At 40.6% G+C, this 144,179-nt stretch overlaps 2 protein-coding genes across 2 annotated transcripts; both read right to left on the bottom strand.

The window, feature by feature from the left end:
* Positions 1 to 12,673: 12,673 nt before the first annotated feature.
* On the bottom strand, positions 12,674 to 17,782 carry GJD4 (gap junction protein delta 4). The gene is made up of 3 exons (XM_063450803.1): positions 17,769 to 17,782; positions 17,511 to 17,598; positions 12,674 to 14,375 (listed from the first exon to the last, which is right to left on the bottom strand). The coding sequence occupies exons 2-3, from the start codon at positions 17,572 to 17,574 to the stop codon at positions 13,327 to 13,329; spliced, it is 1,113 nt and encodes a 370-aa protein (XP_063306873.1). The 5' UTR covers positions 17,575 to 17,598; positions 17,769 to 17,782; the 3' UTR covers positions 12,674 to 13,326.
* Positions 17,783 to 44,010: 26,228 nt separating this feature from the next.
* On the bottom strand, positions 44,011 to 133,861 carry CCNY (cyclin Y). Its single transcript, XM_063452640.1, has 10 exons — positions 133,442 to 133,861; positions 80,023 to 80,097; positions 74,594 to 74,628; positions 73,588 to 73,688; positions 72,279 to 72,314; positions 65,789 to 65,846; positions 64,129 to 64,248; positions 47,602 to 47,768; positions 45,644 to 45,806; positions 44,011 to 44,333 (listed from the first exon to the last, which is right to left on the bottom strand). Exons 1-10 carry the CDS (start codon positions 133,593 to 133,595, stop codon positions 44,217 to 44,219), a joined length of 1,026 nt encoding a protein of 341 aa, XP_063308710.1. The 5' UTR covers positions 133,596 to 133,861; the 3' UTR covers positions 44,011 to 44,216.
* Positions 133,862 to 144,179: the final 10,318 nt, after the last annotated feature.

Raw genomic sequence — 144,179 nt, 5'->3', positions numbered from 1 at the left:
TCTCAATGAACCCAAAAAACTCATTAATATCAAAGCTGAATATTTTTGGAAGTAGTTTTTAGTTTTAGCTATTTTAGGGGGATATCTGTGTGTGCATGTGACTATTACTGTGCATAATTATTAGGCAACTTAACAAAAAACAAATATATACCCATTTCAATTATTTATTTTTACCAGTGAAACCAATATAACATCTCAACATTCACAAATATACATTTCTGACATTCAAAAACAAAACAAAAACAAATCAGTGACCAATATAGCCACCTTTCTTTGCAAGGACACTCAAAAGCCTGCCATCCATGGATTCTGTCAGTGTTTTGATCTGTTCACCATCAACATTGCGTGCAGCAGCAACCACAGCCTCCCAGACACTGTTCAGAGAGGTGTACTGTTTTCCCTCCTTGTAAATCCCACATTTGATGATGGACCACAGGTTCTCAATGGGGTTCAGATCAGGTGAACAAGGAGGCCATGTCATTAGATTTTCTTCTTTTATACCCTTTCTTGCCAGCCACGCTGTGGAGTACTTGGACGCGTGTGATGGAGCATTGTCCTGCATGAAAATCATGTTTTTCTTGAAGGATGCAGATTTCTTCCTGTACCACTGCTTGAAGCAGGTGTCTTCCAGAAACTGGCAGTAGGACTGGGAGTTGAGCTTGACTCCATCCTCAACCCGAAAAGGCCCCACAAGCTCATCTTTGATGATACCAGCCCAAACCAGTACTCCACCTCCACCTTGCTGGCGTCTGAGTCAGACTGGAGCTCTCTGCCCTTTACCAATACAGCCACGGGCCCATCCATCTGGCCCATCAAGACTCACTCTCATTTCATCAGTCCATAAAACCTTAGAAAAATCAGTCTTGAGATATTTCTTGGCCCAGTCTTGACGTTTCAGCTTGTGTGTCTTGTTCAGTGGTGGTCGTCTTTCAGCCTTTCTTACCTTGGCCATGTCTCTGAGTATTGCACACCTTGTGCTTTTGGGCACTCCAGTGATGTTGCAGCTCTGAAATATGGCCAAACTGGTGGCAAGTGGCATCTTGGCAGCTGCACGCTTGACTTTTCTCAGTTCATGGGCAGTTATTTTGCGCCTTGGTTTTTCCACACGCTTCTTGCGACCCTGTTGACTATTTTGAATGAAACGCTTGATTGTTCGATGATCACGCTTCAGAAGCTTTGCAATTTTAAGAGTGCTGCATCCCTCTGCAAGATATCTCACTATTTTTGACTTTTCTGAGCCTGTCAAGTCCTTCTTTTGACCCATTTTGCCAAAGGAAAGGAAGTTGCCTAATAATTATGCACACCTGATATAGGGTGTTGATGTCATTAGACCACACCCCTTCTCATTACAGAGATGCACATCACCTAATATGCTTAATTGGTAGTAGGCTTTCGAGCCTATACAGCTTGGAGTAAGACAACATGCATAAAGAGGATGATGTGGTCAAAATACTAATTTGCCTAATAATTCTGCACTCCCTGTATTTGTGTGTCAGTGTATGTGTGTGTCAGTATGTATCTGTCAATGTTTTAATGTCTGTCTGTGTGTATGTGCCAGTACGTCTGTCTATGTGTATGTCAGTGTGTATGTCAGTATGTCTGTGTGTGTGTGTCAGCATGTCTGTGTGTGTGTGTGTGTGTGTGTGTATGTATGTCTGTGTGTGTGTGTATGTGTCAGAAGGCCTGTGTGTGTGTCAGTATTTCTTTCAGTGTATGTGTCTGTGTGTGTGTCAGTATGTCTGCCAGGATATATTTGTGTGTCAGTGTATGTGTGTGTCAGTATGTATCTGTCAATGTTTTAATGTCTGTCTGTGTGTATGTGCCAGTACGTCTGTCTGTGTGTACGTCAGTGTGTATGTCAGTATGTATGTCAGTATGTCTGTGTGTGTATGTGAGTATGTCTCTGTGTGTGTGTGTCAGCATGTCTGTGTGTGTGTCAGTATGTCTGTGTGTCAGTATGTCTGTGTGTGTGTATGTATGTCTGTGTGTGTGTGTATGTGTCTGAAGGCCTGTGTGTGTCAGTATTTCTGTCAGTGTATGTGTCTGTGTGTGTGTATGTACATCTGTGTGTGTGTCAGTATGTCTGCCAGGATATATTTGTGTGTCAGTGTATTTGTGTGTCAGTATGTATCTGTGAATGTTTTAATGTCTGTCTGTCTGTGTGTATCTGCCAGTACGTCTGTCTGTGTGTATGTCAGTATGCCTGTGTGTGTGTGTGTGTCAGTGTGTATGTCAGTATGCCTGTGTGTGTGTGTCAATGCGTCTGTCAGTGTATGTGTCTGTGTGTGTAAGTATATCTGTCAGCGTATGTGTTTGTGTGTGTGTCAGTATATCTGTTAGTGTATGTGTCTGTGTTTGTATGTATGTCTGTCTGTGTGTCAGTGTGTCTGCCAGTATATATCTGTGTGTCAGTGACTGTGTGTGTCAGTATGTATCTGTGAATGTTTAAATGTCTGTCTGTCTGTGTGTGTATGTGCCAGTACGTCTGTCAGTGTGTTGGGCGTAATTGGGGGGTGAGGCGGTGGGAGGGGCAGGGCCCAGGGGGCCCAAGAAAATGCATTTCCCAGGGTCCTAATCATATTATAGACGGCCCTGACTGGATATTACATAAAGTACAAGTAAGGTGTATTCAAACACTGGCAACTACTCTATTAGTGAAATTCTTAATTTATTATCTAACAAATAAGACAGACAGACGGACAGACAGACAGACAGACAGACAGACAGACAGACAGACAGACAGACAGACAGACAGACAGACAGACAGATAGATAGATAGATAGATAGATAGATAGATAGATAGATAGATAGATAGATAGATAGATAGATAGATAGATAGATAGATAGATAGATAGATAGATAGATAGATAGATAGATAGATAGATAGATAGACAGAACTGACAGACAGGAGATAGATAGATAGATAGATAGATAGATAGATAGATAGATAGATAGATGAGTGAGGGAAAAAAGTATTTGATCCCCTGCTGATTTTGAATGTTTGTCCACGGACAAAGAAATGATCAGTCTATAATTTTAATGGAATAACAAAACAATAAATCCAGAAAATCGCATGTCAAAAAGTTATAAATTGATTTGCATGTCTTGCAATGAGTGAATCCCCTATCAATCAGCAAGATTTCTGGCTCCCAGGTGTCTTTTATACTGGTAACGAGCTGAGATTAGGAGCACTCTCTTAAAGGGAGTGCTCCTAATTTCAGCTTGTTACCTGTATAAAGGACACCTGTCCACAGAAATAATCAATCAGATTCCAAAGTCTCCACCAAGGCCAAGACCAAAGAGCTGTCCAGGGATGTCAGGGGCATAATTGTAGACCTACACAAGACTGGAATGGGCTACAAGTAGCTTGGTGAGAAGGTGACAACAGTTGGTGCGATTATTAACAAAATAACTGTCAGTCTCCCTCGGTCTGGTTTCAATGATCATGAGAACGTTGAGGAATCAGCCCAGAACTACACAGGATGATCTTGTTAATGATCTCAAGGCAGCTGGGACCGTAGTCACCAAGAAAACAATTGGTAACATACTACGTCGTGAAGGACTCACGTCCTGCAGTACCCACAAGGTCCCCCTTGTGCACATGTACAGGCCCGTCTAAAGTTTGCCATTGAACATCTGAATGATTCAGAGGAGAACTGGGTGAAAGAGTTGTGGTCAGATGAGACTAAAATCAAGCTCTTTGGCATCAATGTGTTTGGAGGAGGACGAATGCTGCCTATGACCCCAAGAACACCATCCGGACCGTCAAACATAGAGGTGGAAACATTATGCTTTGGGGGTGTTTTTCTGCTAAGGGGACAGGACAACTGCACCACATTAAAGAGACAATGGATGGGGCCATGTACCAACAAATCTTGGTTGAGATCCTCCTTCCCTCAGCCAAGACATTGAAAATGGGTTGTGGATGGATATTCCAGCATGACAATGACCCAAAACACAGAGCCAAGGCAACAAAGCAGTGGCTCAAGAAGAAGCACATTAAGGTCCTGGAGTGGCCTAGCCAGTCTCCAGACTTTAATCCCATAGAAAAACTGTGAAGGGAGCTGAAGGTTCCAGTTGCCAAATGTCAGCCTCGAAACCTTAATGACTTGGAGAGGATCTGCAAAGAGGAGTGGGACAAAATCCCTTCTGAGATCTGTGCAAACCTCGTGGCCAACTACAAGAAACGTCTGACCTCTGTGATTGCCAACAAGGGTTTTGCCATCAAGTACTAAGTCGAAGGGGTCAAATGCTTATTTCACTCATTGACATGCAAATCAATTTATAACTTTTTTGACATGTGTTTTTCTGGATTATTATGTTTCGTTATTCTGTCTTTCACTGTTGATATACACCTACTAGTAAAGTTATAGACTGATCATTTCTTTGTCGTGTGCAAACATTCAAAATCAGCAGGGGATCAAATACTTTTTTCCCTCACAGTAGATAGATAGATAGATAGGTAGATCCTAATATTTAATTTGCATTCATATGTAGACACTTTCCAGGTTTTCCTTTAATGTTAAAGAAAATACATATTTTGGAAAACTTGAAGCGAAAAATGCATAAAATGTTTATTTTCTGCCTTTATTTTTTTAACAAATTAAGTTTTGAAATTTGCCCCCTTGCCGCCACCTCTGTTTGCTGTTGAGTAACCTGAATTCTCATAAATCCATAGCTCTTTGGCATCCGGGATATCTATTTTTGTCACCCAGTGTGAAAGGTTTATGAAAACTACAACAGCTGAGTGACGTCTTGTGCTAATTTATTCAATTTCTCACCGCGGTGTCACGACGGTTTAATGCGTGAAATGATGTCAGTAAGGATATAAATAGTGGAGAAATGTAAGCAAATAAAATAACACGCGTGCAATAGTATTCATTCATGCTGTTAAAGTCACAGAGCCACAAAAGAACCCCAACTTCTGCTTATCGCTATGGTGATAAGTTCTAGAATAAGACAATACGGCCACAGATGTAGGAAAAACCTACACTGTTGCCACAGGAAAGGTTACCGAGGTAATAGAGGGCATGAACCCAATTAACATCAATACTTGAAAAATTTAAAAAGTGAGGCTAGGTCTCCAAATGAAAAATAGATGGGACCCACCTCTCTAGAATTACCTCTATTATAAAAATATCATAAATGGTAAGAGACTTTATTGAAAACCAAATACACAAAACATAAATAAATCCACATATAAAAGGTGTGCGCACAACCCACCGTGTGTAAAACAAAATAACACAGCAATACACCTTTCAAAACCTGGGGTAAGAATAATCATATAAATGTATATATAGAGAGCAATACTCGTGGTATTTACTATTGGTTGAAATCAGTATGTGTAGACAGATCTCTCATATATTTATATTAAATCAGGCTCAGAGTATAGTAGGAGCATTCATCCCATTCTTCTGTCTCAAATATAGATGACAAAGTGTCTTATAATAATTAGACGTTGAACATTTTTTTTTTTTGCTATCTTTTATTTTGTTTGTTTGTTTTGTTTAAGTTTCTCTTAACCCCTTAACGACGAGTGACGGACGAGGTCCGTCACTCAGGGGAATGCGTTAATGACGAGTGACGGACCTTGTCCGTCACCCGTTACAATTAACCCCAGATCGCCGCAATCGCGGCGATCGTGGGGTTAATGGTGCTCCGGTCTGCCTCTGCATTAGAGGCAGACCGGGAGCACCGGATCCGGCTGCCCCAGTACATGTGCCTGCTCTGACAGCATGTCTGAGCGGGCACATGTGCTCTGTATACTCACCTCCGCCTCCCTGCACTTCCGGGTTCAGTGTGAAGTGCAGGGAGACGGATCTTCAGTGATCCTGCCCCCTGGTGGAAAAAAAATAATGTCAAATTAAAATCCCACCCCCCTTTACCCCCCCCCCCTTTACCCATTTTAATAAAAAAATAACCCCTTCCCTGCCAATTGATCACTGACTACAGTGATCAATTGGCAGGGATTACATTTTAATATGATCTGATTTTTTTTTTTTAACCCCTGATGGTTAATTCTTTTTTTTTTAACCCTCAGGGGTTCAATTTATTTTATTAATTAATTTAAATATTTTAAAATTATAAATTTAGCTAGCTGGGAAGGGTGGAAGTTAGTGGGGAATTGGGGGATTTAGTATTAGGATAACTAGGGGTTAACGTTAAAAAAAGTTTAAAAATAAGCTTTAAAAAGTAAAAAAATTAAGTTAAAAAAAAGTTTTAATAACGTTTAAGTAAAAAATTTAAAAAAATAAACCCTTTACCCAGTCCAAATAAAAATTAACCCCTTCCCTGCCAGTCGATCACTGCCTACAGTGATCAAAATACAGATCACAGTATTATACTGTGATCTAATTTTTTTTTAACCCCTGACGATTAACTTTTATTTATTTTTTAACCCTCAGGGGTTAAATTTATTTAATTAACTAATTTAAATATTGTATAATTAAATATTTTGCTAGCTGGGGTGGGTGGGAGTTATGGGAAAATTGAGAATTTACTGTTAGTGCTGCTTACTGCTAGTTAGGGGTTAACGTAAAAAAAAGCTTAGAAAAATGTTAAATCTGTAAAAAAAGTTTTACAAAAGTTTAGAAAACTTTAAAAAAAATAATAAGCAAAACAAAAGTTTAAAAAATAGTTTTAAAAAGTAAAAAAAGTTTTAAAAAGTAAAAAAATACATTTATTAACGCTCATTACCACTACACCTGGTACAAGCTAGCGGAAAAATGATCCCACGCTAAGGTTCAAAATATGCCTTTTGAAATACCCTGGGATGTCTTCTTTAAGAAATGGTATGGCTTTATGGGGTATTTGGTTTATATAGCCAGGTAAAATACTCTAAAATGGGACATGGGCACAGCGTAAAAATTGAAAGTTTGAAAAAAAATGGAATGGCTGTGTCCCAAATGTGCCCCTCCGATGTCCACATATACCTGGCAAAGGTACATACGGGGGTATTTTTGTACTCAGCAGACATAGCTGAGCAACATATGAAGTATTATACAGTGGTAGTACACATAAGGTTTGCAAAATATACTGTGCAAACTCACTTTGTGTGTCAAAAAGGCAGAAAAAACGCTTATTACCACTACACCTGGTACAAGCTAGCGGAAAAATGATCCCACGCTAAGGTTCAAAATATGCCTTTTGAAATACCCTGGGGTGTCTACTTTAAGAAATGGTATGGCTTTATGAGGTATTTGGATTATATAGCCTGGTAAAATACTCTAAAATGGGACATGGGCACAGCGTAAAAATGTAAAGTTTGAAAAAAAATGGAATGGCTGTGTCCCAAATGTGCCCCTCCGATGTCCACATATACCTGGCAAAGGTACATACGGGGGTATTTTTGTACTCAGCAGACATAGCTGAGCAAAATATGAAGTATTATACAGTGGTAGTACACATATGGTTTGCAAAATATACTGTGCAAACTCACTTTGTGTGTCAAAAAGGCAGAAAAAAACGCTTATAACCACTACAACTGGTACATGCTAGCGGAAAAATGATCCCAACGCTAAGGTTCAAAATATGCCTTTTGAAATACCCTGGGGTGTCTACTTTAAGAAATGGTAGGCCTTTGTGGGGTAGTTTGAATTTAAAACCTGCAAAGATGCTTGGAAATTGCACATAGGCCTGGCGTCAAAATTCAAAGTTCGGTCAAAACTGATATGGCTTGGTCTCCTATATGGCACTGTAGCTTCACAAAATAGTGCCATAGACATACAATGGGGGTGTCCTTTTACTCAGAAGACTTAGCTGAGCATAATTTGGGGGGTTTGAACTTAGTGGCACACATGAAATATACAAAATGCCCAGCAAAAATGCAATCCGTATGTAAAAAATGCACAAAATTATTTTTTACCACATACTTTGACATGTAATGGTAAAAAAAATGGGGGCATGTTAAGGCACAATATGCACCTTATGAGATACCCTGGAGTGTCTACTTTTACAAATGGTAGGCCTTTGTGGGGTGTTTTTGAACAGTCAAACTGTTATAATACCCCAAATGGAAGCATAGGCTCATTAAATCCGTCTCTCAAAATTCTACTGTGAATACTGAAAAGGACAGGTCTCCTGTATGGCACTGTAGCTTCACAAAATAGTGCCATAGACATACAATGGGGGTGTCCTTTTACTCAGAAGACTTAGCTGAGCATAATTTGGGGGGTTTGAACTTAGTGGCACATATGAAATATACAAAATGCCCAGCAAAAATGCAATCCGTATGTAAAAAATGCACAAAATAATTTTTTACCACATACTTTGGCATGTAATGGTAAAAAAATGGGGGCATGTTAAGGCACAATATGCACCTTATGAGATACCCTGGAGTGTCTACTTTTACAAATGGTAGGCCTTTGTGGGTTTTTTTTGAACAGTCAAACTGTTATAATACCCCAAATGGAAGCATAGGCTCATTAAATCCGTCTCTCAAAATTCTACTGTGAATACTGAAAAGGACAGGTCTCCTATATGGCACTGTAGCTTCAGGAAATAGTGCCAAAGACATACAATGGGGGTACCGTTGTACTCAGCAGAAGTAACTGAACACATAATAAAACTTTGTACAGGAATAGCACACACCAACTTTACAAAATACACATGAGAAGTTCTTTGTTATAAGTTTGTGTGCGAAAACCCCCAAAAAACACAATTTTACTCCAATATTTAGCAGAGGTTGGCAGTAAAATGGCTACGTAGAAAGTGTAAAAACAACCTTAGGTAAATAGCCTGTGGTGTCTACTTTATATAAATATATACTTTTGTGTGGCAATTTTGTTTTCTTTTATGGCTATTAGGCTTACAAGACAAACATACCAAATTCTAAAATCGCTCCACATAAAAAGTTTATTTTACTCCTTGTGCTTTGTGACCTGTAACTACCAAAAAAAAACTTAAAATCCCAGACACATTATATATCCTGTAATTCGGAACAACTAAATGAATTTATTTTTAATTACTTTCCTTAACCTGCACTAATTATGTACACATTATTATTGCAAAAACTGTAAAAAAAACCACACAAAAATTCATTTTTTTGCATATTTCTGTATTTTTTTTATAATAAATAAGCATTTATATATATATGTGTTACATCAAATTAAAGCCCTTTCTGTCCTTTAAAAAAGGTATATAATATGTGTCGGTGCAATAAATTAGTAAAATGCAAATTGCAGTTGAACGCAAATAGCAAAAAATGCCGTTGTCATTAAGTGAACTTAAGGGGTTAAACTCGTTACAGCGTATCCTCTAAGACATTGCTATTATCATTACCATTAGGACTATTCATATTAGCTGTCCTTCTTTGCTAACAAGGGATCTATAGACCACTTTATGCTTCCCTCTTCTTTTTTTTAAATTGCCCATGGAACTCCTCAAACGACCTTGCCCTGCAGCTAAATGGACACCGCAAGGAGATGAAAAATAATGTGTGGTACATTCCCACAATATATTTACGTGACATTACCTAACCACATCTCTTCTAGTCTGGGGAGGGCATTAGGTTATGTGTACTGACCAGGGGTTGGAGGGCAAGCTTTGAAAAGAAAATATGTGACACAGTCAGATTGGGTTTCCAGTAAGTACTTGTGAATCCCACACACACATACACACACACACACACACACACACACTCTGCTTGGTCTGGGAGCGACTCTGAAGGATGCAAGATGTACATAGATGTTAAATGGGGACCTAGGTGAAGAAATTAACTTCTGGGCTTTTTTTTGTAAGTAAATATACAAAAGAACTCTAGAATCCTAATTTAGGAGGTTAGTGTTAACTTTAAAATATTTATGTCTATCTATCCCTGGGTATAACTGTATGTCCCTAGGGCAGGGGTGCACTACAATTTTCCTGATGTTTTGACAGTATTATGGTTGTAAGAGCATTATGGGGGATGCAGTCCTGGAGTGCTGATGGTTTCCTACCCCTGCTTAAGGGTTTATGAGATACAATTTTAGCTTTCTTAATCTGAGTTCTTGGTCCACCTTTGAGGGCAGCTATAAGGGTGAAACTCATAGAAAAATTGTATTAATGACCTGTTCTCGAAGTGACCGTGAAGTAACCTACAAGCTAGCAAACACATTGGTGCAAACTGCCCAGATGATGCAGTGTATTCTATTTTTATAGCATTTTAATATTGTTTTAATATTTATTTACCGAGTAATAAACATAATTCATATTTTCACATTCAGGGTGGTTCTGAAAGGTCTTTATTCACAGTGGGACGTTTACCTGTATCCTTGGCTGGATCAGATTTGTGTGACTGTCACTTACTTAATTCCTCACCTGTGAATATCCGTGATGGGCTTCATATCACCTAGGCTGCAATACCTTTCTGTCATTTCTGAGCATTGAGTGGCTCAATATGATGTGAGTGAGCACTTTTATATTTTTATATTTAAAATCGAAATAGTTTCTCTTCTATATGCACACATATTGCTGTTTATTGCAGTTTTATATGCACCGCTATTGACGGGCCAATTTATTGATATAGCTGCTGCTTCGTAACTGTGAGTTGGCACTTTTACATATATATATATATTTTTTTATACTTATTTACTATAAAATCGTATCGAACACAACAGAACATCATATGGATGAGAGATGATGAGATTTAGACCTATTGTTCATTAAATTGCAGGTTTTTATCACACTTTGACATATATGTTTTTAATTAATACATCTCAATAAAAGTTACATTTTCTATAGATTGGGCTATTTGCGTTAAAGCGTTATTCTTTTCCCTTTTCTTTCTTCTTCTCTGTAAATTACAACAGAGTATCAAATTCCCACATTTTTATAATTACTCTGCTGACTGCTGCTGCTGGCCAAAACGGAATGTGTCTATACCTAAATGTGTCAAAGAAGCAATTACATTTTTTTTAGAAATAGCATTAAAATTAGGAATTTGATGTATGACTGCGTTAGATGGCAGCCGGGCTCCGTACCCAGCCATACCACTTAAATGTAAGTCTGACTTCCAGCCCTCTAACTAACAATAAAAAGATATTGAGAAAATGAAAGATGGCACTAATTAAACAGATACTTAATTCTAGAGCAGATACGGCAATAAGCAGACAAGATGCCATGGACAGCCCTAGTGTGATGTCAGATTCAATGTTCTGTTTCTGAGTTAAATAAACAAGAACATCGTCCGGATAAGAACTTCCTGATTTGGAAACCTAGTTACTATCTATCTGGAATGTTTGCAGACCCACGGACACCTTCAGAATGGGCTCCTGTGCAGAAATGTCTGGTCACAGCAGTGATCTAACATACAGGGAGCTGAGAAAATCATTTCAAATTCTGGAATTGTTTTGCTAAAAAGAAAACCTTACTTTAAAATATATATCAATCTTAATAGTCTTAAATACATCAAATGTATTTCTATACCATTGTATGCCATTGGAAAATACTTTTTTCTTGTGTTTTAGAAATAGACAACCTGTAGTCCCTGCTCATAATTTAGGAGTAATGAGAGTTGCAATCCATCAACGGGTACATGTTACAACACAATATTTATTATTTAATTTTCATGTATTTCAGTGATTGCCAAGCTTTGGCACCTAAGATTTTGTGGACTCTGTTGATCATCCTGGCCAGTCAACAATGACAAGTATATCAACCTGAAGTGGCTACTCTGGTGCCTTAACCCCTTAAGGACACATGACGTGTCTGACACGTCATGATTACCTTTTATTCCAGAAGTTTGGTCCTTAAGGGGTTAATTCGGGACTGTCCCTTCTAATTCAGGACTGTTGGCAGCTATCGTAACCCACAACAGGTGGCAAAGAATGACAATCACTGTTCTATATGATGATACTGTAATAATAGTTATAATGGCTGGTAAAACAAGGAACAAGAAGTTATTTTTACTAGTATTTTTTTTTGCCTTTTACCAGTCGTACACGTTTTGCCAGTCTTTTTGAACTTTAATTGTTATATGTGAATGTCCAGCTAGGACTGGTGGATGTATCTAAAATAATAACATAAAACCTCCTTTTTTAAACCAACAGGATTATTAATTGGGAATTCAAAGTCAATTTAAATTTAAGGTCAAAGTAGCTGGTTTGGAAAATGTTTCAGTTTTGGCTATTTTAATATTACATTTAAAATCCACTTTAAATTTTCACCAATTCTCACTCATTTCAATGTGTATTTATGAGGGATCTGTGATCATACGAATATTTTTCATTATGTTGCATTCATTTTAACCTTCTGACAACAACACAACGCACACGGCAGTAGTTGATAAATATTTAATAAAGTAACATGAAACATTCATCTAAGGTACAATACTACTAAAACTATTGATGAAGCTAAAACTCAAAAGAATTCATTCACAGCTCGGTCACAACAAGGAATGCTACTCTCCAAATTCACTATTCGCCTTCTTGCATAAAGACACGGATGACTTGAATTCACTTGAATCATTTTTGAGGCATTTAACCCCTTAAGGACAGATGTCGGAAATATTCCGTCACAATTCCTGTTTATTCCAGAAGGGGTTAAGGTAGACGGGGTGTTGAAGCAAGCTTTGTAGGAACATAGATAAATAAAGTAGCTATAGGTTCCTTCCTACTTCATCTGTCTTGACAGCTCTCACAGACGTCATACTGAACTCTGCAAATGCCAAACCAGTTACGAGCCCTGCAGAGTTTGTTGGCTTATTATGGCTGAATTCTGACGACTTAAGAGGATAATTGTCTGAATTTCACCCCTTGGATTGATTGAGTTCAGTGAATTGACTACTAGATCTCTTGGACATTTGTCATCTACAAAATAAGTCATCTTTAAAATACGAATGAATCATACGCATCTCTACGAAAAATATAAATGTTTTCTACCTGTCATTTTTAAACACTTGTTAAAATAAGAAAAGCTAGGTATTCTACAGGTCAACTGATTACAATGTTAAAATCACATAGCAACACATTAATCGTGCAAACACATAAGTATTAATATAACATATAAAGGAAGGATAGAGACATTGCTGGTATGACTGGTTCAATGCATAATCAAAATACCCCAACCTCTTTACCCTGTTCCCCCAAATCTACACCCTCCTATTGAGAAGAATAAAGGTTACTTTTTGGGTGAGAGAGGGGAAATAGCTGGAGGGAGATAAAGGGGTAGTGAAAAACTCACAGGTTTTAGAATTAAAAATGTCAGGTAGTTGACAGAGGGGCAAATGGTTTATGGGGATAGAGAGGGCAACAAGGGCAGGAGGTTGATATAGTTGGGAAATGGTTGCGAAGGAAACATATGAAGGCGTTATAGATGGGAAAAAAATATTACTTCCACTACCTATGTACATTAAACCCATTCTGATTTTGTGGGTTTCGAAGTTGTGTTACTCTCAGATTGAGATGAATTCAACAGATTGGGATCACTGGAATGTTCTTTTTTGCAATGTGGCTGTCTTTGAATGATAGTGTGATGCTCGCCTGTGTTTGCACTGCCACTAGGTGGCGTGATGCTAACCTGCCAAGGACATGCCTTATTGCTGTTGGTGTTCATGTTGGACTTTCCCATTTCTTGATGGGAGTTGTCTGTTTGAAAAGAAGCGGTTTCTCCCTCGCAGGACGGCAGAGAATGAGAGTCTCCTTTTGCGTGTACACTGATTTTCCGACTGAGGTTGTTGGAAGGACAATCGGAATACGAAATCATTTGCTCGGGCGTTTCAGATAATTTTGCATTTGGAGGCGTGTTGGAGCAACAACCACCTTTCATCGAATCGTTTTCCAGTAACAACAGCTCTCTCCTAAAGGTCTCGGATTTTTTTTTTCGGTGAATTACGTGAATTAGATCTATCATGCCTAGTACAAGAGATACCGCACTAGTTGCCCAGATAAAAATCATCACTAAGGATTTTTCCGTCGGTCTTGAGATGTAACAATCGACACTGCTTGTACAAGGGGACTGGGAGCAACTAAACCGCTTTGGAACTAAGATTCCGTAAAGAAAATACTGCCCGGCGCAGAATCCGGCCTCAATCAAAGTTCTTAAAAGAAGATGAATGGTGTAGGCCAGGGAGAAATCAGGAATCTCCATATGCAGACCTACACTATGATAACAAGGGGGGTCATCTTTCCTGTAGTGATCATTTGTGACGGTCATGTGTTTTGTAGCCTTGTTTAAAACGTGGACGCAGAACAGGGCATAAGGTAAAAAGACGATCACGGTCTGAATGAGCCAGTATCTCATGTAGGAAACAGGAGAGAAGATATCGTAGCACACGTTGGCACAACCAGGCTGCAAAGTATTGCAGACAAACCTCTCCTGCTCATCTTGGTAGAGCGGGTATCCAGCAAACACTGCCATCGCCATACGAAGCAATACCATTATCGTCAGCCAAATCTTTCCTGCAATATAATACAATCATTATTATTCAGACAGTGAATTGAAACGTCCCTGCACACAGTGACTAGATGTAGTCTTTATGCAAAAACTGGCTTGCAAAGGATCATGGATGTTTTATTTTGGTAACACCTACTGAAGTGTAAATTTTGGAGAATGAAATGAGAACTTAAAAATATGGACCAAAATAACTTAAAATAAAATGTAGCTGATTTTTTGGTTATTGTGGCCTACAATTTTAAAATTCACTTGAATCTACTTAGCATTCCTGACAATTTATACTTCCGTGAATAATTTTGTGTGTTTTTGACTATATCTGTTGTAGGGTGGGATTTCTTTTTCAGTATCCAGTACAACAGGACAGCTAAGAGTTATTTGTTGACATTTTGATAGTTTATAGTTCATAGTGTATATAATGTTTGAAAAAAGCATAAAAGGAAAAAACAAGCATTTGTGTCTTGCTGAAGAGGAGGATGATGATGAGGGATTATTTATGCAAGCAGGGCTTTACATTACAAGTCCTACAAGCCTGGCCTTAAAAGTTCCACTCCACTGCAAGCCTGAAGGGTCCATGGGGTGAATTTCTACTGTTCCACGAGTGGAAATTTCGAGCCCTATGAAATTATTTAAACAATCAGATGCAACAGCTGGTATCTAAGAGTGTCTATTGCAGACGTGAAACACGCTTTGCTTGCTGTGTGGTATTTCTCTCAACGCCTCTTGCACATTGTGTAATCTATTCTCTTGATCTGCAGATATTGCAACATGTTTATACTTACATGGACATTTAATAAACAGAAGATTCTATTTTCTACCAGTATTTCCTTGGTGGTGGAGTGCAGCCTTTTGATTATTTAGATTGGATTTTGCCTTTCTGTACACAGCCAAGTGAGTTTACGGGCATCTTTACTAGCTTTTTTGTGTGTGTACCATATAGTATTTTATTACCGTATCTTATTATGGGGAAACAGTAGACTACATATTTTGTGCAACACAAGAGCAATGGGTTCTGTTCATAAAAACACTAGTGAACACAGGAGGCCAACTGAAGATCAATTTGTAATATCAAAGTTGGCCATGAATACGGACTCAACACATCCACTTGGAACCATAAAGTCCAACTTGGAATGTAGTGTTTCAAAACAAACTAATTATTCATTCAAAACTCAGAGGTAAGCAATCCAACATTATAACAGCATTTCAGATTATTTTTTAAACTATCGAGATAACGGCATCAATTTAATTTGTTTGAATCAGAACCAGAAATTATTTCAATCTGTTAGAATAAACTTTTGTAATGATTTATCTGCAACAATTCTCATAGACTCCAATGCTGACTTCTGTAGCTAAATCATTTGAAAATATCTTTGTATAACAATTGATAATTTGAATCAGAATCAATCTATATGTTGGTTGAGGGGGACTGAGCAATACCCCTCTTAAAAATTGACCAGACCTCGGCACAGTTCCAATCCGAGGAAGGGTTCTAGATTGTTTCATGGTCTCTCCTGGTCAGGTGCTCCATGTGTAAAACGAGTTCAAGCAATACCCAGAACTCCTCAAATCAAGCTGGGATGCACAGTAAGCCTCCAGCGTCCCCATATTTCTTCCCACAGTGACAATAGGAGCGACAAGAGTTTTTAGGAGCTCGTGGGACCAGGCCCATAGTCTGTGGCAAGGCTAGCCTTCAAGCTTCTCCAAATGTCTGTGACACGTGAGTCCCCATCCCACACCTCTATGCCTCTATTGCATTATTTACCCCAGTAGACACTTCAAAAACCGCAGTGTTTACTGGGGTGATAGAACAAGTGACCCTCTACCCAGAAAAGTGAACATTTTCCTTTAAAGTTTAGACCAAGAAGGATTTTTGGAATAAAATCTCGAATTCAGGCAATTGTGATTATTACCACTTTAACTAGTTTTGGTTACATTTTAAATGCCGGTTGTCAACTCACCTCAATGTCCTGTTTAGTGAAAATAAAATAAAACCTTTTATCCTACACCTCTCTCACACCGCATCAACTATCCACACTCAGTCATGCCTATATTAAGAGTAATTCAGCATCTTAACTTTATATCACTACATTTGAGACATTTACTGAACACACATAAACGTCTACGCATTTCTTAAAGTATACTTTTGTTTAAAATGGCAATATTTGCAAATATTAGCTGCTGAAACTGATTTAAGCATGTGTACATTAGTTGTATTATTTATTGATATATGTATATTCACAATTAATGGTAGTGTCAAAATATGTCATAATATTTTAAATTATAATAGTGGCTACGAGAGGGAATCCACTTCATTCTTATAAAAATGCACCAACACAATCTAATAAACAGATACATAGCCTAAAACATTTTATCTCATAATTTAATTAACTCCAACAACTTTAAAACTACCAGAATTTGTAATATTGACCAGTAATCCTATTATACATGGTTTCCTCCATTCCTGCAGATGTCGAGTAATTAATAAACTAAAGACTAAATCCACACGTTTACATGATTCTGGTCTGTATAACAGATGTAGCGTGTAGGATTTAACATGGTATTATTCACAAATCAATTGCAATGGGGTCTATTAACTAAACAGTGATGTTGAATGTAAAAAGGATGAGCTGAAACAACAACAAAAAATCTCTAGTTATATTGGGCTATTTACTAAAGAGTGAATTCAAAGTGAATTTCAAATTTGAGGCAAAAATAGCCAAATTATAAGTATAGGTGACTTAAAGATTATTTTTTTTAATTTCAGCTTTTTAGAAGATTACAATTTAAAATTCACTTGAAATTCTCACTGTAACAAATAACCCTGTAAGTGTTTCCGATTTTGCTATTTCGACCTGAAATTTGTGAATTGCTGGCTAATCCAAGTGAATTCAAACTAAATATAACATTTTCGGCCATAATAGTTAAATTGAAAATATTCTCAGTCAGCTGCGTTTAAAAAGTTTGGCTTCTTAATCCGCAAATTTGCTAATTCACTTTGAACTCACTTTAAATGTCTTTTCAATTTACAAATTAGATCGTAACCCTGTCATCTTTTCAAATCCCCCCATTTCCATGTTTAAAAAGAAATATCTCACTCTTTCACAATTTATCGTGTTAGCTGGTCTTATTCTGTTTGTACTTACCAATTGGAGTCACATTGTAGTTGAACGTAATAATTAAAAATCCCATGGAGTCCAGATAATTCATTATCGCATAGACATTGGATGCCACCTGTCCAACGAAAATTATTTCAATGTATAAAAAAAAGAGAAACAGAGGCAGTTATAGTATAATGAAGGAAGCGGGTATCTGATATACTGATAAATAGACGGAAGGCAAAATCTGCATTGATATCAATATAACAAATATAAAGATACCTTTTTCGAGTTTGTTCCTCTTACCTCTGTAGCCTTACTCTACTGACAACTGCTGTGAGACAAAAGGCAGCAGAAGTCATCCTAGCCACTATAGGCTATTCTTACCAACCAAATGCATTCCAGGACCCAAAAATTGTTGGAATATTTGTCGGAAAAAGAGATCACAACATGGAATGACACAAGTCTATAAATTCCCCTGGGATAAAAGACAGCCTGTCTCCGAGATAGTTTGAGAATTATGGAAATCCGACTTCCTAGCAGCTCGCTTTGAAATGTTAAGAAATATTTAGGTTATGCCCTAAAAGTGCAGCAATCACCATGGAAACCAATGCGTTTCTCCTTCTGATTGCACCATTTCAAAAATCATCCACTAGAATTTATCTTTATACATAACGTCACAGAAGGAAGGCATGTAAAAAGAAAAATCTAAAAACGTGTAGTCTCACAGAAATCAATTTTAAAAATAACCATCCATTATTCATTTATTATACAGTACGTTCAGGAAAATCTGCAAGGGCTTAATTATTAAAGTGTGATTTGTTGGCAAGTTACAATTTAGTAACACTGACAGTTACTGTGTCTGCCCCAGGCATGCTTGAACTCACACCTCATCTGCTGGGATGCCAATCAATGCATCCACAACTCCTTGTATAAGACAAAAGAGTATAATTAAGTATTACCACTAAATGTATCCTTCCTATTGTCCATAGTGCAGACACATATCTAGTGTATGGATATATAAATTACATTACACAACATAACGTGATACAGATTATTATACTAATTGATAAGATCATATAATGATAAACAATACATAAAATGTTTAGAACAATACTTTAACAAATCAATGGTGCATATAGTGTACTCTGTATTGTAAAATAACGATGTTGACATGTGTGCTATACCAAGACTATTAGGTACATGTGTGCTATACCAAGACCTTGGGATCTAGACTTGTAGTTTGCATTTTTCTTTCTTTACCAGATATTTGTGATTCGATCATCCCACGTGTCCACTACACCATTTTACCAAATCCATTTCAAACCACACTGAAGCGAAGGATTCTGGGTAAAGCTTTTATCACTCCCACACACTGTAAGATTTATTGTTTGTGATATACTCTATCATGTGGATCAAGGGATGCCCCATTGGCGAATCTGAGTTCAAAGCCCCTTAAAAACATATAGTGTATATAAATTAGGTCAACAGTTACCGTGGTAACATAGTTAATAATTATAATCCCTTCATGGTGACAATATCACACCAAAAATAATAGATTTAGTTTAATTTATATGAAAGTTTATTTATTAAAATACCAAACTGTGACAGATTTAAGGCTAAACTGCAAAATTTAGGGTAAAATAGGGTAAAAGATGTGTCTATAGCTGAGTAGCGGAATTTCTCCAAATCAGATTTTCTTGTGAAAATTGTAGAATTAGATTTTCAAATCATTACAATTTGCGGTGTTAGAAGTGAATAAACTGCATTGTAATAAATTAAAAAAAAAAGGTAATGTACCCTAAATCGCAGACTTTCGTTTATTTATATATATATTTATATCCATTCTATATCCTACTACACTTTTAGCTGCGGTCGCATTCCACTAACAGAAAAGAATGCAGCCCCATGTGTACTTACCGTTTAACAGTCAGCACCTGTTCTCTGCATTTTAAACATAATCTGAGACGAATGTGTTAGATTTACACTGTATCAACTATACAGACACCGAGCCACTGAACAGACTGGTTTATTAACTAAATTGTGTAAAGTGCTTACTGAGTTGCAGAATTTAAAGGTACAATATAGTCACCAGAAGAGCTATAACTTTATGTAGTGGTTATGGTGTCTATAGTATGTCCATGTAGGCTTTTTAATGTAAAAATTGCCTTTTCAGAGAAAAGGCAGTGTTTACATTGCTGCCTAGTAACACCTCTAGTGTCAGTCACTCAGACGGCCACCAGAGGTGCTTTCTATTACAGTGTTGCACAGTGCGCAGCACTGTTGTTCAGAGTCTCCATGCTCTGCATTAACTCTATGAGGAGATGCTGATTGGTGCAGTGTTTTGGCATGCATGCGCAATAGCCTACCAATTATTTCCTATGGTAAAGCATTGGCTTGGCTGAGATCATCAAGTTTGATGATTTCAGCCATGGAGGCGTGGCGAGTTGATGCGAGACTGCCGTGTCATGGGAGAAAAGGTGTGTAAAAACATAGTTTTACTGTTCTTCAAGGGGGGGCCTGGGTCCCTAATAGTGGCTTTACCACAATAGTGTCAAGAATACATGTTCGTGTTCATGACACTATAGTGTTCCTTTAAGCTATAATAGCTTAGTCAAGTTGAATACTTTTTGTTTTATCCCCGATATTTAATCAGGGCCAGACTGGCCCACCGGAATACCTGGAAATTTCCCGGTGGGCCGCGGCACCTGGGGCCGGGCAGACAGTCTTACTCATCAGAATCATGCAATTTTAATTATTTTCCCCTAGAACTGTATCAGCCTGTTTCAGTCCGAGGGGAGTAAAGGGGGAGGATCTGGGGGCTGGTGCAGCCCCAATTAGTCTCCCCATGCTCCTCAATTTTGGCCACATGCCCTGCCCCTAAATGCAAGCTCCACCTCCTGAGCAGAAGCTCCACCCCTGAGCAGAAGCTCCACCTCCAGTGCACAAGCTCCACCTCCAGTGCACAAGCTCCATCCTGCACGCATGTTGCTGACCTCTCTAGGAGGAAGAGGTCACAAAATGGCAACTTTACCTACCAGTGCCAGGTAAGCTTCAGTCATGTCTGTGTGTGTGTGAGGGGGGGGGGGGCGCTAGTGAGTGAGCTTGTTTGTGTGTGTGTGTGTGTGTGTCTGCTAGTGAGTGGGTTGTGTGTGTGTTCCTGATGAGCTTGTCTTTAGTAAGCTTGTGCGTGTCAGAGTTTTTCTGTACTAAATTTGTTTCTGTACCAATAAGCTTGTCTGTGTGTGTCAGTGAGATTGTCTGTCAGTGAGCCTATTTGTGTGTATTAGTGAGCTAGTGTTTTTATGTCACTGAGCGTATGTATATCAATGAGATTGTCTGTCTGTGAGCCTGTGCATCAATGAGCTTTTTTAGTAAGTTTGTCTGTGTTTGTATGTGGGTATGCTTACTGTATAATTAAATGTTTTACTCTGAAAGGAAAGGACCAATATTTTGAATTAGAAAAATAAATGGACCAATAATTTTATGTAAGGCTATGTATTGCCACCCCAGACGACTGAGTAGTATATAAGCACACACAATATATATATATATATATATATATATATATATATATACATACATATATATATGTATGTAGATAGATAGATAGACATAGCCTTACATGTTATTGGTATATTTATTTTTCTAATTCAAGATTTGGTCCTTTTAGAGTTTGTGTAATATATATATCTTGAAAAAGGCCCTATAAGGGTCGAAACATCGATCACAGATTTTTTTCTGCACATGTAATTTACACCAGTGAATAAACAAAACTTCTAATCAAGACCTGTGAGTGCACCTTGTATATATTTTTGTGGTTTATATATAACGCTGAGGTTTGCACCCAGGCAAGAATACCTTTTTTGCTTATAATAGGGTGAGTGCCAAGATTACGTTCTTTTATCTATATATATATATATATATATATTACACACAATACATGGCACAATGACTTATGGGGCTGGCATAGATTTTTTTTCCAGGGCTACTTTGTATCCCCAGTCCGGCCCTGTATTTAATCTATATTTTGCAAGTCAGCTGTCCAATACCCGCAAAGCACTGTTTAGCAAATAAACCCTAAATACATACTTACCTTAATAAAGTATGCAAAATTAATGATGTTTCACATGGCCCAAAATTGTCAAGTTCTTAGTCAACTCGAACTCACAAATACAGGAATAGTGGATACATATCTAGATTGTAAGGGTCCTCAACTCCCCCTGTATTGTAGTTGGTCAAATTTTGTCTTATTACTTACACCAATTGAACCCATGTACAGCGCTGCAGAATGTGTTGGTGCTTTAACCATAAAGTAAAATATTAATAATAATAATAATAATAATAATAATAATAATAATAATGAAAGACTTTAAGATTAAGAACAAATTAGAACATTCTGTTGAATTTCAATCCTTAAAATATTTGTTTGCGAATATTGCAACTAATTAAAATATCCACTTATACCGTACGTCATGCTTCAATTAAAAATATATGAATTTGTTAATTGACTAATAGTGGATAAAGATTGCAATTAAATAAAAATGAAAGACAGGCCAGGACCTAATGCGCTGCATGTAACTAATTTGTTAAGCACTGAAAGGGTTCTCCCTGTGGGCGACTTAGATGTGTGCAATATCCTAACACTGAAATGGTTAAAGCCTTCTCTCCGCTATTTATGTATAAGCGGTGTAACTGGTTTTTGTCACCTTCTACCAGTTTATCTCTGGTGTGCCTTTGGGCTATCTCTGTCACTGCTATGTGTCTCCTTTCGGTTCATCCCTGACCCATTCATCCGTCATAATTCTATCGCCTTTTTCCAGACTCCCTAGAGGGCTATAAATTGGATGAAGGGTCAGAGCTCTGCTGTACAATAGGAGAAATTCTTGCTAATCCTGGCAGTATGCTCAGCATCCTTTTAGTGTGATGCTTTTCACAAGGATAGAATATTTTTACATTAAGAAAAAATACCAGAGGTGATATCAAAGGTTATAGGACTCAGAAGGTTTAATCCACGAGTTATATAGGTTGTTGTCCTTTATCTTTCAGCTTGTCTATAAGTGAGACAAACGGGCTCTGCAAGAACTGAGCTTCCATAAAAATATTTATTTTGTAAATATTATCTGGGTCCAGGAGAGGGTAGATGAGTGTATTCCTTGACACGTGTATATCAATGAGAGCAGATCAGGATATTCTATGAAATGAAGTAAATTCTGAGGGTAGTGGAGTGTCTGCAAAGTGAATTGTTAGTGTAGGACGGTCCTAAGAGGCTTTGCCTTGATTTGGCAGGTGAGTTTACTCTTTAAAGGCCACTAGAGTGATACAAAAATCATCCAGTTATTTAAATGTGCACAGAAAATTGGAATAGTGCACAAGTAACTTTAAGAAACTTTTTTTTTTATTGTATGTGTTGGGGTTGATGCGTACTATGGTCATTGCTGCCGCCCAGGAGTAGTGGGAGTTTAGGACAAGCCCTAATTCTGTATGTTTGTATTTGCTTTTGCATTACGCAGCCATGTTACAATGTTACCGCCCACCCCAAGTGTTCCCTATTAAGGGTTAATAAATGTGTAAAGGTTTAGAATATACCCCTTTCTGTCTCATTAGAGATTTTGCCTTGTAGCTGAAAGTAGTAAGGTGAATTGTTAGTGTGGGACTCAACTAAGTGGTTTTGCCTTTACCTGGCAGATGAGCTTACACTTTAATTGCCACTGGAGTGATGTTAAAAAAAACTCCAGTTAGAAAGTATCAAAAAGGTGCAGCCTGTCGCCGTACCCATCTCCCCTACTCCCCCTGATTAATAACAAGGACTTTCCTCTGCGCCTAGACCCTAAGGCATTCAGAGACTTACTCAAAACACCTACACGCAGACTACACCACCTCCTCACACAGACGGGCTGCAGGAAGGTTTCAGATTTACTGGGGGGAACCACTCCCACTTTCTTGCACAGCCCTAAATACAGGCAATTACATTATATTAGAACCCTTCCCAAGAGCACCGCGCTGACCCGAGACCATACCACTTTATATCATTTTTGTACTACATTTTGCCGGAGGACACCCTGACAGCAAAACCCATTTTGATGGGAAAGTGGGAAACAGCCCTAGATAGAACCTTCACAGACAAAGAATGGGAGAAGATGTGCTACCTGACACATCATTGCTCAGTCTTTAGCAGGACACAGGAAACAGCCTTCAAACTGCTGACCAGCTGGTACCGCACCCCAGCCCTACTTCAAGCAATTAACCCAGAACACACCAATCTCTGTTGGAGATGCGGACAGAGGGTGGGCACCACAATACACATATACACATATGGTGGGACTGTGAGAAACTCCAACCCTCTTGGAGGGGGATTCATGGGATGCTGGAAACATTTTCAGATGCACCTCCTCACTTCGACCCGGCTGCGATGCTCCTGCACCATACCAAAATTCCTAGGTCCAGATTTAAGAAATCGACATCCATACGCATAATAAGCATAGCCAAGCAGGTCCACCCCCAGTTCTGAAAAAAGGCAATTACTCCACCGCTCAAGTCTTGGTTCTCTCAGATGGAGTAGTTCAGGGCAATAGAGGACCTCAACATGAGAGTGGCTGACGCCTCCAATACATATGCAGAGATTTGGTCTCACTGGCTACTGACTACGGCCACAGCTGACTTTGCATCCAGGCTTCGGTATTACCTGGACCAGTTAGACGAAATGACTGTAGGACTCTTACACATCCTCCGGTCCCACGACTCGACCTCCCCCTTTCTGACACCCCCTATTTCCCTACCCCCTATTATTCCTATGCTTACATTTCCCCTACAGACAAAACACACTCTCCCCATTCCCCCCTTAACCCCTTAAGGACACACGACGTGTGTGACACGTCATGAATCCCTTTTATTCCAGAAGTTTGGTCCTTAAGGGGTTAAAGGTAGACACGCAGCTCAAGGTGACACTCATAGACCTGACAATTATCAGGGTTTTCCGAACACTGATCAACTGCCAATAGCTTGAGCACGAAGTCATACCACCCCAAACCATGGGTCTAGAACCTGAGCCAAGAGACACCTCTATAAAGTTATAAAGAGGACGATACACAAAAGGTACGAGACATAGAGGTTGGAAAGTGTATAAAAGGGACACTCAGACAGCAGATTCTGTATAAATGTTACTTAGGCTCTGCGCGGCCATCTGTTTATGGTTTGCTTTGATGCTTTGACGAGACCTGCGAGTCTCAAACACATGTATTTCTCATAATCTGCATTGTTGTTCACACCGAACCATGAAATAACCAGCGTGTCCGTATTAAAATTTACGATGTCCATCTCACCATCTCAAACAAAAAACAAACATTTTATGAAAGGATCTTAAAAAAAAACATATATTTACAATAAAAAAAAAAAACTTCAGTTATTTAAATGTGTATAGGGATTTAGAATAGTGCGCAAGTAATTTTTTTGTTTTGTTTTTTCGTTCTGTGTATTGGTGCAGGACCAGCAGACTGGGTATCTCCTTGCTGTAATAATACATAGCAGGCCAGAGAAATGGACACCCTCCGACCTTTATAGTTATAAAATATATATTATATTACCCTCCCCCTAAAAGCCCACCAAATGGAAGACGGGGTAGGGGTCACTCGTCAGGCCCCTACATGGCTTTAATCGGACCCAAAGGATGGCACTTTCTATATATTTATATATTTGTTTTAGAAGAGTCGTTCACCTTTCTCTAATTATATTCTCCAGTCTTACAGACCCCAGCATGTGTTACTGTATGAGTTTTACTTTCACTTACGGTCTCACAGAGGTAAGCATCATACACTTTAAGGGTTAATGTTATGTTGAGTGTGATTTCATGCTCAGTTCAAAGACTGTTTTTTAAAGGACCACTATAGTGCCAGGATATAGTGCCCTGAGGGTACCCCCACCCTCAGGGACCCCCTCCCGCCGGGCTCTGGGGAGAGGAAAGGGGTTAAAACTTACCTTTCTCCAGCGCCGGTCGGGGAGCTGTCCTCCTCTGATCCTCCTCCTCTCCTTCCATTCGGCTGAATGCGCACGCGCGGCAAGAGCTACACGCGCATTCAGCCGGTCTCATAGGAAAGCATTATCAATGCTTTCCTATGGACGCTTGCGTGCTCTCACTGTGATTTTCACAGTGAGAATCACGCAAGCGCCTCTAGCGGCTGTCAGTGAGACAGCCACTAGAGGCTTTGAGGGCTGGATTAACCCATTTATAAACATAGCAGTTTCTCTGAAACTGCTATGTTTATAAAAAAAAAATGGGTTAACCCTAGCTGGACCTGGCACCCAGACCACTTCATTAAGCTGAAGTGGTCTGGGTGCCTAGAGTGGTCCTTTAACTACAATTAACATTTCAGCAATGTATATCACAACAGTATCATAATTTCTGCAACAATTTCAACATAAAATAAACCAATCGCGCAAAGAGCCAAAATAAAGAAAAAGAAAAATCTAAGACAGAAAAAGCAGAAGTGGACGTAGAGAGAAACAAAGTGGAACTTTTTATTTTAGAGGAGCAGATAGGAGCAGGGATCAGTCACAATAGGACTATTGAAGATCTTTTGTAAGTTATCGCTAATCCGCTCCTAAAACAGGGCCACCCTGGGGTATGACCACCACATATGACTATATGTGCCTCTATGCCCACATTGTCTCTAACAGAGGTCATTGGAGGTCTTCTCCATGCATTACAGCTTGGCCAGGATCTAAGCAAGGTTTTATAAGCCTGTTCTTTCAAACCCTGCCGTAGATCATATTCACATATCGCAATTCACCCCACAGATTAGATGCAGCACACATATGATTAGAAAATCAGGCCCTTCTGATGCATCTCTGTTCAGCACAAATTTTCAAAGAATGTCAGAGCGTTAGTCACTGCCTGTCTAACTGTTGCAGCAAACTACCTGAGCTGGATGTATCGAAAATAGTCCCCAGGAGTTAATGCAGTCAGTCCCTGGAGATTCTGAATTGCCTTTGTGTAGATGAAGGAGTCTTATCTCGCGATAGTGAACTCTAGTTCGAGTTGCTACAGGCTAGAATTCATTCCACACACACACTCTACACCTCTCATAAACACACACTGCGCCTCTCACGCACACTGCAGCCCTCACACACACATTCTGCACCCCTCCCATACACACTGCACCTCTCATATATTCACTGCACTCTACACACACTGCACCCCTCACACACACATTCTGCACCCCTCCCATACACACTGCACCCCTCACACATTCTGCACTCTACACAAACACACTGCACCCCTCACACACAAACTGCACCTCTCACATACACACTGCACTCTACACACACTGCACCCCTTACACACACACTGCATCTCTCACATACACACTGCACTCTACACACAGTGTACCCTTCACACACACTGTGCACCACTACACAAATTACATTAAAGACACACACACTACATCCATTATACACACATACTCATGACATGCACACTCTGGATCCCCTATGCATACACTAGATCCCCTCAGTGGCGGATCCAGAAGCTAATCTTGGGAGGGGCACTGGCAGATCATTTTAAGAAACAATCCAGGCCCAATAACCACTACAGGTCTCTGTAGTGGTTTTGGTGCCAGGATTTGCTGTGGTGCCCTCCCAGAGTAAGTAGTCAAACCGTTTAAAAAAACATTTGATAACTTACCCAGGGTCTGCTGGGATAGGGGTTGTAGTGTGTGTGTGTGTGTGTGTGAGTGGTGCAGTGTGTGTGAGGGTCGCAGTATGTGTATGGAGGGGTAGTGCGTGTGTAAGAGGGGTGCAGTGTATGTATGGGGTAGCAATTTGTATATTGGGAGCAGTGTGTTTGTGTGTGAGTGGCGCTGTGTGTGTGTGTGTATGGGGGCTGTGTGTATAAGGGGGCAGTGTGTATATTGGCAGCTATGTGTGTTTAAGGGGGGGCAGTGTATGTATTGGGGGCTGTGTGTATAAGGGGGCAGTGTGTGTATTGGGGGCTATGTGTGTTTATGGTGGGCAGTGTGTGTAAGGGGGCAGTGTGTGTAAGGAGGGCTATGTGTGTAAGGGTGGGGCTGTATATTTGTGTGTGGTGCAGTGTGTAGGGGATTATAGTTTGTGAGGGGATAGGGGGGTTGTGTGTGTAAGGAGGGCTATGTGTGTAAGGGTGTGTGTAAGGGGGGCTGTGTGTGTGTAAGGTGGGGCTGTATATTTGTGTGTGGTGCAGTGTGTAGGGGGTTATAGTTTGTGAGGGGGTAGGGGGGCAGTGTGTGTAAGGAAAGGGTTGTGTGTGTAAGGAGGGCTATGTGTGTAAGGGTGTATGGGGGGTGTGTGTGTGTGTGTAAGGGGGCTGTGTGTGTGTAAGGGGGGCTGTATATTTGTGTGTGGTGCAGTGTGTAGGGGGTTATAGCTTGTGAGGGGATAGGGGGGCTGTGTGTGTAAGGGGAGGGTTGTGTGTGTAAGGAGGGCTATGTGTGTAAGGGTGTATGGGGGGCTGTGTGTGTGTAAGGGGGCACTGTGTGTGTAAGTAGGGATTGTGTGTGTAAGGGGGGCTGTGTGTGTAAGGGGCAGCTATATGTTTGTGTGTGGTGCAGTGTGTAGGGGGTTATAGTTTGTGTGAGGGGATAGGGGGGCTGTGTGTGTAAGGGTGTGTGTGTGTGTAAGGAGGGCTATGTGTGTAAGGGTGTAAGGGGGGGCTGTGTGTGTGTAAGGGGGCTGTGTGTGTAAGGGGGGCTGTATGTGGTGCAGTGTGTGAGAGGATAGGGGGGAATATTAAAGTTTTTTTTTTTTTATTAAATAATTAAATAAATATAGGTAATGTCCCACCTCCCTTCTTACCTTTGCTGAGGGAGGGGGATACATTGCTTTCTTTCCATCCCTGGCGATTCTAGTGGGGAGTGAACTCTAACCTGCAGCTCAGGCTAGAGTTCACTCTCGCGAGAATGGAGCGTTGCCATGGTAACCGCGGCAACGCTCCGTGCTCGCGAGAGAAGAACCGGGCGGAGCTGCAGGTAAGAGCTCCCCCGGGTTCTCTCTCTCTCTCCCTCCCCTCCCGGACGTCTAGCAATGTGCCTGTGGGCCGGGGAGGGAGATCACTGATCTCCCCTCCGGTCCGTGAAGGCAAACAGCAGGGATAGCACCAGCCCTGCATGGGCTGGCAGAGGAGAGCCTCGGCCTCATTATTTTCTCGGGAAGGGGAAAATTACCCCGTTGCCCCCCCCCCCGGATCCGCTAATGGATTCCCTGTAAGCAAACACAAACACAAACTTTACATCCCTAACACACACTACATCACCCATACAAATAAACACTACAGCTCCTATACACATTGTGCCACTATGCACACAAACATACACCATCACTCTCTTCAGCACCTAACCACACATATTACACCACACAACACAATTAAAACCGACCTATTTACACAAAACACTGCCCCACGATCAGCTCACTCTACACACACGCAATACCACAAACAGGCAACAAACACATTTACAATGCGCTTTCCTGGTCATTTTGTCCTCTGGTTTCCCACTTATGGAGACACCCGAGACAAGTCACATGCAAACAGAGCAAGCATGTGAATACATTTGTTTGCACTGCGCATGGACTGCCATGGAAGAGCGTTGGACCAAAATGCTCACTTTTGTTCCCACTCCGGCCCTGCATCCCAGCATTAAATGTGTGGACCTTTACATATGTGGACCATATGATATATACAATATCATATATACAATATCATATGTGCAATGTGTGCGTGTGAGAATATGTTTGGGTGTTTTATGTATGCATGTGTAAATGTATTCTCTCCCACAGAACTAACTTCTTAAAAGAACACTCCAAGCACTCTACTACAACCCACTGTAGTTAAGTAAGTTAGGTTACTATAGTAGTTGTGGTACCATTTATCTGGTTACCACTGGGAGCCTGCGTTGAATATGCTAGATTGCAGACTGAAGCAACATGAGCCAACGCAAGACGTCACTCAATGGAGAGAACTTAGATGAGTCTCAAACAAGTGACTGCAGTCCTAATTTGGGGTAACTAGTGACACCTGCATCTTCTGCTGGTGAACAACGTGTATCCTAATGTATCACCAACGTCCAACAGACAGGAGATGGATTAAATAAGGGCTAAAATAAATCCTCTACTACTCGTCATCCCATAAAAGTTACTCACCGCTACAAACCTGTAGTGTCCATGGCACACATATCAGAGATAAATGTCTACTCACCAGGGCTAAATTTTCACTCGCCAGTGGCAAATAGCATGTTTCTACTCTCTCACCCTTGGAACACGGCAAATCCCTCTTCTGCGGTAGATTATACATCCGAAGGCAGGTGAAAAGGGCGATACCACTATAAGCAGCCCAGTCATAGCTATAAACTAAACCCACGGACCATGACATATACATTGTCTCAGTCTTTATCATTTTATTTTAAATTAATATCAAGATTAAGCAAATTACATGATAAACCAGGTCAGAGGAGGCAAAGTTGCAAATGTAGAGGGGAGTCAGAAACATTGTTTCATTTGCTTGAATGCTTTCTCTGTACTGATTACAAAGCACAAAGCAGAGAGCTCATAACAATGACTAACGGGGAACCAAGATGGAGGAACCCGGGTGCAGGATAAAAAGATGTGCGTTTCGACATTTAATTAGATTTTTCAAAACTGATAAATAGATATTCGTTAAATCTATGGATAAGCAAACATAGTATCAAAAGACCTGGGAAATTACCGTTCTGCTTTAATTATATAATCAGTTATTCTCTCTGACCTTCACTGAAATGAAATGACATTGAGTCCTCATCTTTAACGCAATGAAACAGAGCCATGAAATACAATCTAATTTTCTAAAAACAAAATAAAAACGTATGCATGCAAAAAAAAAAAAAAAATCATAAGATCTCCAATAGCAACAGTCTCTGCACCTATAGATAGATTGCGGATGCAAGCCGAACCATTAGTTTTCAATGCAGTGTTTTCCTCACATCTGTTGGATATATGAACCTGAGGATTAGTGAGCTGAAACTTGTGAAATTCCATAGCGTGCAGATGGGATATATTATTAACCTGTAACGTAAAACATTTGTTCAGTGGGTAAGAAAGATCTAAACATTTAGAGCCGAGAATTGTTCTAATAAATTACCTTTGAAGTTAATAGACATATACTGACTATAATATTAAATTAAGTTACTACCCAAAGTCGGCAGACATAACGTGTTTTGTTCTACATTTTGCCCACCTACCCATTTTCTCTATAAATAAAATAAAACCTTTTTATTTTACATCTTTTGTTGCAGCCTGGCCGATTCACCTTCCTACCCCTAGGTATAATAGCATATGGAGCACAGAGAACACCCATCTTTTACCTATACCCTCCACCAATCACATTATTTGACCCCTATGCAGCTCCAATCAACCAATAAGCATTCATATACCTAATGATGTAACCATATATTAAGCATGTATATGTTAGTACTCATCACATATTGTCCCTTAACACCCAATTACACACAGTAATTAACTCTCAATTACACATAATTCATTTACACCTTGTGTGTTGCTGAATGATGATGAGCTGGGTAAGGACATCATACTCAGCATTCTGCAATCACAAGGACATAGAAATACTGTAAGGAACCACAACAACTTGTGCCAGGTGAAATGTAGACATCATTTCCTCTCAATTTACTTAAGAGAAGATGGTTTGGGTGAAGTATTGTGTTAGGTATATATCTTATCTCCATGAGAGCCAGTGTAGGACTTGACCCTGCTACATTCATTAAATGCTTCTTCCACATCTGGGTTCAACAATCAACACTAAACAGTTGGACAACATTGCTCTAATGCAGTAATAGGGGCTGTGGTATGTGGGGGATACGACATGTGGGGGGTGGGCATAAGGGCTGAGGGGTGACAAATGTTGTGGTGTGGGGGGTGGTGGCTGTAGAGTGGGGGTGATTGGGGCTGTGGTGGAGGGGATAGTGCCTGAGGAGAACGTATAAAATAAAAGTGAAAACTTTTTAATGTACAAAAAAAAACAACCTAAAGTTGATACCCCCTCCCTGGGGCTTACCTTGGATAGTAGGGAATCCTGATTCCCAGTGGGTGCAGACGGCTCCGTGGCGGAATGTCGTTGAATGTATCAGAGCATTGCCATGGTAACCCACAGCAATTTTTTTTGATACAGCAGCAGGGGGACTTGGTCCGACATCAGGGCGGCTTGCCTGGTGAGGGAGATATTTGCACCACTGGCCATGGATTCATGCTGACAAGCCTCTTTTCCATTGGCTTCCCTATGGCATTGGAATCAGAAGAAATTTAAATAGACCTAACTATGTTGTTTAGACAGTACACCAACATTCTACAGTATATGCAGGTGCTATTGTTAATTTGAGGGTAGTGCGCAATCTGTAATGTCTTAGGTAAACCCCATGAGAAAAGTCTTTGTAGGTTTATACAAGGCCTGTCATGTAAATGTCGACAAATGGAATTCTCTAAGGACAGACTCTTCAAAGTATAGGTAACTTTTTAGACCCCTCAGGGAATAAAATGTCCTCCTGTAAGCTGTGGCATGCTCCTGCGGCATTTGCTTGAAATAGATCAAGTGTTTGTGTATGTACTTAAAGGTTCATGTGCTGGACTCACATTACACCCGTACAACAAATGTTTTTCAAGCCTGGGATTATTGTGACATAAAGGGCAAAAGTTGAGAGCAATGTTTTAATTAATAATATTAATATGACTGAGAAAGAAACATCTGCCTGAAAATATCAAATAACAACACATAGAATTTAATGTAAAGTTTCTCCTAACTCCCCCGTGTCACCAAGCAACCAATCCATACATAACTCATTAACATGGTAGTAGAAGGATCATTAGAACTAATCCATGTAAGAAAGTCTGTATACTCTTTATCTAGAATGACCAGTGAAAGCTTGGTAGGAAACCCATATGCAAAGTTATGGTTCCAGTTCTAGAATGTCTAGATTGAAAAATAACTGCTTCTAGTGAACGGTGTGTCAAGTAATTTTAACACTGTGCTATACCCACTAGAAAAGGTCTACAATATGAATGGATGGTTTGACATATTTAGCTATTATTATTTATAAAGCGCCAACAATTTCCGTAGCATTGTACAATGGGTGGACTAACAGACACGTATTTGTAACCAGACAAGTTAGACACACAGGAGCAGAGGGATTAAGGGCCCTGCTCAATGAGCTTACATGCTAGAGGGAGGGAGTAGGGTATAGTAACACAAAAGGTAAGGGTAGGGTAGAAAAGTAAGTTGTAACTTACTATGATAGTATTCATTGAGGGCTTAGTTTTTTGTTTTGATGACAGTTTCAGGAGAGGAATCAGGGTGTGGGGAGGGAAAGCCATTTATAGTTTAATTGATATGCTTTGTAGGTCGGAGCAGCATTGTGTAGAGATTTGTAAGCAAGTATCAGGATCTTAAATTCATTCCTATATCTTACGGGAAGTGAATGTAGGGACTGACAAAGGGGGTTGGCGTGGGACGTGCGTGTGGACAGGAAGATGAGCCTCGCCGCCGCATTTATTACTGGCTGTTGGAAATACGTAAGACCACTGAAAAGTGGATTTCAGTAGTCAAGGCGAGAGAGGACAGCAGCATGGACAAGAACCTTTTTCCGTATCAGGCGTTAAATAGGGTCAGATGCGCGCAATGTTTTTGAAATAGCAGTGAAAGGATTTGGCGATTGATTGGACATGAGGGGTGAAATAGAGGTCGGGGGTCAAAGAGCACACCTAGGCAGCGAGCCTTAGAGGTAGAGCAGATGGTAGCGCCATTGACTTGGAGGGACACAGACAAGGGAGTAGCAACACTTGAGGGAGGGAAGTATAACTGTGTACCTAAAGGTAGACAAGCTATGGCAAAAAAAGATCTAAAAATGTTCCTGGACTTCTGCACGTGTCAGAAATGATAATAAAGATTATAGTTAATTCCATATTTATATGTATGACAAACTATCCAGAATTGTGTTGTACATATTCCAATCTGGATCTGAATCCTGATCGCTCTATCGCGTTTTAGACCGATAATTCTGCCATGGATAAAAATCTAGGAAAAGAAAATGACAGTAGGTATGATTACATTATCCTTATTTAGTATTTGCAGCAGCTGTTAGGGCTACTAGAATGCGTGGTGTTTTCAAAAGGAAGGCTGTCTTACCATGGACACATTGAAGTGTTCACTATCATATCTAAAGTGCATGGTGCGCTATTCTGCATTGTTCATGAGAAGTGTTCTCTGTTCTGTCTCTCAACTTGTGAAGTGTGCACTATTCTGTATCTCTCTTTGTGAAGTGTGCACTATTCTGTATCTCTCTTTGTGAAGTGTGCACTATTCTGTATCTCTCTTTGTGAAGTGTGCACTATTCTGAGTCTCTATTTGTGAAGTGTGCACTAATCCGCCTCTCACCTTGTGAAGTCAAGTGTGCACTATTCTGTATCTCTACTTGTGAAGTGTACACTAATCCGCTTCTCTCCTTGTGAAGTGTGCACTATTCTGTATCTCTCCTTGTGAAGTGTGCACTATTCTGTATGTCTCCTTGTGAAGTGTGCACTATTCTGTATGTCTCCTTGTGAAGTGTGCACTATTCTGTATCTCTCCTTGTGAAGTGTGCACTAATCCGCCTCTCTCCTTGTGAAGTGTGCACTAATCCGCCTCTCTCCTTCTAAAGGGCGCACTATTCGGTGTCTCTCTGGTTGTGAAGTGTGCACTATACTACATCTTTTCCTGGGAAGCAAGCAATATTCTACCTATGTCACTGGGGAAACATGCTCTATTTTGCTTTTTTGTCCTTGGGAGAATAGAGCATCTCTCCTTGAGTAACTTTATTCTGCCTCTGTCCATGATAAGTGCACTCTCAGTCTTTAGCTGAGTTTCTGATTACATTATAAGAAAGCCCTGGCTGTACAGCTGACGTTGCTCTATCAGAAATACCTTAAGGAATTTCAGTAACTTCCCGCCAGTGCCCAGAGGGCACAACCTGTTTGAAGTGGGAGATGAGCTCAGCGGGAGGCAAGGTTCTCCAAATACTACTATGTCATTTCATGGAGTCATTGGAGATTTTTTTTACTATTTGGAAATATTTCTAAGCAAGACATTTTTAAAAGTTGATTCTGTTGTGGGATAACATTTAACAACATTTCCTTCTTGGAAAAAATAAGTAATTATTACAATCTGGAAAACACATTGAAAAACAATGACAGACTGTGATTTTATTGATGATTCATGTTAAGTGGAAGTCTTGAAAATATATCTAGTTACCCTTCGTTGTATGATCATAAAACGCATTGGGTCTCAGACACTATATCTGGAAAACTGACCAAGCAACAGAGAGAGAGAATAGGTTTGACCCCCTCTGTTGTACCTTGGGTGAGTGGGGGGTATCTTACAGCGAAGTTCACAAAAGTGAGTTTCAAATTTAAGGAGCTGAAATGAAAGCATTGGTGACTTAGATATTGTTTTTTTAGTGTGGCTATTTTGACCTTAAAGGAACACTATAGTTTAAGGAATACAAACATACATTCCTAACACTACAGTTATGGAATAAATGTTTAGATCTCCGACCCCCCTCTCTGTGGAGTTAAAACGTAGTTTGCCATGCCAGTCTCACTGCAGTTGGCCCCTCCTTCATGGTTGAGATAATCAATGTTGATGATCTCAGCCAATCCAATGCTTACCCATAGGGAAGCATTGGGAGTCTATTGCACATGCGTGGCAAAATGTAGCGCTGCACCAATCAGCATCTCCTCATAGAGATGCAATGAAACAATGCATCTCTATGGAAAGCGTTCAGTGTCTCCATGCCGAGAGTGGAGTGTCAGAACGTAAGGTGCTGCAAACTGTGCAGCACTGAAACAGGAAGCACCTCTAGTGGCCGCCTGAGTGACTGTAACTAGAGGAGTTACTGGACAGCAATGTAAATACTGCCTTATCTCTTAAAAGGCAGCGTTTACATTGAAAAGCCTGCAGGGACAGGCTATGGACACTAGAACCATTATATTAAACTACGGTGGTTATGGTGACTACAGTGTCCCTTTAAATTTAGATTCACTTTGAAGTTTTACTTTAATGAATAACGTTGTTAGTCTGCACTGTCTAGAGGAAAGGATTTCTTAATCAGAGCTGCTTGATGCTATATTTACCATTGTTAATCCAGCAGCTCTTATTTCTTACCTGCAGCTGGCTTATATGTTTTAATATCCTTTTCATATTAGTTCTAACTTTTAATTTTACGTAGATCTGTTCTTAATCTCACATCAATTTAAAAAAATAAAAATAAAAAAAAATATTCAAAGCCCAGAAATAAGAATGCATTTAAAATCTGAAAATGATCTGCCGGCAATTTTCCTGGATGTTGTTGCGCATGTTATCCAATATTTATACATTTATTAAAACTACAATGCGTGCAGTCATTAAAATAAGGGTGTGTGCAGATCTGGATGTAACGTATTCCTCGTGCCTGCACAACACTGTCAGACCTTTCAGGGTATATATCAAGATGTAAAATATACAAATGTAGCTATTTCAGTTTAAGGGGGCATTTGTAGAAATGTTTAAAGGAGCAGTATTGTCACACAGACCACTTCATCTCAGTTTTTTGAGAAACTGCAATGTTTACATTGGAGGGATGAGTCCACTTCTAGTGGGCGTCAGTATGACTAGCACTAGAGGTTCTGCAGATGCACATACCGAGTAAAACTCAGTCACATGACACGGAAGCCCCATAGGAAAACATTGATTCAATGCTCTCCTGAGAAAAAAGTTGGAATGTGCACATTAGGTCCCCAATGCTTCTGAATTGGACCATTGCAGAGTCTCTACTGTGACATCGCCTGTGTAGGAGAGGTCAGCAGAGATTAAAGTAATTAATCTTTTAAAATGGGTTTTTTTAACCCCTTCTTTACTGAAAGATTTGGGGGGATTGATACCACTAGGGACAGGAACACCATAATGGATTTGTATTTCTAATGTTATAGTGTTCCTTTAAAGGAACACTATAGTCACCCAAATTACTTTAGCTAAATAAAGCAGTTTCAGTGTATAGATCATTCCCCTGCAATTTCACTGCTCAATTCACTGTCATTTAGGAGTTAAATCACTTTGTTTCTGTTTATGCAGCCATAGCCACACCTCCCCTGGCTATGATTGACAGAGCCTGCATTGAAAAAAACTGGTTTCACTTTCAAACAGATGTAATTTACCTTAAATAATTGTATCTCAATCTCTAAATTGAACTTTAATCACATCAGGAGGCTCTTGCAGGGTCTAGCAAGCTATTAACATAGCAGGGGATAAGAAAATCTTAAAGGGACACTATAGCCACCTGAACAACTTAAGCTTAATGAAGCAGTTTTGGTGTATAGAACATGCCCCTGCAGCCTCACTGCTCAATCCTCTGCCATTTAGGAGTTAAATCCCTTTGTTTATGAACCCTAGTCACACCTCCCTGCATGTGACTTGCACAGCCTTCCATAAACACTTCCTGTAAAGAGAGCCCTATTTAGGTTTTCTTTATTGCAAGTTCTGTTTAATTAAGATTTTATTATCCCCTGCTATGTTAATAGCTTGCTAGACCCTGCAAGAGCCTCCTGTATGTGATTAAAGTTCAATTTAGAGATTGAGATACAATTATTTAAGGTAAATTACATCTGTTTGAAAGTGAAACCATTTTTTTTTTCATGCAGGCACTGTCAATCATAGCCAGGGGAGGTGTGGCTAGGGCTGCATAAACAGAAACAAAGTGATTTAACTCTTAAATGACAGTGAATTGAGCAGTGAAATTGCAGGGGAATGATCTATACACTAACACTGCTTCATTTAGCTAAAGTAATTTAGGTGACTATAGTGTTCCTTTAATTAAACAGAACTTGCAATAAAGAAAGCCTAAATAGGGCTCTCTTTACAGGAAGTGTTTATGGAAGGCTGTGCAAGTCACATGCAGGGAGGTGTGAGTAGGGTTCACAAACAAAGGGATTTAAATCCTAAATGGCAGAGGATTGAGCAGTGAGGCTGCAGGGGCATGTTCTATACACCAAAACTGCTTCATTAAGCTAAAGTTGTTCAGGTGACTATAGTGTCCCTTTAAGTACATTGCAGTCCACAGTAGAGAATAAACAATTACATTGCAGTTGCATTTCATAAAAATGTGTTTAGCTGACCTTTAACAGCTCACAGTTTTACCCCCAAACAGCTAGTATATGTATGGAAGACGCAATATATTATTATTTATTTTATTTAAACGCCACCGTTTTAATTTCTCTGCAGGTCTCTACTCTTGGAGCAAGGATCCCTCCTGAGTTCTTACAAACCTTACCCTTGTTTGAAATCTACACTTTTCTATCTGTATACTCATTGTTAATTAAATCATCATCAATTAAATCCTGATGAACTTGTAAGGAGGAAATTACAGACAAAATAACCCCAAAACAACAGTTCACTGAAATGCTTTCAGAATAGGTAAGCAGCTCTGGACCCTGAATTTCCACCCCTCGTTTCCTCTTTTCCAAAGGGGTGGAATTTCATGGTCCAGAGCTGCTTACCTATTCTTAAAGCACGATGTACATGATCTCCTGCTGACTCCAGATATCAGCTGTGCAGCCAGCCTTACAATAAGTTGCTGCTTTTCAACTCGTACTGTGTACAGTGGAGGTCCATGGTACTTTCTGGATGGCTGAGTTTCCAATTTGAAGTGGAAACCAGGCTCCAGCAGGTAGGAATGCAAGGGAAGAACATTGGCAGGGTAGTCAATAAAGTGAGAATTTAAGGAGAATTTCAGATTTAAAATGGACAAGAGGCACAAAACAACTTGAGCTTAATTAAGCGGTTTTAGAGTCTAGATAATGCCCCTGCAATCTCATTGCTCACTTAAAATCTAGATCACGGTTTATACCGCCATAGTCACACCTCCCTGCATGTAACTTACAGTCATCTCTGTGAGGCCAGGACAACTTGGATTGGTCCACAGCTTCACAAATGTCTCTTTGGTTCAAATCAACTCCGTTAGCCTCCAACGATAATCTATCCTTTTACATATTCTCATTATTGCTAAACTTTAATTGTTACAGGTACAGTGTATTGTTAATCATTTGTTATTCTGGGCACCAGTTATTGGAACTCTGTGGAGTTCTGTTAATTAAGTGAAATTCAAACTCTGAGTTCTTTACCAAGGTTGGAATAAAAAAAAAAAGTGTCCTTTTAGAAAAGCTTGTCAAGCCATACAATATTATAAAAAATAAATAAAAAAAATAAGAATGCAAGCGCATATAAATATATAGCTCAAACAAAATCAGTCACATTATTGAGGTGTTGAGATTATTCACTGCATAATCTTTGCTGAATAGTTGCTACAGGAAAACAGATATCAGTTTTTGAACAAATCCAGCTTTAATGACAATGTATGGAGCTTGAAAACACTTTACAGACACCAAAAGTAATCCAGTTACTGTAGTTTTTTGGCAAAAATTAGAACAACTGTAAACAAAAGCAGTGATAACCATTGTTTTAAAATCAGAAACCTACAAAGCTGTTCGTTGCAAAAAAATAAAATTATAATGAATACTAATTAAAAAAAAAAAATAACAGTTCAATTTTAAACGGTTTAGTGCAAGAAACATATGGAATATAAATCACAAAATAAAATGAATGAATAAAATGAAAATAAAAATATTATACAGAGGTAGAGTCCACTGCACTAGGCCTGCATGGCTGCAATTACATCCGAGGCACAAAGTACACCTTTAAATCCTTCTAAAAAAAAAAAAAAAAAAAAATTGAAAGAATTAAGATTTAATACTTTGTGGGCAGAGATTAGGCAGTGCAGTGGAGGTGAGGAAGGTGGGAGAGGGGGGAGAGAATGGATCACCATGTAACTGCCTTGCAACTCACACCACAAGAAAAAAACCTAGAAAAAAATGGCACTAGATAACAGCCATGTCATAGTTACAGGAAATTCAGCATTGCAGGCTAATATTTTACAGTCTGAAGAGGATCAAACTAAATTAAAAAGGTTCACCCACTACGTCTCAGACCATGTATGTACATACATACATTTTATAGACTATACAATCTTAAAAATATTTTTACAGGATTGACAATCTGGCAAGTGCTCCTTCATTCAGCTAAAAGTCATCTTTATACATCCGGCCTTTTGAAATCTTTGTTAAATATTCTGCAAAAATATTGATAGAAATTAATATTAGTCATCCTGGTTAAAAAAACAAAAAACAAAAAAAAACACCAAGAAACTCAAAGACGACTATTAAATCTAGAAACAGATTTGCAGAAGAAATTCTTGGATTTAAGACCATGAGACTTTTTACATGTGGTTAAATATTTTAAACGTTGACCTACTCTACTCACTGATCAGATTTAAATATGTTCCAATGTAATAACCATTAAAAAAAAAAAAAAAAAAGACCACTACAACAAAAGTGCAAAATGCAACAACTCAAAAAGTTTTTTTTGTTCATAAACATCATAAACGTCTGCTTGGAAAAAAGAAAATATGACGAATGCAGTGACAAAAGGTTTAACTACTGTGAAGAATGTTCATGTAACAAAAACATGGCATAAATTGGATACCTTCCCAGAATCCTTTGCTACACCACAATAGTCAAGATCGCAAATTCTTTTTTTGGATACAGATCAGGACAACTTCCTTTCTAATTTTAATGTGGTGAGTAGGTTGTGTATGTCTAGCACTGGTCTCTACAAAGAAAGAGGACAATATACATACTATTCTTTAGAGCGGGGGTGGTCAGGAAGCAGATCCACAGCAGTCACCGAACTACAGCTCCCAAGATGCTTTGTCATTCTTACAACTGGTAAGGCAACATTGGAATGGACATTATGCAACAGCTGAGGATTTTTCATTTGGCTACCCCCGATCTTGCTGCAAGTTACAGGGATTTCTGTATACTTCATTTTAGGCGGAGGTAAGGAAATGCTATTGTGTGTCTATTGGTAGGACAGTACATTTTTCAAAGTATTTTCTACATTAGGTCAGTATTTCTATTACATTTAGACTTTTTTCAGTTTATTTTTTTATTTCATTACTTGGGTTACTACACTATTACGATTTATTGAATTGCATAAATAACCATCCAGTTTTGAAAAATGCCTATTTTATGATTCATAGCTTTTATTTAGCTGGGGGAAGTTGGTGCCTGAAAAAAAAACAAAAAAAAAACCTGAAATCATACAAAGTAGGTTGTAAAATAAAGCTCTAAAAAAATACCATATTTCCAAAATTGGTAGGTATGAAGCTGACGGACAGTATGCGCTCCAACATAGGGGGGCACACAAGTGAACCGACATGCAATTTGCGAGGCCTTTGCATTCTCAGGGGGATATAGAAGTGCTTTCACATTGTGTTGAGCATTGTAAATTTTTCCACACGTCGCTGCAAGCTTGTCGATTTCAATGGCGTCCTAATAGTCAGATACCAAAGGAACAAAAATAATAAGCATTTTATGATTGGTGTTGGCGACTGGAGGGATGATACAACAAATATTTCATAATCTGCATTACTTGGAAGAAAATAGATATGTTCGACAATTTCAAATATATCTAGGGATTAAATAAATTTCAAAAAAGCATTTTTTTTCCCATTAAGGACTAAAAAACAATAGAGAATTATTTTAGTTTTCGAACTGGAAGACTGAAGGGTTTAATGCCGAGCAGAAGTTTGTTTTTGTTTTTTTTTTAAATATGGGGGGGAAAAAAAAAAAAAGGAGGAAACTTATTAGGCTACCCAGAAAACACAAATTTTCAGGTTTTTTTTTTTCAAGTAAATCAGAAAATAAAACTGGGGGCTAGGGGGGAAACACCTAAACATTTAGAGGGCAGTATAGCATTAGGATAAATAAAGTTAAAAACTGGGAGCACCTAGATTGCCTTGAAGGATTTAGCCATTTCCTAGTGTGGGGAGAGCAGGAAATGAAAGATTCAAACCTTTTAGCAAAAGCAATTATTTCAAGAGTGGAATGTATTCCTTTTTTAATCATATCAATTAATTTTTTTTTTTTATGCGTTACCTATACAATCCGGTAATATCGGGAATTCACTCCAGGCTAGAGCGTCCCTTTAAATATAATTTAAAAAGCACTCCATCTGTGAGACAAGCCATAGTGCCAAAATTTAGGCTGAGATTTGTACAATATTTTAGGAATGTGCCGTGCAAAGGCTAATAAAACCAAGTATCCACATTAGCACTATACGGCCAACAGAAATACCACTCTACCAGAGCTTAAAATTTCTTCTCGCCATTAGTAAGTAAAAATTAATCCATGGTTAGTATGACACCGATCCTCCAAGACTTGCCTTGGCAAATTATTTAAAGCCTGCCTAGTAGTTTGAGACTTTAAATATTAAGCCCTGCTCTACACAATTATACAAAAGTTGACGCATCTTGGATATTAGAGGAGACTAGCACTATATGTCTATTATGGGTTACATAGCAGAGGAAAAGCCCTACGTCTGATGTGGATACACACAACGCCAAAAATCCTGATCTGAAAACGTTCTATGGCTCTATATCAGCATGGCTGCAATGGGGTAATCTGGTTTATACCCATTCAGGTTGACGAGGAATGCGTTCTTAATTTCAGGGCTCAAAATTTCACATCTGAGGAGTGTGCCATTTGCCTTCCAGGCTTGCAGTCGTGACTCACTTTTAGGCCTAAAAAATTTGAACCCTTCTTAAATGTATTACTAACCCCCATATTGGCATTCATAGGTTAAGGTTGATATTTTATATATCCAACAACTGCCGTTGGTGTAATGTATGGCTGAGGGAATTTATTAAACAGTGAAATGCGGCGAGCCGGGAACAGACCCGTCAAAATAAGGCTAAAAAAGGAAGGGGAAAAAAGTGTTAGTCTTTCTTGCAACTCTGGCGTATTCACCTACATTTTGCAAATCAATAGTCCAGTGATGGCTAACCTGGAAACCAAAATTTCTGGACAATATTTCCCATGATGCTCAGAGAGCTTGTAGAGTCTGAAAGCTAGCTGAGGATCATGGGAAATGTAGTCCAGAAACAATTTATGGTGTCAAGGTTAGCCATCACTGCAATAGTCTGTTCCCCATAAATCTCGGTTTACTGAAAAAGCCCTGAGTATATTTATTTGTAATATTCACAAGCCAATTGTACATCATACGTGTGCATGCCCTAATCTAGGAGAGGGTTTTGGTGCAAAGACCGCCCAAATTCAACACTGAAAAAAGATCACATTTTAATTATTAAAACCTCCACATTCATAAAAGTGTGCAAGACTTAGGGGACATTAATTAGGAGTCCCATTAATTACTGAACTCTATACATCATAAATAATCCACCACTCGTCGTCAAATTAATATAATAAACCATGTGCATTCACAGGATCCTAATTTCCATAGGAGTTATGAACTGGCGAAGCTGGAAAAATAGATTATTTTTTGTGTGTTTTTCTTGTTTGTTTGTTTTTTTACATATATTGTATATACATATACAAACAGATTTACACTGTGTTAAAGATTAACATATAAAGTCTGAGAATATTGCTTGCAAAAATGGTCCAAGTTGCAAAGGAATGATCTCATTGGGAGATATAAAATCTAATCAATACAAAATTCATAAATTCATAACTTTTTACATTAAAAACCAATAAACTGCAATGTTGTCACCTCTTGGCATCTGGCTCCATAAAGTTTAAATACAAATTTGTAAGGAGGGGAATTACTCCCTGCCCTTTTCTGGGGGGTACCAAACAGCCAAGAATGGGCAAACGGAATGACCCACGCTTGCATACAACATCACGCATCCACCACATTATTATTTAAAATGCAAAGTCTGTAAACGTTCAGGAATGACTCATGACTTTCAAAATGCACTTTTGGTTCAGCGCTATGGTTGGGGTAATGAAAAATACATAAGAAATTTAAAGTCTGGGGTTATCTGAATTTATGGCCTCTTCCAGGTCTTGTAAGCCAATCAAAGATTCACAATGGTGCTGAATTGTGTTCATTTGCGAACAGGAAATAAAAGATACGTTTCCAGACCAATCCAACAGCAACAACTTGACGCTTTTTCATTGGACTCCTCGTAAGACCAATTCCATTAACTTGGAGTTAAATAAACAAAAAAATTAATGGCAAAAGAAATAAAATACTTCATATTTGTTTAACTCTTAAAAACGTGTAGATCCATTGTTTTTGGAGGTTCTTGAGAACTTTATTAATTGAAACAAGATCCCACATGTGCAATCCTGGTTTGGGTGGTTTCCAACAAATTGATTCAAAATCGAGATGGCATAATGAGAAACTGATAGCAAGTAGCACGTAGCTGAGCTTAGAAAATAATTCATCAAAAAAAAGTTAATAAAGTGGCATCTTGAATTTTTAATACAAATAATACGCCACCTTTTTCAAAGCCAGATGGCCAATATATATATGGGACATCTCACATTCTGCTCCTGTTTTTTTTTATATATATATATCTATTTTCATTGCTTTATTTTTCCCAGTATTATTTATTGGGGAAGCAATAGGGGGGAAAAAAAAAAACAGAAAAACGGAATGGCTGAAATAACAATTCCAGAAAGTGACTGATATTTCCCATCCTTGTGACAGGGAGGCACTGTGAAGGAGGCTTTCAAAGAGTTCAATAACGTCTTCTTTCCCCAAGACAAAAGAATATTTGGACAAAACAGTATATGAGTCTTTGAAGGGTCCGGCAGAAGTCACTGTTAAGATAGGATGGCCGGGGACCATCGAACCACAGTCAGGTTATCAAGGCTCACAGAACGTCTCTTGGCTGATTTTCGGAAGTCCTTGTATTTATCCTCACACAAGCGAGAAATGGCCTGAGAGAAAGAAGAGTACAAAAAAAGTTATTCCTTAAACCAACTTTTTGAAAGAGATAAGAAAGACTTTAATACGGTCATTCTACTTAACACTAATTGAATAGTGATATTTTTTTTTATAAAATGCAAATTGTGGAATTCTAAATATGGAGCAAATGCCATCAAAGTTGTTGTTGTTCTAAAACTAGAACTTTCTAACCAAGAATGGCACAGCAGCAATAACCCCAAATATTTTAAAAGAAAGTGATTGATTGTGATTTAGACCTGGGACCAGCACTTTAAATGTAAATGAGGTATTTTGCCGATTATATATGTATATATGATATTAGGGTTGTTAACCAAAGGATTTAAGGAAACTATGCAAGAGAAATTCAAAAGTATTTATCCATTTATCTGTGGATTTATTTAATGCAAATCAATAAAAATGAACAGAAGCATGGATAAAGACATCTCAAAAAACCTACAATTAGTCAAATCGGCCTATTTAATGTATGGAGCAAAAAGAATCAAATTTGTGGATTTGAGTACATGCGATTTAGAGTTTATGTTGTCAAGTCATGCATTTTTGACAGAAGATTGCATCATTCCATGCCAAATCTGTGAAGGGAGTTTGTTCATCAAACTGCATTAAAATTACATCAATGTTTGTGCATTTTGAGACATGTTCTATTGATTTCATGCTATGCCACACTTGCTGGCCACAGCAGATTCTCTGGCAAACAATGCAAAAAAGAGCAAGGCTGCATAGTGAGAGACACATATATTAAACATGTAACTTGCTGTGCACAATGGGATAAGATATGGGTATTCTAACAATTCGATGAGGTGCAGGAGATTGGATTGGGTTTCTCACTCAATTGTTGCATCGGCTATGATGAAAATTCAAAGAAGAAATTCTGAGAGATCCGTTAAAATTGAGCGGAAGAAATGCAGTGATATACTCTGTGGCAAAAATAATCTAAAATAAATAATCTAACTCTAAATACCACATTGCAAACAGAAAGTGCACAAACAAATGTTGCCCAATCTGTGATTTTTGCTACAGATTTTATTTAAGGCCACATTTCCTTTGGTTTACCTGACAGTTACAATATTTGTGGCAGACGAGCCTTCTATCCGATATCGTTACTGGATCCATGTAGCAAAATGTATTGATATCTATTATATCCCTGTTCTAAAGCACTCTCCATGCAATTCTATCACAAAACAAATACAATTCCAGGAAAATTGACTCAAATACTGAATAAACCAAAAGGGAAAAAAGAAAAACATGCAATTAAAAATAAAAATACATAATATATAAATCTAACCTCAAGTTTGCACGCCCGATCACGGTTCAGAGGCTCCAGCGGAAAGCTCAGATTATTGCCTTCTGCCAGTGACCGTAAATCAAAGTAATACTTGGCATACACACTGGAAGGAACGTTGATGTTGAATTGCAGTAATTCCAAGAACTGACGCTCCAGCTCATTCCTACATAAAGGAAGAACACATTTAATGTAATTAGTTTGGAAGGATACGGTCACCTAAGAGAAGTAACACAGTAAGTCTACTGCAACTCTCATTACTCTTGGCAAGAAGACACTTTAAAGGGTTCCTGTCACTTCTTCGGACATTATGTTACTGAACAGAACGCCAACGACCACCTATAACTAGTGTTTTTTTTTGTTATGGGATGTAAGGTTCTGCTTACCTTTTCTGGTTTCCTCTTCTCTAATTTCTCTATGCAGACTGCTAGGTGAAAAGGACAGAGCTTATACCAAGAGAGAGCCAAGATTTGAGAGAGAGCCAAGATAGAGACACCCGGGAGAAAGGGGAAAAAGTGGTGTTGATTTCTGTGTGTTTATTTAATTTTTACACCTCGCAGTGTGTAGATAGGATGTTACATAGAAAAGGTAAACAATCACATACAACCAATTGGTAGCCTCGGTCTGCAAATCATCATACTGTTTAATGTGTTTAAAAGGAAAGGCGGCTATAACTCATTGTGACCGTAAATAACATCGTGTTGAATGTAGTTTAGTGTAATCTATTTTCATGCCTGAAGGTTGATATAGATCGGGTTCTGTATAAACACCATGTACAAGCCTGCAAATGCTCAATAATGAACAATAAATGTCATCAGCCCTGGAAGATAAATGCTTTTCTTCTCTGATAAAATAGTGATATTGGCACAGGTCTTTAAAAATTTTGTGTGTGCTGTCGTCATTCCTTGGCCACAAAGCCATTTTCTTGCCAATTTGTTATCAGAAAATGTCCTTGATCTATATTATAGCACTCTAAAAATTGCCTATAGCTTGTGTTGTTAACTCCTTCATATGTTAAGCAATATTATTTAAAAAAAGTGTTAATAGCTTCTTGTGAAATGGAAATAATCTTTTTCTTATTCCTGGATTTGGAATGCTTGGAGGAAATCAGTTAAGTTTAGTGAAGTTAAGGTTCTAATGGACCTCATAGTATCGGCCGCTAGATATTTTAAGCACAATGTATGATGTAGTCCCAAGATGGCCACCTCCATTTGGTCTTAGAAGTGGTCAATGCTAAAATGTCCACAGCTTGGAAAGATTAACTGCTGATGAAATTAAACCAATTTGCTTACAAGGTTTCACGTCCCCCGCGCCTTCATACAGCGTGGCCGCCTCCGATCGCTGCGGTCACGCTGTTAAAATAATAATAAGTTTACAAAAACCTTCCCCCGAGGCAAGTCAGCTTGCCATTCAGCATCCTCGTGAAGCGATCCCCGACCGGTGCGGCATTCTAATGAAGGCTGGCCGCTGCGGTCCCATGAAACTATGTAGCCCCGCCTCCGTCCTCAACAAAGTTGGTGCCTTTGACCCATAAAACCTGCGTGTGCGTTGTTTGCTTGACGTCACACACATGTTTTGGGGTCAAAGGCTATGTACTATGAAGGATTATTTAAACTCAAAATAGCATTTGGTCAGTGCCCTATCATGGCTTCCACTAGTTGGTTAACAGAGAGTGCGTTCCTATTCTAGTTTTTTGGTATTTGACTTTGGCTTGAATTTTGACTTTCCCGTATTTCTGGTATCCTTGACTTTTGACTGGTTTCCTTAATGTGTCTCTTTCTGTGCCCCTGACCTCGGTATTTTGATCATTCTTTATTTACGTTAAGTACGGCCATTCTAAGGCCCGGTATAAGTTTCCTTGTGCATTGTGTTTTACATAGCTCTGTGTGTTGGGTCATATAGTAATCGTGACACAAGGAAATGAAAACTGTATTTCCAATATAATACAAAACACAACTCACATGTCTTCCACGGAAATGTCTTTTAGAATCTGGCAATAGTCCACATTCCACACTGCCTGGTCATCCCAAACCTTGGATGCAAGTAGAATCGCTCCCAACACGATCCGTTTCCAGTTAGCAGGACATATGTCAATCTCTGCATACGTCAAGAGCCTTTCTAGGTATACCTGGTAGAAAACAAATAAATTCAATCTAGTGACCTCCCAAACAAAACAAACATATTTAATGTTTTGGATCAACATCAAAACACAAATGTAAGGAGGGCTGAACGTGATGGACACATGTCTCTTTTCAGCCTATGTCACTATGTAATGTACACATTTTCCATCTAGTTAATCCCATAAACCCAAAAGAGTGTGGATTCCTTGGTGAATGCAGGTTTAGATTAACAAAGAATTAATTATTCCAGTTAATACATTCCTCTAGAATGTAAGCTCATTGAGCAGGGCCCTCCACCTCTCTGTTCCTGTACGTCAAGTTGTCTGGTTACAATTAAATGTCTGTTAGTCCACCCTTTGTACAGCGCTACGGAATCTGATGGCGCTATATAAATAATAATAATAATAATAATAGTTTGTTTAGGTAGAAAGCAGGGATATTATGCATATCTTCTGGCAATCAAACGACAAAGTATTTTAACAGCTAAAGGGACAAAGATACTTCTTACCCTCGTTCCAATTTGCACCCCGTAGCCACTGCCTCTCACCATGAAATGTCGCCATGCAGGCCAGCTGTCCATGTGTTAATGTTACGATGAAATGATGCCACTATACAACAGATAGTGTAAGAAATACACAAAGTATATTCCCAACACTACAGTGTCCCTCTGTCTGCGCATTCTCCCCCTCCCCCCATAGAAAAGCATTGAGGGCGATGAAGTGGTCTGGGAGCCAATAGTGTCGCTTTAATGGGTTAATTATATGCTCATCGAAGCATGGATACAGCATGCCACAATTTCTGAGTGTATAGACAGACAGATCTGTGCAAACCGATTAATAGAAATACACAAACTCTGCCTTAGAATGTTCACTCATATTTCATGAAATCCTTGTTGTGACTCTGGCGGGATATGACTTGCAGACGGTCATGGTGTCTGTCCTAAATGCTTGTCTGCTTCAATAAATTAAGAAGACTTTCCTCCCTCCTCTGAAGTGCAGAGTGAGGTAATGCGACTGACACAGGTTGAATTAAAACCTTAGCGGTCAGCAGCAAATTAAACGCCACCATGAAAATGGATCACATATAATTTAGATGGAGTAGGAGCAGTGCAAGGAAATCGGAGACTGATATATCACTACTGTAGGAAGATATTCATTAAAAGATTATGACACAAGGAACAGTCATTGATTAAACTGTATGGCAAACGTTACAAAGAAAAAAAATGGGAAAAACAAATGCAAGGTTCTCTCACTGGTTAGATTAGGACTGTCAGATGTAGATAAATATAAATTCTTAAGCCAGTCGACTGTGGTTGCCTAGCTGCCCTCCATGGTAGTAACTTGTTATATGTACATTAAAGTGGCATGGTTTCACCTAACCTTCGTATGAGAAGATACATTGTATCAGCATTCTGGCCAAACATAATTTAACTCCATGCCACATAGATTATATATTGTTTTCTGTTCCATTTGAGAAATAATTTCTCTAGTAGAAATAACTGTAAGGAGAGATGGAGCACATTTTAAGCATATAAACTGTTCAAGTTTTACATTTTTCCAGATGGCTAAAAATAAAAAAAATAAAAACTTGTTTACTTCTTTAATCCACATATAACATACATGTAGCGTTATGTGATCCAACGCACAGCCTTAGAAATTAGATATATTGTTAGATTTTCTGTACGTATTATTTTCAAAAGGAATAACCATTCCCCACATATTAATGATTCTTTAAATAACCAGCTGTAACAACTTGTTCATTGAGGTTTGTTTAGATCGGACCTTGAATCAGAAAAGAGGAAAAAGTAAAAAACAAACAAACAAACAACTATTTATTAATTATGTCAAAACTTTAACGGAGAGTTCGAAGCACCATACCACTACAGTTCAGTGCGGAAGTTATGGCGCAAACAAGCTATGGGAGTATTCACAATTTTAGTTCAACTTTGGAAGCGGTTTGACAACTTTTTACACCTCCTCTTTATCAAACTTGATAAGGCAGAACTTACATTACACATTACTTATATCAAGTCCGTCCGACTGCCATTCCCAGCCTTCACTGCTAATGCAAGAGAGCAAGGACTTTCTACCTTCTAGCCAGAAACTGAGCTGAGCTGTGTAGTAGAGATGTGGAGCGGCTCCTAGCAGACTCCAGGTAATCAGTCAAACTGTTCAAAAACAGTTTGACTACTTACAATAGGAGAGATAGAGTGAGCTATAGTGGTTATGGTGCTTGGAGTGGTTTTTATGCTTTTGTCTGTTCTTTGTCAGTGACTCTTACACAAGCAGAGTAATATTAGGACGATGCTTTACATGTTAATACAACACGAATACTAGAGATCGACTGATTATCGGTCTGACCGATATTAGCCGATATTCTGTATTTTCGGCAATACATCGATAGAGATATCGATATTTCCGATAATACATACCAGGATCGCCGGGCCCATTACAAGCCCGGCGGTCCTGGAGGGCCCGCAGCAAGCTCTTACCTCCCCAGCAGCTCCCTTGTAAATCTCGCGAGTCCCGCGGCAGTCAGAGCGTTGCCACAGATTACCATGTCAATGCTCTGCGTGGCACGCTAGCAGCAATATTTACACAGGGGAGCTGCTGGGAAGGCAAGAGCTTGCTGAGCCCCCTGAAGAGTCTATGCCACCGGACCACCAGGGAATGCCATAGTCCCCCTCCCTGGCCAAGTAAGGAGCAGGGAGGGGAGACTAAAAAAATATTAAAATTAAATATAAAAAAAATATATATATATATTTTTTTAACCCCTTAACACCGCAGCCAAATGTACAAGTTGTGAACGAAACAAAATGTAAACAAAACCTGGCATTTGCGCTATATGTCTGTCAAACCGTAATTCACCTCTTTCATATTAAATGCACCCCCCCCTTATTATATATCATTTTATTCAGGGGAAACAGGGCTTTCATTTAATATCAAATATTTAGCTATGAAACATAATTTAATATGAAAAACATGGGAGAAAATAAGATTTTTTTTTATTTTTTTAGTTCTACATGACATTTTAACTGTCAATGTCATAATACTGTTTGCTTTAACTGCAATAAAATACACATATTTGTATTCAGCAAAGTCTCACGTGTAAAACAGTACCCCTTATGTACAGGTTTTATGGTGTTTTGGGAAGTTACAGGGTCAAATATAGCGTGTTACATTTGAAATTGAAATTTGTCAGATTGGTTACGTTGCCTTTGAGACTGTATAGTAGCCCAGGAAATAAATTTACACCCATAATGGCATACCATTTGCAATAGTAGACGACCCAAGGTATTGCAAATGGGGTATGTCCAGTCTTTTTTAGTAGCCATTTGGTCACAAACACTGGCCAAAGTTAGCGTTAGTATTTGTTTGTGTGTGAAAAATGCAAAAAAACTGCAATTTTGGCCAGTGTTTGTGACCAAATGGCTACTAAAAAAGACTGGACATACCCCATTTGCAATACCTTGGGTTGTCTACTATTGCAAATAGTATGTCATCATAGGGGTAATCTTCATTCTTGGGCTACCATAGGGTCATAAAGGCAACGTAAGCAATCCGGCAAATTTTAATGTGAAAAAAATGAAACACAAGCCTTATATTTGACGCTGTAATTTTTGAAAACACCATAAAACCTGTACATGAGGGGTACTGTTGTACTCGGGAGACTTCGCTGAACACAAATATTTGTGTTTCAAAACAGTAAAAAGTATTGCAGCAGTAATATCGTCCGTGCAAGTGCTGTTTGTGCGTGAAAAATGCAAAAAACGTCACTTTTACTGGCGATATCATCGTTGTAATACATTTTACTGTTTTGAAACACTAATATTTGTGTTCAGCGAAGTCTCCCGAGTAAAACAGTACCCCCCATGTACAGGTTTTATGGTGTCTTGGAAAGTTATAGGGTTAAATATAGTGCTAGCAAATTAAATTCCTTATACTTTCGGCATGGGTTGTCAGGCAGGTCCCGCTAATTGTAATTAATTAGGATACCTAATTATGTAAAATTATTACATAAATATATGTGTAGAATTAATATATGTATATATATATACATATGTGTATATATACGTATATATATATATATTTTTTTTTTTAAATATTTTTATTTATATATAGGTATATATAGTGATATATACGTATATATTTATGTATATAGATATATATATTATTTCGTTCTACGTGTATTTTGATATAAATATATATATATTAATATCACAATACAGTTAGAACGAAATAAAACACATCTATATATTTTTTAATATTTTATTTTTAATTATTTTTTTTATTTTATTTTTTTACGTATTTACATATTTATTTTTTTATATTATTTATAAATATATATATAACAATAATTATATATATATTTAATCAGTATCAGTCTACGTGTAATTTGATATTAATATATATATAATTATATATATATTAATATTAAAATACACCTAGACGGTGTATGTGTATGTGTGTATATGTGTATATATATACTTAGATCATATATATATAATATATATATATGATCTAAGTATATATATATATATATTTTTTTTACACTTTTAACTTTATTTTATTTTATTTTCAGCCAGCAGGGGGACCAACTGTCATTACAGTTGGTCCCCCTGCTGGCAATGCCTGAGCCAGCTATACCGGCCATGTGATTGTGAGGTCGTCGCAAGGACCTCACTCTCACATGACCGGGAGGGACCGGAGGAGGCAGATCTGCCGCGGGGGGGCTCCCTGGGAGTCCCCCCAACCGCGATCGCCGGCGTGGGACCACCGGTGACCGGGTAAGTTAAAAAAAAACGGCGGGCGTATATTTACGTCCTGCGGCGTTTAGAGCCGCTTTTAAAAGGACGTAAATATACGTCCGCCGGACTTAAGGGGTTAAATCCCCCCTCCCCCCTATTTTACACAAATCACATACTTACACAAACACTCTGCATTCATTACACACACCGCATTCACTTTACACATTCACTATATATACACACTACACAAATACACACTGCATCCACTACACTACACACACATCTCCCCTGTCTAAACACATTTCATCCACTACATTTGGCATGTAGACTTTGTGCATTTACCTTTAGAATTAGTTTCTTTTTTTCAAAATGGTAAATGTACAGAATATCGGCAAGTTATCGGCCTGAAAGTTCACAGATTATCGGTATCGGCTCTAAAAAAAAATCAATATTGGTCGATCCCTAACGAATACCAACATTCGTCTTCACTGTTTGTGCAATTTTAATCTAGATTAACATATGAACAGATTTAATCAGGCAAATTAGATTTTTCAAAACATTTTTGCAAATTTCCCCTGAGCTCCAGCACTCAAAAATTATATCAACTTTTTCATCACACTCTTAGAAACCGGTTTTGTTTCTTTCTTTTTAACCCCTTAAGGACCAAACTTCTGGAATAAAAGGGAATCATGACATGTCACACATGTCATGTGTCCTTAAGGGGTTAAAATGATTACAATCTACGTGCTGTGATTTGCTTTACATTAAAAAAAAAAAAAAACACTTGAGAATCTTAATTCCTGGATCATTTAGATTTTCTGTACCAGATGGTTCCGTAAGTATATTTAGGCACCGTTGCTAGAAAAGTAGTAGTGGGGGTCGTGGCCTGGTCGTCGAGAAGACTGGACGTGTCTCCTTAGAGCTCCGCTCTGATTGCGCCCGAAAGCTAACAAAAGCGACCTAAAATCGTACTTATTCCTCTCCTCATCTCGTCCCATAACATGGAGAAGAAACTCCCTAAAAAACAAACAAAGAAGGGGTCGGAATCTGGGGGTTCTGTCCTAGACCTCCTCACGGCACCTAAGCATGGCCGGCAAGAGAGTCAAGATGGCGACGGTGGTTCCTCACAGGCCTCTCCTCGTGGACACAGGGAGGCCCCCGCCGCCGAACAGGACACGATCCTGATGAGGCTGGCTGAAGTCCAGACCTACCTCGCCGGGGAAATTGCCAAGTCCACAGCAGTCCTGCAGGCCGACATAGGCGCACTGGGGGAACGGACCGCGAGGTTGGAGGTCCGTATGGATGCTACTGCTCAGGCATATAACGCGGTAGTCGATCGGGTCAACCACCTCACTGCACAAGCAGTAGAAACCGACCTAGCTGTAGAAGATATGGCGAACCGGTCACGGAGGAATAACCTCCGTATAAGGGGCCTCCCGGAGGACAAGGGTGAAAACCTGCAGGAGCTTGTACTCTCCATCCTGAGACCCCTCCTTCCAGATCTCCCGGAGGAGCGCTGGCATATGGAGAGGGTGCACAGGGCAATGCGTGCACTGCGGGCGGAAGGGAATGCTCCGAGTGATGTAATTGTGCGGTTCCTGCATTACCGTACTAAAGAGGAGCTGATGCAGAAAAGCCAGAACGGCCCGGTCAGGTATGCTGGCACGCAGATATCCTTCTACCAGGACCTGGCACCTTCCACACTACAACGACGTAGAGATTGGCGGCCTGTGACGGAAGCCCTTCGGGGTGCGGGTGTGAGGTATGCTTGGGGCTTCCCCTTTAAACTTCTCACCTTCCAAGGAGACCGGGTGCAGGTGTTGCTGCCCGGGGGCGATCCCCACCGTTTATTCCGGAGCATGGGAGTCCAACCACCCCCAAACCTTCCTAACCTGGCATTGGGCCTGGAGGAGCTACCCCAGTTGCAGACGGAATGGCAAGAGGCCGGTGTGAGAGGCCACCGCTAGACACGGAGGGTATTGTATGGTCTCCTTTTTCCCGGGGTCCGTAGGATGCATCCTGGGGCTGGGGGGTGAAGTAACAAAGTTGCGGGTGGGGACTGGGTATTGGCCTGTTGCCGGGGGGCTTGATTTTTGCTTGACGGGCTTTGGGTGGGGTGCCCGGGTCCTATTATTGCTCTTATCTTCCTAGGGTATTGTTATGTCCTCACCGGAAGGGACGGGGTGCTCCGCGACGGTAGCAGGGTATTGGCTGATAGCCCCGCTACGGTTGTAGTGCCGCAGTTGGGGAGTTTTTATTTTTGTTTCTATTTTGGGAGGGGGTGCGGGAAATGGCGTTTGGCGGCACACCCTGGTGGCCTAGGGACGATAAGGGAGTTGGTCACTGTTTGCTGGCTCAGTTGGTTCCGGGACCTGGGTATGGAGGCGGATGGCCGCTGTGACTTGGGCTGAGTGGATGTTCCTCTCCCACACATCTGAGCACTGCTGCTGTGATTGAAACTGGAGCACGCCGCGTCAGCTGTGCTGGGACAGCTCCAGTATGAGCATACTAAGTTCGCGGGAACGCAGAGAAGACAGAGGTCCTGTTGCATGTTTTGTATTTTTTATTGTTCCTTTTTGTTTTTCATGACTCTGCAATCTCTCCCTGTCTTTTTTCTCCTCCTCTGGTTTAAAAATTGATAGCTAACGAGTGGCTAAAAGGGGGTATTTTGCGGAGACAAAAAAAAAAAGATTTAAAAATGTAAAAATAATAATACATGATAACAAAAAAAAAAAAAAAAAAAAAAAAGACATATATAACTATAAATAAAACATAAAACGGGGTGGTTGTTGACGAAGGACCCCCCCCCCCTCCACACAAAGAGCATACAAAAAAAGGAAAAAAAAAAATTAAAAATAAATGTACGTTCATTTTATAAAAAAGGGGTCACATTAACGAAAACTGCACACACAGTCAAACCTCACAGGCGCAAAAAGGAGGCGCTCTGTACGTACTATTACTCGCCTAGGTGGGGCAGGTGGAATGTAAAAATAGTTTCCGTGTTTAGTTGAAGGGAGTAGAAGTGGCGGGGGTTTCGTAGGGCGCAAGCCGTAAATCTCAATTAAGCCTTTGTCGACTATTTCGTAATTGTAGGAATCAATGTTCTCCCTAACTGTGGATCAAAGGTCAGAGGCGCTAGCCCATTGTGCCCTGTGTTGTTGGCTAGGATATACCCAATTTGCTTATTCCCCACCGTGGGTAAAGTTTTATGACTTTTACGATATTGGTATGTTACTCTGTGTGACGGTGGGGTCGGGGGGTTAACACACTGTGTGCCAAAGGTAGGGCACCCCCATTAGGTTATCTGTGGCCCTCACTTAACTTCCCTTTGCCCGGGATGTTGAAAGGGGGGGACAGTCGAGGTGCACAGAACGCTCTTGAATGGTATACATTATGACTCAGTAAGGGGCCCCCACAGTGAGGGCGGGACGGCTGGCCAGGACTGGAGGGTGGCAACTGGAAGCAGGATCCACTTCTTATTAGGCTTCACTAGCTTCACCTCTCTGAGTCTGCCCTGGCATAGTGAGGGTCGTTGGGCCGCGGGGGAAGGTAGGGACTAGCGGGAGGGAGTGGCTCTCTCAGGATGGGTTCTAGCTCTCCCAGTCGGGAGTGACCACGTACTTTCCTACAGAACCAGACTGGGGGGATGACAATGTGGGACGAGCGACATCCGGGCACCCTGACAGAGGACAGGCCCGAGTTGCCACCAATGGGGGTTAGTAATGGCGGGGACGGGGTTTGGAAACCTTGGAATACTTGGAAGTCACTAAGAGGTCAAATTAGGTGACAGACGGGCGTATGGGACACAGGGCTCTGGGTTCCACAGCTCCTCCCAGCGGGATTATGGAGGTGAGGCGGGACCGTGCTCCCCACATGTATCTGGCGACAGGTAAGACCAGATTTTTCGGGCATCGGCTGATGTTTGTTTTCTACTATATTCTTTTTTTTTTTCTTCCTTCTTTCTTCTTCTCCTTTTTCTTTTTTCTCAGGTGGCAGGGGAGTCCTTTCCATAGGGGCAGGTTTTGGAGACGACCCGGGACCGACAGTACAGGCCAAGAGTAATGTAGCTTGGGGGATGGGGTCTAGTGCCATGGTGACCTGTAGCTTACAGTGGGTTGGAAGAGTATGGGCCGCAAAGTCATACAGCAGGGTAGGAAATCACACACAATGGAGATCAAGATCACTACGTTGAACGTTAAAGGCCTTAACGGCCCGAAGAAGCGTCGTCTCATGTTTAGGGAACTGAAGAGAATGAAATCAGACATTGCTTTCCTCCAAGAGACCCATATTCCTAAACAAGCCAGTTTCAGACTACGGGATCGCGCCTATGCGGGGTCGTACGAAGCAAGGTCCCATCGCAAGCGTAACGGGGTGGCCATCCTTATTAGTAGCGGCTGTCCCTTCCAGCTGATTTCCCAGGAAGCCGACTCGGAAGGCCGGTACGTTATTGTGTCGGGCACCTTACATTCACTCGCCATCCATCTGATTAATATTTATGCGCCTAACCAGCCGGATCCCGAATTCTGGCGCTCATTGAGGGATAAACTCTCAACGATGTCTCATGGCATGATCATAATGGGGGGGGATTTTAATGCGGCCCCGTGCCCGGCGACGGACAGGAGCACGAAGGATGGAGTCCCAAGATCCCAAGGGAGGGGGCGACAGGACCGGCTGCTCAATGACTTCATTGCCGAAACCGGGCTGATAGATGTGTGGAGGGCTCACCACCCGGGAACCAAGGACTACACTTTTTATTCAGCCCCACATGGAACTTACTCCAGGATCTACCTATTTTTAACGAACGCAGCAGGTATCTCCCGCACGATAGGGTCACAGGTAGGTAACATATCGTGGTCGGACCACGCAGATGTCTCCATCACCCTGGGCAACCTCTGTATAGCATCACCATGGACATGGAGACTGAATACGTCCTTATTGCGGGATCCTGAAACGGTGGAACAGATCCGGAAAGGGTTGATAGAATACTTTGAAGTGAACGACACCCCTGACGTGACGGCGAGTACTGTGTGGGCGGTACACAAGGCTGTGGTGCGTGGGATGATGATTAAGTTAGCTACCAGACGGAAGAAGGTGAAACATCATTTCGCCCTGTTGGGGAAATTGCGGACCCTTGAACAGAAACATCAATTGACCCCGAATGGTGAGCTCTACGGGCAATTGGAAGCAGTGCGGAGAAACATCCGTACACTGTTGTTAGACGACACTGCCAGGTCCATGGTATGGTCGAAACTTACTTTTTTCGATAAAGCGAACAAAATGGACACTTTGCTTGCCAGGAAGCTTCGCCCCAGACACGAACGGTCTCACATCACGGCAATACGTCACCCGGATGGCACGACTAAATCAATGCCGACAGACATAGCTGAGGTTTTTGAGGAATACTATAAGCAACTATACAATCACACTCCATTGAGAAATACTCACGCCGAACAGGAGGAGGAACACATCCTACAGTATCTTGACACTTTGGGATTGAAGAAGTTGAGCAGAGAAGTGGCGAAGGGTTTGGCAGCTGAAATCACTGACGTAGAAGTGGATAGAGCCATTTCGGGCCTGAAGAGTAATAAGGCACCGGGACCGGATGGTTTTGACGGTGCGTATTATAAGACCTATAGGGAAGAAATTACACCCCACCTGGTGAAGCTATTTGAAAACCTGAGGCAAGGTGGGACCTTAGACCCCGACATGTCCATTGCCACGATTGTGCTTCTACCTAAACCTGGGAAAGACCCACTCCACCCCACAAATTACAGGCCTATCTCATTAATCAACCATGATATGAAAATCCTAGCGAGAGTACAAGCGGACAGATTGAACCCGTTGTTGAACTCCCTTGTACACGCAGACCAGGTAGGTTTTATCCAAGGTCGGCAACTGTTTGAAAATACGAGGAGGAATGCGGACCTGATTTGGAAGCAAAAGGTCACCGGGACACCCACCCTGATCGTATCTATCGACGCAGAAAAGGCCTTCGACAGGGTTCGATGGCAATTTCTGTTCTCCGTGCTGAAGCATTTGGAATTTCCGGAGGAATACATAACTGTTATCAGGGTAATGTACCATAAGGTCAGGGCACAGGTGTCGATACCGGGAGCCCCGCTGAAACCTTTCAGGCTCTACAACGGGACCAGACAGGGATGCCCACTTTCCCGTCTTCTCTTCGTACTAGCGCTTGAACCCTTGCTACAAGCGATACGCAGACACCCGAACATCAGAGGAGTCAGAGTGGGGGATAGAGACTTCACCGTCTCGGCATATGCGGACGACGTCCTCCTGACCATGACAGAACCTGCAGATTCCATGTCTGCGCTGCAAGAAGTAATAACGACATACGGGGAAGTGTCCGGATATAAAGCGAACATCCACAAGTCCAGCGCTATGTCAGTGGGCCTTTCGGAGGCGGAAACGAGGGATATACAGGAGACTTACAATATAAAGATGGGAAACGACTCCTTGACGTATTTAGGAATTAAAGGCTGACCCGGAACGTTTATATTCTGCAAACTACACTCCCATGTTCAGGGCGCTGATCAGGGATCTGGAAAAATGGACGGACAAACCTATCTCTTGGATTGGACGGATCAATCCCGTTAAGATGAATGTCCTCCCGCGCCTTTTATTTCTATTCCAAGCGCTACCTGTACGGGTTGCAAAAGCACAATTGGCACCGTTACAAAAATCGATAGGGGATTTTATATGGCAGAATAAAAGGCACAGGATCTCCAGAAAAATCCTGTATAGACGTAAAGATAGGGGGGGGGCTCGGACTGCCTAACCTGTATTTCTACTACCTTGCTGCTCAATTGACGCAGGTTGCCATGTGGCACTCCCCGCCAGAGGAAAGAAGGTGGGTGGAGATTGAGTCTATGCTAGTCGGTTCAGATATACCCCAATTCACAATGTGGGTCCCTAAGGAACATAGACCTATGATAAGGGTGACATGTCCAGCCATACTCAACTCGCTCCACATCTGGGACATGACAAAAGATAAATACGGACTGGCGTCGGCTCCCTCTCCTCTCACCCCCCTGCTTAGGAACAGAGAGTTCCAGCCCGGCATGGCTCCACGGGGCTTTAGAAACATAGAAAGAGCCGGACTACAGCGGATCCATCAGTTATACCGTAACGGGGAGATCATTCGCTTTGTGGACATACAACAAGGCAACCACTTGACCCCAGCAGACTTTTTTCGATTTCTTCAGGTATGGGATTTTGCTGGACGACCGCTTATTAGGGCGGCAGCCCTGAAGAAGCTGACGTTCTTCGAGAAAATTTGTTCGGACGAATTGGCACCTAAATGTATGATCACACTTTTGTATGCTCACCTTAGCGCAGAAAATAAAGAGTGGGGGATTTTGACGTACACTGAGCAATGGAAAGCGAATCTCGGTGAGACATTGGAAGGCATCGAGTGGCAGGAGATATGGGAAGCGAATAAAAATGCTTCCATATGCGTCACACTCCAGGAACAGACTTGGAAGACTATGTTCAGGTGGTATACTACGCCCGTAAAACTATACAAAATGCATAAACTGGACACGGCCGACTGCTGGAGAGGCTGCGGATACCGCGGAACATACATTCACATGTGGTGGGATTGCCTGAAGATACGCAGTTTTTGGAAAGCGGTGGAAGATCTGCTGCAACAAACTTTCGATAGACCCCTGAAGATGGACCCCTGGTATTTGCTAAACAGAACAGTTGACGGGTGGACTAGGAGGGAGCAGACACTGACTCATAAAATAACTCTAAGTGCGCGCAGGGAGATAGCGACTAAGTGGCTAAAACCAGAGGGCCCGGAGTTCTCAGGGGTGGTCTCTAGAATACGTGACTGTAGAATTATGGACGACTTGACGGCTAGGGTAAGGGGTACGACGGTGTCTTTCCAAAAATTATGGGAGCCTTGGGACAACAGTCCAGTGAGCTCGAGCGGAGTTTGAAGGGATGCTGCTCAGAGACTAGACGCGGTTCATACGGAGGCCCCACGAACTAACATGGATATAATACTGCTAGTGTGGACGTTCTCCCCACCTCCCCATCTTTTTCTCAGCTAACTATCTCTTCTCACTTTTTCTCAAAATGTTATTCTTGCTTATTTTGATTCCTGCTCTGCTTTTTCTCTTTATTTTATTTTTATTTGTACTCATTCTTTATTTCTATCTCTCTTTTTTTTTTTCTCTTACCCCTTGGTTTCCAAGGGACAAGCTTTTTATATACCAGGCATAGTCAAGCTGCCGGAGGTGCTGGGAAACCCACTACTGATTTTAGCTATAAGACATAAGGTATAAGAAGGGGTCCCAAATGCCGCCTATATGCCTGAACATATATGCATATAAAACTCCCTCGATAGGGTGACGGTTGTGCGGGGAGGCAGGTGGGATGCGCAATGCCTGCTTAATCTATATTGTTTATATCACTTGCAACATTTATGCTGGCTTCTGCGTAAGCCTGACTTTTTCTCTGCACTGATTTTTCCTGTCGAGCAAAAATGGAGAATTCGAATAAAACAACAACAACAAAAAATCCTCGATGGGGGGCAAGTGGTACAGAATTCATGGAGTGCCTTGTCATATGGGCTGATGTCAATTGTTGTGTTTGCACGATTGTTATTTTGCATTTTGGCTTCTGCGCAAGCCTCAAAGTTGTGTTATTCTTGCCTTGCCTATCGTGTGCAAAAATAAAGAATTAAAAAAAAAAAAAAAAAAAGAAAAGTAGTAAGAAATGTACATAAGGCAATGAAAGAAAAAACAAAACAAAAAACTCCACGAAGGGTGCTTTGAAAACACCTGGCTTTAAGCAGATTTTATGGGGAAAAAAAACAGTGTGTGGCATTGATAATTTCCAAGTGGCGCAGCAAAAGTGATGAAAAGTGACTGTCAATTCATATAATCTTTAGGAAATCCGGATGATGACTGAATTGGAATTTCATTAAAACTTAATCCTAAGATACTATAAGATAAAATGGGTACTACTTTGTCTTATGGACAAAAAGCAGGGCTCCACCATCAACACGGTCTTGCTCATGGTCTGACGTCTGTCCTGCATAGACCTCCTTATTGTGTTCTTGCACATGCATGAAAGTACAGCACACGGACGTGGCTTCTGGCAAATTAAGCACCAGGAGCCGAAGAAGACTGTGGTCACCGTTGAAGACAGTTTACGGTAACTGTTACCCGTGTCCTTCAGACCCTCACTGGTTATGCCACCTGTGGGACTCTTTGCAAAATATGTAATTGTGACGGAGCTCCAGTACTCCGACTAAGTACCTCCGCTAAGTCTGTTTCTAAGTAGATATCAGGGACCCTGGAGCACTTCAGATCCAGTCGCCGAGGCCTTTTCCACCCTGGACCAAACACCAGACAACACTTGGTGAAGGTTAAAACAGCAACTAACTTTACTAGACATAGCACACATATTTTAGGACCCCAACAGTCTCATTTACATACAATAGGGTGCATAGAGTACAATAGTACAAGGAAGGGTGGTATCAGACAATAGCAAGGGCTGATGGGAGATTGAGGAGGGAAAGGGTAGCTAGCTTAAACTGGTCTGGCAGTGTCCCTGGGACAATGCCCTGCTGGGGAAACAATAGGACAGGAAAAAGGGGCAGTGGGAGAGGCACAGACAAGCAATACATTCAACATACCCTGCACCAATAATGGTTACAGGGTGACCAAACACAAGAGGAATCTTGGGACCCACACAGTGTCTTTCTTCCATCCCCAGTGACAGATCCTCGAATGCCTATCATAGAAAATAAGGAGAGACGGAATACAAACTCAAGGCCCTAACAATGTAACTTTCACATTTAATGGAGGCCAATAAAGTAGGGAACCTGGAAAATCTTTCTTTCTACCAGTTTATAGTTTCAAGTGTGACGATATAACCAAAGAACTTGATGGAACCCATCATCACACAAACCAACTTTTACATTTCTCTGATTATCTTTACCTAGGTGTTCTTCCAGAATATAAAATAATATGGAATCTGCCAATTCTAAAAGCACCTTCTCTCTTTTGAGAGACAAATTGGAGCACACTACAAGAACCGAACAATCCAGTAGACTGAAAGTTTGATCGTGCTTTAGTAAAGCAAGCCAAAACAGACAGATTGAAAAGAAAATACTGAATATGGACAACTCCTAACACAACTTGTTCTTTGGTGAGCTCAGCTTGTTTTAGCTCACTTGTCCGATTACATTATTTGCTCTTGGCTTTGTCAAATTGTAAGCTTATAAAAAGGCTAGTTATTCCAGTGTAGCAAACCCCATAATATGTGAAGGTTATGGAAAATAGTGAATTAGAATAAATAAAATCAATTTAAAAAAAAACAACTGCCAGAGATCCACTACTTTGACCACTTATACTGTCAACACATCTTTAGCGGTTAAACGCAACGTTTTAACAAAAAATAAAAATGCATTTTAAACCACATAGCACTAAAGCTATTTTACATTCCGCTTAGAATTTGAAGAATGGTAAAAAAAATAAAAAAGTTTCACATTAATTTAGAATATACGTATTGTACCATATAAAATGCATAAAGGTAACCATTTCTGAAACACACACATATAATCAGTCAGTCTAGACCCAGGTCAGCTTGTTAGTGGGTATTGTAATTGTCAGGAATAAACTACATATTTAGTTCTGGAATATCGTGGAGTATAAAATATATTTTTTACAATAATCCCCCAAATAATGTTTCATTTTTATAACGTTAGATAATCTTTAGGTTTTTTTGTTTTTTTTTTATGTTTTCAAGCAGTATTATTTCCTTGGTGATTTGGCATTAAGATATATGATTCTCTAACCCTGCATGTGATTAGGGAAATCTCCTTTCCTAATTAGATGAATGTAGGTGTATGCCTGATATCTACTCCATGCAGTGCACCTTTAAGATCATAGCACTATTTGCACAGCTTCCATTTTATAATCCTTCTTAAATGGCTCCAATGCCTCGGTGCGGAAGATGACTGCCAGAATTCGATAATTCCTCTGGATATTATAAATGTATGTGAAACTCGGAACCCAGCAGGAGTCTGCATAATGCACAGGAAATTGGTTTTACTGATAAAATGTATTCTGTGCAAATAATTATAAGAATATAAGATTTTCTGCATTTAAAAGAAAAGAAAAAGAAAAAACGTAACTCTCCCCGTTTTTTTGAGTGGGTTCTGCGGTCAAAATAGTATTACCAAACGTCATGGTACCTATTAAATCAGTCTCAAAATGATGCTTAGCTGTCCCTAACTTATATCACACCTGCATCTCAGGTATAATGCAGTTACAGCTTTAACCAAACAGATAATCTCTTTTTCTTCATTTTAAATAACTGCGGAGATCTGCGAAAATTGCTCAGGCTATAAACCTCTGCATCCTTGATCCAAAACTTTGCAGAGAAAGACATGCTTTTTACTGCTCAAACAAAAACATGACCAAAGAAAATACCTACACAGAGCTCTCATACTCTCTGGTGTTGCAAATTATGGTCCGCTAGTAGTACTTAAAATATGAAAAGTGTTTTACTTCGCAATAGGTACTTATAACAGGTCCCTGCTTTGAGCTCCACTGCCAATACGAACGATACCACAGGGTACTCACCAACGTCACGATGGCACATTCTGCTGTCAGCTGGGCAGCATTGAAAAGAGTACGAACAAAACGATAAATGTGTTTCTGTTCTGGGTCATGCTTTTCATAGTCAGTGGGTATTTCTGATTTCTGTAAAGATAAAATGTAATTGTCATGGTATAAAGCTTTCATGCAATGCAGGTTCCAGAAAAAGTACTTACCTGACCAAAAAGACACAGAAAATTATTAGGGAACAAAATTGATCTTTACATTTGCTAAAGAATATGAAATACAAACAAACTTTTATCCAATCCTTTATAAAAAATAATAAATAAGCAAATAAAGCAAACACTCTTTACAAAAGGATATTACATTATGCACTTTTAATTAATTCGCTGGGGAATGCGTCAGCTGAAATTCTGAGCCAGTGAATTTTGTACAAAAAAAATATATATATAATAAAATAAATGGAACTTGTGTTGCCAATGCAGGATATCTTCAACATTAGCAACACTGATGGACAAAAGTGGCCAGACTATAGGCACCAGGAAACTTCGATAAGTGTCAAACCATCAAAAACCTGTTTAACTCTTAAAGGATGGTGCTAAACACTACAGTAGGCAGGAGTGGTTATGGTGCTTAGACTATCCCTTTAATGAAATGTTTGCTTAGCCTCTTCTTTCTGAATTGTAGTAAACATAATGTCGTATAAGGAAATATCCATTTGTCTTATAATGCACATGAATTTAAAACAGTCATCTAGCTCCACATCTCTAATGAAAGCAGCAGATGTGCCTTCTTCCCACCTTCTCAATAAGCTGTACTACAGCCCACTGAAGAACATTGAAAAGTCATGATCGCATGCGCTCTGGGTTCCAGCACAGAAGGATCTCAATTAGAAGCCTCTGATCGGTGTATTTTACAGCACAGACTAAAAAAAGGTCTGTGCCGAAGAAAAAGGGTACTGCTTGCAAAGGTGGTAATAGACAGCAGGTCTGCGGCTTTTGCAAGCTGTTTTTTTTCATACAAAATCACCAAAGAAAAGAAATAATGCAACACACAAAAAAACTAAAACATTTGAATGATCCTTTAAAGATCAAATTAGTAAAGAAAGTTGTGGGGAAAAAAAGAAATTAGATGTAGAAACCCACACTGATTATTTTTTTTCCTGTAAATGGGTGCTTCCATCTTAGCTTCTGGTCAATCGTTGTAATAAACTCTGTCAGCAGAGAAGAAGATAAATGAAACAATGTTTCTGCGGTCTCCTCATTTGCAAAGAGTGCCTTGCCTGTGCCAGGAATAAACTGGAATATGATGCCATTTGGTGAATCTTTAATAAACGTTTAAAAGAAAATGGAAACTAACTTTTTTTTTTTTTTCCAACCACTCATTTAAGGCCAACAGGTAAACTTTATTTTGAGGCATTGGGCACAACTTGCAAATATGTAAAAGAAAAAGAATAAAAAGTAGCCTACGATACTATACAGCAAACAAGTGTAGCCCAGCTTTAATTATACACTGCCTGTATGCATTTCTTTAATCAGTGCTGGGAAATCGAGCCCAGGGCAATATAGCCAAAGTCTTTTTAAATTAAGTCAAGAAGAATTTCAGTTTAATTTAATCAGGATAAGATGTTCCCTATTCAGGGGAGTATTTTCCCAATATAAATAAAACTAATGGGAGTACTTACAGAAAGAGGGTGAAGTTTTTCATCAAAGATATCTAAAAGCAATCTCCCATCGCCATCTCTAGAGAAAAAAAAAAAGAACATTTCAAATTAGATTTCTCTTCAAAATCCTTTCACAAGAAACTCTTCGAAACAGGGAATCTTGGAAACGGCACAATCCCTTTTATAAGTTATCAGTTTCCAAGATAGACAGTTTCTTTGTTAACCCTTCAACAATAAGAATGACCCCAAATAACATTACACAAGTTCATTTTACGCTTTTTTTTTTTACGTACCATTGAAATCGCCCATATATTTGTATGCCAATTACTGCTATTATACTGTGCGTGAAAAGCCAACAGAACTTAGAAACGTACTCCCAGCACCACAACCACTTTAGTGATTTGAAGTGAAATGGTCATGGTGCTTTGTTGCTGGGGGTGTAACTGCACCATCATTAGCCAGAACAACTGTTCCACTCGCTAATGTTAAATCTGTGCATATGTGGCCAACAGCAAGCCCCTCCCACTGGCATGTCCCACTCCTGCATTGAGGGGAAGTGACGTCCCCCCGGAGAAAGATCGAGCTGAGGTAGAACTAGGCGTGGTGGGGGATCGAATGGAGCGCTTATCCTAAATGACACATACCTTCCCCAACCAGTATTACTTTTTGCATGATTACTTTCTATATTAATTATAGTAGTACTGTTTTGGGGACACACTAATAAATATCCGTATCCATCAGAATGTATAAAATCAAATCACACAATTAGAATTTAATATACAATATCCATCTACACAAGTAAAAGGTCACACAGGGAAAATGAATATCATCATTTTCCTTTCAAATTAAAACAGAAAGAAAAGAGAAAAAAAAAATATATATATTTTTTAAAATCAATATTCATACACACACCTATAATTACCATTTGTGTAAATGAATGAGTGAGCGTGGCAAATTGACCTGAGGCCAATGTTTACACCGTGTTTGCTTTCATGGAAAATTCAGCAACATAAAACCATGTCTTTAACCTTCTTAGGTAAAAATTGTGATTAATTGCTAGGGTTGTGGTTACATAAATCATGTGGTCAATATACTCCTATTAACCAATGACCTGATGAATCAACGTCTGATTGTTTAAAACGGTAATGAAAATGGTCAGTATATTACAAAATAATTTAAAACTAACATTTTCAGGAAATGTTAGGCATGATTTATCAATCACAGAGTAAGGCCAAGAAATTATGCAAAAAAGGTTTGCTTTGGAAACCGTAATAGGCACACAGAAAAGGGGAGTAAAAGGGGAAACAAAAAGGTAGAAACTACAATCAGAAAAGGACTATACGGACACCAGCAATACATATAGATCCTCGGTCAGAAATATAAAGTAACTCTAAAAGTTAAGTATCACTTGCTTCTATGAGATATACAGTCCTGTGGCAAGTTCACTGCAACTTATAAATTCCTATATCATGCGATTTCATGGTGCTGCATGCACACCACTCAACAAGCTACTACCCAGTAGATTGTATAGATCCTGCCACTGTGTGGTGTCAGTCAAACCATGCATTACGGAAACTAGCACATAGATGATGCCACACACATACAAACACAAAATAATATACTATATAATGACACTACAGTTTATTTGGTGTGCATCTTGCTTTAACAGACAGCAGAGGGTGCAATAGATGACTTTTTCAAGACAGAAACTGTTTCAAAGATTTTCAGGACATATCCATATTGACCGATTATCTAAAGAATCTTTGTGAAATAATAAAAATTTGCACAAACACACACAAAAAAAAAAAAAAACACATTCTCAAGCATTCCCTGTGGACTCCAAAAGTTAAATATTTACCGATACAAAACAAACAAGGTGAACGATCAAATTGCTTTTCTATGCTTCACTGAAGATGTCAAACAAGTGAAAGCATCCGACTACATTTACATGTTTAAGTGTAGCTATTTAACATTTGTTAAAAATTAAATTTATGTTAAATTCATTCACAGACTTCCTGAATATGGAATGACTGACTGCACAGGCCTTCACAACACCCCAATAAGGTTTGATTCTTGCAAATGTTATGGTGAATAGAGTACGTTGTGCCCCATCTCTGTAAGACAGCCCCTCGGAGCTGTCAATCAAGCAGGTGGAATTCTATTATCTAGGCAGCCAATATTAATTTTGTCCACGTTGTTTGTGCAGCTGGCATAGACTGCACACGTATCTTGGATAGCTGCACACACTGGATCGCAAAATAATGTGCATAGAATTATAGCAACTGCAATAAGGCAGTTTACCTCACTCACCCTATGGGGAATTTCTGATGGGAATTAAACTATAACCACTGCCGGACATACTTATAGCACAAGGTCAGACACTATAGACCAGAAAGAGAGGCTCCTGATTGATGAAGCCTCTTACAGGTAACGAGGAGTCTGCAATAAGCAGCAGGTTCTGGATTTCTAAAAATATTTCTATTTTTTCTTGGTTTTATTTATTATTTGTAATGCATTATCTATATATTGCTTTAGAAACAGGGGGTCATTTTATCTCATCATGTCCCTTTATTAAGTAATCATGCCTTAGTGTCATGAGCCTAGCGTGTCGAACACTTTCTACAACCTCAACCGATCCAAGAATAATTGCTCTTCTAGCAATCTACATGAATGACTTGCATGGACACAAGAATACGTTAGAACATACAGTATAAGAGCAATGAACTACCATATAGTGAGCAAAGCAGCAATCTAGAGGTCAACCACTGGATTAGTGATTCTTAATTGTTCAACTATTTTTACAATGTAATTTTTTTTATTTTTATTTTTTAAATGGGTCGGGTAACAGAGTCCCCTCTTTCAATGAGCACTAATGAGATTGGCCACACAGAATTCTTAAATAAAACTGACTCATTTATTGGGTGGCATGTTTAGGTCAACACAGTTTAATATTCCGCATCCCATTCTTGTCAGGCTGCCAGACCAAAAATCTTATTCCTGACAAATATTTCCCCAAATTTAGTCTGACTGCTTTTCCAGAGGTTGGCTTCCTTGTCAAGCTGACAAATCTTATTGCTTGCTTAGAACACATATGGGTTTGAACATCCCAAGACGCATAATTAATTATTCAAGAGACAGTCAATACCACCTTTAACAGGTAGCATATTGCATAAAATGATAATTGTTCCTCCAACGTACAAAAAAAAAAAAAAAATGGCATTCCATCAAGGACATAGGCTGAGCCAGTTAGAATGCCCAGCGTGCCCAATGATAATTCAAATTAAAAACAAGCTAAAACATATACAAAGTCAGCATAAAATAATAGTTTAGTTTTTTTTTTTTTAGTGCCACATAGTGCAAATGCGCTGAAGATGGCTGAGCCACTTTGAATTAAAAAAAAAAAAAAAAAAAAGCATTAGAGGGACCTTCTAATCACATGTCTAAGTATTAGAAGGTTATGGGCAAAAAAGCTATGACGAAAACTCTAAAATTAAAGTGTTTCCTCTTGGAACCTCAATCGAAAAAATAAAGAGGTTTATTTTCAGATGGGACTCCTGGCACAATGCAGGTTCTCTCATAAATACACCTCTGGTAAGAATTATTTTAAGAGGAAAGAAAAATTCCCTTCCCTACTATATTAAATGGATGTGAAAGCCGGACTACTTTAATTTTCCAGTTTAGCAATAAGCGCAAAGTAAATAATGTACTGATAGATGTTTGTTTGTTTTTTTTATCAAAAATATTTTTTTTTTTAAAGTTTCTAGTAGTTTTTTTTTTAGTTACCATTTACTTGTGTTTATATTTGAGAAGTTTAAACAACATTAAAATGATAAAACACCACTGTAAACATACAAAACAAAGTTTTTGACAAAGATGCTTAGAACACAAAGGCTAAAAGTAGGACATGCAAAACATACTTCCCAAAAGCCCAGAGTTTGGTGGGACAGTCCTGAATTCATTATAAAACATCGAACCCATAGCTTCAACACAGACCAATAATGGGCAAAATGTTGGCGGTTATTGTGGTAAATTAGCCACTATTAACTGTATTGTCATAAAGATGTGTGTATCACTTTAAGAACCAAGTATGTGTATGATGCATAGGTTCCATGCGAACAATAGCGTTCGTATGCTGGCGGCATGAAAAAATGGCAGCATTCATACAATAGTTTCACGAACAGTGAATTTCAACACTGTTCGTGAAACGACCAAACTACCGAAGGGAGACCACACACAGGAGGTCGTGTGGCTCCCATTAAGTATTGCAACATTGTTGCAATCAGTAATTAGAGGGATTCAGGGTGGCCGCTGTTCGGCTACCGACCACGCGGCGGTCGTCAATCTTGGATCCTTTGTTAGCCCAGCGGTATTTTGTCGTTGAGCACCTGGAACTAAAATCAGCTACTCGGCCGCACGAATACCGCTAGACTTCTAAGCCGTTCGGGAGCCCCGGTCCTTCAGTAAAGTGGTTCCCTAAAGTCAATCGGTAGTTTGAGTGTAACTTAAATGTAATACTTGTTTCATGCGACGTTCGGTTATTTATGCTGGGATCTGAGCGGTACTTTCACGAAATGTGTGCTCAGACCCCAGCTATCTACCGAACATCCATTCGTTCAAATAAAGTGAATATTATAAAAGTTATGTGTTTTAATGTAAAATGCCAGTTCTGCTGCACGGAGGGATTCCAGTGGGAGTATCCCTCTTGACCAGCAGTGCCTGATGGGAGAAATGTTCAGAATGTTAAGTCCCCCATGTAGTCCCCTACTGTATTACCCCTGCTATGTCAGTATGGAAACCCCTTGCATGGGGACTTGCATAAATACTGGAACTGTGAATAAAGACCTCAGTTGACTCCCAGCCTATGTGTCGTCTAGTTCTTGGGAGGGAAGGATTCTTACAACGCTACCAGGATTATTGTATGCTGTATTCATTTGCCTGGATTATTTTATGTTGTTCGTGTTGCCCAGCGGAGATACTGTGGATTATACTACCTCTCCGCTACAGTTATCACTAGACTGAGGAAACTATAAACTAAAATGACAGAGGAGGATCTAAGGATCTAAGGATCTAGAATCAAATATCATTACCACCTTCACTAGGGATTATTTATCACGAACAATACAGGAGCAAAGTTTGAAAAAAGGAACTATCACCATGGACACCAATGGAATGTTTCCGCGGACTGATCAAATTTTCTATAATTCTGTCCCAGAATTAGGCTTTAAACACGACCCTCGCTGTTTCTAATATTTTCTGGAGACATGGCGCCCTGGATTTTTACCAATTAATACACACAAACAAACTACAGAAATATGTATTTATCAAACAAAGTAGAAGCTGACAGTGTGTAATACACAGGGAGTTTACTTCTAATTTACGATTACATACCCAACTGTGCAACACATCTGCAATACTGAAAATGGGTTGCCAAGCCTATAAATATTCCAAAAAGCACCCTACGTCCATATTGATAATGGTAAAATGTAGCTAGCATTATTGATGCCTTGCAATCTAAATATGCTTCAGAAAGCAGGAGAAATCAATCATCGATCAATTTCAAACTAACAAACACTACAAGCATTGCAATTAAATATAAATAGAGCCTGTTCAATACAGCATGCTTTTAAATAAAAATAATAAAAAAAAACAAAAAAAATAAATCAAACAAATCAACGGGTGCCATAAATACAGCCTACAAACAGATGTGTATAATGTGTATTCCTAACACTGTAGTGTACAAGTCACTATTTAATTGACTGTCCCCCATAAGTATTAAAAAAAAAAAAAAAAACACTTGACACACACACACACCACTCGCTACATTCTGCTGGTGGCTTAGATCATCAACAATACTCTCAGCCAATCCAATGCTTTCCTATAGTAATACATTGGGAGGCTAGTGAGCTTGCGCAGCAAAATGTTGCACCAATCAGAGTTTCTAAAATACGGATTGAAATAGAGCTTAATGCTATTCCGGACACCCACTAGAGGCATATAAACCCTGCCATTGCTATTCTGCAACAGTGCAATGATGTATATTGTGTGGACAAAACAACCAGAACACTTCATTGAAATTAAGTGGTCTGGGTGCCTATGGTGCCCCTTTAAGCCAACCAATTGGTAGAAAAATATTCATGCACATCCAGAGTTATCTAGCTAGCATGCCTGCTGACCACTTTAGCATAGGTTCCAGATAAACAGAGGTTTTGTGAAAACATTTAAGTTACTTGTAATAAACTCAACAAATAATGAAAGACCTTAGATAATTTGCACTGAAAGGAAAATATTAATTTAAACACGCACAGGACGCAGACTATACAACTGGAGGCACATATAATACAAACACGGAAAATAAAATAGATGAGTATTTATTTTTGCACAATCAAAATTGCAGGAAACAAAATACTGGCAAAATAAAATAAACAATCTTAATAGAAATAATTACAAACCGTGTGTAGGTTTGGGGTAAATTCAATAAATAAAATTAAGTAAAATAAAAGGTCCAACCTACCTGTTTTTTATGTGATAATATACTGCAAGTGCTACGCTGTAAAAAAACAAAAAATATAAGAATTTAATATCTTTGTAAATTGCATTTTGAATATTTGTGCAAGTCATCAATAAATCATTTAACCAGGATTTGTATGTTTTGATATCGGCATTCTGCTTGTTAAATTAGCGCTGGGGTGAAATTGAGAAATTGAAAATGTGTCAGATGTTTATGGTCGCAGAGATCATTTTTTTTATTTTTTTTAAATTTAAATCAAATTCATGTTGATGAAGTTGATTGCATTTCAGCCCAGATGAAAGCGCTCAATAAATGACCAGGCAGGGTGTCAAAGAGGTATGTTGACAAGAATGCCGGTTTAGTCACAGATGTGAGCACCTACCACTTCCTCTATACCCTCTGCCCCCAGAGCTGCATAGATAGGGCACCGTTCGATACAGAGATAAAAAGTGACAGGGAAAGACATTTTACTTATCTGAAAACAAAGCGAGCTGAAACATACATGCGTAGGCAATATGAGCTTTTTGTCAAGAAACCAGTACTTCCACAGGAAGCCACAACAAACAATTTAACCAGGAAATTAGAATTGGTTTTTGCACTTTGCTTAAAATAGAGCTTGTGCAATTCTGGTTAATAAACCAATTTAATGAATTCAAAGGTAAATAACAAAATATCTAAGTTTGGATTCTTACACAGAGAGGATATTCTTTTAGTCATTTAATAAAAATAAGGCATGATTTGCACATAAACCTATGATAAAACTGCTGTTTAGGACTTCCTAAAACATTTTTTTATCATATTGGGTAAAATGAATTTACCCAATATGATTTTATTATAGGAAGAGATTTGCTGTACCTTTATCTCATTCATTAACAAATAATTCAGGGAGGATCTGACATTTTTGTGAATAAGCTGAAATACAATGTATTAAACAACCCTGGTGTGACAAAAGGAGATCAATATAAATGTTGAAATATTCTGCATATGAGCATGTTTGCAAAAAATCTTCATGGCATTGGAGATTTCAGAATGTTCAAATATCATCACTGGGCAACTCAGATATAGTCAGTACAGTCGCGTGGCTAAAACCAGGCAACTGTACTATACGTGCAGTATTAGAGGCTTCTACTCGAGTCATATTAGAAAGGGGGGGCCTTCTCTGACATTTACGTAGTGTTATGGCACAAATTCTATGGTGTACAAACAAAAGTTGCCACAACGATAAATGAAATCTTGATCTGAAATAATGTACAAATCAGAAATTTGCATACAATGGATATCGTTACCCAGCACAATGGAATTTGACACCCACCACTTAATCGTGTACTTGAGGTTCGGTTGACTGACTGTGCTGTCATCAAGGAAAATAGTAGAACAGGAACTGTACTTCCTTCTGAGTTGTCCTGGTGGATGCTGGTGGAAATACGGAAAAACAGATTTTACATTTTCATTTTAATAAAATCACACACTAATAAACAAACACCAGAAAAATGTGAGGAAAAGTAGAAAAAAACACAACTTATGATTCACATCTGTGTAAGTTAAGCATAAAATTATTTGTGGCCTTAAAAATTTACAAAATAAGTTGTTTACGGATTGGCTGTGACACCTTACTAAGACTGGTTTCCTAAAGGTGAGTGTTACCAGGTGACCAACAAACAAATCCCAGAAGAGGCCGTGGCTTCAAAAATGTTAAATTTGAGAGTCCAACATTTTTAGGATTTATATTTCCTAGTTTGATCTGAATGAAAACATTTCTTTCATAGGTTTTACCAATATAAATATATATATATTTCAAAAATGCAATCTGATCCAATGTGTTCCACATAAAATACAAAGTTTGTCAAGTGATCTTTAAGCTTCCATACATTTAGTTTAGTCATTACACATTGTATCACACTGGGTAAAATATCTATATACACACACCCAGAACGTGATACATAGAGTAAGTAGTCTTGTTGGACATCAGATAGTTCAACCAGCATGTTAGAGGCATTAAGCAGCCCCGGAAAACATGGCGGCCAACCAACAGTATTTCTAGGCAAATAGTCAACCGAAACCAGAGATATTTTGTTTGCAAATAATTCAATATGAGAACTCAAACAATTCATGGCACGCTTCAAACACGGCAATGTTTGAATGAGTAATTAGTGCACACTTCGTCATCATCATGGAGATTCAAGTTTTTCTGGTTTTCTTGGCACTAGCTTCTGATATAAAAATGGCTACTCCACGAATATTTAAACAAGCTGCCCATCCACAATTGTGGACTGTGCACTCTTCGTACCAATAGGACATAATATTTATATTGTACTTACGTGATTTATATAAAGACTCTTTCGTTTTTCTCTCACTGCAGAGACAAAAAAAAAAATACATATATATCTATATAAAATGATTTTTATTTTTTTTGGGGGGGGGGGGGGGGTACTTGTTCAACATCAGACACAATAAAATGCTTCCTTGATCCAGTTTAGGGCAGTTTAGGGCAAAAAATTTATCACAATTACAGTAAGTGTACTTTCTGTCACACTTACTAAGATTTATGCAAGTTGTACTGAAGCTGTAGAAAGTTGTCAAAACACACAACGCTAAAGATTCCCTATCACTTTCACTTTTTTCTTTATAAAAATTAAAAGCAGAGCAAATCCATTAAGACTTTATTAATACATAAAATAGACCACACCATTACCCTTAGAAGTAACACACCATTACCATTGACCCCATCACAGCAAATAAGCCCACCCAGTTATATCACATACAGGAAGAGTTAAAATATTTAATATGCACAAGATTTATAGGATAAACTGGTCCTGAATCCAGAGGATCTCCATCCACTGACCACTAGGTATTCATGGCAGGAGGATCTGACTTAGCGTGTAGGACCGGTTATGTACGGTACCAACAAAACAGACTATAAGAGTTAAAATTAAAACTATTTTTATTTCTCAAGACCGTGTTCGATTCTTGAGCGGGCTCTCTTTTTCTTCTACCCTTCTATTCCCTAAAAGTATTTGAAAAAAAAAAAAATATCTGTCAGCTACTGCAAACTTGCTTTGTATTTTTTCTAAAGATCATACATATATACATACATATATATATATATACACACACACACACACACACACACACACACACACACATTTGGTCTGTACAGCAGCAGAGACAGACATGTAACTTCAACAAGACAAACGAAGCTTTCATGAACATGTGTGACGACGTCAGAGTCAGAGTATTAGTTATTGCAATATGGATTGCTAGGAGTATTAAATGAGTCTACGAATGGTCTAGGACTTGTGCGGAGAAAAAACAATGGAAAGAAAAACAAACAAGTAAAAAGACAGCCAGCTAATTTCAGCTTTCAAGTTAAACAGCATGGAGAACTCCCAGGAATTTGAGTAGCCCCAAATCTTACTTGATTTGCAAAACAGGACACAAAAAAGAGAGAGTATAAATGTGTGCCCGAGTAACTGTGCAGAATCTGCAACTTGATAAAGTAGGCCAACACCTTATGTTCTTCACCAAATTTATGGTGTAAAGAGGCCCCTGTTCCATTGCATTCGGTTGTACATAAATGAAGATCCGCAAATATTACGGCAACAATAAGCAAACCATCTCACAATGGTCATAATTTCTCTGTAAGACTGTATTTATTTCTACATAGAGATAGAGGAGGGGTTAGTTACTGCAGTACCCAAAAATCTAAGTAATAACTTAGTGTTGCCAAGCTTGCGTCCGATTGTTCAAAGCAAGGCCAAATCCAAGGACAGAAAATAAATCGAGTAAGTGTAACTAGATTCTAAATGTGCACAAGGAGAGCTACATACAAAAAGGAACAAAGGTTTACGGTTTACCCCTTGTCCATGCCAATATTTTCTTTGTTTATTTTTGGTCCTTCAAATAAATTGTATGTAGCTCTCCTTGTGCACATTTACCATCTAGTTGCACTTCCTTGATTTCTGGCCTTGTATTTCTTTCTATGTGGAGGGTATGTTGCAGCTACAAATGGTTTTCTGAAACATTCCCTTATCGATTACAATGAAGGGAGCTTGTGGCATTCTATGTAACCTTATAGTAATGGTTCTTGGCAGATTGAACACTAGGTGGAGCTGTAGCAATCAAAAAAGTGTGTGTGTTCCTTACGATAAATATGCTGGTAGAGTTGGTACTTTTTTGGGAGGGGTGGAGGGGCACTTATACTATATTTGTTTTATTGTCTCTTTACAAGCGAAATTTAATACCCGTCATCAATTGGAATACCAAGTTCTTTCAACGAGGTAATACCAACAACAGAGCAGTGGCTGCATTTTGCTTTTTCATGAAAAAAAATAAATATATATAATTAAAGCCACAAAGCAAGGTGCAGTTAGTAGCACTGTTGATAAGAGAGTTCTGAAGGTCTGGCTGAAATGTTGCTGCATACTTCTGTTTTACAGGCTGCAGGGTCACAATCACTAACTATGCACCGGGACAACGTGTGTTAAGTTCCTGCAAATCCGTTGTACATCAGGCTCCGATAAAAAAAAAAAAAAAAAAAAAATCAGGAGTGTTCTTTTATAGTCCTCGGACATTTGATGAAAAGCAGACGCAACTGTTTTAACCAACAGTTGAAAATCAGCTACAGAAAAATATGGTGGAACGCAACCGAGCCAAACCTTGGAACTCCACTACCCTCCACCCCACCACTCAAACTGTTTTGGGGATTTAAAAAATCCAATAATGGGGCGGAGCCAGCAAGGCAACGGAGCGGTCGCACTTTTCGGAGCTCCAGCTCTAACTTACCCTAACATAGCTTTTATGGTGGAACCCAAAGCCCAAAGACCCCTCAAACCTTGCCTACAACCGGCTGACAAGTTATGCGCCGCAAAACGAAGAAGGCTAAAGCGGACAGAAACTCCCAAGGGAGAGACATTGGAGATATGCTGCGGAACTCGCAGCAGGCCGCGTGGTCCAAAATGGCGCCGGCCGACGACCTCACCTCCTACTCCTCGGAGGACTTCACACCGGACCTCCTGGAGGGACCACCTTACGGGGCCATGTCAGACCGCAAAACCGCTCCACAGAGGACCGGGGACCCGGTCACCGCAGACCAAATTAAAAAGATGTTGGCGGACCTAGCAACTGACATGGCTGGATATAAAGAGGCCATAGCAGGGGCCACATCTAAAATCTCCCAGCTGGAGGCCCACTCCACTGCCCAGGATACCAGGATATCAGAGGTGGAAAAGCAAGTGGCAGACCTGGCACGGCAGCAACTAGCTACATCAGATAGGCTAGACGCTATGGAGGATCAGAGGAGGCGGTATAATCTGAAAGTCAGGGGGATACCTGACTGTCGACACTGCCAACTTACCCCACTTTATGCGGCGCTTCATCGGAGGCCTGCTCCCACCAAAGCAAGCAAAGTCCCTAAAACTGGATGGTATGTTCCGGCTACCTAAACCGGCCAGAGCGCCGGCAACAGCGACGGCCGACCTCATCCTCAGACTCCAAACACTATCAGACAAGGCCACACTACTAACGGCTCTGCGGGGTAAAACCCCCTTTCCATTCGAGGACTCCTCCATTACAGTTTTCCCAGACCTCACCAAGAGCACACTCACCTGGAGGAAATCGCTGCAGCCTCTCTTGCAACACCTTCGAGCCAAAGATATCCCCTATAGATGGGGCACACCACGAGTTGTAATGTTTACACAAAACAGGACTACCCACAGAGCACAGGGATATAAGGAGCTGGAAGCACACCTACAATCAACGGGCATTTTGCAGGCCCCACCGACGAGCGGAACGGGACTGTCCCAGCTGAACCCGGCCACCATTCGGGAATTTACCCCGAGAGGGCAACGAGGAGCCTCATCAAATGGCTCACTCACCTGAGAGACTCATGGGGACTTGTGTGTTCCACCACTTCTAAAACAACATGCCTACCACAGTTAGAGAATGTTTTCGCTTTATTTGTATTGCTGTTCTCCTTTATTTACGTTTTTTTTTTTTCTCTTCCTTCTTTTACTTTTCATTTTCTTTACTAATGTGCAACTGGTACTACAAATGCAAAGCCTAATAGCCTTCTAGGTGATCGACCAAATTGTACCATAAGTGAGAAATATACACACACATAGAGAGGACGCACTGATACTTGTTAACTGGCGGCCTGCATACTGCACGGTCGAGTAACCACCGCCGCTCACAAAATACTGCTAACCCCCCCCCCCCCCCCCTTCCTTCTGGGGAACCAACACTACAATGCCAAACACATAGTCAAGAAGAAGGAGGTATAACTCCATCGCAGTTAACACTACGCTGACTCCCCATTCTTACCACGCCCATAAGGGGCTCCACACTTGAGTTCACCTAACTTTGGATAGTATAATGTACTCAAAATATAAAATGTGCTATGTTTTTTTTTTTGAATGCCAACTATTGTTTAATATTGTTGACTGCTGCGTTAGCAATTGCTGTTGGGGCATTGCTCACCTACATGTACACTGAACGCACAACTAAATAAAGAATTTAAAAAAAAAAAAAAATCCAATAATGCTCTTGACAGTTCCACACCTCTGTGATAGGTCACATCTAAATATTGTGTTACATAAAGAAAACGTATCACTATCAATTAAATAACTTTTATTTATAACTGACTACTGCTCTTCTGAATTCAAAATACAGTGGTACCTCGGTTTACGAATTTTATGCGTTCTCTGTGACGTTTCTTATTGTGAAAAATGTGCAAACTGAAACGCGGTTTCCCATAGGAATGCATTGGAAACCAATTAATCCGTTCTGGAGGTCAGAAAAAAGTAAAAATGAGCTGGCATGGAAACCAACCCACAATGCAGAACACACAATAAAAAGGCATGCAAACAACAAAGCTCAGCTCCCTACCTTTCCACAGCTTGAGAAATGCACCAAAAAGTCCCAAAACAACTGCAAACAATTTCCAGAATGGCTCCAAAACTCGATGCAAAAGCCGCTTCAACACCTCCACACTCTATGCCACGTGCTACCCACAGGCTCCATGGAGCGGTGCTGTAAACCTCCCAGGTGCAATGCATCCTGGGGAAACTTGCAATGTATTACGAAAAAAAAAATTGTAAACCGAGGCATTATTTTCAATGGATTTTCATTTGTAAACCGAAAATTATGTTAACCGAGGCGTTTGTAAACCGATGTCCCACTGTATAAGGTAAAACTATAGCCATTTTGAGGAGTTAAGGAGGAGTTGAGTGCAGACAAAACACAGTGCGGGACCAAACACTGTTTTGGCCAATCATCACCTCATAGAGATGCATCTCTGAGAAAATTCAGCAGCTCCATGAAGAGCGTGGAGACGCTGAAGGGCAGTGCTGCCTACTGTGCATCTCTTCCCCAGGAAGCACCTCCAGTGAACTCTTAAAAGGCAGTGTTTGATTATACTCACCAGAACAACCACATTAAGCTGTTGTTTTTCTGGTGACTATAGTGTCCCTCTAAGTTCAGTGTCTATAAAATAGAATAAGCAAAATACTGAAAATCTATGTGAAAGTCATGGTACTGACATATTCTCACAAAGGACAACATTTCTGCTGGTACAATCAGACTGGGGGCTGCTATTAATTTAGAATACCTGCATGTATTCTGGTTCCTGACCACAGTTTTAATTCCAGCCAAATTTTGACTGGCTAAAAACCCCAAACAGCAAGTCACAAGACCACCTTCATTACACAGCAAGACATTACAAAGAAGGAAACAGAATATTTTAGAATCCTACCATCAGTTTGGGATTTGCTGAGGAACATTGTGCTCGCCCGTGGGTGATCTGAGGGGTTAAAGTCCATATTCATATCTGGAAAAGGGAAAAAAAATTAAATAAATAAATACATTGACAACGTGAATAGGAAAAAAATTATTCAACACTAAAACAGTTGGGTTTAACAAAATATTTGAAATATTTATCTAAAAAAAGATCACAAAAAAGCAAATTATCATTGATCATATGCAAATTACAATAGTGATGGCAATGGACTTAATGACATTTAAAAATGTACATATATAGCTTTTCTGCAAAAAATACTTTGTTTTCTCTTTTCCCCTTGAAGAAAGACAATATGGAAGAATTAACCAATTACAAAGAATTAAAATTTAAAAAGCATACTTTTCTCCGTCATGTGACTGGAGAGCTACTGGTAGGGCAAGAACAATAGCGGACGTTCTCAGCCTATCAGTGTTGCCTGGTCACAGCCTATCAGTGTTGCCTGGTCCAAGGCTTAGTGTTTGAAGCCTCAGATAAAGAAAGAAAGTAAAGGGGCAGAGCTGTCAACACGTCTGAAAACTTTTGGGCTACATCTTTGTCAACAGTTTAATTCCTTGATAAAAGTCTGTGCCCCGGAACCTTCTCACACCATAACAACCTAAAAGCGATACGCTCTTTTCCGGTAACATTTTATTCAATACACAATTCGTCCCCAGGTCACAGTACAACTTATCTAATGAATAATCTGAGAGTCACGCGGTGTACCCTCTCGCAGTTCTGTGAATGGAGAGGTGCATACCAGGGTAAAAATAAAGACCCAGCATGGCCGCAACATATTCGACAAGTCTAGATTGCAAAAATTGAAGTCAGAGGGAGAACGGACAGTCTAGCAGCAGTGCTTTTTTGCAAACTGCTGAAGTTACAAGTAACAATATTTAGATATTATGGAAACAGAGGAGCTCTTTGCAACATACTCTATGCAGCATATGTAAAGTTGTTATGGTAATCAGAACGTCCCTTTAATAGCGTTTCCCAATGTGAGAGTTTGTTTAAAGTTGCATAAACCTACTTGCAATGCAAGGAATATGAGAAGGGCTCTAAAATAGCAGTGAGGCTTTATTATTAACTGCAAAACCTGCAGGGATTTTCATTTACTACAAATGTAAAATAATGTCAAGAAGCAAAAAAAAAACGAAAAAAAAAAAAAACTACAGGTATGTTAAAGAATCATCAACCAAGCATTGTTTCGCTACGAGAGACTATTCACGGTTTCCATGCCTCTTCTGTGAATTCAGCATAGCACTGCAGGAAGGATAAACCACTGCCTTTTAATTAAGCATGTTCCTGGCTTCCTACTAAATCGATAAATTTGAGCACTCTGTGTTGAGCGTAATCAGATATATTCATGCCTGAAAGAAATGATTCTGTTGCTTGTTAACTGAAGCATTTTAAAGGACCACTATAGTGCCAGGAAAACATACTCGTTTTCCTGGCACTATAGTGCCCTGAGGGTGCCCCCACCCTCAGGGTCCCCCTCCCGCCGGGCTCTAGGGGGAGGAAGGGGTTAAACTTACCTCTTTCTCCAGCACCGGGACGGGGAGCTCTCCTCCTACTCGGCTGAATGCGCATGCGCGGCAAGAGCCGAGCGCGCATTCAGCCAGTCTCATAGGAAAGCATTTACAATGCTTTCCTATGGACGCTGGCGTCTTCTCACTGTGATTTTCACAGTGTGAAGCACGCAAGCGCCTCTAGCGGCTGTCAATGAGACAGCCACTAGAGGCTGGATCAACCCCAATATAAACATAGCAGTTTCTCTGAAACTGCTATGTTTATAGAAAAAAGGGTTAATTCTAGCTGGACCAGGCACCCAGACCACTTCATTAAGCTGAAGTGGTCTGGGTGCCTATAGTGGTCCTTTAAGGCATTTCAAACTTACACTATGTAAAGGGAAGAGGACGGTAGAAAACAGCCTTTACCGGAGAAAGTTTTTTTGTTTTTATTCTTCCATCATTCTTCCAAATGAATGCATCAGACAATTTGCCCTAAATCCAAACTGATGTGGATAGTTCATTAACCAGAAGTATTTATGAACCATAGCGGTAAAAATAACTGAATACAGCGTTAGGAACAATATTCCATCTGATCTACACCAGTAGACTCACGGACAGAGTGCATATAATTTATACACTGTGAATTTTCTCTCTCTTTTTTAAGATACCTCCATGGCAACCAGTTTCTTCCTTGCTTAATCTATTTTGTCTTTACTGTATTACATGACTGGTTGTGACACATAAAGGTCTCAAGACACAGGAGATCCTTCACAAAACGTCTGCTGTCAGTCTTTGTTCTGCTTCATGAAGTCATGCCCTTTAACAGAAAAAAATCAGAAAACAGAGAGACAGCTTTGCTTCCCAAGAGATTGCGCAATGTCTTAACATGCTGGTCCTGTGTGAGTTCATGGAGTTTGGTCACAATTGTGTAACAATGTTGCGAGTTGCATCTGTTGATTAGCCAGTCCTATATGGTAGCTCAACTCGATACCCAGCCCGGTTTAAAATGTAATTATGCACCAAAAAATAATTTTAAAAAAATTTAAAAAGGAGACTGTTTATTAAACCATATTTGTCACACCTTCCTGGCTGTCAATCAGACCTCCGGGAAGGTCATGTCTCACTGGAGTGTTGAAGTTAATTTTAAAGCGGAAGCGTGGGAAACCTACACAAATAGTAATATATGTTTGTCATGAGAGCGCCTGAATTACTGTCTGCAGTGTTTGTGTGCCCCTGTGGCTCACTGGGAAGTATATAATTGAGCAGTTGCACACATGCACAATTTGTCCACAAGGTCTGAATGGACAACGTCCGAGACATACGAAAAAAGTCTATGCAAGACACAAAGGGGAGAGTTTACAGTAGTAGCAAAGACTAGGTATTCACGTAATATAGATTTTTCATACCTCCCACCCAAAACGAGTAAAAATGCAACAAAAATTTATATACGTGTATTTTGGAGGGTATATTTACTGAATATTTCTTTTCTAATGGAGTGTTTCTTTAAGAAATCTCTTACAGTCTTACTTTGATAAAATAAATATATTCCTTGTGTGTGCATTTTAATTTAAATAGGAAAGAAATTGGCTTTCAAAATAATAATTGAAAACTAGCTGTTCTGAAACAAAGATGCCTTCAAAAAGGAAAACAAGCACATTCTAATTACCAGCTCATTGCACAAGATTATCCTCCAACACAATAGCCAGCGATAATGTTATTTCCCTATAGACAGCTTCATACAATATCGCACAATAGAATTGTATGGATTCTTGTGTCCACAGTCATTGCACTTTCAGACGCCAAGACACTTTATTCCAAACATTAGATCCTACATTGAGCTCCAAAATGGCCATGTTTACATCGTAAGCCAGCTGTGTGTTCGTGTCAATTATTGCTATCGTTTGTTCAAACGTATGATCCGGCTTTTTTACTCCTTTAAAAGTCCTACAACATAAAATATAAGGCAAACAACGATATGCTACAAACACAATAGTATATAATAATAAGAGCAATAGAAGCAAAAAGAGCTATTAAAAAAATAAAAACACAAAAAAAACCCACAGGATATAAAAAAAAGAGTCCACAATAAAACTTGAGAATAAAAAATACCAAATGGTACGGGGTATGGGACTTTCTTGGTAGCTTCGCTGAATAGCAGTATATGAAAAGGAAGCAAAAACATACATATTCTTTAAAGTTTAATTGTGGACTCTTTATAATCTGCAGGTTTTTTTATTGCTCTTATTATTATATAGTATTGTGTTTGGAGTATTTTTCTTGGCGCTACCTGTATATTGTTGTTTGACTTGTTCTAGTTTTTTTGGGGAGTTGGAGAGATTCTCCTATTATCAGGTGCGCTGTCTCCCATCCTAGTGTTTGTAGTATGTTTATCGCTGCTCTATTCCTTGTTCAATAAAATAAAAGGCAGTGGACATTGAACAGCCCAGTCTGACGAAGAGGGGCAGATAAATAGACGGAACTTTTTGAGCCAATGTTACCATTTTGCAACTGTAGCAACCACTAACCGGTTAATAATTTGAGACCCAGTAGTGTTTATTGATAAGATTATGTTAGAGAGATAAAGAATACCGTATTTAGGATTGCACTATCATTTCATGGGTAGCCTTTGCCCCACTTTGTCAAGGTAGCTCAAAATACGCCATCAGAAATATTTCTTCTGCCCTCCCGAGCGAGTGCCATCTGGATGGGTTTTTGATTTGGCAAGAGAGAGTGTAAACATACAGCTCGGCTTTTAAATGCAAATCTTCACACTATCGAAGATTGCTATCGCCATAAATAGAACTTCACAACAACAAGTCGTGTCTGAGTAAACACTACACTGATAGAAAGTGAGGCCTAGGTCATATAGATGTCTTTAAAGGAAGCAAAGCTTATAAAAGTCCAATTATTGTAGGGTGCAAAAGGTTAAAAGAAACATTCTACAATACACCTGCAATGATTGATCTTTGGGATTCATCGATCAAACCGAAGATTATAGAGAATTCAGAAGGGAGTAGTCAAAAATAGCAAAATAGTCCAAAAAAAAAAAAAAGTCCAACTCAGCGTTTAACCCAGTTTGACTACTGAGCATAAATTATGGAATTCCACTGTCAGTTCTCCGCCACTTATGATTTCAAGGGTTTCCCCAAGCAGCATGGACATTTGAGTGATTTGAAGTGCTTGAACTCTGTATATGCAGCATTTTAGTTTGAAACACTTAATATCAGACTTGTTGCTAAAGGTGTAACACCAATTCCATCAGACAACCAATGGCAGCAAGGCCTTCCCCTCCACGCCACCAAAGTCCTCCCGTCAGCCTGTCCTCTGGGGTGTGACGTCAACAGAGAAGGATTAGGCTGCAGGGAGAACTTAGCCTTGTCATGGGTTTTGTTTTCAGTTTAAAAAATAATACATATTAACTGAGAGAAGGCCAGAATATAAAGAGTAAAAGTAACATTTAGGCCAAAAAAAAAAAAAATAATAATAATTGGAGAAAAAGATGCAACTCAATTAAAAGATGTTTTTTCTAACTGCAATTGTGGTCTAAATTTTCACCTTTTTCCCTGTCTTCCACAACTAAAAGTTTAGCAAATAAGCCACTTCATTTGCTTGTTTTTTGTTTCTTACCAAGAAGATATTGTACATAGCAATAGATTTAGCTCATACAAGGGAACTATGCAAACCATTAAAACATTTATGAGGTTACATAGACATACTGTAGACACGCCTGAAGTTTTACGCGCATTGACAAAGCCATGATAGCTAGAACCATACGGAACAGCCCGACACAGAGCACCGATAACCACACACTAATCTGAAGGTGCGCTTCTAAACACATGGAGCAAAAGAGGGGCTTAACATGGACACACAAGATGTATCATCCAAGTGTTTTATTAACATATGGGAATTGGAAAGTTTCACAACAGAGAGGCAGAAGCAGTGACCGCAAAGAAAATATGCAGCCAACTGTCCCGGAAACAAGAACGACACTGATGTCTATCAGCAACCCAGCCTCCACATTGTTGTATATTTGTGACCAGTTTATGGATACATGTAATTGTTATGGTACCTTGGAAAAAAGCAGGTATAAAGGACATTACAACAAATAAATTTAAAAAAGTTCCTTAACTGTATTCCAATACTTGACATATTTATATAACATTTCATCATTCTGTGCCAGAATGGCCTCACACTTTAGCATAGCCCAGTCAAAGAATGGACCTGTAAGTGCCAAAATTGCTAGCTTCCTATTTTAAGATGATTGACACCGAAGCAGAGAACATTGGCATTGTATACTCCAGAAGTTCTGATCGTTCACCATGTCAATAGCCAATTACAAAAGCAAAACATCTTTTAAACACTACTAAATTATTAGCTCCCCGTCCCTAGAGGATATCTGCTGCTCCAGCCTCCCCTCCAGCAACTGATCAGCAAAGTTGAAGAAACTTGTTCTATGGGGTGGTTTCATTTTTACTGGTTCTCTTCAGGGTCGATTGATCCAGGTTGGACTTATTTAGTTCCCGTGGATTGAATTGATCTCTCGCTCCTTCTTTACCTCCACCTGAAACAAACTTCTATTCGTTTCTGGACCCCTTCGCTTGAATGAAATAATCAACTTTCCCCTACTTGTTTTCCTCTTTTTAACCCCCTAAGGACACATGACTTGTGTGACATGTCAGGATTCCCTTTTATTCCAGAAGTTTGGTCCTTAAAGGGTTAAAAGCATTCTCGGGTCTATTTAGACCTTTAAATTGGTTTATTTTTCTCTCTCTAATTTGTGAGGTTTTATTGTTCATTATACTGCCGTCATCTGCTTCTATACTCAAATAATTGTATAAATGAAGGAAGTATTATGTTTTTTTGTATGCATTTACGTTTATGTTTACTTTTTATATTTTACCACTGTGCAATTCGTTCAAATTTAAAGAGACACTAAAGTCACAAGAACAACTTCACAGAAAAGGCAGTGTTTACATTGCCCCTAGGGACACCTCCAAGTCGTCACTCCTTAGATGGCCACAGGAGGAGCTTCCTGGTTTAAGGCTGCACAGTAAGCAGCACTGCAGTTTAGCGTCTCCTCGCTCTGCATGGGGACGCTGAATTTTCCTCATAGAGATGCATTGATTCAATGCATCTCTATGAGGAGGGGCTGATTGGGCAAAATTGTGTTAGGTTCCGATCGACGATTTTATCCAATTCCAATCCAATGCTTTCCGCATGGGAAAAGAAAGCATTGGATCGGCTAAAAAACGTCAATTCTGATGATGTCACCAACGGGTGGCGCTGGAAATAAGGTAAGTTTGAATTCCTTTTAAGGAGGAAGCAAGGGGGGCAAGCCACCTAAATGATGGGTTTAACGCTATAGGGTCAGGAATACATGATTGTGTTCCTTTAACATACAGATTGCCCAAAATAAAAAGAAATAAAAAAAATTGGCATGTTATCAGTACATACAAACCTAGTAAACAAACTGCAACACAGTGCGGGTTATGCATTTTATTTTAGCAAATTAAATCCTGAGCGGCAATATTTAGACTAAACTAAACAAGCTATGACTATACTGGAGTTGGCAAATTTCTTCAACTCTGCTACTTTTTGCCATTTAGATTTTTACGGATTAAAATTTAGTCTTTATTGAATAATGAGTGAATGGAGGATTCCAAGACGAGTTGAGGCATTGCCCAGTATTGGGGGGATATCCTGGCGAGGTCTCAAATATTTATAAATAAGCATCATTTAAAGATAGAGGAATCAGCATCTGAAATGTACACCTCGCTAGTAGCTCCTATCTTACAGGAACTAAAACATGCCTGGTTAAAGTAATAAATAATGCCAACTGTGCTTAATTCCTCTGTTTGTTTAAGTAATCCTGGAGTGAGTGACAGGATTTACTAAAGAGTAACAAAGGAGACATGTTAAATAGAAAATACAAGACTCTGAAAACAAGGCAATATGCTAATCAAACATTGGGTTTCTGTTTCACCACGTTTCCTCCACGGTTAGGACAATTCCTCCCATGTATGGATACCAGGGTATCAGGTTATCAGATCAGCAGATAACCACCTTTACGGGTACCCACACACATGAATAATAATAGTAAATGACATGAGCCTTGATCCTTAAAGAAATAATATAATGCCATGAATACAAAGCTGATTTACTGGCACTATGGCTCCCCCTGCCTTCCTCACCCCTCACGCCCCAACCCCACCCCTGGTAAATGAAGTGTTAAAAACTCTTTATTTACTTACCTTATCCCGGCGCCGAGGGTCCACGCTCCACTGTCCCGCGACGAGCTGGTGCTAATGCGTATCAAATGCCTCATGCATTAGACCTCCCCATAGGAAAACATGTATCAATGCTTTCCTATGGGGAAATATCTGGCGCTGGATGTCCTCATGCAGAATGTGAGTAGGTCCAGCGTCAGATACCGGACCAAAGGTCAGTTTGAATCCAGGAAGCACCATCAGTAGCTTTCGGATAGACAGACAGACACTGAAGGCAGACTTGGTGCTGCAATGTAAACATTGCAGTTTCTCTGAAGGGCAATAGGGACACCACACCCAGACCACTTCAATGAGCTAAAGTGGTCTGGGTGCCTATAGTGTCCCTTTAATGGGAAACTAGGATAACGTATGCCACCGTACCAACACTACAAATATGGCGTCAACGGGCAACTGCGGCAATAACTCACAGAACCCAGAATTTCCGAAGGAATTTACTAAAGGATTTACTGAAGGATGTTGCACATATATGTGTTCTAATCTTTCATTGTCCTCACATAAGAGTTAGAGGTGGTAGGTACTGTGAAGAGAGGAGGCCATTATGAAATATAAAGGAACACTGTAGCGTTAGGAATACATCTACAGTTGCAAGAAAAAGTATGTGAACCCTTTGGAATGATATGGATTTCTGCACAAATTGATCATAAAATGTGATCTGATCATCATCTAAGTCCCAACAAAAGACAATCACAGTCTGCTCAAACTAATAAACACACAAAGAATGAAATGTTGCCATGTTTTTATTGAACACACCATGTAAACATTCACAGTGCAGGTGGAAAAAGTATGTGAACCCTTGGATTTAATAACTGGTTGATCCTCCTTTGGCAGCAATAACTTCAACCAAACGTTTCCTGTAGTTGCAGATCAGACGTGCACAACGGTCGGGAGTAATTCTTGACCATTCCTCTTTACAGAACTGTTTCAGTTCAGCAATATTCTTGGGATGTCTGGTGTGAATCGCTTTCTTGAGGTCATGCCACAGCATCTCAATCGGGTTGAGGTCAGGACTCTGACTGGGCCACTTCAGAAGGTGTATCTTCTTCTGTTTAAGCCATTCTGTTGTTGATTTACTTCTATGCTTTGGGTCATTGTCCTGTTGCAACACCCATCTTCTGTTGAGCTTCAGCTGGTAGACAGATGGCCTTAAGTTCTCCTGCAAAATGTCTTGATAAACTTGGGAATTCATTTTTCCTTCGATGATAGCAATCCGTCCAGGTCCTGACGCAGCAAAGCAGCCCCAAACCATGATGCCCCCACCACCATACTTCACAGTTGGGATGAGGTTTTGATGTTGGTGTGCTGTGCCTCTTTTTCGCCACACATAGTGTTGTGTGTTTCTTGCAAACAACTCAACTTTGGTTTCATCTGTCCACAGAATATTTTGCCAGTACTGCTGTGGAACATCCAGGTGCTCTTGTGCAAACTGTAAACGTGCAGCAATGTTTTGTTTGGACAGCAGTGGCTTCCTCTGTGGTATCCTCCCATGAAATCCATTCTTGTTTAGTGTTTTACGTATTGTAGATTCGCTAAAAAGGATGTTAGCATTTGCCAGTGACTTTTGTAAGTCTTTAGCTGACACTCTAGGATTCTTCTTCACCTCATTGAGCAGTCTGCGCTGTGCTCTTGCAGTCATCTTTACAGGACGGCCACTCCTAGGGAGAGTAGCAGCAGTGCTGAACTTTCTCCATTTAAAGACAATTTGTCTTACCGTGGACTGATGAACAGCAAGGCTTTTGGAGATACTTTTATAACCCTTTCCAGCTTTATGCAAGTCAACAATTCTTAAATCGTAGGTCTTCTGAGAGCTCCTTTGTGCGAGGCATCATTCACATCAGGCAATGCTTCTTGTGAAAAGCAATCCCAGAACTGGTGTATGTTTTTTTTATAGGGCAGCTGTAACCAACACCTCCAATCTCATCTCATTGATTGGACTCCAGTTGGCTGACATCTCACTCCAATTAGCTCTTGGAGATGTCATTAGTCTAGGAGTTCACATACTTTTTCCACCTGCACTGTGAATGTTTACATGGTGTGTTCAATAAAAACATGGCAACATTTCATTCTTTGTGTGTTATTAGTTTAAGCAGACTGTGATTGTCTATTGTTGTGACTTAGATGATGATCAGATCACATTTTATGACCAATTTGTGCAGAAATCCATATCATTCCAAAGGGTTCACATACTTTTTCTTGCAACTGTATATTGCGAATGATACAGTTCTGATGTAGATCTTTAGTTTATGCCCCCGCCCCCAATTTAAAAAATGTAATAAATTACTCACCTTTTCTCGATAACCTATTCCACAAATGACATCATCCTAGAGGCATACCAGGTTATTGGGCTACTCAGAGAAGCAATAGGGACTTAAGGTGCACGTGTGGTGCTCACCGCAATACCCCTCCGATTCTGCCACAGAGAATCATTGAATAAAAAACACAGTTTGAGAGCCGAGAAGGAAAATACGCACCGCTTTCGAGGTGTGGCTTGAAGCCGCACTTCCAAGGCTTCTAATTAGTGACAAAGGGTTTTGGGGACGAGGAGCAGGCACTACAACAACTTCAATACGAGGACTTTGATAAAGTGTCTACAGTGTTCCTTTAAGTAGATCTCCCAATCTATACATTTGCTGAGTATTTTACTTCATCTACATATAGGTTCAATCATGACATTAACCTGAAAAGGCTACTTTTGAAAAGTAACAGAGGATGGGTGCACTTTAATCCCACCCTAAGCAGCAACAGATCTCAAATTTAAATAAATGCAAATCTATGAAAACCAGTCCTTTCCTTTAAAAACAAAAACAATTTAAATAAAAGCACAATGCCAACTGTCTATTTGACGCACTATAACAATATACAAAAGGTTGACTACACAACAATTCCACCGGAAAAAAATGTTAAAATCCAATTAATCTTATAGCTTGTTTTTACAAAGGAAACATTGAATTTTGATTTATTTTCCCTTATTTCCGGTCACAGCAAGTGTAAGATCTTTTGGTTGTTGGCTTATTCAGTGGTCAACCTTTAGACTGTCATCAGCACTCGAGTAATGAGCATGAATGGCCGACATTTTTGGAGTCTGAGAAATATTTTTGCAGAATGGGTAGCAGGATGAATAATTCAGCACGTATGCAGCCTCCATCTCTTTCATCGGTTTGTTTGACAGGAGAGAACTGCTCATTGTTTGACAATTCAGGTTTGATATCCGTCCAAATGTATTGTTTGCAGTCGTGTGAGTTGCTTGCAGATGAAAGATTACAGACTGTGTTTACAATAACTAATACTGCCTGTGGCCATTTCCTCTACACCAACATCCACAGTCCCAACAGACAATTTAGCTTGACATTCCTTTGGGGTTATTACATTCCATATATTTACTTGTGTGGAGTTCCCGAGACAAAGTGACATTTACTGCAGCAAATACTACGTTACTTAACAGCATTCCTGAATTCAGCAGCACTGTCCCGATTTTAGGCACCTGACCCATCATCCCAGATGCATCTCTTGGGCATCTTGTTTTGCATTTTGGCAGCCAGGTCTGGTAACTGTGAGAAAGACTGTTGGCTCACAAGCAGAAAAACAATATATTTAATATTTAAATTTCTGGGTTCAAGAAGACGAAATGAACTCTATTTAAATCTTGGTTTAGAATGTTACAGATTAATATACAGTGGTACCTCAGTTTACAAATTTAATGCGTTCTCCGGGATGTTTTTTATTGCAAAAATTTGTAGAATTGCATTGAAAACCAATTAATCCCGTTCTGGAGGTCAGAAAAAAGTCAAAATGAGCTGGCATGGAAACCAACCCACAATGCAGAACACTCAGTAAAAGGCATTCAAACGACAAAGCTCAGCCCCCTACCTTTCCAGCACTTGAGAAATGCACCAAAAAAGTTCCTAAAAGTCCCAAAACCACTTTAAAAACATTTCCAGAATGGCTCCAAAACTCAATGCAAAAACCGCTGCAACACCTCCACACTTGACGCCACTTGCTACCCACAGACTCCAGCATGCACGGGGCGGCACTATAAACCTCCCAGGCACAATGCATCCTGGGGAAACTTGCTTTGTATTGCGAAATCTTTTTGTAAACCGAGGCATTATTTTCAATGGAATATTTGTAAACCGAAAATTATGTTAACCGAGTTGTTTGTAAACCAAAGAACCACTGTATAAGCTTTTGTACAAATACCAAAAATGAAAAAGACATTTAAAAATGGGAATTATATATACCCGCAAACACACATGCGCTCACAGATACAAACACACGTGCGCGCACACACACACACACACACCTCTAACTCTTGCTCAGTCAATGGGGTGGCAACATTAAATTGTAACACCACTGAAACTGAACTACCTTGTATGTGCATGATGTCACAATTAGTGAACAGTCATTAACTTACATACACATCTTTCTTGCCTAAAGGACATAAAAATGGACGCTCTCGTACAGCAAGGGTATGGCACTGAGAAGAGGTATTTATATTTGTACTACAAAATACTTTGCTCAGTTACCGTAATACTTTGGCTTAGCCCCTTAAGGACACATGACGTGTGACATGTCATGATTCCCTTTTATTCCAGAAGTTTGGTCCTTAAGGGGTTAAACAGAAATAAAAGAAATTCAAGAAGTCTTTCTTTAAGAATCACATAGAATTCAAAGACTTAAAATCACTCAAACATTAGAAGCCATCACCAGCTATGTCAGGAGTTGTTACTGCCTTGCTTTTGGAGTTTGCAAAGCAGATTGTCAGCTTAATAAGAAGCTTTGCAATAAATGCTCAAAGCTAAAGTCCGCAACCAAATAAAGAATGTGCAATACTAAGAGGGTTCTTAGCTGGATCGCCGTACACAAAAATAATGCTTGTAACACACTCAGCACAGACATAAAAAAAAAAAAAATAACTTTTCAAATCGCAAACCAAAAAATAAATAAAGAGGCTTCTCATTATGACGTTCCAAACAGACATTCCCTACAATTAGCAGCACTGGTTAAAATGCTTGTTGTGTTCCAAACAATAAATAAATTAAATACATATGAGATGGGGTTAACTACAAACTACACCAAAACGGAAACGCTGTTAAAAATAACCAAGTATAATTTGTAATTTATTTTTTTAAGGGACACTAGTTTCCAGAACCCCTACAGCTTAATCTGTTTTTTTCTAATCTATATAGCCTGCCCTGCAGGCTTTTCAAGGTAAAAGCTGCATTTTCATAAAAAAGGTAGTGTTAACACCGCTGCCTAGTAACACTTCTAGTGTCATTCACTTTGACGGCCTCCAGAGGTGCATCCTGGGTCAGTGCTGCACACAATCTGCATGGAGATGCGTTGATTTCATGCCTCTCTACGGATTGGTGCAGTGCTGCGTTTTGCTGCGCACGCACAGTTGCCTCCTAAAGCTTTCCTATGGGAAAGCATTGCCTTGGCTGAGATTGTGAAGACTGATTATCTCAGTCATGGAGATAGGATCAACCACGGCAAGACCGGAGCGGCGATAGAGATAAGATAAGTTTAAAACTTTTTTACTCCAGAAAGGCGGGCCGGAGACCTAAATATATATTCCAACATTGTAGTGCTAGGGATACATGTTTGTATAACTTTCTGAATACATTCCTGATCCCAAAGTGCCTCTCACGACAAGCCTGGCTTCTACAGAAACATTTACTTTGAAATGCTGAAATGTATACAGACTGTAAGCTAGCTTGGGCAGGGTCCTCATCAACCAATTGTTCCTGTAACATTTTGTAATTTACTCATTTATTGTAAAATTTCCCCCCTTTTTCTAATATTGTACAGCGCTGTGGAATAAGTTGGCGCTATATAAATTCCAATAATAACAATAATATTTAGAAGCCGGCTTTCTGTGACCACACAGTTCTCATGTCTGAAGACGAGCTGAAATTCCCTTTGCATTTGTGACAGGCTGCCATGGCAAAAAGGATTGACTCACCACTGGACAAGAACAACAATCTCAAATGCGTCATGTAATAAAGTGAAAATTCTAACTGGTGTAAAGTATCAATTATAGAGCATTGCGAATCATTAGCACTAATTGGGTGTACAGGTTAACAGCAACTATATAAGCAATATACAGAAAATACCTAATAATGGTCACAGAGATTCCCTGGTTCCATACTCACTTAATGAATGACCAAAAATAGAAGTAAGTACCGCGTTCGGTTTAGGATGCCTGGCTCCCTAGACAATGCATTATTTATCATTCTTCGGATAACAGCAGGGATATTCTGCAGAGCCATGATCTATACACTAAAAGTGCTTTATGAAAGGGATCCTATAGTGTTAGGAATACAAAGTTGTATCCTAACACAACAGTGCCCTGTGGCCCCCCTACCCTGGCAGATAAAGGGCTTAAAAAACCATTTAGTCACTTACCCGATTCCAGCGCGCCTCTTCTTATGGGAGGACCTAGTGTGCATGCGCAACAAGCCTCAATGCTTTCCTCTGGGTATTTCACGGACACTGGATGGCCTCATGCAGAATGTGATGCTCCCCAGCATTATTTAAGGGACTCAAAGTCCATTACAATCCCGGAAGCGCCTCTAGTGGCTGTCTTATAAACTGGAAGCAGTCTTAGTGATGCAAAGTAATTATTGCAGTTTCTCAAATACTGCAATGATTTACATTGCCATGCTAAGTTGGACAGGGGCATTTGCATCCAGACCATTTCAATGAGATTTACTTTTAAAACCAGAAATGTATGCACTTCAACGAGATGAAGTGATCTAGTGTCCCTTTAAGCTAGAATTGTGGTCTGACCAGGAATGGACCCTGGGTTTCCCAGTTCAAAGGCAGCGATGACTCCTCAAAATCGTCACTATATAAAATTAGATTTTAGGTTCTACAATCCCACCCATGCTTCTGCTTAAGGAAAGTCTGCCCCAGCTTTGGATCAATCTCCAGACTTACACATTCTCTAGGACACCAGGGGAAAAAGAATTACACAAAGTATCTGCTAGCAGCTATTCAGCTTAATTGAAAGAATTGGCAAGCTCAGCTGGATAAAGAATGACCCGGCAATCCACCGGCGTTCTGGCAGATGAGTTCACCGCTGACCCCATGTGACACTAGATCCATCTATATCAATCTATGTCTTAGCGTCCAGAATAAAACTGGAGCTAAAGGCTATACAGTCTAAACCACAACGTTTTGAGGTTTCTGGTTTAAAAGGTTACTATATTTCTGGAGTAATACGCCCTATTGGGCACTATGGAGAAAGTCATCCTTCTCAATTAGTAGTAAAACCTACAAAAAAAAAAAAAATGTAAAACACCCAAAAACATTTCATGCCAGTGGTTAAACTCAGAAGTAGATGGTAATTTTTTTTTTTTTTTTTTTTTTTTAAAGAAAGAATATCAGAATCATGCAAGCCAAGAGAGGACACATACATGTCGCCAAAGTCCTGTATTTACAAACCATAGTGTGCTGGTAGGAATACACAGGACCCCCGACTACTCCCTTTCCGGACATTCTTTTAAGAACCAGGAAGAGCATTTTGATCTCTACAAGTGCAGCGAGCATATATAGATTTAATTCAACTGAGGAAATGTACACGGTTCTGTTTGTCCACTGTGTCAACACAAGACATTTTGAGGAAATCGTGCAATGAAAAATTGAGATCACAGGGTTATGAGAACAGACAAAACTATTCCGGTATTGAATGCTCATAGCACACAAAACCTTATCCATTATATAATTGTATGGACTTGTCAACAGAATCACAAAGTGAAGTTCAAGACAGCAGAGTAGAGAAAAATAATCTAATTTTGCTGTTTTTTTTTGATAAGTGGAATTTCCAGTGTAAATTCTCAACAATTTACCGTTTAACAAACAAACTGATATCTGAGGATCAGAGATTATCTGCAAAATGTTGGTACAAAGGGAAACGTTATCAAATCCTCGTGTTCACTGTGTTCAAGGACATTGCAAGTACAATAACCACTACAGCGCTGTACTGGTCATGCCTCCAGGAGTGCCTTGGCACAGTTCCATTGTAGGTAATAAAATAATTTTAAAAACAGCTTGACTGCTTACGTAGTGACAGCCAGGAGCAAAGTTATCGCTTGGTCCTGGGTAAGTTGTCAAACCGTTAGAAAACTCTGGGAGGATGAAGGCGTACAGTGGTCGTTGTGGTACTAGGTTTATTCTTTTAATAACTCCTGAATGGCTTAAACTAGTTTGATGTTAAACAGCCATTAGTACTTGGAAGTATTACTATGATGGGGCTTTGTTATATAAATAACAATCCATGGCATATAAATGAGGGGGGGGGGGGGTGAGAGAGACACACACTTCCTTCATGGGGGGCAGATTAGTAGTAATACGGAGAGCGGAGTCGCAGCGGTTTGGTTTTGTTTTTCTCCTGACATCCCAGCAAGTAAATGAGTAGGATTAAATAGAAATAAACAGCACAAAAGTTTATGTAAAGAACCAGAAATGTTCTTATTTATTAGGAATTTTAGAGCACTGAAACAAAGGAACTGCATATTTCAAAGAAAAAAAAAATTATTTCACAATTTAAAAAATCCCGTGTCACTCATCTGCAATATCTGATTTCATAAATAACCACAAAATCCCCCCCTCCCGCCGCCACATAGTCTTCTTCTGATGCATAGCCTTTGTGGTTTTGATTAGTATGCAAAGGTCAAAATAAAGCAGTTTAAGTCGTTTTCTAGAAAAACTGAGAAATGCAGCAGTTGAGTTTGGAAGCTCTGGGAGTCGACGTATTCCGCAGCAAAGTGGGGAACACAAGGCTAAGTGAGCTAACGGAGCGAGACAGAGGCTGTACATCATACTGATATATTCATTCTCCTGTACAGAGAGCCAGGGGAATAGTCTATTCAACATCCAGACACAGATATGGTAATGCCTCAATTAGCGTGCCATACAGGGACCTTTGCAGAAAATGTGCTCACAGGAGCTCAAATCATCAGTAGCGGTTACCTCTGTTTGGGTTATAACAAAGAACGGAATAAAAAAATATATATATTTATTAAGATGTATTTAAAGAGAAAAATAAAAAACAGCTTAGAGTTGTTAAATAATATTGGGAGGTCTGGGGATTCATAACCTCTCTGGACCAGACAGGCTTCAAGTAGCTTCTGTCAGTAAATACTAGAGCATTATTAATATCTCGTCTTCACAAATCAGTGAAGGTTCTGCTTTCATTTTAAAATGTGTGCATTAAGAAAATGAAAAAAAAAATGATCATGATATAAACAATGACATGAGATGAAGAACAAAGCAATTAATGATATGGGAGTATGGAACCTCCGAGGCTGCTCTGAAAACACAACAAGAATGTACAATTTTGGTAGAGAAAAAAAAGCAAATATGTTTAAAAGTTTTAGACTTTAGGGCCCTCTTATCAGACCTCAAAGGAGAAAAGGTTTTGCGTAAATAGCAAGAGTCCGGTCAGCAATGAAATAAAAAATAAAAAGGAAGGGAGAGAAAATAAATAAAGGATACATGGGATTTTTGGGGAATCCTCTGTGCACAAGTGCTGATAGACTAAGGTGTAGTTTAGTACTAAGGCATAAAGCATTCGGGAAATGGGATACTCTCAGCACCCCCATAACACATTTTAAAAAGCTTAGGGACACTATAGGCACTTAGACCACTTCAGCTCATTGAAGTGGTCTGGGTGTAATGTGCCATGTCCCATAACCCTACAGTGGTAATTATTGCAGTTTCTGAGAAACTGCAATAATTACCTGCCAGGGTTAACTACTCCACTAGCGGCTGTCTACCAGACAGCAACTATAGGGACTTCCGGGAGCTTAGACGACTTTTGGTTGCCTAAATGACCCTATGCCCATAGAAAAGCATTGATGCACATTAGGTATCCCCTGCCAGCTGACGGCAAGGTGAGCACGGGGGTGGAGTTTGACCGAGCGCCGAGGGACATTGGCACTGAATTCATTTAAGTGACTGAAGGAGTTTTTACCCCTTCAGCGTCGCGGGACGGGGCACTGTAGGAACTTATAGTGTCAGGAAAACGGCCTTGTTTTTCTTGCACTATAGAATCCCTTTCATATTTGGCGGTGTAATTACCTGGTTTAGTGAGAGCTCACTGCGGAAGCTGCAAACCCTGGGGATTTACAGCAAACATATGAACTTTAACAGCAGTCTTCTTTAAATGTGTATTATGTTAATTTATTGTTTTGCATATATTTGTATTATCCATGTTAAAAAAAAAAAATTGAGTACAGGAGAAACAACTTAATATGGATTTACAAACTAGAACTATAATCAGTTTGTTTCTTGTGAAATTGGCAGAAAGTTTAGCAGGCTTAATCTGCTGTAATAATATTTGATTATTAAAAAAAAGTATTTTATGCGCGATTATACGATAATTTGCAAGTCAAATAATCCAGTCAAGTAAAATGCACACGATACCTGTACAGATAAACAGTTTACATAATCTGTTTAACCAAAATCAGCTATTAGTAATACAAAGCATAGTTTGTATCTTTTGCCCATAACAAATTCATGAAAATAAAGTTATGGTGCCAAGGAGTCACGAAAGCGCTCAGAGGCGAGAATTACCTACAGATGGGGGCCATCCCACACCTTAATCGCCGCGAAAGACAGCGCTACGTACCGGCTTACAACCTCATTACTCACGGAGCCAGGCCTCACAGAGCACCAGACACCCACGCCTGCAACGCGCAACAACTGGGACGTGCAGAACAACTCCGTACCTTGCCCTAGAGTGGACACTGGCTGAAGGACTTGTCCCAGGGGGATCCAAGTCCTCAGACTGAGTGCAATCCCATGGACTCACTATCCACCAACAAGTTCTAGTTGTCTTTCATCAGTGCCTGTATTACATGGAAATAGCAAGGAAATTTGTATTTTTACATTAATTATTTTGTATTTTTCTTACTATGCTCTGGTACATAAGCTGTGTCTGTGATACCAGCTCACACAACCCACTCCCCTCTCCGGGTGCCCAGGGGACACAGGGCACTATAATTGTAACTACCGCAGACCCCACCATAATTCCGCAAACTGACGCACCTCATTCTGGCATGCATTCAACATTACAGCCCTTCAGGGATCTACCCTGCTTAACGCACTTACCAGGTAACACTTAACAGCCCACTTTAGGAAGCGACACCACCACATGTACCAGTTGCCTATTAATACCACCCCAATAAGTTGGGTCAATAGCCAATACTATGACAGCCACCGTATGACTGGTACTACAGTCCGAGGAGCTATAGGCATCTGTTCTCAAGTACCGTAGTTATCTCTCTATTACACTGTTCGGCTCAGCCAATTATCTTTAATAATAATTTATCCACAACGTGATCTCAGTGGCCCCTGACAGGTACATTAATACGCTAACATACCAATGTTGCAGTCCACATTAATTCCATTAACCCAAAATTGTGTCACATTACTAAGATGCCAACCAATAATTTGTGAAACGTTGCTTTCTAGGTCTGTATATGCTGTTGGGGCATTGGTAAACTGTCATGACTTTATGCACGCTAAAAATATATATTTTTTATTTTTTTTAAATTTGCCCATTTTTGGCTAAGTATCTCGGAAAATATTGTAACACCCATAGTAAAAAAATTTGTATAGAAGTTTTAAGAAATCATTTTCTTTTATATATTAACTTTTTTTCTTACTGCCACTGCACTACTCAGCCCAATGTGCAGTTCAATAGCATTTTTACTGGGGTATGCTGATGTGGCAAATATAATGTTAAGAGCCTTAATATTAAGATCGATAGTTATGTAACACTGAAATGCAAACCAGTATAATCCAACCGATAAAGAATATGTACAGGCACTCTTCCATCCAAATAGGTGCTGGATATCTAGGTAGCCCACTCTTGGTGCCTCAAAGTTATATACACAAAAACATATGATACCGCACTCTTGTATATTTGATACAAATGTATTATATTGAGCAAATGCTTCAAAAAAAGGCAATTTTTTATTCAATATATCATGTCTCGAGATGAATAATCTCTTAAAACAATGTAATTCCTACAATAAATCACTTCCCATCCCACCATAACCACCGTTATTATTAATACACTAAACATGAAATAAATATACCCCAATATAATCCGACAATGTCAGTAGTACTAGTGCTTATTAGCACTGTTTGGTAGAGGACCCTCTATTCACTCCAAAAATAGTATCACTGGTAATGGGAACAAACATACCGTATATACTCGAGTATAAGACGAGTTTTTCAGCACATTTTTTGTGCCGAAAAACACTCACTCGTCTTATACTCGAGTCAGTTGTCTGTATTATGGGAATTTTCATTGCCATAATACAGACAAGGACCGGGGGCTGTCAGGAAGCTGTAACTTACCTTCACCGCAGCTCCTGTCAGCTCCCTTCTCTCTCCTCCGTCCGTGCAGCTCCCAGGTCAGCTTCCCCTACAACTCTCGCGAGAGCCACGGGTTACCGTGGCAACGCTCCGCGCGGCCGCGAGAGTTGCAGAGGAAGCCAACCTGGGAGCTGCACGGACGGAGGAGAGAGAAGGGAGCTGACAGGAGCTGCTGTGAAGGTAAGTTACAGCTTCCTGCCAGCCCCCCTCCTACAGCCCATCCACTGGACCACCAGGGAGTGAGAGCCCCCCTCCCTGGCCAGCTAACAAGCAGGGAGGGGGGACGAAAAAATAAATTAAAAAAAATAATAAAATAAAAAAGTAATAATTACATACATAGTTACATAGCTGAAAAGAGACTTGCGTCCATCAAGTTCAGCCTTCCTCACACCTGTTTTTTGCTGTTGATCCAAAAGAAAAAAAAAAAAACCCAGTTTGAAGCACAATTTTGCAACAAGCTAGGACAAAAAATTCCTTCTTGACCCCAGAATGGCAGTCAGATTTATCCTTGAATCAAGCAGTTATTACCCTACATTGAAAGATTATATCCTTGAATATTCTGTCTTTGCAAGTATGCATCTAGTAGCTGTTTGAACATCTGTATGGACTCTGATAAAACCACTTCTTCAGGCAGAGAATTCCACATCCTGATTGTTCTTACAGTAAAAAACCCTTTCCTTTGCCTTAGACGAAATCTTCTTTCTTCCAGTCTAAACGCATGGCCTCGTGTCCTATGTAAAGTCCGGTTTGTGAATAGATTTCCACACAATAATAATAATAAAAAAAAATAAACATTAAAAAAATATATATTACAATAATAATTAAATAATAATAATTAATAAAATGCCCACCCCCACCAATGCTCTGCACTCACACACACTGCACTCTCATACACACTGCACTGCATTCATTCTATACACACTGCACTCATTCTATACACACTGCACTCATTCTATACACACTGCACTCATTCATTATATACACACTGCACTCATACACACACACTGCATACACACTGCACTCATACATACACACATTGCACTCATACATACACACATTGCACTCATACATACACACATTGCACTCATACACACACACACTGCACTCATACACACACACACTGCACTCATACACACACACTGCACTCATACACACACACTGCACTCATACACACACACACTGCACTCATACACACACACTGCACTCATACACACACACTGCACTCATACACACACACACACTGCACTCATACACACACACACACTGCACTCATACATACACACTGCACTCAGTTACAGCTTCCTGCCAGCCCCCCTCCTACAGCCCATCCACTGGACCACCAGGGAGTGAGAGCCCCCCTCCCTGGCCAGCTAACAAGCAGGGAGGGGGGACGAAAAAATAAATAAAAAAAATAATAAAATAAAAAAGTAATAATTATAAAAAAATAATAACATTAAAAAAATATATATTACAATAATAATTAAATAATAATAATCAAATGCCCACCCCCACCAATGCTCTGCACTCACACTGCATTCATACACACACTGCACTGCATTCATACACACACTGCATACACACTGCACTGCATTCATACACACACTGCACTGCATTCATACACACACTGCATACACACTGCACTGCATTCATACACACACTGCATACACACTGCACTGCATTCATACACACACTGCATACACACTGCACTGCATTCATACACACACTGCATACACACTGCACTGCATTCATACACACTGCATACACACTGCACTGCATTCATACACACACTGCATACACACTGCACTGCATTCATACACACACTGCATACACACTGCACTGCATTCATACACACACTGCATACACACTGCACTGCATTCATACACACACACTGCATACACACTGCACTGCATTCATACACACACTGCATACACACTGCACTGCATTCATACACACACACTGCACTCATTATATACACACTGCACTCATTATATACACACTGCATACACACTGCATACACACAATGCACTGCATTCATTATACACACACTGCACTCATATACACACACTGCACTCCATTCATTATATACACACTGCATTCATATACACACTGCAAATAAATATTCAGTTAATATAACTTTTTTAGGATCTAATTTTATTTAGAAATTTACCAGTAGCTGCTGCATTTTCCACCCTAGTCTTATACTCGAGTCAATAAGTTTTCCCAGTTTTTTGGGGTAAAATTAGGGGCCTCGGCTTATATTCGGGTCGGCTTATACTCGAGTATATACGGTATATGATTTATTGTAGGAATTACATTGTTTCAAGAGATTATTCATCTCGAGACATGATATATTGAATAAAAAATTGCCCTTTTTTGAAGCATTTGCTCAGTTTAATACATTTGTATCAAATATACAAGAGTGCGGTATCATATGTTTTTGTGAAATCCAACCGATATACCGGATAAGCTTTCAGTCTCCTAATAGAAGGGTAAATAGGATAGCATGTATGCTCCGCTGAATCATTGCTTAGCAGTATAATTATTTTGTAGTGAAAACATTTACTGTTTGTAACTAAGGTTTTCAAGGTCAGCAGGTGTGTGAGGAGTTGTCCTACACCCGATGTGAAGAGTTACCCTCTTCCAAATTAGAAGAGTCTACATTTCTGTTAGAAGAATAGACATGGAACGGTGTAAGCCTGTCAAGATAAAATTCCATTGTTTTGTTTTTTTGTTGTATTCTCTTTCACTGATATCACGTATATATTCAACATAATAAAAAGTGTGCTCTGAGCACCAGTTTGACTGCTTCTTCTATATTGCAGTAGACGTGATTCTATACTTCCACTATTCCGGCCTCTGACTGGTTTATTGGAAAATGCTTTTCAGAGGGTATTGGATATTTTGCCAACAATAAGATGGGTCTGCCGCATACAGATAAGTGACAGTTCCGCTTTAAGGCCAGTTAACAAGCACAAAATTAATCAAATGATGGAGCTTATTACACGCCGCTGCAGCCATCACCCAAAAAGGAACGAGGGCTAAAATAATTATCACTGGCATGAAGTGCGGTCACAAGCCATTTATGGAGAAATCCCAGCATCAACCAATAATAAAACAGCACGCGCTGAATATGTTTAACATGTGCCGGGTAGGAGGGTTAAATATACCTTTTACGAGTCAATTCCAGCACTAGAGTAAAATCGGCTTCAAGATATCGGCATAACAAATCCTTGAGATTTCATCTCAAACTGCCACATTAAGTAAATGTTTCTTTAATAGGTTTTAAAAGTAGATTCTGAAAATGTTAAAAAAATAAAAACAAACTGCTATTTGTCAAGAAATCCTCTATTTGTAGCCAATATAATATTATAAAATCCTAAAGGCTTGAAGTTGTGTTTAAGGAACATCACATTCCTTACATCTAGAAATGTGTGTGGGATGCCGAGGAGTCTAAAAATCTAGTGTCGGACACGGAAAGGGTTAATGATGAAGTACTGGAACATGATTCAGAAGGATTCATCACGTCTCCTTCAAACAGTCCTCCTGAGCACCCAACAGTGAGGTTGTGTCACCCAAACTGGACTGACTAGCCCTTGGCCAACACTTAAAATACAAAACATTGGGAGTTACGTATAAGAAGATATGATATGTAGGACAAGGTTATTACAAGGACACCATTGGACTGCTTGGGACAGGCACATGCCATTAACCCAGCTGTGACAGAGGTAGAATGTGTAGGCGTTAAGGGACACTCTGGTTCTTTAAAGCACTTCAGATGGTGTAGGTGCGTTAGGGGTTAACCGCATGTCTCTTCTGGATTATTATATAAAAGTGCTGTTTCCAAGAGAAAATTGGCACATTTATAAATCCTATCAGTGACACCTCTTTTTTTTTAAATTCTTTATTTATAACAAGGTGACACACCAACTTCACAATACACAGCATAAAACATCACAATTGTATAGCCTTTAGTGCGATCCAGCGTAAGCCTTGAGCCAATTATGCAAATCAGCTCATGTGTTATTCTTGGCATCGTTGATACATTAGGCACAGTGGTTTTGAAGTGTCCGTGTATGAGCGCGGTGTCTCTCCAATTTTCCAATAACATAAAAGTTAAGGAGAACAAAAATGGCTGCGGTACAAGATATATCTCTCCGGTACACATTCATATAAGAACCCATCTCTGTCCGGTGCATATTGCACAGGGCCTCTATACAACAGGGCCTCTATACAATCAGTGACACCTCTTGGTTACCAAGTAGACAGTTGGGATAGTTTCCTGTCTCACTCTCTTTGGCCAATTGCAACAAAATTCACAGTGTGTCCCAATGCCTCTCTATGATAAGTATTTGATCGGAGACAGGTCATTCATAAAGATGAAGACTTCACAGGAGGCAGATGGTAGCTGTGAGGATCCTGCAGCTGTAAAAAGGAATTTAAACACAAATAGGAACAATCCATTTAATTAAAAAGAATACAATGGCATGTTTTAAATGTTCATATTAAAGGTTTTATAGCGTGCAGAGCTGCAAATTATCTACACAATGAGAGAGATTTTTCAAAGTTTTACAATCTGAAAATAGTGTAATCACCACGTAAACTAGCTGGCAAAATCTATTGGTGACTACCACTTGGAGAACTTTGTACCATATTGAGAAACACATTTTGAGAAATCTCTTGAATGTGTCATTGCTAATGAGTACATACTAATGTTCCTGAATTCCAACTGCAAGAATCCTCAGCCAGCCATCAGATTATCATCCACTCTTTGGCCCTTAAGAATGTTAAATCCCAGCAAAGTAAAGTGGGAACAAATACCTATAATCGAGGAAGACCGTGCTGATATCGCTATACTGGATTTAGAAAAGGGAGTGGGGGGGAATAAAAAATAAAAAAACAACTACACACACAAAACTAAACTAAATGTATTTGTCATATCAGAACGTTAATAAAATGTACAAGACTCATTGCTATAGGAAGCAATAGCCAAAAGAAAGGTTATATTAAAGATCACGGCTAAATATGCCACATGTCAACAAGTCACATCTGCATATGATCGCAGGAAAAGTGTGATTTGGGAAAACACAGCATGCAAAATGTAATCAAGCATGCAAAAAAAAAAAATCCCAAGAAACTGGCTCTATTGAAATTGACAGGCTTATCAGCAGAGAGCACTGCACTCCCACTAAGCCTGTCATCTGTCAAGAGGGCATCATATACATAATGAATCGAATAGGAAAAATACAATTTATAAATCCGCCTTCAATGAGAAAGAGAAAGAAAACAAATCCATAAATATTCCTGTTTAATTAAAGTGAACGTGCCATCTGAAGGCAGTAAATTAATCATTGTGATACATTACTTATTTAATTTTTACTATGGGTTACATATTAGCACTCACTGCTGCCCCTTGCTATAGCGCCACCATTCTATGAATGTCCATACAAATGCTTGTTGGGGGAGAAGCACAGTGACAGGGAATAGGAGAACCGCCTTATGGAAGGTTCTCCTGCTCCGCCTATCAATCAGTCCTTTATTGAGATCTATATGCCATCAGCATACAGATCTAAACTCGAAGACTGACCACAATTTTAAATGCCAATAAATTAAAATATACTAATTTACTAGCATTTCAGTAAACACAATGTTTAGATACAGACTTCAGTTGTGTGCACCATAACGGGTACAGTTTTAGTGTTGCAAATCAACTTAGAAGGTGAAAATTAAACTAAAATCTAGCAGAAGTGGGTGGCGCACTGGGCTGAAAGTCTGTGCTGGAGAGCAAGGTGGGGGGACCTGCGAAGCCTGCAGACAAGAGATCTGCAGCTTTTACAAGATAGTTTTAGATATATCTCCAAAGAAATAGAATTCAATGGAGTGTTCTTTTAAGGTTTGCCTCCTCCCTTCAGATGAAGTAAGTCTGGAAATATGGGAGAAATGTGTAATATAGGAATAAGTCAGGATTTTATTGTGTTGTGCAATGATCACAGAATTCTTCTATCATTTGACAACCAGAAAGTGGAACCAAAATCAACAGTGATCCCATAACGCAACACGTTCGGAGCTTAAAACAAACATAAAAATCAGTAAAGAGCACTTCACACACATTTCTACATTCTATGTAGCCAAAATTTGAAGTTCTACCAGCCAAGTCAAAAAATTGCTCCAAATAACGGACAACTAATGACTAACTCACCCGTATACGATTTACTCATACTAACCCTGAAACTACCCAATGGACAATTCTTCCTTAATCCCCAAATCTACCATTTTATCGTACCAATCCTAACCGTGCCATTTATTCTTCCTAACCGCTGCCCTCCATCATTTTATCAAACTTAGCCTGAACTTACCAGGTCAACTATTCGCCAAATCAAGACCCCTACTTCGAGACACGATATAGAAAGAAAAGAAAATTTACAAAAGCAGTTGGTCACTTGGACAGTGGAAGAGAATGGAAGTGTTACTGTTGCCAACTGACAAAATATATCAGTCAGCCCGTGTATACCCAGTTGTCACCAGCACATGCCTCAATCCATTCTTCCTACTTTCGACATGCTTTCAGACCCCCTCTGCGTGTTTGGCCTTTCCGCATGGTGGTGTCCCTTGTGGTGCAACATGTTTGCGCGTTAGTCCTCTGCATTCTTGGCCTACAAAATACGACACCATACCAGACAATGGAATACTCCACAAATCTTGCATATGCATAAGGAGCAGTGGCTGATGGGAAACAAGCCAGGCAGACAGATTACCCAATGTTTTGTTTTTGCCATGCTTTGTTACTTCTAGGGACATACATCAGACAGAACATTCACTTCTTTTAATTCCACTGGAATGCAAAATAGTATACATGGAGCATAAATGTAAACCACTGTAGTAGTTATAGTGCCCATGCACTTTTCCTGCAGGAGACCACATTCATTGGGGGCACCTCGGGACCCAGGTAAGTTGTCACGCCACTGTAAAATAGTTTAACAAATTACACTGTAATGGTGCAGTGGCATGCCAGACACCATAACCACTACCGTGGGCGTAATGTGTTTCTTTAACTTTCCTGCCAACATTGAACATATGTCCATAAAACCAGCTCTACCTGCAAAAAGAGCTTTAAATGTATTAATATGGGAATATATATATATATATATATATATATATATATATATATATATATATATATATATATATATATATCTACCTACAAATAAAGGTTATCTTAACAAAAAATATTTTTAAAGTACTTAATTTTCTCCCTTGAGGCCAGTTTCAGATCGCATTTTTAACATATCTTGTACTTTAAGTAAAACTATACTAATATTCAAACGGCCAGATGGCTTGTGGTTTTTTGTTCCATTTCTTTCTCTTTATTTTTTTGTTCCATGAAGATAACAGATGAGGTGCTGAGAAGGTGACAGATTTATGTGCCTGAAAATGCAAATAATTCTCATATTATCAGTTTGTGAAAAAGATCAAAATAGTGTCAGCTGCCTGTGCCAGGAACGCGCTGGGAGGGAACCATGGCTGGTTGGCAAGGTACATGTGTGGTGACTGCCTCATCGAGCAATCTGAACATATACAAGGGCACGGAACATTTCATTGCCAACAGAGGAACACTCTACCTGTATTCTTAACACTTTAGTTCACAGTCCCTAGTTATAGTTCCCTCTGCTGTGTGCCATTAGAATAATAAAAATATTTTACTCAACTTTTTCCAGTGCCAAGGCTCCCTTGGCACTGCGTAACTCTCCACTTCCTACAACGTAATTGAGGAGAGACATGGCCCTTCTCTGGCAACAGTCCAATTCAATGCTCCCAACATGCGCAGTATACCAGCTTTCTCACAAGACAGCATTGAACCAATGCTTTCCCTATGGTGGCTGCAATGTTGCATGGCTGACTTTTACTCAAACGTTGCAGCAAAAGCACCAACAGTGGCTGTCAGTGTGTTTTAACACTGCAGTTGCTGCAAAAACGGCAATGTATGATCTTGAGTGTTTAAAATGACTGGACAGGGTGACTTTAGTGGTCCTTTAACAAAATCAAACTACACTTTCCAATATGTTGAATAGTGGCATTAGCAGTGTAAAATAAAACACTAAACATACACACATATATGTATATAAAGAGCCAACTAAGATAGATTTTAATACATATAATGCGGCAAAAGACGAACATTACCAATCAAGTACAATAAATATACTCTCTGTAGAGTTAGTTCTTGTATTCACAACCGTGTGACAAACATAATGTATGTGATGCTACACATTACAGAGGTTACGGTTCTTAGAGTGAACATTTTAAGTTCTATTTCATCTTCGGAATGCAGTAATCATGGCAAATTGGCACTTCTATGTGGACAATACACGTATGATTTTTTTTTTTTTTACTGTTTGTTTTCTTTAATTTGAGAATCAACTTCCAATTATACGCATTTTTTTTTTTTTTTTAAATAAACAAAACAAAGTGAAAGCAAATATTACTCATCCAAAATGTTCACCGAGACATTTTCTATAATTGAGCCTCAGCAAAGACTGATTGTTCAAACAAACCTGATCATGAAATGGTTCAGATTGCCTGACAATAGGTTAGGTTTTATGTATATTATTCTCCAGAAAGTACATCTTGATTGGTCATCAGCATTAATAATTCAGGGAAAGTACTGATCTCCAGTGGAGACCTACTACAAAGCTAAAGCTCTGCTCTCATCGCAATCACAGTACATTTCACGGCAATATTTTTTCGATTCCTTCCTGTATTCAATACTTATTGAAAGTACAGAGGAGTTAAGAGTCTGCATAATGCACGGTATTAAAGTCATGGCAATCTAATCATGTCCCGATGATTATACTGCACTCAACACTGCAAGCAGTGCATTAGTAAGGATTTTTCTTAAAGGAAAACTCAAGACACCATAACCACTACAGGTTAAGATACCAGAAGTGCCCTGTCCCCCTCTCCATTGCCTAATAGAGGCGACGAGGGAACAGTCGTCTTCCTATCTCTTCTTGCTCTGCTTCCTCACGCAGTGTTTAGTGATGTCAGGATAGGACGTCACTACAACCCCCGGAATCATTAAACAGCGCACAAGGGGGCAGAGCAAGAAGAGGACAGCAGCCCCACAGGACCCCAGGGAAATAATCCACTCCAGCTCTCCCAAAAATAAAACAAAGTCAGTGCGTGCGCGTGGGTTTTCTTTGTGTGTAAATTTTAAGTTACGCTATGGTGCCCGGAATACAAACATGTATTCCTGACACTATAGTGTTTAACTATTTAGGTGAACTGCCACCCTCTGATTGCACAGGCAGGTATTTTTCCAACTCTGCGCTGGTCTCGTCGCGGCTGGCCCCCCACGGCTCCATGGCAAAGATTATCCATCTTGATATTGGCTAACTGAGGCTATTGCACATGCGCGACAAAACACTGTGCCAATCAGCATCTCCTCAATCAATATATCGCTACGGGGAACGTTCAGTGACTCAATGCAGAGCGTGGAGATGCTGAATGTGGGTGCTTAACATTATGAAAATGCAGTGTTTCCATCGGAAAGTATGCAGGGACAGGCTTTAGATACAAAAACAAGGTAGAAAAAATAAATAAAGTGCTGCCTTTAAGATCTGTTATTTTCGTAGTTGAAAATAAAGCTTTGTTAGTTAAAAAAAAAATAAAATCTGGTACCTAACTTTATTACCTGGCTCCTTTGGGGATGTCAGGGTACTCTGAGTATACCTTTGAATGTTTACCTGGCAGGTGCTGTTTTATTTAAGGAATGCGAGGGGGGGTAGACTGTGAAGTTGGGGGTGATATTGGGGAGGGGGGTAACTGCTAAAATGTTTTGTGAAGTGACGTCAATATGGTCCATATGCATTCCCTTCTAAGTCATCCGCACCAAGAAAGCTTTCTGCACGTTTTTAACAACTATAAACTCGAGTTGTCACTTTCTAAACGTAGATTTTACATTTTACTTGGAGTATTCTATGGACTTGTCAGCCTTTTACTAAACTAACATTTGTTTAGTGGATTAAATAATTACATAACAGTTGCCCTTAAAATACAATTTATTTATTTATATATATATATATATATTTTTTTTTTTAAACAAATTAGAGACACACCAACGTAACATGAAAAATAAAATAGACAAATTGAGCGGTTGTCATGGCACAATCTGGGATAAATCATTAAACAACAAGAAAAATTCAAATTTCCCATCTGCTCAACTACATGAATGAAAAGGGAAATTTAACAAGTTCGGTATTCGAGTTGGTTTCTCAACATGCTGCAGTACCAGAACAAACCTGCAGGTGATAGGTACACAAAGGTCAAAAAGAGGTTGGAATATAATGACACATTTAACCCATGACACACATAGTACATTATTAAGTATTGAACTACAAAGATTACTATACTATACTATACCTCCCAAGTGTCCCTATATAGGAGGGACAGTGCCAATTATAGGCTCAGATCCCTCTGTCCCTCTTCTCTATACCAAGATCCCCTTTTCAAGGAGCTTCTGATTATCGGTGGGTGTGAGTGTATAATAGAGCTCCAAAGCAACAAGTGCTCCTGATGTTTGTGCCTTGAAAATACACAAATTGCTCCTTTTCCTTGTGAAATAAAACTAAAAAATGTGCCCATAAAAAATAAGCGTTCCACTGTCCAAAGATTAACAGTTCAAGTAAAAGCAAATTGAGTTTATCTTGGTAAGACATTAATAGCAGCTGCTTCTAGAATTACTGAAATGTGATTAATTTAATGAGATATTCTAGAGACAGGATAATCAAGAGAAATCACTGTGCCAGATGTCTTCTGTTCTGTTACAGAACAAGCAAAAAAAATAAAAAAAATAAATTGCTCCATGTGCCGAGCCTTGTGATCCAAAATGGTTTGTGTCGTAAATGTGTGGCAAGAGCAATAATAAAAATGTGGGTTTTTAAAAATAAAAAGAAAATCATCAATTATTTTACTTTTGAATGTAGAATTAAAAACCAGCAAAAAGAGCCGTAAACAAAGTCAAAGATGTACAAAAACGGCACAGAGTGCTCCATTGTTATGGCAACGCTTCCCCCATTTTTATGCTCAATCAGTGAGCGTGTGCTAATAAAATTAAGTGGAAAACCTTTTGTGGTTCCAAGCATTTGGCAGTGAACTGGAAATGTCCGTACCTAAATTGCTTTTACAGAATGGTGATCTGTGCAAGTTCCGTGGTTAAGTGGTAGATAATAGTTGGACGTCAAGGGAAATAAAGACCATGGGAAGATGGTGTTGTTGGGCTTACCAAACAGTCTATAGATCATCTAGTGTTGTCGCGGTCAGTCGATTTAGAAAGAACCTAAGTTGGTCTGGGTGTATCAGGTGTTCTAGGTACGGGTTCAGTCGGATGGCTATCGCTTTAGTTATAATTTTATGTGGAGAAATGCAATTGGACAGTAGGGTCCTGCCTCTAGATGGTCTTTGTCTTGTTTGGGTATTAGACATTTGCAGTCAGCATTCCTTTTGGGAAAGGATTCTTTTTAAGCATTGCATTAAAAAAAAACCTGACAGCGATGAGGCAAAAGGTGGTCTTGTAATATATGGACATGAATCCATCGGGAGGCCTGACCTCTTTAGGGTTTGAATGAGTGAATAACAGTTTTTAGCTCTACCACTTCAATTCCTGCTGTCTGGCCATATTTTGCTTCCTGGGCACTGTGGTTTCTATGGGTGGATAGCAGAAGACCTCCTGTGGGAAGTATCTTCTGCTCCCCCTGTCTCTCATTCTCGGCATTCAGAGTCTGCAGAGGAAGAGATGGGAGATATTATAACATTTATATATATATATTTTTTAATGGGCTTTTCTCCCAATCTTTACATTTGCTAGCAAAACTGCTAGCATAACATATAGATAGAATGTAAAGCTCATTAAAAAAAAGCTAAAGTTGTATGTTTGATGGTAGCTTCTCTTTAAGCAGAGATCACACAGACGTAGGCATAATGATTAACAAGTATGCAAGGACAACCATACGAAACAAAAAAAGCCCACATAGCGATCTCGATTGTATCCATTTAATGGGAATGTTTGTAATGAACATGGCGATCAATAAATAATTGCAGGCTAATTAAGTAGTTGAAAAGGATAAAATGTTGTAACATTAATATTATCCAGTTCTAAAACAATTAAAAGTGTACTTTGATATGTTAAACAAAGGGCCTATAAATTATGTATATGAGATTAGCATGCACAATGCCTTGAACCATTCTGTGCTAATTCTGCGGTTGTGGGATCACCTGTCTAATTGCTACATTATTTACACTGATGTGTTGGACATTCCAGGTGAAAAAATTGGGGGACTATCATGCCCCCTTTTTTAAAATATGCCACTATGAACATTGAAATTTCCTTTACCGGAGACAAATCTGCAGTTTCTACAGGGTCCAAAGAGCAGAAGTTTTTCATCTTATCAGTCATCCCATATTTTCACATAGGAGTGCTGTGTCTATCAGTTAAACTTTTTAAGAAAACATATAGTTCAGCAGTTATGAGTAGTTTTATTCATGAAAATACATGCGTGAAACTGCTCAGTAAGCTAAAAGAAGCAGTGGTGTGAGTTCTATTGGCTCGCCAAGTAGCTTCATTTCGTTCCTCCCTCTCCCTATTCCTCCCTATTAAAGGAACATTATACTGCTGGGAAAACAAACCTGCATACCTAAAGCTAGTGTTCTCCTTTTTTATTAAGATTCTTTATGAAATATTCATTTTGACTGTGTAGGAATATTACTAAAATCCCAACCCAGTCTAGGGATATACGGAGACTAAGCAGGGACTACTTTGTCTCTGTATATTTCTTACGCCTGACACTTCTAGACAGTGGGTGGAGCGAATGCCAACTAGAAGGGTCAATTCTCCCCCCAAGTGATGGATGCAGGAAATTGGCTCTGTCTATGGTGGACCTTGATGCTCTACTCTCGCAGGGACTTCGACTCCTGGCACTCCATGAAGAGGACCCGCCAAAAAAACATGGCGGTGCCCGCAAGGGACAGGTTCAAGTAAGTAAATCTCACCTTTACCTGCCCCACTCCACACTCTCCCCCTACCGGCGGTGATGTCACCTGCAAAGTTGACAGTTCCACTTCAATTGTTGATGTTCTGTTGAATGGACTAGGATTGGCTGGGGCGTTCAGTAATTTTTCTGCAGAATTAGCCAATCCTGGAGATTTCCTGAGAATGAGGACAAATTCATAATCTCCACGAGGCATCAAAAGAGAAGTTGCAAATCCAGCCTGGAACGCCCCTCGCCTTGGTGCCAAAATCCTTAGACGAACTGTTACAATGTAATCAGATTTCCTTGACCATTTTCCCGCAGGCTAAGGAAATTTGACAAGTATTTATGAATATGTTATGGGGAAAGTAGATTTATCTATGTTGTGCTAACCTATTTATTGCTGGGTTAGAGATCAGTACTTAGTAATACTTCCAATCATTGCATCAGGATGAGATTGCAATGCTCCAATAATATTATTTCTGAATCAGATTTGGGGGGTGCGGGGGGGGATAAATTAATAAATAAAAACTTACTTGGCCACCTCAGTACTCCTTACTTGCACAGGAAATTACATTTAAAATAAATGTACCGTTTCACAAGGAAATTAAACATGCCAGCTGTACTGGAAGAGCAATTCTGAATAAATTTAATGAAAAACATTTGTTTTCTACAGATCTCGTGTGGTTTTTTTTTTTTTTCGTTTTTTTTTTATTGTTTATTTTATTCGAAAACAAGGCACGAAATACAATTACGAAGACATTAATTAAATCTCAAACATGCTACAGCCGACATTTGATGATAATATTATAAAACAGGGACAAGGAAGAGGAGGAAAAACGAGGACATGATTAGGTATACAGAAGCAATAAAAGGAATTACTCAAAAGAAAATGAGTAACGTGGCAGGCTCATTTAAATATAAATTGCCCCCCACAGCACCCCATTTATGCATGTTCAGGTGAGTGCAGCCTCCTGGTTTCATTTAAACTGCAAGACATTATTTAAAGGAACACTATAGTGTTTCGAATACAAACAAATGTACTCCTAACAAGATAGCGCTGAAGTGGCTGTTTAGCTCTCCGCCCTTACAGATTGCATTGAAAAGGTAATTTTACCCACTTTATCTCACTGGCTGCACTGGTCTTGTCGCGGCTGGCCCCGCCTCCAGGGCTGAGATCAATCAATCTTGATGATCTCAGCCAATCCAATGTTTTCCCATAGTATGCGTGCCAAAACACTGTGTTGCGCCAATCAGCATTGCTTCGTAGAGATGCACTAAATCAATACAACTCTATTTGGGGCGTTCCGCATCTCCATCATCCTGATGGATAATATAAGTCCAATCCAGTGCTTCTCATGGGAGACCTGGGTTGCATGTGCAACAAATGCCACACGCCTCCATTCTAAATCTTTTCGTTCGGCATTGGGTGTGGTGACATCAAATGTTAAAACATTTACATTTTGACGGTCTTAAAGGGGACACATTCCCCAAACCAATCAAGTTCTTTAGAAACAGCATGGAATTCCTCCTTTATATTGTGCTAGCAAATGTATAGCTTGGAAATAAGACCATCTTAAAAATAGTTTTTTCTTCCACCCGTCAATCAATTATTCAAAATATACTCCAATTGATTCACAGGGAAAACAGAAGGGTCCTCCCACAGAAAGGAGTATTGGAACAGATTCAGATGCCAGAACGTTGGCAAAATTCTTCCAAGCCAGTATATTGAATGGGGAGTCACTGATTGGAGGAGATGAGCTGACCACTCTCAGACAATCAGTGGTGCCCTTTCCTGGCGGCACTCCACGTTTCCTGAAAGTAATATTTAAAAAAAAACGGATGCCGCCGGGGAGGGTTGGAGGGGTGTGAAATTCTAAATTAACCCCTTAAGGACCAAACTTCTGGAATAAAAGGGAATCATGACATGTCACACATGTCATGTGTCCTTAAGGGGTTAAAGAGACTGTGCAATAAAGGAAGTTACATCTCTCTTTACAGGAAGCGAAAGTCACCTGTAGGAAGGTGTGACTAGGGCTGTATAAATAAAGTAATTTAAATCTTACATGGAATAGAATTGAGTATTGGGCATGAGCTACACACCAAAACTGCTTAATTAAGCCAAAGTTGTGTTGGAGACTATAGTGTCCCTTTCATTAAATTTCAGATTTCAATAATTATAATCTAATCAGAGGTGGTTAACCTTCAGCTTTCCAAGTGACTATCAATATCTTCCAGAACTCTCATGCCGCTCAACCAACCAGGAATTGCTGTACACCATAAAAACGATGAAAGATACTAACTACAGATCTTCAAAACAATGACAGCCTTGGCTTCTCTGATTTATAAAAACTATGTCCCATGATTCTCAGCTAGCCTGAAGGCAAGTTCAAACACATCCAGTGTGCCAAGGCTCGATAGATGTCCCTGACATCAGCTGTGCTTATAAATTATTATTTACATTCTTGCCCCCTATTTCTGAACTATGAGAAATGCAATTCAGGATCAAGTGAGGAACCACGGCTGGCAATCACAGCCTTGGAGCTCTCTGCTCAGCTGCTGTTATCAGTGTGTGTGGTTTGTCTTTTCCTAACTTTCAACAAACAAAAACAGCCTTCTGGACGCACGTGTTGAATTCACAGAAGGCCAAAAAAATAAATTAAAAAAATTAAAAATGCATGTTATGAAATAAAATGTGATTCCCTTGATTTTACAGTGTGTATTATTGCATAAACCAGAAAAGGTTAGTTTACCTACCCAAGAGACCAAGCATTCAATGCACACGGGTTAGCAGACAACCTTTCAGGGGTTTTACCAACAGAATAATTTAAGCTCTCGCTGATGGCAATTTGTTTAGTATTCTGTCACCGTCACTATGCTCCCTGGGTGACCAAGGGAATCTGTCCTACTTTTAATGCAAAAACCAGGTGAGTCGCCCTCTCCCTGTTATGCTAGAATGGTAGGGGGTGTCTGCTTTCTGGATAAAACAGGATGATAATAAATATTTTAAAATTAAAAATAGATGCGATACGATCTCGCAGAGAGACAGCAATGCTGGAAATGTGATTTGTACCCCACACACATATTCTAAAATAAAATATATTTAGAAATAACTTGACATGTAATTATTCTGTAAGCAGTGGAAAAGACAATTGCCGCTATAAAAGCTAAAGGTGGGATGCCAATTAACCTGCGATCATTTCTGCTAATGCTACCCTTGGTCTGGAACAGATGAAGACCGTGTTACATTTTTCAGTGCATTTAAATATATGTTAGGTTAATAGAGGTTACTAATATTACCCAGTATAATGGTACTTGTTTTTTTTTCAACTTTTAATGGGTGAGAGGCTAATTTGACCATGTGACACTACGACACTTTAACAGGTACTACAGTTGGAGCAGTTACCAACAGACATGTCAAACTTTATATATTTTCCATTCAAAGAAAAAAAAAAACATTTATTCGATTGAATTACATGGCGGCTGCGGAGGACAGACCGTGGGGGAAACCATGTCTACTCTGTCTGCATCTATATGTAATGTAATTGTAAGGTGTATATATTTATATATTACAAACCAGGTCAGTCATGACACAGTTAGGGCACATAGTGCATTGAGAAGTTACAATAAACCGGGTTTCATTTCTCCTCCTCTCTTTATGCTGACCTCACGAATACATATTGGATAAGCCTTTTAAATTATTTCATGCTATTGTTCAATATAGGGAACTATTAAACATAATCTTAAAATACTGTGATAAATAAAAGTTCCTCTTTAATTTCTACACACTGTATTTCCATTCCTCTTTTAATCTACTAGGTGCACTTTGACCGATATAAAATGAATTAATAGATTTTTCACATATATGCACAAATCCCTTATTTGGAAAATATGGATTTACCTTCATCTCCATGTATATAGGAGGTTAAAGGGGATGGAAATACACTGTAGAGAGCAAAGTGTGTGTATGTATATATAAAAAAAAAGGAGGCTTTGTAATTAAAATATTTTGGGGGACGTGGCTAGCAGAGCAGCACACTGGACGTGTTTATGTGGAGCTCCTGCTTCACTAATCTGAAACTGACCCAAAAGCCACGCAAACGCTGAACCGAGACCCACAAAGCAAGCAGCAACAAGCACCAAACCCCCTACAGAGAGATGGGGGAAAAAAATAAGAAAATCGCCCGCCAAGATAGCTCCCACCAGCCCGACATTAGGCGCTCCTTTGAAAGGCCGAAACCAGCTATGCAGGCCAAAATGGCAGTGAGCAGGCCCCACAGCGACAGCGAGTCTGACTCATCTGTGGAGAGGGAGGAATCCCAGACCACAACCCCGACACCTGCGTTATACGGGTCGGAGACCTCGGACTCTGATGACAAAAGGTGACATCAAGAAGCTCCTCATCGATCTCCGGGAGATGTGGAAATCAGACCTGGCCGGCGTGAAGACGGAGGTCACTGGACTGAAGGGGCGCCTAGACGCAATAGAAACCCGAGAGGGTAACAGAGACGACTCACTGACAGACACCAGAAGGCAGGTGGAGGCTCTGACACTCCAGCTTCAGGGGCTCACGCGCTCGGTTACGATGATGGAAACACTCCACCGCAAACGAAATGTCCGCATACGCGGAGCCCCTGAGGACATAGACCCAGAGGCCCTACTGGACTACACAAACAAAGTGGCAGCGGCAATGGGAGCGAAACCAGACAGAGACACAAGGCCGATAACGGCCGCATTCCGAATCCGGAAATCCCCGACCACCCCAGCGGATGCCTCGAGAGACATTATAGCAGTTACCCGAAATGTCGCAGTTAAAGTGGCGCTGATGGCCTACTCCAGGAAAACCCCCACCGTTACCGTGGACAACCACCACGTAAGAGTCTTCGCAGACATCCCATTTACAATTCTGCTCGAGCGGAGGAAATTCTCGTCGATCACCCGACAACTGCGAGTTAAAGGAATCCGGTATCGGTGGGGCGCAACAGGCAAATTGGTGGTCCCACAAAAGGACTCGATACTCACACTGTCCGCAGACGAAGATCCTGCAGGTTTTATCCAGACCCTCCAACTGCAGCAGCAGATGCCCATAGCGGGAGAGACAAAGAAACCGGGGGAGCAACAGTAAGGCTGAGAGGAAACGGAGCAGACAGCACCCATACAACCCCCCACAGACCTGAACGAGCAGGTGACTCATGACTTTTACCGCAAACCAGCTGCGCGGACAAACAGACATATGAGGCATATAAGGCAATGCCTAAAGATAAAAACTCTATGCCCGGACTGAACTGTTTTGCGTTCACTACATATCAATGTATTATGTTTCCTTTATTTGCATTTTCTCTTATTATTATATTTTCATGATGCATATCGCTAGGGGACGGGAATCTTAGTGCGAGAGGCATAGGCGATTCTTTCTCAGGCACTAGAGACAACCAGCCTGACCCAATAGGTTATCACCAGCGGGTATTTGTTCCCTTTATGCTATCATCCCCCTTTAAGTCATTTTACTATGAGTAAGCCATACGGCACTACTTGACCCACCAAGCCATTTTCGCTTCCGCCCACTCCCTCCAAAACCGCTGACCCCGCCTTCTCCAGGCAGCGCAAAGTCAGTGACATACCTGGCGGGTAGGATCTGTAACCCCAAAATACCTGCTACAATATGACCATGAGAATAGAGCAGACCTACGCTAGACCAACCTTTAGCCCACACATATATGGGAGATAAGCCTGTAACACACCTAGCATGCACTATAAGAGCGGGACTGATAGAGCCCACGCGTATCTGAACGTTAACCGACACGATTACCGCTGCTAAGTTGAATGTTTCCTGCTATTCACTAACACTGGTAACATTTTAAGTACTGAGCGCTTACTGCGTATACTAACATATATTCTCATATGTATTTACACCATATTGTTTCTTAAGCATTTGACAACAACAACATAAAAATGTGCTAATAATGTTAACCACGCCACTGTACAGAATGTGTTATCACTCCGGCTTGTTCCAGTTATCGTGGCGTTACGAGCATGTCTGTTAAATTTAAGCACTGTAAAAATAAAGAATTTAAAAAAAAATATATATATTTTTTTTTCTAATTTTACAGCAGTGTAAATACATACCCAAGCTCTCGTATACAACAACAAATGAGAAAGCCAGTTCTAGGTATTTGGGATTTGTATGCTACATAAAACTGTGGCCCAACACATGCTAAGCATCATGTTACATCAGTTACAGTGGTGATAAGGTGATTGGGTGGAGGTTTATAACAGACATAGAATACATAGACGCCGCACGTCTATGGCATTGCGTGCTGAGCGGCGAGAATGCGGGCGCCACTCTACTGAAGCTATTGAAGAAAACTTGGAAAGTCCATCTCACAAAAGGTAAGTGAAGGACTTGGGGCACTTATAGTCCTTAATACCCCTACACACACACTGTGAATACCCCTATCCCTGCACACATAGTGGATAGGGGTATTAACACTATGTGTGCAGGGATAGGGGTATTCACAGTGTGTGTGCAGGGGTAGGGGTATTAAGGACTATTAGTGCCCCAGGTCCTTCACTTACCTTTTGTGAGATGAACTTTCCAAGTGTTCTTCAATAGCTTGAGTAGACGGCGCCCGGTCCAAAATGGCGCCCGCATTTCACGCCGCTCAGCAGGCAATGCGGCGTCTACGTATTCTAAGTCTATGGTTTATAACAGCAGTGATGTTTACAAATTGCTGTAACGTTAACAGAATGAAAGCAGACGGGGCAGGGGAACATCTTCTACCATAACCTATCCAACGCACATAGAAAATTATAGTGATTTAGGCATCACTTTAACTGTGCTAATCCAGTGTATAGTGCAATTTTAAAAAATTAAAAAAATAACAATACTGAAAAAAATTTACCCATCATGTTTTTTTCCCCCCCACAAATTCAAAGTAATGTTTATTCATTCCTGTCTATTACATAGGGACAGGCCTCTGAAGCAAATGCAGTGTCGATTGATATGACAAGATATTGAGGCCTGTCTCTTTTTCTAGCACAGAGATCCAGTGCCTGCAGCCACTACCATTGGGTACAAAAAGCACATGCGCAAACAGCGGCTCTCTCCGTCAATGAAATGGAGGTTAGCTGTGAAAATCGAGATTGACCTGGTTCTTACAGCAGAATAGACTCGTGTTTGTCAAGAATGACGTGTTTGTTAGTCCACCCATTGTACAGCACTGCAGAATTTGTCGGCACTGTATAAATAATTATTATAGCCACATGAAGCCTGTTTAACCATGCAATGCACCTACTAAACTGCAATTCTTTAGATTGCAGGGTTAAAACTACAGGACCACTGCACCCACACCACCACACGGAGATCAAGTGGTGTGGATGCCTTTAGTGATTCAATAATGTTTGAAGAGACTGGTCAGCAGGGATGCAGTGCATACCTCTGCTGTATGCTCGAGCCTTCCTCATTAGTAAAGTTACAGCCAGAACTAGTGATGAGGCTGCACGTTGCGTGGGAAAGCAACCTCCACCAAAAGCTCAACCATTCTACAGGGGGTGGAAGAGAGGAGGGAGTGTGTGCGCGCATGGAAAAGGAGAGTGCAGTTGTATGTGCTCTGGAAGTATGGGACAGCAGCTACCATGCAGGCCTGTGATCTCTGTGTGAGCAGACTTTGGTTTAGACTATTTCACCAAATGACGATTCTAATCTAAAGAAAAAAAAAAAAAAAAGCATACCATTTATTAGTGGACACCTAATGCTGAAAGCCAGCTCGGGGTACAGAAATCATGTAACCAATGTAACAGATAAGCATGAAAGTACAGTTACATCTTCATTTAGGTCTCATGTCATCCTATTCATCATACGGAAAATGAAGAATCATGGTGAAAATGGTTTCTAAGAATACCCTTCAGCAATTTTTCTACAGCTACTTAAATCAAAAGTAGTTTTTTTTATTTTATTTTTTTCTCGATTTTAAGACCTCTACAGATATTTATTTCATCTGTCCGCTACACAACTCATTGTCACCTGCTTTCAGTTACAGATTTAGAATTGTCATTAGAATCTTATCCTCAGGGTAAGGCTTTCCAGAGAAAAACATATTTCTAGTTTAAAGGGACATCATGCATCTTTGTACTTTTGTTTATGGCACAAGAAGCTGTTTTCTCGTCTCCTTTTACGTCCTTGTAAGAAGATATCATTAAAATCAAGTCATAACATCCTACTAGATATTTTCAGTCCGTTTTCTTTTCATGATTGGAGAATGATTTTCCTATTTCTTAGTTTCATACGGAACGCTTAGATGTGATAAAACAGAAATCAGAGTGGGAGGATCTCAAATTATCATTGCAAATGCAGGAGACTCTTTAGGAAAGCCTAGAACAAAAAGAGACGCAGCTGCCTTTCTCGAGATGCATCATTCACAGAGAAACCAGAAATGAATGTGGAATAACCGTTTATGTTATTTAAAAAAAAAAAAAAAATTTCAATGTTCAGCACTTCACGTTCCAAAAAAAAAAAAAATTGCAGACGAAAAGATCTTCAAATACAAATGACATGCTGGCACTATAGTGTGTCAAGTGCTTTGTCGAAAACAGATGTACAGTATTGCTGCTCAGCACTCAAGAGATAGTGAAAAGCCAAGGTCTTCAGCAAACAAAACCTCATTATTTTGGGAGACAACATGGCAAGGAAAAGCACCAAAGCCTAGACAGACACAGAACAATAAGCATTAATCGAATACCCCTCCACGGGCACCAAGGGCATAGGTCATGCCATCGAGAAGGGCGGTTTTCTAAATTTAACATGACCTTGGTGGAGACTCACATGATCCTCACAAGAGGAAAAAGACAAGCAGATACTATAAGGATCTGTTCACTAAACGAGGAATCTTGTATTACAGACAAGGGAATTACAGGTTTTAGTTCAAAATAAGCCACATATATAGAATATAACTATGCTGATTTTGGCCTATTGTTTTGGGTTTTTTCCATTGTTTTGCCAATTCTCTACAATTCTTAGTTTAGTGAAAAAACCCTCAAATATCTTTTATTTAACCATGATCCGTATGCATAATTTATACCCACGAGGACTGTACAACATTCACTTCCAAATGCACTAAATCTGCAACATCTATAGAAATTTCATAAATCCCTGTATTCTTCCTACTGCAATTGATTTCAGGCCTTCAGATGAACAAAACTATGTGAACGAAGAGTTATTAAATGTAATCTTACAAAATGGGCACTTAAAAACATAATTCAGCAGTAACTACCAATATGCCCAGAACCTAAGTGGTAATTTGCTAAACTGAAAAATGTGAAGAAAGTTGAAGAGTTAGCTCAGACTAACGCAGGTCGAGAATTTCTCCAAGCCACCACTCCCACTATCCACATCACTCTCAAAACAAAATGTCTTTGCTCCTTTGTGCCTTCCTTCAAAGGCATAAAGGTTTTCAAGACCAATATAGTGTTTATGAGAAAGTGATTACCAAAATAATAAAAAAAAAAATATATATATATATATATATATATATATATATATATATATACACACACACACACACACACACACACACACACACACACATACATACATACATACATACACACACACACACACACCCCCCTCCATGCCTGTAAGTAGGCAGTCACAGGGGCTCCTATACAAGGCAAACTTTCTCAGAATTCTGTTATGGGTAAGTTTGTGAACCCATGCTCTAATAAATGTTGCAACGGGGACTCAAGCGCCTCATCGTAACCCCTTCATTACCAGCACTGCGGCAATGTATTACTTGCCGGTAGGAGAAAGTGACAGCAGTGAGAAATCAGGAAAATGGATCCCTGCCAAGACTAATTACAGCAAAGTGAACACAGCGCAGGTGTCACACAATTAGCTATTTCATTCTCCTCCAACGCGTTATCTGAAGACAGAAGAACGACTTACAAGTCTTTATCCATCTCCCTAGCTATATTACATTCATTTCCATTTCAATACGAGCCCGTGCATGTAGAAGTAACGGGAACAAGTATCAAGACGAGCAAACACTATACAATGAGATTACAAATTATCATGGACAATAATCATAATGAAAGACACTGAATATTTTAAACCATGGTCTACATAACGATTAGAGGGATTTACATATTAAAAAGGGAGCAACGAACAGTGAAAACTTTCAATAGAGGTTTAAAGAAAAAAAATAATAAATAAAGTTTGCCTAATAGTATACATTTACATTCAAAATAATGTTGTTTCTACCTTAAACAGAAACAAAATCAGGGCATCCTGTACCATGTTACAAGATGGTACAGCTGGTTTAGAGACCTAAGAGAAGGTTCAAGGATTACTCCAACGTTGTAACCACCACAGCCATCTGTAAATGTTATGATGTGAGGAGGAGTACCACCCAGGCCTGGTTCATTGGTAACAGGGAAAATTGTTTAATAACAGTTTGTCCTCGTCGGGATCCAAGGCTCCTCTACTGCTGGACTATACACTTATTGCCTCTGCAAAGCTACAGAAGTTAGAAGCCAATACAATCTCCATTCATTGGCTGAGAATTTCAGCTGATTGTTCTCAGCCAATGAATGATATTATGTGCATGCAAATTTGCACAAAGCTGACTTTAGCCATTAGCATTCTTCTAGGCTGGCCAACAACGTCCCAATGACCCTGCTGGAGCTGGAGTTACAACCCCGTCAGCAAAGATGTTATGTGCAGTGTTTCCTACTGAAATGCTACATACATTTACTCCAGGCACCATGACCACTTCAATTCACTGAAGTAGTCGTGGTGTTTGGAGTAACCCTCTAAGCTTACGATGAGCTAGACTTCTGTTGATCAAGGTACCAAATCCTGGGAACTGTGCTATGGAATGCCTTGACTGCCAGGGTCATAACAAGATGGAGTTACTCTTGGAGAGGGTTCCCAGGCAAGAAAAATATCCCATGACCACTCAACTGGCCTGGAGCTTGGAGGCTCTGAATAAATCAGTTCATCAAAGGTACGAAACCTCGGAGTGCTGATTGACGCTGGAGTATCATTTAAACAGCAGATTTCCTCCATAATAAAATCTGCCTACTTTCATCTGAAAAACATAGCCAGGATACAACACTTAATTCCACCAGATGATATGCCAACATTAATCCATGCATTTGTATCCTCTCGGCAAGATTACTGCAATGTACCTCCCAGAAAAAAAAAATCAATCGCCTTAAGACGGTACAAAATGCAGCAGCAGACTACTGACCAATCAAACTCGTTCCTGCCACATAACACCTGTTCTCCATTCCCTGCATTGGCTTCCAATTAAATGGCAAATATATTTTAAAATTGACCTGCTGACCTTCAAAGCCTTAAACAATCAAGGCCCAGAAAGAGCTCCTGACACCCTACATTCCATCCCGTTCACTTTGGTCTGCCAGCAATCCTTCCTGTCAGTGCCAAGAATAAAGACAGACTCAGGATCCAGGGCATTCAGCCACACTGCCCCTACCTTCTGGAACTCTTTACCATGCGCAATCAGAGAGGCACCGTCCTTACAGATTGTTAAAAAAAAAAAGCTAAAGACTCACCTCTTCCATCAGGCATTCCCCCTGTTTCTCCCTGTGAGTCTCAAAGCACTTTACAAGTATACAAATCTAAAGACCTAAATGTTAGGAGTTTCTGAAGGTCAGCTGAGCGGACTCAGCTGACCTTCAGAAACTCCTAACATTTAGGTCTTTAGATTTGTATACTTGTAAAGTGCTTTGAGACTCACAGGGAGAAAAGCACTATAAAACTCACAATTTATTATTATTATAAAAAATATTAATATTATTTACTGAACCCAGTTGTAAATGTGAAGTAGTTCACTCATATGCTGCCATTCCATTAGGAGGCGGCCTGAGCCCACAATTCTATACAAGACAGACTTGAGATGGTTTTTATTCACCGACATAATTATGTTGAGAGGCACTATGTGTCGGAGGGTAGAAAACATGAGAAAGAAAGACCAATGCCTGATTGTCATCAGAGTTCCAAACAGCAACAGTGGCATTACATAGTCTTGTGGACAGTTGAAGGTGATGGATTCGCTCTAAGATTAACAGGTCCATCATCAGGAGTAGTAACCGGTTCTCAAAGTAACGGCTCTCCAACTAATGCCATTATAGCACATTCCTCTTCACCCCCCATGGTGTATATACAGCCAACAGATCATTACACAGCCCGTGGCAAGACATCTTCTGGCTGAAGATCAGAGGAATAATAGTTTAAACATGAAATGTCAAACCTTAACATTAAAAGGCAACCCAACATCCGGCCATTTTTAGAGATTCAAAAAACCCACAAAATAATCCTTTAAATCATCACCAAGTTCCATTTAATAACCTCTCACAACTGGTCATATCAAAACTGCAAGAAAAAATAATAATAATAATAATAACAACCTTTTTTGAACCCCTTCAGGACCGCTGACGGTTCAGGACCGTCAGCGGTAAAACGTGCGTTTGGACCGCTGACGGTCCTGAACCGTCATAACGGTTTTGGGCTACTTACCTGATCGCCGTCGGTCCCACGGCGGCGATCAGTGCTCCTCCCGGTCCAGGGGGACTGCCTGTCTGCCCGGGCAGTCCCCCCTCGGCAGATCAGGACCCTGCAGCCATGTGATCACTCGATCACATGACCGCAATAGGGGTCTTTGTATCTGCCTGCAGGGGGACTGTCTGTGCTGACAGGCAGTCTCCCTGCAAGTGTAAAATCATAAAATAAAGTAAAAAAAAAAAAACAATCAGTGTAAAAAAAATTATAATATGTGTATATATATATGATATATATACATGTATTATATCTATATATATAATATATGTATATGTATCATATATATAATGTCACACTAAGTGTATTTTTATATTTATATATACGTATATTAATATAAAAATACACTTATATTTAAATTACACACGAATATATACAATATATATAATAACTATATATATGGTATATATATATTATTATAAAATACAAATAATATGTTAATAAAAATAAATAACAAAAAATAAAAATAATTTTTAATAATTAAAAAAAAATTATATATATATATTCAATTTTATTCTAACAGTATTTTGATATTGATATATATATATATTTATATCAAAATACACTTAGAATGTAATGATATATATATCTATGTATAAATAAATAAATAAAAATAATACGAAATATACATATGTCCACATACAAAATTACATTAATAATTTCATAAATATACACGTAGACGTCAAATATATAAATATGTATATATATTAAAATTCTACGTGCATATTTATGTAATATTTTTACCTAATTAAGTAATTTTAATGATTGCAATTTGAGGGACCTGCCTGCCAACCCAGGCCAAAAGTCCAGATAATTTAATTTGCTAGCACTGTGCTTAACCCTGTAACTTTCTATGACACCCTAAATCCTGTACATGGGGGTACTGTTTTACTCGGGAGACTTTGCTGAGCACAAATATTAGTGTTTCAAAACAGTAAAACATATCACAGCGATGATATTGTCAGTAAAAGTGAAGTTTTTTGCATTTTTCACACACAAACAGCTCTTTCACTGAGGATATTATTGCTGTGATATATTTTACTGTTCTGATACACTAATATTTGTGTTCAGCGAAGTCTCCTGAGTATAACAGTACCCCACATGTAGAGGTTTTATAGTGTTTGTGAAAGTTACAGGGTCAAATATAAGGCTTGATTTTACTTTTTTTTTTTTTTATTGAAATTTGTCAGATTGGTTAGGTTGCCTTTGACAGCGTATGGTAGCCAAGGAATGAGAATTAGCCCCATGATGGCATACCATTTACAAAAGAAGACAACCCAAGGTATTGCAAATGGGGTATGTTCAGCCTTTTTTAGTAGCCACTTAGTCACAAACACCGGCCAAAGTTAGCGGTTTTTGCATTTTTAACACACAAACAAATATAAATGCTAACTTTGGCCAGTGTTTGTGACTAGGTGGCTACTGAAAAAGACTGGACATACCCCATTTTAAATACCCTGGGTTGTCTACTTTAAAAAATATGTACATGTTAGGTGTGTTTCGGGGATTTATGACAGATAACGGTGTAACAATGTCACTATTGATACATTTAAAATATATATATATTGAAACAGCAATTTCCTACTTGTATTTATAGGCCTATAACTTGCAAAAAAAAGCAATAAGGCATGTAAACACTGGGTGTTTTTAAACTCGGGACAAAATTTTGAATCTATTTAGCAGTTTTTTTCATTAGCTTTTGTAGATAAGTAAAATATTTTTCAAGTAAAAGTCCAAAAACATGTTTTTTTTTTTATTTTTCACCATATTTCATTATTTTTTTTAAATACAACATATGACATAATATAAATACTGGTATGTAAAGAAAGCCCTTCTTGTCTTGAAAAAAACAATATATAACTTGTATGGGAACCGTAAATGAGAGAGCGGAAAATTACAGCTAAACACAAACACCACAAAAGTGTTAAAACTGCTCTGGTCCTTAACGTACAAACATCGCAAAAACAGGCCGGTCCTGAAGGGGTTAATTTTATGAAAACTTGACAAAGAAAGCAGATATTGTGCTGGGAATTAGATGGGATGTTTTAATTAAATGGCTCGTTCCCCCACCTGAGACAGACATGCCTAGATGTAGCACAGGAAATTTTGCTAAATTACAAATTTAGGTAGAGATAGCAAAACCACAGTTAGCATTCTTTTCATTAAGTCATTTCTTATAAATCAGCTACAAAGAAATACATTCTGCCATAATTTTCAAGGGCATATTGTTAATTGTGTCAATAGTTTCAATACAATATGAATAAGCTTCTCACAGTTTATAAATAAAAAAGACAGTATAAGCCCTTTTGATTTTAGTAGCATAAAGTCCCTTTTTAAAGGATCACTATAGGGTCAGCATCCCCTATAGTGTTAACAGCACCATCTAGCCACCCTGGGTCCCTAATGCCTCCATAAATATAGCAACATCTTACTGTATTCAAGCCTGAAGCTGTAACTCTGCATGCTGTTAGACTCATAAAAACAAGCATTCTGCTGACATCAGAAGTGGTGGCCTGATCCAATCACAATGCTTCCCCATAGGATTGGCTGAGACTGACAAAGAGGCAGATCAGGAGCAGAGCCAGCATGATTCAAACACAGCCCTGGCCAATCAGCATCTCCTCATAGAGATGAATTGATTCAATGCATCTCTATGAGGAAAGTTCAGTGTCTGCATGCAGAGGGAGGAGACACTGAATGTGTGGATGCATTTTAGGCAGCCATGACCCAGGAAGGATCTCTAACAGCCATCTAAGGAGTGGCCAGTGAAGTTATCACTAGACTGTAATATAAACACTGCATTTTCTCTGAAAAAGACAGTGTTTACAGCAAAAAGCCTAAAGGTAATGATTCTACTCACCAGAACAAATTCAATAAGGTGTAGTTGTTCTGGTGACTATAGTGTCCCTTTAAACTAGTTCATCGTTATTTTCTGGGAATATACACAAAATTCAGACTGAAAAGGGGATCTACAGAGCATCATAAATGACACATAATGAGATCTTGAGAAATCTCAGCAATGCAGTTACTTTAGATATAACATAAACAGCCATCACTCTGATATATTTCATTACAATTTTGACTTGGGTTCAAAACCAAACACCCCTACAGCTTAATTTATTTGGCTACAAGAAGAAAAAGAAAATGTGCATTTGTAGCAGGGATCAGATTTATTGAAAGTAGATGCAAATGAAACCAATGCACAAAAGAGTGAAAGAAAGAAAAAAAAGATGAGGGAGAGAGGGAGAGAGGGAGAGAGGGAAAAAACAAACAAACAAAAAACAATTGAATTAAGTATACACTGATTCCCCACATTGATCTTCAGAAACACTCCAATTTAGAGTACCCGGTTTGTTCTGCTCTAAGAAATATTACACTATTAGAAGTGATATGATGTAATATAATTCATGCTCCCATTTATGACATTGAACACCAGCCATTCTGCAGACTAAGGATTTATAGCATTGATGGATATATGCCAAATGTCAACTAATTTAATCTCCAAAGCAAATTTTTGCAGGTCACAAAAACCTAGTAGACTTTAGATTCTGAAACCGGCTTCAACTGGACAGACGCAAACCTCAAAATGTAAAAATTGGTAAAGAGTATCTAAGCACATGGATATATACATAATTTACTAAACTAGAAACAGTGTGCAAAATTTGGGTCAATATAGCAGAGTTTAAGATGATTTTACAATGTGGCTGTTTTGACCTGAAATATGCGATCGCCTTATCAAATCTCCAAAATTGAAGGTTGGCAGATAAACCCCTGAGATAACAGGTCAGAAGAGTACATCATTCTCAAATGTAATGATTGTTGCAAACAACAAATCGGGCTTTGTACAGACAATAGTTCTAAAACACAGATGCAAATAGAGAGATAAAACAATTCCACAGTACAGAAGGGTCAATAATGTGACTAGGATAAATACCATATACACGGTCAGGCTGTACAGGTACCATCGCTTGTACAAGATTTGGAAGACTGTATTTTACTGTGTACTGTCATGTATGAGGCGAGGGGGACCACAAACAGCTGCATGTGAAGATCAGCTAAGGAATGGAAAGCAAAGCATATCAAACAGACTCCATCCTCTCAACAGTGCAGCTAGGATGCAGGCCAATCATGGCTTAACCTTGGCACCCTGGATGGGGATGAGCTCTATTTGCATTGCGCTCAGAGAATTTGAAGGCAGGCTGGGAATGATGGGAAATGTAGTGCCAAGATTTGCTGAGCACCATGCAGGGGGGCTGTAATGAAGGACACAAGCCAGGGAGGCAGAGCGCCAAGATTAATGCAATACAGATTGTGAGCCATTGCAGAACCGACTATCGACTCTGCTATATTGGCCGAAAATTTAAACTTTGTCAATTTCCTCAGATGCTCGACCAGGCTTTGCTCCCCGACCAAAGACCAGGCTGTATAATTGTTCATTTCAATCTGCCTCCCTCCATGACCAGCCAATTCCTCTCTAAAAGCACCCACCCAATGTTCATGTCAGCTTGTCTCTTTTAAGAGTTGCTTCCTCAGATCAATGTACTACAGCTCCCTGTATTAGTGTTAGTTTCCCCTCCTACCCCAATCAAAAGCCCCCAATCTCAGAGCCAGCTTCCTCGTACCCAGTCAGAAGCCCCCAATCTCAGAGCCAGCTTCCTCCTACCCTATTAAAAGCCCCCAATCTCAGAGCCAGCTTCCTCCTACCCTATTAAAAGCCCCCAATCTCAGAGCCAGCTTCCCCCTACCCTGTCAGAAGCCGCCAATCTCAGAGCCAGCTTCCTCCTACCCCGTCAGAAGCCCCCAATCTCAGTGCTAGCATCCCACTACCCCCTCAGACGCCACCCAATCTCACTGCTAGCTTCCCACTACCCCCTCAGAAGCCCACAATCTCAGTGCTGGCATCCCACTACCACCTCAGAAGCCCCCAGTTTTATAGCCCAGGCCTCAGTGCAAGGTCCCCCCCTATTCCATCACCAGCCCCTGTGCAAGGTCCCCCCCCTATTCCATCACCAGCCCCCAGCCTCAGTGCAAGGTCCCCCCCTATTCCATCACCAGCCTCAGTGCAAGGCCCCCCCCTATTCCATCACCAGCCTCAGTGCAAGGTCCCCCCCTATTCCATCACCACCCCCAGCCTCAGTGCAAGGTCCCCCCCTATTCCATCACCAGCCCCTGTGCAAGGTCCCCCCCCTATTCCATCACCAGCCCCCAGCCTCAGTGCAAGGTCCCCCCCTATTCCATCACCAGCCTCAGTGCAAGGCCCCCCCCTATTCCATCACCAGCCTCAGTGCAAGGTCCCCCCCTATTCCATCACCACCCCCAGCCTCAGTGCAAGGTCCCCCCCTATTCCATCACCACCCCCAGCCTCAGTGCAAGGTCCCCCCCCATTCCATCACCACCCCCAGCCTCAGTGCAAGGTCCCCCCCCATTCCATCACCACCCCCAGCCTCAGTGCAAGGTCCCCCCCCATTCCATCACCACCCCCAGCCTCAGTGCAAGGTCCCCCCCCCATTCCATCACCACCCCCAGCCTCAGTGCAAGGTCCCCCCCCAGCCTCAGTGCAAGGTCCCCCCCCTATTCCATCACCACCCCCAGCCTCAGTGCAAGGTCCCCCCCCCCCTATTCCATCACCACCCCCAGCCTCAGTGCAAGGTCCCCCCCCCCTATTCCATCACCACCCCCAGCCTCAGTGCAAGGTCCCCCCCCCCCTATTCCATCACCACCCCCAGCCTCAGTGCAAGGTCCCCCCCCCTATTCCATCACCACCCCCAGCCTCAGTGCAAGGTCGTCCCCCCATTCCATCACCACCCCCAGTGCAAGGTCCCCCCCCCATTCCATCACCACCCCCAGCCTCAGTGCAAGCCCCCCCCCCTACTCCATCACCAGCCCCCAGCCTCAGTGCAAGGCCCCCACCTATTCCATCACCAGCCCCAGCCTCAGTGCAAGGACCCCCTATTCCATCACCAGCCCCCAGCCTCAGTGCAAGGTCCCCCCCCCCATTCCACCAGCCCCCAGCCTCAGTGCAAGGACCCCCTATTCCATCACCAGCCCCCAGCCTCAGTGCAAGGTCCCCCCCATTCCATCACCAGCCCCCAGCCTCAGTGCAAGGTCCCCCTTATTACATCACCAGCCCCTAGCCCCAATGCAAGGTCCCCCCTTATTACATCACCAGCCCCTAGCCCCAATGCAAGGTCCCCCCTTATTACATCACCAGCCCCTAGCCCCAATGCAAGGTCCCCCCTTATTACATCACCAGCCCCAGTGCAAGGTCCCCCCTACTCCATCACCAGCCCCCAGCCCCAGTGCAAGGTCCCCCCTACTCCATGACCAGCCCCCAGCCCCAGTGCAAGGTCCCCCTTTATTACATCACCAGCCCCTAGCCCCAATGCAATGTCCCCCCTTATTCCATCACCAGCCCCAGTGCAAGGTCCCCCCTACTCCATCACCAGCCCCAGTGCAAGGTCCCCCCTACTCCATCACCAGCCCCAGTGCAAGGTCCCCCCTACTCCATCACCAGCCCCCAGCCCCAGTGCAAGGTCCCCCCTACTCCACCACCAGCCCCCAGCCCCAGTGCAAGGTCCCCCCTACTCAATCACCAGCCCCCAGCCCCAGTGCAAGGTCCCCCCTACTCCACCACCAGCCCCCAGCCCCAGTGCAAGGTCCCCCCTACTCCACCACCAGCCCCCAGCCCCAGTGCAAGGTCCCCCCTACTCCACCACCAGCCCCCAGCCCCAGTGCAAGGTCCCCCCTACTCCACCACCAGCCCCAGTGCAAGGTCCCCCCTACTCCACCACCAGCCCCAGTGCAAGGTCCCCCCTATACTCCTTCACCAGCTCCCAGCCCCAGTGCAAGGTCCCCCCTACTCCACCACCAGCCCCCAGCCCCAGTGCAAGGTCCCCCCTACTCAATCACCAGCCCCCAGCCCCAGTGCAAGGTCCCCCCTACTCCACCACCAGCCCCCAGCCCCAGTGCAAGGTCCCCCCTACTCCACCACCAGCCCCAGTGCAAGGTCCCCCCTACTCCACCACCAGCCCCAGTGCAAGGTCCCCCCTACTCCACCACCAGCCCCAGTGCAAGGTCCCCCCTATACTCCTTCACCAGCTCCCAGCCCCAGTGCAAGGTCCCCCCTACTCCATCACCAGCCCCCGTGCAAGGTCCCCCCTATACTCCTTCACCAGCTCCCAGCCCCAGTGCAAGGTCCCCCCTACTCCATCACCAGCCCCCAGCGCAAGGTCCCCCCTACTCCATCACCAGCCCCCAGCCCCAGTGCAAGGTCCCCCCTACTCCATCACCAGCCCCCAGCCCCAGTGCAAGGTCCCCCCTACTCCATCACCAGCCCCCAGCCCCAGTGCAAGGTCCCCCCTACTCCATCACCAGCCCCCAGCCCCAGTGCAAGGTCCCCCCTACTCCATCACCAGCCCCCAGCCCCAGTGCAAGGTCCCCCCTACTCCATCACCCCCATTCTCAATGCAATCCCACCACATCAATACAAGGTTTCCCCACCCCACCAGCAGCCCCCAGTCTTAATGAATACCCCTCCCTCCTATCAGCATTGATACCCCCGGCCTCCTGTGCATTGCCTTTCTCTGCTCAGTATATTTAATACCCCCCTGGCCCCCCCCTTACCGTCGATGTACTCCCGGTCGCTGATGTGCTGCAGGTTGCAGCCGGTGTCCTCCCTGCTCAGGTCCTGCTCGGGCCGGTAGCTCTCCAGCCTGGAGTGGGCATTCCTCCTGATTTTGGGGCTGGAGGACACGCAGCATGATGTGCTGTTCCCCATCCTGCTCCCCCCGCTCTGCCAGCCGCTCCTACAATCCACCCGGCGGGATGTACTAACAGGACCAGCTCGCCATGGCCGGGGAGGGGGTCAGCCAGGCATGCTGGTTAAAGGTCTCCCCCAGGAGCTCCCAGCCCGGGGCTGCAGACAGGTTCCGGGTCACAGGGGTGGGGGGGCTGCAGGGACTCCCAGCCAGCATGGACTACCCTGGGACTGCTCCCACTACTATGCTAATTCCTGCTGCACTGAGTGGGAGGCAAACAGGAAGCCTCCTGCTCTGTGTCTGCCATTGGCCTGGGCCTGCAGGAGGGCTGGGCTGGGGGAAGGATGTAAAGCTGCCAGGATTAACCTATATTTGGGAAGAAAAAGGTTTTCTCAGTTTCTTAAAGCAATGATGGCAGACCTTGGTACCCCCCCTTCCCCCCTCCTCTGAATCCATATGATTGTACATTGTATATCTCATCATCCTCAGCCAGCCTTAAAGGGACACTATAGTCAGCCAGGCCATTTCAGTTTTCTTTTTTAGAGACTGCAGTGTTTACATTGCGGGGTTAATGTCACCTCTAACTGGCTGACCGTGACGCGGAGCCCCTTAGGAGAGCATTGATTCAATGCTTTCCTATGGGGAATTTTGAACACGTCACATGCTATTTAGGTCACCAATGCCCCTCTATGAGAAGCATTCGATTGGACCATGTGGGGGGGGGGGGGGAGGGGGCATGGGCGTAGGAACAAAAAAAAATCTGGGGGGGGATAGCATTTTTACTCGCCGGGTATATTCTTATTCAGTAAACTAGGAGTTGTTTATCCCATTGTACAGCGCTACGGAATTTGCAGTCGCTATATAAATGATTAAATAATAACATTAAAGGGTCACTACAGGGAAGGGGTTTTACTTACCCGGATACAGCGCCGGGATCCTCCTGATTAGAACCACCCCTACCCTTCCCATGAATATTAGAACCACCCCTACCCCTTCCATGCACAAAAGAACCCCACCTACCCCTTCCACGCATATTAACCCCCTACCCCTTCCATCCATATTAGTACCGCCCTAACCCCTTCCATGCATATTAGTACCCCCTAATCCCTTCCATGCATATTAGAACCCACCCTACCTCTTCCATTTGTGATGTAATTCCAGTAAAATACAAGTTTAGCAGGCTAAGATTGCCACAAGGCATATGTATGTATATGTGTTTGTAGTATCAGTTAGTTAATAACACGTAGCTAAGATACTGTCATCACTGTACTGACCAGGTGCAGGAATGTAAGAACTGGAATTACGCGTCCCTCTCCTTTGTATCAGATGAGCCACGTGGTTAGACCGGATGGATGAGTTTAGACTCTATTCATTAAATAGGTTAAGGGTATGTGTGGGTGTAGTTAATTGTGGGAGGAGCTACAGTGCTATATAAGGAATGTACTCTATGTATTCAGTACTCAGACTTTGCTGTATTTTGGTGACGCTAGTCCCTCTGAGTCCCGATCGGTGATCCAATAAAGAATCTCTTCCTTCCTGAAGAAACCTGTGTCCATCTCTCTGTGCTTGGCTTCCGTCAGTTTCTCCGGTATCATTTGGTGCATTGGCCGGGAAGCTCATCGTTCAACGGTAGCTGAGAGGCAGAGGCGTGAGACGGTCTATCTTTGCCCACGTTCTCTACGGCTGCACCCCTGAACTTCTGCGTGGACCTCCCTTCGTCTCGGCGCCACTGGTCTGTTGTCCAGGAGATCATCGGCCTCTACGTGAGAAGTGCTGGGGTGTCCCCGTCGATGAGTGTGAACTCAGGTTCAGGAACGAGGAGGTAAGATAACTGCTGTTTTAGACGGCAGGACCCGCTAGGGGTATACCGATTGTGCGGTAGGCCCAAAGGGGTTTTTGAATCTGTATCTGCCCCCTCTGTCGGAGGGAAGGAGCGAAGGCGCACCGCTCGATCGAACGCTCTTTAGTCAGACCGTTTGATTTGGTTAGTCAGGCGGGGTCCTGGTGTAAGATAGCCCTAGCCGGACACCGGTGTCTTGTCTAGACTAGCGTTCTAGGGTGTATATTACGTTCGCTAGGTCGGAGGGACCGGGAGACTAAGCGGCGCCTGTGTAAATTCGGTTCGCTAGTTCTCATCCTATCTGGGCTAAGTGGGAAGGCGTGTAAATTTGGAACCCACTAGACTTTTGATAGTACGACTAAGAGGCGCCTGTGTAAATTCGGTTCTCTAGCTCGTTGTATAGTGCGACTAAGAGGCGTCTGTGTAAATTCGGTTCTCTAGCTCGCTATGTATATGTGGTGATTGGGCAGTGTGGCTAACCAAAACGGGTGTATATAGTTTTAGGTAGTCCATTCAAGGTACTGGCCAATAGTTTAGTTGGGAATTGTAAATGTGTTAACGATTGTTTTAGTAAAGTGTATATCTTGTTAGATAGCGCGAGCTCAGCCGTCTAGCGAGAGTGTTAATAGTGTGTTGCTGTATTATAGTGCACGGTACCATAACCCTGTATATTTACTGACATTATATAATAAGTACTAATCATTGTCGTCCATTGCATGTTTAACACCATAACCACTAATAATTGTATTGTGACCTTAACTTGTGCTTTGACCTATGCTAACCGTACTGTAACCGCTATTTGTAAAAGACGATGTTACTGGGGTGTGTTATAGACGGGTAATTCGTATATAGAGAATTATAGCGTGGGTGACTGTGTAGTTACGCCAAAGGGCATAATATTGATTATATAGTGACTGGTGTAGCAGCTGTGTGTGTACGGGAATTCCCTGAGTGTTTATTGTTATTGTGTACGTTTCACTTGGTAACCGTACCACGTGGTGCTGTTGCCAGAGGAAACGGGTGTGACTGTTGAATAGTACGCGTGTATAGTAATCGTTGTCGACGACGTTCCACTGTTAAATATGGGTGCGTCGCAGTCAACGATTCCGGATCCCTTAGGATGTATGGTTAAGAATTTTAAAAAGGGATTCAAAGTTTGTGATTTTGGGGTTAAGATGTCCCCTGTACGTTTGGTCACTTTGTGCACTAGGGAGTGGCCTACTTTGGTTGCGGCATGGCCGCCACGTGGCAGTTTGGATCCAACTCTGGTACAGCGCTTACACGTGGCTGTATCAGGTAGGCCTGAACTTTACGGCCAGTTTCCTTATATTGATTGTTGGAGACAGGCCGTAAATGACTCGCCAAAATGGCTCCGGACATGCCACGAGGAACAGTGTCGCCTCATGGTAGCTAGGACTTGTTCGTCCACTAGGGCTGGTGTTAGGCCCATTTTGGACACGCCCCCTGAGTCCGAGATCCCTTTGCCGCCCCCTTACTTTCCGGTAAGAGGAAGTGACGCAAATACAGGAAGTCCTGTAACCCTTCCCTCATTACCCTCATCCACTTCCGCTTCCTCCTCCAGTACAGGATCCACCCCCCCTCGTACTAAATCTCCCCTTCCGGAACCAGAACCCACCCCCATTAGAAACGAATATCCTGATTTGGCGCCACTTCAGACTTCCGGTCAAGCTTCATCTAGCTCGGCCCGAAGTGTTCTATTTACCACCTTTTCCCAAAACCAACCTCCCACATCCCCATACCCTATCTCTCCCCGACCGGAACCCATGACTGACGCCCCTCCACGTAGCCCCATACAGACCCGACAGTTGACCGGTGCCCAACAATTGAGACACTATCAGATGCCTCTTCGTCTGAATCCCGGGTCAGCCTATATTAATGCCGCAGGTCAAATGGCACAAGCTGACCCTGTCTTCGTATATGTTCCCTTCACTACAACCGATCTTTTAAACTGGAAGACCCACAATTCCTCGTATACTGAGAAACCACAAGCCATGACTGATCTGTTCACCTCAATAGTACAGACGCATAATCCGACATGGGCTGATTGCCAGCAGTTACTAATGACTTTATTTAACAATGAGGAAAGGACAAGAATAAATCAAGCAGCCATTAAAGCATTAGAGGATAGAGCCTGTGCTTTGAACCAAGCTAACCCAGCAGCATGGGCCGCAACACATTATCCCAACACTGATCCCGATTGGAACGTAAATGGTGCTGATATGGTTCAACTCAGAGCCTATAGAGACGCTATAATTGCTGGCATGAAAGCCGGAGGAAAGAAAGCCATTAACATGTCGAAGACAGTTGAGGTGATCCAGAAAAGCGATGAAGCGCCCAGTGTCTTTTATGACCGATTATTGGAGGCGTACCGCTTGTACACCCCCTTTAATCCGGAAGACGCAGACAATTCCCGAATGGTTAACTCCGCCTTTGTCAGCCAAGCTTACGGAGATATTAAGCGCAAGCTACAAAAGTTAGAAGGGTTTGCAGGTATGTCAATCACCCAACTAATGGAGGTAGCAAATAAGGTGTATATGAATAGGGAAACAGAAAGCAAGAAAGAGGAGGAGCGCAAGATGCGTAAAAAGGCTGATATGCTAGCGGTAGCGATCGCAGGCGTAGATAAACGGGGCCCAGATAGAGGCAATAATAGATGGAGTAGGGAGCCTTTGAGTAGGGATCAGTGTGCGTATTGCAAGGAAGAAGGGCATTGGAGGAACGAATGTCCGCAAAGAGAGCAGTACGAGAGAGACCAACCCAGGGCAGGCTACGGAAACTTTAGAGGCAGAGCGAGAGGTAGAGGAGGTCCCGGAGGGAGTAATGGTTATAGAGGGAGTAATGGGAACAGAGGAAGTGTTAGGGAAGACAGGTATATTCCAGCAGCGCAAAGGTCTCGCGATAGAGAAGGTAGGGACTTCGTAGGATTGGCTGACACGGTCATGGAGGACTATTGATACCGACCGGGCTCCATCCCCCTTGGTCGAGCGGAGCCTATGGTCGATGTATCAATAGGGGGGAAAAGGAGTGCGTTCATGATCGACACTGGTGCTGAACATTCAGTGGTGACTAATCTAGTTGCTCCTCCATCTGGAAGGACTATTACTGTGATAGGAGCAACTGGAAGAAGTGCTGAAAGACCGGTTCTTAAAAGTCGACTCTGTACATTGGGAGGCCACGTAGTAAAACACCAATTCCTTTATATGCCTGAATGTCCAGTCCAATTGCTGGGACGTGATATGCTATCCAAATTACAAGCGCAGATTACGTTCCTACCAGATGGAACAACATCTTTAAAGTTTAATGGACCTTCAGGTATTATGACTTTATCCGTACCAAAGGAAGAAGAGTGGCGACTTTATACAGTGTTGACTAGCCAAAACCCTAGGAGTGATGAGACATTGTTTAACATACCAGGAGTTTGGGCAGAGAACAACCCACCAGGACTGGCCCGCAATATTCCACCAATAAAAATTGAACTGAAACATGGGGTTTATCCAGTGAGCCTAAGACAATATCACATTCCGCAGAAGGCTAAGAAGAACATCCAATCCTATCTGGATAAGTTCATACGGTATGGTATCCTAAAATTCTGTACTTCCCCCTGGAACACCCCATTGCTGCCTGTTCAAAAGCCCGGCACAGATGAGTATCGACCTGTGCAGGACTTAAGAGCAGTCAATGATGCGGTTGTTAGCATACATCCAGTTGTACCCAATCCATATAACCTGCTTGCTTTAATTCCGGGCGGGGCTACTTACTTCACAGTCTTAGATCTCAAAGATGCCTTCTTTTGCCTCCGAATTGCCGCAGAAAGTCAATGTATTTTCGCTTTCCAGTGGGAGAACGCTGTAACGGGCTCAAAACGCCAAATGACTTGGACAAGACTGCCCCAAGGGTTTAAAAATTCACCTACCCTATTTGGTTCAGCCCTAAGTCAAGATCTATTGGATTTCGAGTCCATCCCAGGAGAGTGTGTATTGTTACAATATGTAGATGACTTGTTGATAGCAGCAGTTACAAAAGAAATCTGTCAGCAAGCAACGCACGATCTACTACACATTCTCTGGAAGGCAGGATACAAGGTGTCTAGAAAGAAGGCTCAGTTGTGTTTGCCAACTGTCAAGTATCTAGGATTCCATATCTCTGAAGGTCAAAGAATTATGGGGCCAGAGAGAAAAGAAGCTGTCTGCCAAATACCAATACCCAAGAATAGAAGACAAGTGCGAGAATTCTTGGGGGCAGCAGGCTTCTGTAGGATATGGATTCCCAGCTATGCGATACTAGCAAAACCTCTGTACGCAGCTATCAAAGGTACAGAGCACGACCCCTTCTTATGGACCCAAGAACAGCAAACGGCATTTGAAGATGTGAAGAAGGCTTTGATGAGTGCCCCAGCATTAGGTCTACCTGATCACACACGACCATTCTACTTATATGTACACGAGCAAAGAAGAATGGCTGTGGGAGTATTGACACAGTACTTGGGATCATGGCAAAGACCTGTTGCCTACATGTCTAAGCAACTGGATGCAGTGGCCAGCGGACTTCCACCTTGTCTAAGAGCCGTAGCTGCAGCCGCCCTGCTAGTAGCTGAAGCCGATAAACTCACTCTGGGTCAAGAACTTTATGTACGAGTCCCACATGCAGTACAGACGTTGTTGGATTACAAAGGAAATCATTGGTTTAGTAACAGCCGTATGACCAAGTATCAAGCAATGTTGTGTGAAAACCCAAGAGTGCATTTAGAGACTGTAAACACCTTAAATCCAGCTACCCTTTTGCCACAACCTACTGAAAGTCAACATGATTGTTTGGAAGTAATGGATGAAGTATTCTCAAGTAGACCAGATCTTCGTGATTTTCCCATCCAGAACCCCGATGTTCAATATTACACCGACGGCAGTAGTTATGTGAAAGAAGGGATCCGCTATGCAGGATATGCAGTGACAACAATAGACAAGGTGATAGAAGCTCGGCCACTGGCGAAAGGAACATCAGCACAAAAGGCAGAATTAATAGCACTAACACGAGCGTTACAATTGGCTGAAGGTTTAAGAGTAAATATCTATACGGACTCTAAGTATGCGTTTTTAACCACTCATGCCCACGGAGCTTTGTATAAAGAAAGAGGACTACTGAATTCAGAAGGCAAAGAAATCAAGTACGCAGCCGAAATCCTACAACTATTGGAAGCAGTGTGGGAGCCGAAAGAAGTCGGTATCATACATTGTCGAGCGCATCTGAGAGGAGATGGTGATGTAACCAAAGGAAATCGGATGGCAGATAGTGCAGCTAAGCGTGCTGCTGAATCAGGAAGACAGGAGTATGTAGGGCATATAGCTGCTCTTATACCAACTCCACTGTCCCAATGGACTCCAGTTTATACAGCTCAAGAAGAGGAGTGGTTAAAGACTGAACCGGGAAAGTATCTGGAGAACAAGTGGTATCAGCTAGAAGATGGAAGAATAGTTATACCAGCATCGCTAGCGGTAGAAATTGTCCAAAATTATCACAACGGGACACATTCTGGGAGAGACAGTACTGAAGAATCTCTTAGAAAACATTTCTACATACCAAGATTGTCCAACTTGACTCAGGCCATTGTACGCAGATGTGTAACGTGTGCTAAGAATAATGCAAGACAAGGACCAGTAAAGCCACCAGGAGTTCAGTTTATGGGGGGACTCCCCATGTCCGATCTACAAATAGACTTTACAGTGATGCCTAAGTCGGGTGGACATCGTTACCTGCTGGTAATTGTGTGCACCTATTCAGGCTGGGTAGAAGCATGTCCTACTCGTACAGAGAAAGCAGGAGAAGTTGTGAGATTCCTGCTACGAGAAATAATACCCCGATATGGACTACCCTGTTCTATAGGATCGGACAATGGTCCAGCTTTTGTTCATCAGTGCCTACAACAACTGACTCATATGCTTGGTATAAAGTGGAGGCTTCATACTGCATATAGACCCCAGAGTTCTGGTAAGGTAGAGAGAATGAATAGAACTATAAAGAACCAGTTGGCTAAAATGTGTCAGGAAACCCAACTTAAGTGGAACGTTCTCTTACCTATAGCCTTATTGCGAATCCGCAGTACCCCTACCAGAAGGATGGGCCTCTCTCCTTTTGAAATCATGTATGGGCGACCACCTCCCGTACTTGGTAACTTAAGGGGGGCCTTGAGTCAGTTGGGAGAAGGAATTGCTCGGCAGCAGGTTGTAGAGTTGGGTAAGACTATGGAGGAGGTACAGAAATGGGTACAAGATAGATTACCTGTGAATATTTATCCCCCTGTTCATAGTTATCATCCAGGAGATCAAGTGTGGATTAAAGAGTGGAATAATGTACCGTTAGGGCCCAAGTGGAGAGGTCCTTATGTTGTTCTTTTGTCTACCCCTACAGCGATAAAAGTAGCAGAAGTGACTCCGTGGATACATCACTCCAGGGTTAAACCAGCAGCAGTCGATTCTTGGCAAGTTACAGCAGATCCAGAGAATCCCTGCAAGATCCGGTTAAAACGCACTACTCAGTCGGAGTAACGAGGAATTATTGTGGATTACAAATTTTATTGTTACAGGTGTGAGTGAGAAGGCCATAATAAAGCCTGTCCGCTTACCATCACATAGTGTATAAGCCAGGAAAGTCTCGAAGGGACACCTGTGAAGATGAGCAGAACTCCATTCCCTGCAGCCCCTCACATCCTGGAAGCTGAGGCGCCATCGCACGGACGAAGACTGAGGATGACGGCGAAAGATGTGCTTTTGATAGTGTTTATTTATATGTGTTTTTATATTCAGGAAGGTAGAGGTACCGACACTCCTAGCTGTGAGGTATGCATTAAGACTACGAGAACAGGTAACCATATTTCCCAAACCCTAATTTGGCATTCACAATACGAATGTAAAGGAGATGTATCGAGATGTAGATACTTAAATATAGATTATAGTGTGTGCCATTTAAGAGTAGGAGAACCTAAGTGCTTCAGTCCGGAGTATCAGCCTCGTACAATCTGGTTGACTCTCAGGAATGGAGATCCTCAGGGGACCCTAATTAATAAAACGGTGTTAGAATCCGTACATTCTTCGGGTGTTCTGCTATTTGATGCGTGTAAAGCGATATCGAGTGGTAGAAAGCCGTGGAATGTATGTGGGGATCTTAGATGGGAGAGGACGTATGGGTCTAACGATAAATATATTTGTCCCAGTAGCAAAAATAAATATGTAAGTCCTAGATGCCCAAATAAAGACTATAACTTTTGTCCATATTGGTCTTGTGTGGGGTGGGCAACTTGGGGACAGACAGTAGACAAAGACATGATAGTGACTAAGTTGCCGACTAGCCCTTATTGTAAGTCTATGGAATGCAACCCAGTCCATATACTCATTAATAACCCCGACAAGTTCTTAGATAAGTATGGAAATTTATTTGGGTTTCAAATATACGGGACGGGTTTAGATCCTGGGACATTATTGTTTATAGGAATAGAGACTGATACGGTATCCTCCCAGACTCATCAAGTATACCATTCCTTTTACGAAGAGATGAGTATAGATAATAAGATCCCCCATAATGCTAAAAACCTGTTCATCGATTTAGCTGAAAGTATTGCCGGTAGTCTTAATGTTACCAACTGCTATGTGTGTGGAGGTACTAACATGGGAGACCAATGGCCTTGGGAAGCAAAGGAGGTAATGTCCGGTTCTGAGGCAGTTGACCAATTAATATCTACACAAGCCGATTATCATATGAGTGTTAGAGGTAAATCTGAGTGGAGATTAAAGACCTCCATCATAGGTTATGTTTGCATAGCAAGGAAAGGAATAATGTATAATACTTCTGTAGGAGAATTAACTTGTCTAGGGCAAAAAGCTTATGATGATGATACAAAGAATACAACTTGGTGGTCGGCTTCAAATGTCTCAGAACCATCTAACCCGTTTGCTAGATATGCCAATTTAAAGGATGTGTGGTTTGATCTATCCATCACATCTACTTGGAGAGCCCCAGCAAATTTGTACTGGATCTGTGGTAAGAAAGCCTATTCGGAGCTGCCACAGGACTGGGAAGGGGCATGTGTGTTGGGTATGCTCAAACCATCCTTCTTCTTGTTACCGATTGAAACAGGTGAGACTTTAGGTGTTAAAGTGTATGATGTGAATCATAGGAAGAAAAGGGGACCCATAGAGATAGGCGCCTGGGAAGATGATGAATGGCCTCCCCAGCGTATTATAGATTACTATGGGCCAGCCACGTGGGCTGAGGATGGTACCTTTGGTTACAGAACCCCTATTTATATGCTCAACCGTATTATAAGATTACAGGCGGTGGTTGAGATTATCACAAATGAGACATCACAAGCGCTCAATCTTCTAGCGAAGCATAACACCAGGATGAGGACAGCAGTCTACCAAAATAGATTAGCCTTGGATTACCTTTTGGCAGTAGAGGGAGGTGTATGTGGGAAGTTTAACCTAAGTAATTGCTGTCTTCAAATAGATGACGAAGGGCAAGCAATAGCTGAGCTTACTAGCCATATGGTTAAACTAGCGCATGTGCCTACTCAGGTATGGAAAGGGTACAATCCAAGTAGTTGGTTTGGTAGCTGGTATGAGTGGTTTGGAGGGCTTAAGGCAGTGGTAGGTGGAGTCCTACTGATTTTACTGTTGTGTCTACTCCTACCGTGTCTTATACCCTTAGTAGTTAGGTCTGTGCAAAGCCTGATAGGAAGTATAGCAGAGAGGAA

This window comes from Pelobates fuscus, chromosome 4 (genome assembly GCF_036172605.1).
Source record: "Pelobates fuscus isolate aPelFus1 chromosome 4, aPelFus1.pri, whole genome shotgun sequence".
Classification (NCBI taxonomy): domain Eukaryota; kingdom Metazoa; phylum Chordata; class Amphibia; order Anura; family Pelobatidae; genus Pelobates; species Pelobates fuscus.
This window is presented reverse-complemented; position numbering and strand designations above follow the sequence as displayed.

Coding starts and splice junctions, on each gene's coding strand:
- GJD4 (XM_063450803.1), bottom strand. CDS start 17,574: ATGAATTATCTGGACTCCATGGGATTTTTAATTATTACGTTCAACTAC. Junction 14,376..17,510: donor CTACAATGTGACTCCAATTG/GTAAGTACAAAC, acceptor ATTATATTGCAG/GAAAGATTTGGCTGACGATA.
- CCNY (XM_063452640.1), bottom strand. CDS start 133,595: ATGGGGAACAGCACATCATGCTGCGTGTCCTCCAGCCCCAAAATCAGG. Junction 64,249..65,788: donor AAAAACTTCACCCTCTTTCT/GTAAGTACTCCC, acceptor TTATCTTTACAG/AAATCAGAAATACCCACTGA. Junction 45,807..47,601: donor GACATTTCCGTGGAAGACAT/GTGAGTTGTGTT, acceptor TCCTTTATGTAG/GAATGAGCTGGAGCGTCAGT.